Source organism: Cucumis melo, chromosome 9, assembly GCF_025177605.1.
Source record: "Cucumis melo cultivar AY chromosome 9, USDA_Cmelo_AY_1.0, whole genome shotgun sequence".
Lineage (NCBI taxonomy): Eukaryota > Viridiplantae > Streptophyta > Magnoliopsida > Cucurbitales > Cucurbitaceae > Cucumis > Cucumis melo.
Window position 1 is genome coordinate 1,873,338 of NC_066865.1, and position 138,540 is coordinate 2,011,877.

At 32.5% G+C, this 138,540-nt stretch overlaps 21 protein-coding genes, 1 long non-coding RNA gene and 1 pseudogene across 36 annotated transcripts in view; 15 read left to right on the forward strand and 8 right to left on the reverse strand.

The window, feature by feature from the left end:
- Positions 1–2,091, reverse strand: part of LOC103498531 (uncharacterized) — a 2,203-nt gene extending 112 nt beyond the window's left edge. Inside the window, exons 1-3 of the mRNA XM_008461161.3 lie at positions 1,814–2,091; positions 698–1,427; positions 1–599 (exon numbers count right to left, since the gene is read on the reverse strand). The exon at positions 1–599 is cut by the window's left edge and continues 112 nt beyond it. Coding sequence (XP_008459383.1) covers positions 380–599; positions 698–1,422 — 945 coding nt within the window. The 5' untranslated portion in view covers positions 1,423–1,427; positions 1,814–2,091 and the 3' untranslated portion in view covers positions 1–379. The remainder of the gene's footprint in view (positions 600–697; positions 1,428–1,813) is intronic.
- A 5,869-nt stretch (positions 2,092–7,960) lies between these two features.
- On the forward strand, positions 7,961–15,375 carry LOC103498528 (uncharacterized). 2 transcript variants are annotated; one of them, XM_008461156.3, is made up of 10 exons: positions 7,961–8,376; positions 8,965–9,182; positions 9,349–11,184; positions 11,263–11,579; positions 11,679–11,785; positions 11,970–13,730; positions 13,817–13,865; positions 13,957–14,201; positions 14,485–14,586; positions 14,747–15,375. In XM_008461156.3, the coding sequence occupies exons 2-10, from the start codon at positions 9,152–9,154 to the stop codon at positions 14,976–14,978; spliced, it is 4,680 nt and encodes a 1,559-aa protein (XP_008459378.1). In that variant the 5' UTR covers positions 7,961–8,376; positions 8,965–9,151; the 3' UTR covers positions 14,979–15,375. The 2 variants fall into 2 exon arrangements, with proteins under 2 accessions (XP_008459378.1, XP_008459379.1); XM_008461157.3 differs by having other exon boundaries at positions 7,961–8,352.
- A 5,573-nt stretch (positions 15,376–20,948) lies between these two features.
- LOC103498530 (UDP-glycosyltransferase 83A1) lies at positions 20,949–22,561 on the forward strand. The gene is made up of 2 exons (XM_008461160.3): positions 20,949–21,432; positions 21,675–22,561. The coding sequence occupies exons 1-2, from the start codon at positions 20,949–20,951 to the stop codon at positions 22,559–22,561; spliced, it is 1,371 nt and encodes a 456-aa protein (XP_008459382.1).
- Positions 22,562–24,287: 1,726 nt separating this feature from the next.
- Positions 24,288–24,968, forward strand: LOC127150980 (linamarin synthase 1-like). Its single transcript, XM_051090056.1, has 3 exons — positions 24,288–24,368; positions 24,444–24,569; positions 24,651–24,968. The coding sequence occupies exons 1-3, from the start codon at positions 24,288–24,290 to the stop codon at positions 24,966–24,968; spliced, it is 525 nt and encodes a 174-aa protein (XP_050946013.1).
- An 863-nt stretch (positions 24,969–25,831) lies between these two features.
- Positions 25,832–27,249, forward strand: LOC103498745 (UDP-glycosyltransferase 83A1-like; annotated as a pseudogene).
- A 3,039-nt stretch (positions 27,250–30,288) lies between these two features.
- LOC127150981 (uncharacterized) lies at positions 30,289–30,642 on the reverse strand. Its single transcript, XM_051090057.1, has one exon. The coding sequence runs from the start codon at positions 30,640–30,642 to the stop codon at positions 30,289–30,291; it is 354 nt and encodes a 117-aa protein (XP_050946014.1).
- A 7,248-nt stretch (positions 30,643–37,890) lies between these two features.
- On the forward strand, positions 37,891–39,798 carry LOC103498526 (40S ribosomal protein S19-3). The gene is made up of 4 exons (XM_008461155.3): positions 37,891–38,059; positions 38,343–38,433; positions 38,517–38,700; positions 39,444–39,798. Exons 1-4 carry the CDS (start codon positions 37,976–37,978, stop codon positions 39,514–39,516), a joined length of 432 nt encoding a protein of 143 aa, XP_008459377.1. The 5' UTR covers positions 37,891–37,975; the 3' UTR covers positions 39,517–39,798.
- Positions 39,799–40,685: 887 nt separating this feature from the next.
- Positions 40,686–43,356, reverse strand: LOC103498525 (microtubule-destabilizing protein 60). Its single transcript, XM_008461154.3, has 8 exons — positions 42,305–43,356; positions 42,164–42,203; positions 41,984–42,076; positions 41,659–41,778; positions 41,471–41,569; positions 41,306–41,365; positions 41,127–41,221; positions 40,686–41,024 (listed from the first exon to the last, which is right to left on the reverse strand). Exons 1-8 carry the CDS (start codon positions 43,216–43,218, stop codon positions 40,904–40,906), a joined length of 1,542 nt encoding a protein of 513 aa, XP_008459376.2. The 5' UTR covers positions 43,219–43,356; the 3' UTR covers positions 40,686–40,903.
- Positions 43,357–45,562: 2,206 nt separating this feature from the next.
- Positions 45,563–47,325, forward strand: LOC103498524 (BAG family molecular chaperone regulator 8, chloroplastic). Its single transcript, XM_008461153.3, has 2 exons — positions 45,563–46,299; positions 46,375–47,325. Exons 1-2 carry the CDS (start codon positions 45,700–45,702, stop codon positions 47,098–47,100), a joined length of 1,326 nt encoding a protein of 441 aa, XP_008459375.2. The 5' UTR covers positions 45,563–45,699; the 3' UTR covers positions 47,101–47,325.
- A 1,165-nt stretch (positions 47,326–48,490) lies between these two features.
- Positions 48,491–54,751, forward strand: LOC103498523 (probable galacturonosyltransferase 14). 2 transcript variants are annotated; one of them, XM_008461151.3, is made up of 6 exons: positions 48,491–49,212; positions 50,030–50,085; positions 50,222–50,380; positions 52,201–52,791; positions 53,355–53,657; positions 53,846–54,751. In XM_008461151.3, the coding sequence occupies exons 1-6, from the start codon at positions 49,002–49,004 to the stop codon at positions 54,128–54,130; spliced, it is 1,605 nt and encodes a 534-aa protein (XP_008459373.1). In that variant the 5' UTR covers positions 48,491–49,001; the 3' UTR covers positions 54,131–54,751. The 2 variants fall into 2 exon arrangements, with proteins under 2 accessions (XP_008459373.1, XP_008459374.1); XM_008461152.3 differs by having other exon boundaries at positions 48,492–49,212; positions 50,225–50,380.
- Positions 54,752–55,973: 1,222 nt separating this feature from the next.
- LOC103498522 (membrane-anchored ubiquitin-fold protein 2-like) lies at positions 55,974–60,134 on the forward strand. Of its 9 annotated transcripts, none has more exons than XM_051090201.1 (4): positions 55,974–56,182; positions 57,127–57,393; positions 58,466–58,630; positions 59,563–60,134. In XM_051090201.1, the coding sequence occupies exons 2-4, from the start codon at positions 57,261–57,263 to the stop codon at positions 59,616–59,618; spliced, it is 354 nt and encodes a 117-aa protein (XP_050946158.1). In that variant the 5' UTR covers positions 55,974–56,182; positions 57,127–57,260; the 3' UTR covers positions 59,619–60,134. The 9 variants fall into 9 exon arrangements, with proteins under 9 accessions (XP_050946158.1, XP_050946160.1, XP_008459366.2 ...); XM_051090203.1 differs by having other exon boundaries at positions 56,012–56,083; XM_008461144.3 differs by having other exon boundaries at positions 56,028–56,182; positions 59,434–60,034.
- A 693-nt stretch (positions 60,135–60,827) lies between these two features.
- On the reverse strand, positions 60,828–64,860 carry LOC103498520 (uncharacterized). Its single transcript, XM_008461141.3, has 2 exons — positions 64,420–64,860; positions 60,828–63,225 (listed from the first exon to the last, which is right to left on the reverse strand). The coding sequence occupies exon 2, from the start codon at positions 63,205–63,207 to the stop codon at positions 61,228–61,230; it is 1,980 nt and encodes a 659-aa protein (XP_008459363.2). The 5' UTR covers positions 63,208–63,225; positions 64,420–64,860; the 3' UTR covers positions 60,828–61,227.
- Positions 64,861–67,483: 2,623 nt separating this feature from the next.
- LOC103498519 (uncharacterized) lies at positions 67,484–70,109 on the reverse strand. The gene is made up of 6 exons (XM_008461140.3): positions 69,710–70,109; positions 69,385–69,534; positions 68,653–68,911; positions 68,356–68,574; positions 68,104–68,246; positions 67,484–67,989 (listed from the first exon to the last, which is right to left on the reverse strand). The coding sequence occupies exons 1-6, from the start codon at positions 69,980–69,982 to the stop codon at positions 67,690–67,692; spliced, it is 1,344 nt and encodes a 447-aa protein (XP_008459362.1). The 5' UTR covers positions 69,983–70,109; the 3' UTR covers positions 67,484–67,689.
- An 11,072-nt stretch (positions 70,110–81,181) lies between these two features.
- LOC103498518 (cyclic nucleotide-gated ion channel 2) lies at positions 81,182–85,717 on the forward strand. Its single transcript, XM_008461139.3, has 8 exons — positions 81,182–81,468; positions 81,558–82,158; positions 83,299–83,514; positions 83,596–83,909; positions 83,995–84,106; positions 84,209–84,445; positions 84,699–84,785; positions 84,915–85,717. The coding sequence occupies exons 1-8, from the start codon at positions 81,455–81,457 to the stop codon at positions 85,398–85,400; spliced, it is 2,067 nt and encodes a 688-aa protein (XP_008459361.1). The 5' UTR covers positions 81,182–81,454; the 3' UTR covers positions 85,401–85,717.
- Positions 85,718–86,431: 714 nt separating this feature from the next.
- On the reverse strand, positions 86,432–87,603 carry LOC103498517 (uncharacterized). The gene is made up of 2 exons (XM_008461138.3): positions 87,371–87,603; positions 86,432–87,279 (listed from the first exon to the last, which is right to left on the reverse strand). The coding sequence occupies exons 1-2, from the start codon at positions 87,456–87,458 to the stop codon at positions 86,531–86,533; spliced, it is 837 nt and encodes a 278-aa protein (XP_008459360.1). The 5' UTR covers positions 87,459–87,603; the 3' UTR covers positions 86,432–86,530.
- Positions 87,604–90,845: 3,242 nt separating this feature from the next.
- On the forward strand, positions 90,846–93,795 carry LOC103498516 (chorismate mutase 1, chloroplastic). The gene is made up of 6 exons (XM_008461137.3): positions 90,846–91,305; positions 92,133–92,355; positions 92,442–92,528; positions 92,847–92,990; positions 93,087–93,179; positions 93,288–93,795. The coding sequence occupies exons 1-6, from the start codon at positions 91,139–91,141 to the stop codon at positions 93,522–93,524; spliced, it is 951 nt and encodes a 316-aa protein (XP_008459359.1). The 5' UTR covers positions 90,846–91,138; the 3' UTR covers positions 93,525–93,795.
- A 1,982-nt stretch (positions 93,796–95,777) lies between these two features.
- Positions 95,778–97,920, forward strand: LOC103498515 (uncharacterized). The gene is made up of 2 exons (XM_008461136.3): positions 95,778–96,813; positions 97,244–97,920. The coding sequence occupies exon 1, from the start codon at positions 95,778–95,780 to the stop codon at positions 96,774–96,776; it is 999 nt and encodes a 332-aa protein (XP_008459358.2). The 3' UTR covers positions 96,777–96,813; positions 97,244–97,920.
- Positions 97,250–97,920, forward strand: LOC127143763 (prefoldin subunit 2). The gene has a single exon (XM_008461135.3). It carries the CDS (start codon positions 97,250–97,252, stop codon positions 97,694–97,696), a length of 447 nt encoding a protein of 148 aa, XP_008459357.1. The 3' UTR covers positions 97,697–97,920.
- Positions 97,921–99,283: 1,363 nt separating this feature from the next.
- On the forward strand, positions 99,284–102,286 carry LOC103498513 (uncharacterized). The gene is made up of 7 exons (XM_008461132.3): positions 99,284–99,637; positions 99,823–99,917; positions 100,072–100,186; positions 100,274–100,392; positions 101,056–101,248; positions 101,352–101,495; positions 101,786–102,286. Exons 1-7 carry the CDS (start codon positions 99,395–99,397, stop codon positions 102,074–102,076), a joined length of 1,200 nt encoding a protein of 399 aa, XP_008459354.1. The 5' UTR covers positions 99,284–99,394; the 3' UTR covers positions 102,077–102,286.
- An 8,423-nt stretch (positions 102,287–110,709) lies between these two features.
- On the forward strand, positions 110,710–115,757 carry LOC103498511 (probable WRKY transcription factor 3). The gene is made up of 4 exons (XM_008461130.3): positions 110,710–111,350; positions 112,680–113,353; positions 113,460–113,618; positions 114,785–115,757. Exons 1-4 carry the CDS (start codon positions 110,946–110,948, stop codon positions 115,065–115,067), a joined length of 1,521 nt encoding a protein of 506 aa, XP_008459352.1. The 5' UTR covers positions 110,710–110,945; the 3' UTR covers positions 115,068–115,757.
- A 3,697-nt stretch (positions 115,758–119,454) lies between these two features.
- Positions 119,455–124,416, forward strand: LOC103498510 (cyclin-dependent kinase C-2 C). Its single transcript, XM_008461129.3, has 9 exons — positions 119,455–120,523; positions 121,116–121,400; positions 121,502–121,819; positions 121,909–122,136; positions 122,501–122,598; positions 122,689–122,794; positions 122,884–123,381; positions 123,466–123,598; positions 123,705–124,416. The coding sequence occupies exons 1-9, from the start codon at positions 120,122–120,124 to the stop codon at positions 123,710–123,712; spliced, it is 2,076 nt and encodes a 691-aa protein (XP_008459351.1). The 5' UTR covers positions 119,455–120,121; the 3' UTR covers positions 123,713–124,416.
- Positions 119,678–121,116, reverse strand: LOC127151002 (uncharacterized). Its single transcript, XR_007823664.1, has 2 exons — positions 120,677–121,116; positions 119,678–120,557 (listed from the first exon to the last, which is right to left on the reverse strand). It is a non-coding gene; the product is annotated as an uncharacterized LOC127151002 (long non-coding RNA).
- A 1,472-nt stretch (positions 124,417–125,888) lies between the features above and the next one.
- On the reverse strand, positions 125,889–132,199 carry LOC103498509 (uncharacterized). Of its 5 annotated transcripts, none has more exons than XM_008461128.3 (10): positions 131,711–132,199; positions 130,297–130,660; positions 129,623–129,706; positions 128,961–129,422; positions 128,461–128,593; positions 128,192–128,354; positions 127,951–128,079; positions 127,477–127,671; positions 126,887–127,009; positions 125,889–126,476 (listed from the first exon to the last, which is right to left on the reverse strand). In XM_008461128.3, exons 2-10 carry the CDS (start codon positions 130,577–130,579, stop codon positions 126,363–126,365), a joined length of 1,686 nt encoding a protein of 561 aa, XP_008459350.2. In that variant the 5' UTR covers positions 130,580–130,660; positions 131,711–132,199; the 3' UTR covers positions 125,889–126,362. The 5 variants fall into 5 exon arrangements, with proteins under 5 accessions (XP_008459350.2, XP_050946164.1, XP_050946162.1 ...); XM_051090207.1 differs by lacking the exon at positions 131,711–132,199 and adding an exon at positions 131,228–131,336; XM_051090205.1 differs by lacking the exon at positions 131,711–132,199 and adding an exon at positions 131,184–131,305.
- Positions 132,200–138,540: the final 6,341 nt, after the last annotated feature.

The following is a 138,540-nucleotide window of genomic DNA, read 5'->3' on the forward strand; positions in this document are numbered from 1 at the left end:
AAAAGTTTATCAATATACATAAACAGCTGTTAACAAGTCAAGGTTTTGATGAAGATAAGTTTGCGGTATAATAAAGTAGTAGTTTTAATCAAAGCCAGAGAGAATAAATCAAACAATCGATTTCATTCAGCCTTATGTTATCTAGAGAATGGAGAATTCGAAAGAAAAAAAAAAGGATTGTTACAATAATAATAACTAATTCTTCTGCTATAAACTCTTAAGGAGGTCAATATATTGGAGCTCTTGTTCTTCTTCTCTGTTTTTCTTTTCATTTAGAGAGAACTAATTAGCTAGAGTGTAAAGTTACCATCTTCTGTAGCTTTTCTCTGTGGTGATGTGAGTAGAACAAGTAGTATAGTCAACACAAGCAGAGATTTCGTCATCGGCATCGACACCAAGAGAGACAGGAAAACCAGCCTGAGCCTGAATTCGTGGCTGGAGATGAGGCAGCCTGAGATGAAGACTGAAGTTCTGGCAATTGATGCTTTGCTGATTGCCGCTTCTTCGATTGCAGCTTTGATGGCTGTTGGTGTGATGTTGCACCGGAGTCTGTTGAAACAGAGCTAGTTGTTTTTGGTGTTGCACCTTCACTTGCCAATCTGATAAAAGAAGACACAATTTATAGCCATAATGTTTTAGATTCCAAGCTCAAAATGAAAACATCTCCAAAACAGACATATGATATAGGATTGCTTACAGTGGGAACTGAAATGAACGAGAGCTATTCATGCTGTCGTTTGATACGCTCTGTCGACCTCGAAGCTCATCCATAGTTGTCGTGACTTCTTTTTTGTGATCTGCTACATTGTGACTTGATGTGGGTGAAATCGGAGGTGCAGTTGACGCCGACGTCACTGGATCGGCAGATGTCTTCACCGTAATTTCAGATTTACTGTCAGCTCTTAATGGTTCAACAAAAGGGGGCAGGTTGGATAAAGTCTGGGATGAATTGGGGTTCATCAACAATTCTCCAGACTTAAAAAAATTGAAATGTTCCCTTGAAAAGCTATTGTTTCCCACATGAATACTGAACAATGATTCGTTTGAAGCAGTGCTCCATTCCATAGGGTTTGATGGTCTACCAGAGAAGATGGACACCGGTATTCGATTTGGATCGTGGTTTCCAAGCGCTCCAGATAACCGAATATGAGAAGAACCCCTAGAAGAACTCTGGATTCTACTAAGAGAACCCGCAGATTGATTCTCCACCGTTTGCACAGCTCCCAGAGGCTCGGCAACATCTGATTTTGATTGAAGAACAGGAGGATCACTCTGAAAAATGCTGCTAACCGCGGAGTCTTGTGACAAATCTGAGGTACATGAAGAACTCGAGTTGCTTCGATCAGAGATAGCATCTGTTTCTTTGTGGTTCACCTGATCTAATTGTCCCTTGGATTGCTTAAAACTCTGTGTACTATCCATAGCGTCTGTTTCCAAAATCAATGGAAGATTCAGTTGAAACACAGCTAAATCAATCAATCGATCACAACGTTGAAACTCTCTAGCTGACTTATCATCCACCCCACAGCTACAAATTCAGAAATGATCCTAATAACAACATTCTTGATATAATTTGGCATGCGATTAAACCCCAAAGCTTAAAATAATAGATTTCGATTAATTTAATTGTTCATCCATACTTTTCACAAAAAATAAAAATAAAAAAGAACAAATGAGTTTAGGAGCAAATACGCATTATCACAAAACAAGCGGATAAGAGAATTATGCAAACTGCTTAAAACAACGATTTCAAACACGAATAATTAACGCAGAGGAAAAACAGTAATGGTGATGATTAATGAAAGAAACTCACATAAAATTCTGGAGAAGGTTTAGGAAACAATGCAGACCCAGTTGCTTGAATCTGAAACGCCAAATTAAATGTTGTGAAGTACCAATAAGAAGAAAAGGCGAAAGCCCAGAAATGGCAAGGAGGGTAAGAAGAAGTTAGAAGAAAAACTAAGAAGAAGGTGGGGAAAACGGCGAGGAGTTGGAGAATTGGAAGAGAGAAAGGGGAAAAAGAAAACAGTAGGGTTTTGGGAATGGGTTTGGTGGAGGGAGATAAGAGAGAAGGAAAATGGAAGGAGGAGAGAAGGTTTCGGAATGGTTAAGTTATAGTTTTTTCTGTTCAACGGAGCAACAAATTCCTGTTAGTGTGGCGCGAGCTTTGAAACTACTTTGAACTCACCACTTTTGCTTTTTATTATTTTCAATTTTCACCCATTTTCTATCGTTTTTTTTATTATTATTTTGTTATAACAAAATGTATATCTTCCTTTCAATTTTATTATTATTTTTAAATCAAACATCATAATTAACTATATTCATTTCAATAATAATAATTTATACCCAAAATGTAAACCACTATAAAACACATACTACAATACTCTGCAATCCAAACAAATTAAGCAAACTATTATAATCCCAAGCCTCAATTGGGTCCCAATAGAAAAGTTCAACATTCCTTCCTTCCGGAAGGCCCAGATCCAGACTATTATAAGTCATCCTTGACCCTAAACGCTCCCCCTTAGAGATATGCTATATGAAATATCTATTTCCTAATCTTAGGAAAAATTCGACGAAAATAATATTTATATCAGTGACATTTTTAGTTTTTTTTTTTTTATTTATTTATTGAATTTGATTCATTTTATGTATCAAATCTATAAAAACTTGAAAATATCGATGGAAATTGAATACTTTAACCCTAACATGTTATGGTGGGTAAGTTATTTAATAATTACTATAGCCTCTAAATGTGAGAGTAGGGGGCAGTAGATAAATGAGAATGGAGAGTTGGTATTTTTCAAAATGGAAAAGAAAAACTATAGGGAAAATTGATGGCTGTACAGTCACCATTAAATGCAAAATTTCAACATATAATTCAAATTGCATTTACTATTTTTATTATGTTTATGGACCCAATTTTTAACCACAATTTTTTTCTTCATTTTCTTTCCTTTTTTAGATTTTAATTTTTATTACTTCTGTTTCCTTTTATATATTATATATTATTTATTTCTTATTGCTATTTAAAGAAGTGGTTTAAATTATTTGAGTCCTTCTTTGGTATATTGGAAATTAAATCTCTTTTACACCTCCCTAATTAAATTCCGTTTCATAATTATTTTGTTTTCAAAAATTAAGGTTTTAATCGAAAATTTTATGTTGACTAGAATTTGACTTGAAAATTATGTATTTTTTTTCACAAATAAAAAATTGCATTCCCTGATACTATTAGTGATAAAAATCAATACATGTCTATCGGTGTCATAAAGTATATGTTTCCGTTGTTTTTTGTAAACAATAATATTTTTTGAATTTGTAAAAAATTCTCTATAAAACGTAATTGAATATGTTAAAGAAAACAATTATGAATTTCAATTTCAATTGATATGATTAAATCAAGAAAATAATTTTTTTTTTAACTTTAAAAATTGTTTCATGGATCATATATAGTTTAATAGGTTATTTACTTATTCAACATTTTTTAAATTTCACATGTTATCTTTTTGGTGAGAAAAATGAATGGGTCTTGAATTAAAACTATGTATTTTTTTTTTTACTCTAACTCAATAAACATAAATTTGGAATTTGCATTGGAAAAGTAATTGTGAAAAGACTATTTTGCCACTTCCACTTTTTTTTCCTTTTACTTGTGGGGATAGTTTTGTTTCAATAGTTTTAGAAAATTTTAGATTGGCAAAAAGTATTTTTTTTTTTGTTTTTTTTGTTTCTCCCTATTTCTTTTGAATCAAAGTAAAAAGGCTTGTTGAAGTTATGTAGTAACTTTTTGCATAGTAATGTATGCTTGATGGAGTTATGTATGAGCTTTTTTACAAAGTATAATTTTCAATTACTTTTCTTCTTTTTGGTATTAGATTCCACTCATCTCTCGAATTTAGATTCTATCTCGTTTTATCTGTGTGCGTTGGAAGTTGTACGTAGATGTTGTCAAGAATTTTAGTTGGGTGTTTTACAACTACTTGAAACATGTTTATTTAGCTGGATTTAAAGAGGTAAAGATTCTTAGACAAAAATCCCTATTTCAAAAATATTATAAAAGTTGGAAAAAACATAAATTTTGGATTATATTTATTCGAACTATAATTCTCCTAATTAGTCTTGATGTTTTCACTAAATCTTAAATTTAGGTTCTAGTTATTATTGATTTTACCTTCTTTTTTCTATTTATTTATTAGCTTTTTTAATGCAAATTTTGGAAATCTTACTATTATTTAAACAACTTCAATAAAAAAAAATAATTTTGATGAATTAAATATAAGAGAAATTAAAACTTGAAAATTAAAAATATATGAACTAAAATTAAACAAATTTAAGAGGACAAGTACTAAAAAGGTATTTTTTTTCTCTCATCAATTTTGTTTTTTTTTTTTTTTTTTGTTAGAATTAAATGTGTTTTTAATTTTAACTTTCTAAGGAATATAAAACTTGTCCAAAAAGGTAATAAAATAAAATAAAATATATATATAAAAAAATAAAAAAAAATAAAAAAATAAACAAAAAACAGACATTATTATTGAATATTAACTAAATTTAACGAGAAAGAGAGTAACTGAATTTATTTTTCTTAAAAGAAAATAAATTAATAAAAATTGAACTAACAAAGATTAGGGTCACTTTTGTAAATTCATAGAAAGAGAATAAACCAAAAGGGCAAAAAGGACATCAACCATGCCGTCCCCTTCGAAAGCCGCGTGGAAACGCTTTCACCTCTGCGGTAAAAAAAAAACAATAATAATACATTGACTTTTCTACCCCTTTTTCATTTATTTTTTTTGAGAAATTTTATTTATTTCATGAGATGTAAATTTAATGATGTTTTATTACACTATGAATCTCTTACCATGAATGAAATATTTTTTTTTTTATGAGATCTATTGTTATATTTTACAATATATATTTATTTGACGTTGTATTTTTTTATAAATTTTTTAATATTCTCGTTAATACTTTACTTTTTTTTTTGTTAAAAAAAAAAACACTTTTAAGTAAATTTAAGAAAGAAAATGGAAAAAAAAATATTTTGTTTCAATTGTCAAACCTTTTTCTTTATGATGTATTGATAAAATTTGCTTTTTATTCTCTCTTTTCTCCCTACTTTTTAATTATTTCTATTCCTTTCTTTATTCTAACACAACCCTCTTACTTTTTCTTTTAAAAAAATAAAATTAATCGTGTTCGAAAATAATAACTTAAATTTTTTTTAAAAAAATTAAACGAATAAACACTACTTTTAATTATACCCCGTTAGTGTAATTATTATTCAATTTACCTAATTGTTTCTAGGATCAAATTGCTTTTTCAAAACTAAAAAAAATAGTTCTATATATAAAAAAAAAATCAAATTTTACTTTAGAAAATAAAAATATCTAATAATTAAATGAGGAAAAATGTTCAAAATTTGTGGAACATAAAATTAAAAATTAATAGTTAATCTAAACATTTTTTTTTGCTTTTTTTGTTTTTTTTTTTAGTTTTGCCTTTTAATACTTTTGTTTTAAAAAAATGTTGTGGCGGTTAATATCTACAATATTTGTAAACAACACGATTGAAAATTTTAACAAGAAATTCAAAGCCCGTTCGAATCATCCGAACTTCTCCCAAATGAGAGAAAACCAAACAATGAGAATGAATCATTTTTAGTGGAGACTATGAATTCAACTCAACCCATAGTTTTTTTTTCAACCCAAACAATCAATTGATTTATGACCATGAAACATAACGCAAAAGGTTTCGCTACCAATACATGAAAATGAGTCAACATGAACACTCAAACAACCACCACTGTCAATCCCTTAAAGTCACGTTACAGATCTTGATGACATATCAATAGACATGTTAATATCTAATGAGTGGGTGTCTATATTGTCCCGAGTGAAAGATTGCATGATGAAATATTAAAGATAAAGACTGAAATATACTCAATAAAGTATATATCAGTATTTGACTGAAAAACAATTGAAAGTGTTTTAGCTTTTTTGAAAAGTACATTTATATAGTAATAGATGCATATAAAATATAACGATGAATTGATAGCATCAACTAATTTTACATGATGGTATTTAAGATGACAAGTGACCTAATGTCACTTTAAGAGGATAAATACTTAATTAATAAATAAGATAAAGTATTGATATTAAACATTGTAAAATATTATATGCATCACAATAATCAAATCGTTTACCTGAATATTAATATTTTTATTTCACGAGGAGTTAAAGATAATTCTCGTGCAAGTTATTAAGTCATTGGCACTCATATCGTTGTGCATAAAAGTACTATTAATAGTATAAAATTTTGTGAATATTCTAGATATGTCTATGGCACTCTCTTAGAGGTTTTACTGTTGATTGATGAGATTCATTCTCTGGCTTTGGGTTTCTCTAATGTTTCATTTCAGTTCGTGCAAATATGATTGAGATTTAGCTGTCCATTCATTTGTTCGGCGGGTTTTCAGAAGTTCAATTTTTCTAGGCCTCTTTATTTTAAAGTGGTTAGCGAATCGTTGAAAGCATGATATTTTTCCTTTCTTTACCTTATTGGGGCGTGATAGAGATCGATCCATTTGGTTATTGCAGTTTCTTTATATATATATCTACGTAAAATTTTGATACCTTGTATTGTGACAATACATTTAACATCTTAAATTATCTAAATTTATTAATTTCAACATGTGGAGTTAGACAAAAAAAAACCTTATTTTGATTTACCTAAAATAAAAAAAAAAGTATTAATTTCAATTAATAAATATAAAGAGAGTTTAAAAATTGCATGCAAGACTTTTTGATCATATTACTTTGGGATATTTATAAATGGAAACTTAAAATTTAATTCCATTAGAAAAAGTAACTCCAAATTTATGAGAAGAAAAAGGCAAACATATTAGAAAATGTATCGATGTATTTTCAACATTTGATTTTCTAATATATTTTTCACTTTTTTTAATAAATATTTTTAAAAATAAAGTTAGATTAATCGATGTATTTAGTTATTTTTTTAAGGCATTTTAATTAAAGCGTGAGGAGGGGACAAAATCTCTGACTTTGATGTTGACAGTACAATCACTATACCAATTGAGTTATGCTCACGTCGACTTTATTTTATTAATTTGTTTCATTTAATAAAACATCGCAATAAATTTGAACCTTATACATTTTGATTAAGAGTGCACAATTCTCATCAATAAAAGCTATACTCACTTTGACAAACACAAAGACAATTTTCTTTGAGTCCTTCATAATTTCATAAATTTTAGTTTAATATTTATAGATTTGATTTGATATCAATTTAATCGTCATAATTATAAATTTGTTTATTTAGTCACTAAAGCTCACAAATTATTGTTAAACAATATGCATAAGACGAAGGTAGATGTAGCCAAATTGATCGAAGCAATAGATCCACTCATTGGTGCATCAAGTAAAAAGGTACTATGTACTCAATGTGACTGGGTGATAAGGACATGGACTAGTAAATATATTTCAACAAATCATACAACCAACTTGAAAAGAAAAACAATTACATCGTAATTGATAATTCAACCTTAAATTCTTCGCCCCATTCATTTAATTGTTGAAGTATAAAATAAATCAAAACAAAAATTCTAAAAATACAAGGTGATTTGAAATTAATTCTAACTTAAACTATATGGTAATTAAAACAAAAAAATTAATTGAAGGATGAAAGAAAAGAAAAATGAAAAAGGTTGCTTGTGTTGACTTGACTCTTTGACTGTGATGGAACAAATAGAAAAGATCCAACGGTGGAGATGTAAGGAGGAAAACTTGAGAACACCCTAACCTGATATTAGGAGTCCGAGGCTAAGGTTCGGAGTCCGAAGCTAAAGCGGCATTTTCCAAACGAGTTTGTTGAAAATAAATAAATAAATAATGTTAATTAAACATTATTTAATTTTCTTATTTACGGTTTTTCATCGCTTTATCTTCGGCTTTGATGTCCGAAGAGACCATTTTTTCTCACTCTTTTCTGCAGCACTTAACAAATCTTAAGAGAAAGAGAGAAGCAAATTTTCAGTGAGAGAAAGCTTGAAGGTACAGAGAAAGAGATAGATTAAGAGAGAGAGAGAGATTTAAGGACATTGGGAACTGCTATGGATTTTGAAGAAGCTTGAAGAAGAAGAACAGCAACAAAAACAATTTCAGCTCAAACGAGAGAGAGGGAGAGAGAAGAGAGACATACATACAAGAAAGTTCCAAGGCCTTCAATTGGGTCATTAAGATACTCTTCCAAGAACAGAATTCCTCAGCGCCAAAGCTTTTGTGTTGTTATAATTCTATTGCTCAGATCACACCTCCCCAGCTCGTCACTGTACTTCTTACCTCGCTTTGCCTTGTGGGTTTTTAGTTTTTTTTAACGAATCTTGCTTACTGGGTGGTTAACAATTAAGCTAATTGTGAAGAATATGTGGTTCCTCTTTGAAATTAGTGAATGAATAATTCTATGTTGTTGGTGGTTTTTGATTTTGTTGACTTATTTGGGGGTTTGTGATGTTCGTCAGTGGAGCAACGCAGCAATTTTAGGGTTCTGAGTTAAATTTTTGGGTGTTGGGTTTGAAGCAATTGGGATTTGTTTGTTTAATTTATAGTCCACGGGAATTCTTTTCAATTCATGATTTGTTTTCGTGCTCTTCATGTTAACTTAGATATTTTTGGTTGTACTTATGAAGTTTCGTTAATCATGTGGTTTTTGTATGTAATTGTCACACTATGGTTGTTTGCCCTCTCTTATTTAGGATTTTCTGTGACTTTAAAACGCTGAGCTTTTGTAATTTTAAGTTCTCTTTCACTCAAGCTTCAAATGGGTTCAGGGCGCTGCTCAAATGAAAATGGACTTTCTGTCCTGTCCGGGTCGAGTTTTTTACTTGTGTGTTCATTTGATTATAACCTTATAATGATTTTCCCTGTACTTTCTGGGTATTAGGACTGCTATGCATTTGGTGGCTGTAGCTTTAAGCATTAATGGTCATGGAAGTAGAAGACAGTAACAGGACTCCCGATTATATAAATTAGATAAGAGGTGGCTTCAACTGCATGTATTGAATGGCGATCTGTTTATGTTTATTTGAGATCATTATGCTAGAAAACCGCACGTGATCATCCAAGTTTCAATGCGAAAAAACTGTAACATTACTCTGAAAGGTATACCAATGTTCTCTACCTTGCTATCGATCGTTCTAATAGTATAAACCTTTGTTGTTATTCTTGTCTTTACTGCTTACCCACCCAATGTTGATGCTGGGCTAGTTTAGCATATTTGAAACAACCATATGTTGTTGTTTTGACTACCAAGAGTTTTGATTTGCAGATTCTGTGGAAGGATACCTGAGAAACAATTCGACTGTGTCATTAGGCAGAAACTTCGCACCACTGGCTTCAAGACCTGGTTTCTGCAGTGATACCTTGGATGGCCAACCACTGAATACGAATGGCTATATGTTTGGAGGGCAAAATTTCCAAACAGAGCACTCTCCACAAGCATTCTTGGGTGAAAATACTGGCTATGATCCACATTTCTTGATGCTGAGAGGCTTGTCTGTCCTAAAATCACATCAAGAATATGCACCAGTAGACAGTCCAACCCTGACGACTAATTCTGAGAGGTCTGAAATTACCGAAGTGTCAACTGACTTCAACTTTCTTGGAGGATCGCAGCAACTTGTGAGGGGTCAGCAACAATTAGATACTTCTCAACTTCATTCAATGCAGCAGTCTACATACAATGATATGCAGTTACTGCAGCAGCAGATGATGTTCAAGCAGGTGCAAGATATTCATAGGCAGCAGCAACTACAGCAATTTGATGATGCAAGGCAGCAGGGTTCTCAAAATCAGATCTCTGCTTTCACTAGACAGGCTCAATATCCGTCCTATATTAATGGAACTTCTATCCCCGATTCGTCAGAAATGTTCATGAACAGGGCACATCTAGGTGCATCTTCTGCAGCGCAAGGAGTTTATAACCAACTAATGTTTTCTCACGAGAAAGGGCAATCTTTTCATTCACCAGTGTTGGTTCCCCAGCAGCTTGATGAATCTAATTATAGAACCCCTATCTCCAGTGGGCGGGGTAGCATGGGTCAATATTCTCAGATACAGGGGATTGATCGTGATTCTTGCAGTTTGTTGACAAAGGCTGGTGGTCAATTCTTGAAGCCTACTATGCAGCCTGTCTTCAGTAGCTCCTCTGTTGGTAATTTAAATACTGTTTCTGCAGGCCATTTTGGCTTGCCCCAAATGGGCAGATCCAAACAAGGCTTTCAAGCAAAAAGTTTATTTGACCAAATTCCAAATCAAGGTTTAGATGCCGGAATGAGATCAGATATCATCCCGCAAAGGACTTCCTTGCAAGCAAATGGATCGTTTGCTGAATTTCAAGGTGGGCAAAGTGGAGCTGGTTGGCTTGGTTCAACGCAGCAAAAAGTCACTCAACTGGATGCATCTCAGTATTTTGTTCCCTTGGATCCGATTGAACAAAAAATTTTATATAATATGGATCACAATATGTGGGATACTTCTTTGGGAAAATGTACAAATGTCAGCAATGGAGGTTTTGAAAATAACCTAGTACATTCAGATTTCTCAGATGCATTTCCTTCTATTCAGAGTGGGAGCTGGAGTGCTCTCATGCAGTCAGCTGTAGCAGAGGCTTCTAGTAGTGATACTGGGATACAGGAGGAATGGAGTGGATTAACTTTTCAGAATACTGAACTGTCAACTGAAAATCAGCATTCAAACATAGTGGATAGTAAAAAGGAGCAATCGGCTTGGTATGAGAACAGCTTGCACAGTGCATCTTCTTTAAGTTCAAGGCCATATGCAAACTTCAACGATTCTGGTATGAGTTCTAGCTTTCCTGGGTTTCAGCAGTCAGGCATCCAACCATCTCTTGAGCAAACAGAGCATCTTTGTCCAGAAGATTCTCATGAACTAAATCAAAATTCTTCTGAAAAAGTTGTTGGCTGGCTAGACAATAAGAGTGCACAAAAGAGAATTGGTGGCCAATCTCAAAATGTTCAACCACACGAGCATTTAAACAAGAGCTTGGCAAGTCAGTTGTATGAGCAACCTGAATATGACAGACCACCTCAGCAGATAGCAACATCTCATGACAATGTTGATCAATCACATGGAAAACCACAAGGTAAGATTAATCATTTGCTAGTGTTTGATCGAAATATAGTTGCATCGATTAATTATTGCCCATGCCATTGTCTTGCAGGACGAGCCAATGAAGTCTCACACAATCAAAGGGATTATAGTGATTTTAGGCACCTTGAAAATATGAAGCATGTGAACACATCCATGAACAGCGAGGAGAACGACATCATGAGGAAGAATAATAGTCAGATAAGTGATGATCCTACTGTTCTACAAAATACTTTTGACAAAGCAGGTGACTCATTTATTGACAAGCTTCAGCAGAAAAGTAACTACCATGACCAGTATATGTCGAAACAATTAAGCTCTCAAGGGCAGGGACATTTTCAACAGTCATATCTTTATGATGCTTCTTCCAATGATGTGAACTCGGGGAAGGTGATTTGTTATTCCATTCAGTATTTCAGTTATGTTATTAAACCTTCCAAATGTTGTGTGTAAATATTTATTCTTACAAGGCAGTTTACTGGTTTCCAGAGAAATTTAAAACCTTCAGATGGTACTCCAAGGGGCAATCTGGATGCCTCTACCAACTTCTTCAAATCAACGGGCTCAAATGGCCGAACTCCTTACAACCAAACAAGGTAGTTATGCAATTAAAGACTGTTAAATTCACCAGGGAGGTTGAGTCATGGAGCCAAACCTTTTTATTTAATCTATATGTTGTTGGTCTCTTCACTATTGGTGTTGATCAAGTCTCATCATTCTTTCATACTTTCATTTATTTTAAATATGTTCTCATAACTTTCTATCCATAAACTTTTGCAGTGAAAATGTGAATGGCCATCTTCAAAATGTCGACCAGTCTAAGGAAAATAGTGCCATCTCCCATTATAGCCCTATTGGTTCTAGTCCCTTATCTATGATGGCTGAGGCAGAGTTTCCAAATCCCTCTATTTCTCAACATCCCAATCAGTCCCCATCTCAAGGGTTTCCTATGAGATTGCTTCATCCATCTCAACTGCCATTTTTAAATAAGATCTCTTCATCTCAAGGTCTACTTCAGTTATCAAGCACTCTGGATACAAGACCGGTAAATTCTGGCTTTGTAGAGAAAAATCAAACTCCGTTAGCATCCTCGTCTCCTATTCAGTCTATGCCTCCTTCACAAAATGTGCATTGGGATGAAAAATCGCATTGTTTGGGGGAGGCAGAAGCTGCTACATCATTATTCCTGCCCCCTCATTTTGTATCAGATGAAAATCAAGGGCAATTTGCTTCTGGTGCACCTGCAGTACATTTGTCTCCACACGCTTCATTGTCAAGTGCTGCTTCTAGATATCGACAATATGGCCTGTCTTCCTCTCAAGATACATCTCGACCCACCAACAGCAATATAAGTGGAAAACAATATCTGGGTTTTGAGGCCCTGCCTATCTCTCAGCCTTTGTCCACATCAAGATTAGGCCAACAGGGTGGATTGTTGGCAAGACAGCAAAATGTTTGGTTAAATAACATATTCCAGCAAAATAATGCATATACAGAAGGTAACAAGATTGGTTCATTAAACAATACTCTTGAGGCAACTTCACTGGTTCCACAGGGAATCAATGATCAAACTTCCCAAAAATGTGGACTCCAATCACTGGACTCTGACATGATTCCTACAAATTCACAGGATTATGACCATAAGGATGAGATACCACAGCAGAGGACTAAATCTGATGTATATAATAATGGGGTGGCAAGGAAGATAGCTCATACAAATGCTTTTTCCTCTGGCTTATTATCGGCCAATCCACATCAGCAAGATTTTAATAGTGTAGAAATGGAGGGCAAAAATTTAGCTGCCTGTGAAGGAGATTTGGCATATGATAACTTTTCTAAATTGCCTCTCGTTGTTGGTCAACAATACGCTCTACCAAAAGTTAACCTAATGAAGAATGTGGAGACTGAGCCAAAGGGAGTTCAAGATGCTCAGCAGGTAATAATTATGTCAAAAGAGACTTCAACAAGAGAAGATGCAAAACAAGGTTTTGCATCCGAGATGAACTCATTGCCATCTGAAAATAGAAAAATGCTGAACCTGTTGGCAGGAGGAGCAAGAGAAGATTATAATGTGAAATCTTTGTCTGAGAATCCACCAAATGCATGTTCAATAGGTTTTACTTCAGATGGCCAAAGTGAGGCTGTGAGTGAATTTAATAGAAAAAATATGGAAGGTAACAATGAAGAAACTTCTCAGATCAGTTCACTGTCTGCATCTTCATGGTTTAAGTTCAAAAATGGGCAGCTGCACGCAAAACATCCTGGTGGACACTTCTCTCTCTTGAACCCTTCAGATAATTTATGCAAACAGTCATCTCTGGGTGGAATAGATTCTGCAGATGTTAATCTGAGTGGTAAAGTTTGGTCAACTGCTGCTACAACCACGGTGGCAACTGACTTAACAGTCCCTTATGGATTGCCTTCTACTGTCACTGCTGAAACTGGGGTCATTTTGAGACCTAAAAAGCGTAAACTTGACTCATCTGAGCTTCAACCATGGCATCTAGAAGTCCAAGGTTCTCAAAGAATTGTGAATATCAGGTATTTGACGGTATCTCTTTTTATTGTTTATTTAAGACCATGTGTTTGTGTTGCTGTTGTTAATGTCAGGAATATGTTGTTTGCAGAGTGGCAGAACAAGACTGGGCCCAAAACACAAACCGGCTGACAGAAAAAGTATTCCCATTAAAACTAAAAGATCAAAAACCTTGTTTAAAAATTTAAAATCTGAAATTGCTGACCCCCATTTTTCTGCATTAAATTTCAGATGGTAAATGAAGTTGAGATGATTGAAGATGTGATGCTTCGATCGAAGAGAAGGCTTATTGTGACAACACAGCTGTTGCAGCAGTTAGTTTGTCCTGCACCATCATCTATCCTCTCAGCAGATGCCTCTTCCTTCTATGATAGCGTGATATACTTTATCTTAAGAGCGTCATTAGGGGATACGTGCAGCCTGATATGTGGACAAACAAATGATTTTCATGTTTCCACTCTTGATAACAGAAATGTGTATGTGTCCTTTCCATACCTTTTTTTACTTTTGAGGAAGTGTCTTTTCCATACTTGTAGCTAGCAACTGTTTAAATTTTGATTCTCCATAGTGACAGCAGAAGTAGAATATCGTGTCATTTCTTAGCGCCTGCAGAAGAAACATTTTTCTAATGTTATTTTTATTTAGAAACAGAGTGTAATCTTATTCTTTTTCAGTGTATTACTTTGGATAAATTAGCTCTCGTGTGTTTTAATTAGTTTTTGTGCAGCATTTGTAACATCTTTCTGTGGATCATTTCAGAATTTCCGAGGATACTGTTAAATGTACTGATGATAAGTACATAGAGAAGACTGTGGAAAGATTCTACGGGAGAGCTGGGAGACTGGAAAATGACCTGCAAAGGTATGAAAAATACGATTCTTTTTCACAAATGTTTTTAGTTGTGTTTTCTATAATTATTCCAATTTGATTTTAGATGTAAGAGTAGTAAATTAGAAATATGCAGTTTGCAACCTACAAAACATCATTTATAGTCTTCTGAGTTGTTCCATTTGGTGTGCAGATTGGACAGGACAGCTTCCATTGTGGACTTGATGGTTGAATGTCAAGATTTGGAACGATTTTCTGTGATTAATCGTTTTGCAAAGTTTCACATACGTCAAGCAGAACTCTCTGGAAATGCTTCTTCAAATGGATTAGTTACATTGGCACCAAAATCATGTCCCCAAAGATATGTCACTGTACACCCCATTCCTAATCATCTTCCAGAGGGTGTACAATGCCTTTCACTGTAGTAATTAGTTAATTGGTCTCTTCACAGCTAATTCCCTAGTCATCTACATACAAACCATATCCTGCCCCTGCTTTTTGTCTATGATCTCTGGCATTGACATGATGTAGCGTTGTAGAAGAAAGAGGATACAACAATAGATTCATATCTTGGAAGCTTTGATAATTGGAGGCCTTTCGTTCTTTTCTCGAATCGAGGCCAAACCACTGTTGTTTATTTTGATGAAGTACATAGTGGTATCATGTATCATGTAAATTTTCATGAATTTCCCAGGTGAAACAAGTTATTCTGAAGCAAACTATTCAGAGAGGAATGATGTTGGGTATGGATATCGCATCTCGTTTTGATACATAAATTAGAGAAACTAGCCTGCCAATTTATATTGGTAAGCCTATTAGTCATGTTGTTGTAGTTTTTCTTTTCCTTCCACTTTGCCACCTTCTTTAGGTTTATTATTTCCATAAAGTTGGGGAAATCAGCATGGAAGTTGGCATCTAGAAGACCAAGCGAATAAAATATTCAAAAAGGTAAAAGTTATGGTTTTAATTTTAAAAGCTTCCTGAAATTTCCCCCACAAACTCGCTATAGTCTAAGAACTCACTGTCTTTGTATTTTTCTTTTTCATTGGTCACGTGTAAGCTTGTGTCCACTTCGCCAGCACTTGTTCATTTATTGGGAAACACAGATATTAACTGTTTCCCAAGTGCCAAAAGGGAACACATTTAATGAGGGAATAAAGGACAAGAAGATATTCTTCTTGCATACCTTAATATATTATTGTCATTATTATTATTTTTATTATTTGTAAAGTTTCCTTTATGTTATAAAGATTCTTTGATTTATTAGTTGGTTGATTGAAAGCAGCTAATTATGTCAATGTCAGTATCTGATTCAACTCATGATTGGGAAGATGATGTGATATCATTTTCAAAGACAGTCAGAGGGAATAATAGGATTGATGAAACAAAACCAAATCCAAATCCAAAACCAAAGTCCAATCCTAATCTTTTCTGCATAAATATTATAATAAATGTTCTTTCCTTCCAGTTGTGTGGGGGCTGTTTGTTTGTTTGTACGAGGAACCTTACTCACCATTGCCGACAAAGTTAGTGGATGGATTTTCTTCAATTTATTTTCTTTCATTGTTCAAGATTCCTTTTAGACTAATTTTTTTTTTCATTCTTTGGAGTTGGAACTGTTCTTCTTCAGGCCAACTTAGACAACTTGAAAACTGTTCTCTGCCAGCAATTGATCTGACTTTGCTGCCTTATGATCCTGCCTCTTCAGTGACTGTTGGTTTGGTACTAATGACTTTCTCATGCCTTTTTTCTGTCTCTTTAAGATCTGATTTTCTTTCAAAAGTTTCTTCAACCAAAACTGGTTTAGAGAAATTAAAAGCTTGTGCTTCTAAAAGTAGTCTGGTTTTGCCTAAAGACTAGTGAAAAGTGGATTTCTTGTTACCTTATAAGTAGCTTTGTATTTATTTTCTTTCATTTCCTACATTTCAAGAGTCTTAAACATTAATAATTATGGGTTTATGAGTAATTGAGCCACATGGATGTGGCTAATCTCACTAGTAATGTTATTTGCCCATAACATCGGTTAAAATTTTGTATGATAAGCCATTTGGTTTTTAAAATCGTGTTTGTTTTCTTGCTATTGTGAAATCGACAAATAATGAAAACGAAAAAACAAAAACGTTTCAGAATTTTGTCAAAATAAACATAGTTCAACTAGTATAATGCTTTAATACTCAAAAAAAAAAAATCTCACGGTAACGTTTCTAAAAATATCAAGAGAGATAAGTTTGTTATTAGCTACATCTTGTGTTCTGTTCCTTGAAGCGTTAGATAACATATTTAGTGTATTTCAACCGTTGTATCTTATTTTAATTAAACATTTAAATTTTTTTGTTCAAATTTCAAATTACACAAGCAAGTTCTAAAAACACTTTTTCTCTTTTTATTAAAAGAAAGAGCTTCTTTCATTTTATTTTAATTTTTGATTCTTAGTTTGACATTTGAAGTGCATAAAAAAACAAAGAAACTGTAGATAGTGTTTATAAAGCTAACTTTTTCTAAAACAAAATGGTTATTTTATTCTACTTGTTCTAACTTTGGATTATAGGCAAAGTGCTAAGGTACTATCAACAAATGTTGAAAGCTTAAACATGAGATAGGACTCCATACCCCATTCATCGTCTTTGTGAGTTCATCGTTGCGTTGCTCTTTCTAATTATTTGTTTATTTACAATGCATAAAAAGGTAAACGATTTAAACTTTTAATTTGACGTGTGAGTGAGATTTGGATCTTTATTATGAGTACCACTTCTATTTATTTATTGCTTTTTATGTTATGTTGTATACAATTTTAATATAGTTTTCAAAATAAAAATCTAAAAACTTTCAAAAACTAAATTTTGATTTTGGGAATTGGGTAAGAACTCTGAATCATATATAAGAAATATGAAAAGTAAGACTAAGCATTTTGAGAAAACAAATACAATTTTTTATAAAATGATTATTAGATGAGACCAATGTGTGAAATATCGGATGGAAATTTTGAGAAATTTTATGAAAATTGTTATAATTAGTTAATGAAGTTTTGGTTGTGACTCGATTATATTATAATCAACAATTAGTCATCATTTCTATAAAGTAAGACAACAGTTAGATGTATATTGTAAATATAAAAAAGGGGAAAAAAGCTTTGGATGGTAGAAGAAGTGTTTTTTTATAAAAAAAAATAATAAAAAAGTACACAAACTATTTACACTTCACCGAAACAAACCACTAGAAACAAAAAATCATTATACTTTTTTCTATAATGTATAGATATTTTGTCAATTTTGTCAATTTTTGATCATTTTTATTAAAAAAAAAAAACTCACATCAATTCAATTTTGAAATTATCTATCTCGATAAGGTGAGCACTAACGTGAAATAACTATTAGCAATAAAGAAAATTCAGGTTCCAGTCTCCATTTAAAGAAAACACAGTTCAATGATATTGACTCATTATTGCATTTCTAGTATAGCCCGACCAATCCAAATTACCTAATCCAAACCGTAAGGGTTGGGTTGAGTTAGGAAATTGGAAAACAACATGGGTTGGGTTATCGGGTTGTGCAAATTTTGGTCGGTTTAATCCAACCGACCCGGTAATAAATGCGATATACAATCGTTTATTTCCTTCGTATCATTTACTACACGATCGTGTATCGTTTCCAAAATATATATAAAAATTTAAGTTGAAAGACATTATGAAAATAATGAAAATTAAGTTCTTACACCTATATACAAATATAAAAATTTGAAAAACAATACAATTAAAAAAAAAAATGCTACTAGTCCAACCCGAAATTTTTTGAATCAATAGAATTCAACTTTTGCTGATTCGATTACTTTAGGTTATTTTTCTTCCAACCGACTTATGTAGAGCCCTGATATGTGCATTGTAGTAAATTAAGTATACATGTCTAAGTTAAAATAAGAGTCTTAAACTTGATAATATTTTTTTTTTCAATTTTTAAATTTTTTTTTCATATTACTTGCTTTTTTAAAACTATTACTTTTATGTTTTCGAATTCAACGTTTGATCCCTTATTTTAATTTTTCTATAGGCTTAGTTTAAATATTTGATAGTAATAAAAATATGTTTTTCATAGTAATAAAAATATTTGATGGTGAAAGTATATGTTATAGATTTCTCAAAAAAAAAAAAAAAAAAAAAAAGCAAGTATGTAAGAATGTGATTTTTTTTATTTACCAAAATCACTTTATTTACCCTATTTTCATTATTTTTCTTTTCCGTTTTATACTCGAAAATTTTGTAAAATATAATGTGGTTTTTTGAATTTATATTTAATAATTTATAATTTGATAACCCATCACTAAAAAGATCCGTTTGGAATGACTTAAGAAAAAATAAATAATTTTTCAAGAAACTCATTTTGTTTAAACTTATTTTTGTAAAAATTGTTTAAAATACACTTAAAAGTACATTAAAAAAAAGAATAATTTTGAGTAGTTTCCAAACACTCTAATTTTTCAACTAATTTATTTTTTAAATGATATGTTTGAAAATATAATCCAAACATCTCCCTCTCTCGTAAATCTCTTTCACAAGCTTTTCTTCTCTTTACCCAAGATGCATTCTTTCTCTACCACTGAAATGAGTTCTTTAGTTACCTCATTTGGGGTTGACACTGATTCTTATGGAGCAATCATTTTTATCACTTCCTGCCTGCAATGGCTTTGTGTTTGTTTCTTCAAACTTCCACTACCTCCATTCCCTGAATCATGTGCTGTCGAATGAACGTACAAGCTCTTCTCACCTAAATACAACAAAACAACTTCACTTCAACTTTCACTAAACTAAGCTTCCTTCCTAAACTTAAAAGTTCTTGAAGTAAGGTTAGGTTTTGGGTTTACAGAAATCGACAACAGAATGAGTTCATGTTCTCCACTTTCTTCTTGATTTCCCAACGACTAACAACAAGCCCATTTCTTTTAAATCCAATTCCAACTCTCCAAATCTCAGTAATATGTACTTCATGTTCCAAAAATGGTCTCCCACATAAGGCCAACAAATAAATGGCAACCCACTACTGACTCCTTCTATTACAGAATTCCACCCACAAGAATGGCCTCTCTGTAAGCTCCATCCCCATGGCAATCTCCTCGAAGTGTTCCTTGTTAAAGTGGGTGGTACTCCCAAATGCCATGGTCCAGCCAACGTAGGCAAGAGTCGTCTTCTTTCCATAACTGCCCTGCCTTCGTTGCTAGGAGTGGACCGAGTGTAAAAGCTCAAGTACATGAGGACTATTAAAATACACCATTTTGCAATTTGACACCTTTGGATTCTTATGAAGTGATTGAATAAAACCTTTTGTGATTCCAAGGAAGATCACGAGTGTGGAAGAATGAAGGAATTCCCAATGAACCCAATTCAATTCTCTTTTCTTCTAAAGGAATCCCATCCCGTCTGTGTCTATAATCCCATTTTGAATAAGGTTGAAGTTTAGAACAGACTGAGCAGCTGTAAAAGGAGTGAAAATGGCTTCTTCGATACCCAAATTCTCAGCGATTTCGGGGATCCAAGCCATTTAGATATCAATTAGAATCTATCATATGGATGGTAATTATTGTGAAAGAAACAAATTTGTTCTTAAACTTTAACCAATAACAATTTGATTTTAATTAGTAATTGAACTTTAGTAAGAACAAATTTAGTCCGTAGTGATTTAATTGTTATTCTAGTTCAACCTAAAGGTTAAGAACCTTTCGTTAAAGAAGAATAATTATTAAATAAAAAGAAAATAGAATAAGAGAAACCATTCCAAACAAAAAAAAAAAAAAAAAAAAACTTTTAGAGAAAACAAATAAAGAAAGAAAAAGATCAAGCATAAGAAACAAGTAGCATAGAAGTGAACAAATCAACATCAACATCAGAAATGCTTCCACTTGCAACATATTGCTAATTCCACCTTAGCTTAAAATTTAATAACCTAAAAGTTCCAAATTGGAATTTTCTCTTGGGAGGATTGGTATAATCTATAGAGAATAAATCACTCATTTAGAGTTAGAAATCACTAGCGAATTTAAGTAATATAACATATAAATCCAAAATAAAATAAAGTAAAACAAAAGAGTAAGAACAAGAAAAATTTCCAAACAGAAAATGTCGATAACAAATTGAAAACAACCAATACCAAAAGGAAGATAGTAAATATAAAGAACAATGAGGAGATATAACCGAAGTCATTTTACCATCATATACAAAAATGACAAAATGGCTACAATTATAGACATGATAGAGAAACAAATTCACAATTGTTTATATCAATACCAAGAAATGCAATACACACAAAGCCAATTATATTGGTGGTTGTGTGTATATATATGACTATACATTGAAGTTCAGAAGCTACAACCAATTGAAAAGGAAGTAAATCCAAGATTAGAGTAGCAAAATGGGGAGTGGGCACATTTTGGCCATACCTTATCCAGCACAAGGCCATGTGATTCCCTTGTTGGAATTTTCGTTGTGCTTAGCCAAACATGGTTTCAAAATCACGTTTGTAAACACAGAGTACATTCACAAACGTGTAGTGAGTGCTCTAGCAGAAACAAATCATATAGGGGATGGTCGTGTTCATCTAGTATCGCTTCCTGATGGCCTGAAACCTTGGGAGGATAGAAATAATCTTGGCAAATTAACTGAAACAATGTTGCAAGTCATGCCTGTGAAGCTAGAAGAGCTGATAAACACAATCAATGGATTGGGTGGCAATAAAATTACTGGTGTTATTGCTGATGAGAACCTTGGGTGGGCTTTAGAAGTTGCTGCAAAGATGAAAATCCCGCGAGTCGCCTTCTGGCCAGCTGCTGCTGCATTGTTGGCTATGCAATTTAGCATCCCAAACTTGATTGAACAAAAACTAATTGATTCTGATGGTAAGAAGGGTTTCGACTGTTTCGAGTTGATGAGTCCATCCAACAAGTTTTCTGGTTCAGACAAAATAAATCACAAGTCAAACTCAGTCTTTCATTCACTTAAACTTTAGATAATGAGATTAAAGTAGGCAGAACAAACAAACAACTTCACCATCTTCGTCACACAAAGAATTTGAAATAATCAAATTAATAGGCACAGTATCAACATAAAATTTGTTCATGATTAATTTCAATATCAACAGGAACCTTACTGAAAAGCGAGGACATCAAGTTAGCAGAATCAGTACCCATAACCAGAACGGAAAGATTGGTTTGGGCATGTGTTGGTGACAAAGAGACCGAGAAAATTCTATTTCAAGTTTGCTTAGGAAACAACAAAGCAATAGAAGTGGCAGATTGGGTTATCTGCAATACTGTATATGACCTTGAGGCAGAAATCTTCAGCTTAGCTCCTCGTATTCTCCCAATTGGCCCACTTTTAGCAAGAAATCGACTCGAAAACTGTATTGGACACTTCTGGCCAGAAGATTCAACTTGCCTGAAATGGCTCGACCAGCAAGCTCCATGCTCAGTCATTTACGTTGCATTTGGAAGCTTCACTGTTCTAGACAAAACTCAATTCCAGGAGTTAGCCTTAGGGCTTGAGCTTACAGGCAAGCCATTTCTCTGGGTGGTGAGGCCAGACATTACTGAAGAGAACCCTAACAATGTCTTCCCGTTAGGGTTTCAAGAGAGGATAGAATCTCGCGGGAAGATTGTGGGTTGGGCTCCTCAACAAAGGGTTCTTAATCATCCCTCAATTGCTTGCTTTGTGAGCCACTGTGGCTGGAATTCTACCCTTGAAAGCCTCAGCAATGGCATCCGATTCCTTTGTTGGCCATACTTTGCCGACCAGTTTCTTAATGAGAGCTACATTTGTGATATATGGAAGGTGGGGTTGAAATTGAAGAAAGACAAACATGGAATCGTTACAAGAACAGAGATTAAAGAAAAAGTGGAGAAGCTCATCGCAGATGAGGATTTGAAACAGAGAATTCAAAAATTAAAGAAAACGGTCGTGGAAAGCATCAAAGAAGGCGGTCAATCTTATAATAACCTGAACAACTTCATAAACTGGTTGAAAACTTAACATATTTTAATCTAATCTCAATAAAGGAACCATTATAGGTTTGTTGCTCCATATTAATATCATCTTTGCCATAGTTCAACATGCAACTAGTGTACTATCAACCACCAAGCTTGAGGTTCGATCTGCTTACCCCACATTGCTATATGTATACACACACCCACATATTTTGAAACTTTTATGGCCAAAATGCTTGTGTGGTCCTTGAGGATTGACGGTGATACATTTTTAGTTCAGAATGAAAGCATTTGTCATCAACTTTGATAGGATTTTCACTTTTGCTCTCGCTTTTTGCACCTCGCTCCTTCATCCTCCTTCCCTTCTCATTTTTCTATAGTAAAAAAATCTTCTTGCTTTCCTTGTTTCAAAAAAAAAAAAAAAAAGGATGCAGATTTACCCAAAGATGAATCAAATGAAGAAGAATCGATTGAATAAGAAGCTGCAAATTGAGGAAGAAGAATCAATTAGATTAAAAAATAAAAATAAAAGGCTGAATATTATATTTTTTAAAAAATGACAAAAGAAAATCAGAAGATCAAAGAAGAAAGAAACGTTAACTTGAAGTCAAAGTGGTAATTTCACATGACAGACCCATAAGACCAAAATTCTATCTTTTCCAAACTTAGAGTTCAATTTAACTCCTAGAAAGGTCCTTCTATACAAATTTCTCAAACAATTTCTATTAACTTAAAAAAAAAAAAAAATACACGTATTGTAGTCCTGAAAATTAATAACATGATTAACGAGTAAATAGTGCTGACTACCTTGATCAAATTGTACTTAAATTTTTTTCTATTAAATTTTCCAATCCAATTGATTAATAAAACCAATAACAAAAATAATTAAAGACCACATAAGAAAATATTACGAAAAAGGAAAAAGAACAATTCAAAAGGACAGCATATAAAAGTATAAAAGATGTCTACTTACAAATATCATCTATGACTATAAGTTTAGGTTAATTAGTATTTTTTGAAAAAAAAAAGAAGAAGAAGAAGACTAGAAGAGCATCATGACCACGAGTATAAAAAACATAAGACCCTTTTCAACGTCGTGTGAGAGGAATAAAACATTAAATTGTCTAGTAAAGTATATACATTTTATGTTTGTTGAACTATGCACAATTTAGTAAAAATAAGGCTTTTGAAATTTTGCAAATCGACAACACAATTGTTTGTAACCGTGACACACTTCTAACTAGGTTATAATTTTAGCAACCTAAAATTTGTATCTTTCAATCTTGAAAGTTTCTCTTAGGTTTCTTTCAAATATCATAGCATATAAAGGCAAGAAAATGGAGAGAAAAAGAAAAAATAAAAAAAGGGATGGAATATTAAGAAAAGTTTCCAACAACAAGTTAAGAAAAATTAACATAATTAATACCAGAAGAAAGTGAAGGCAAAGACAAATAACAATTAACAATTAGGAGCTAGATATAATCAAAGTTAGGTTAGTGTCACATATGAAATGACAATGGCATGGCTTAGAGAGTATAGGTGATTGTGGTGTGTGTTGTATATATAGTGACAAACTAAAGTAGAAAATCAACAATCAATCAATTAACAATTAAGTCCTAAATTACAGAAGAGAAACGGATAGAGGGCACATTTTAGCCATACCTTATCCATCACAAGGCCATGTGATCCCCCTGCTAGAATTCTCGCTGAGCTTAGCCAAACAAGGATTTGAAATCATGTTCGTGAACACAGAGCACAATCATAAACATGTAATGGGTGCTCTAGCAGAAACAAATCATATAGGAGATGAATCACAGATGGCATGGAACCTGGTGCAAATAGAAATGATCTTGGTAAATTAAATGACACAATGTTGGATGCCATGTCCATGAAGCTTGAAGAGCTGATAAACACAATCCATAGGTCAGGTGGGTGATGAAATTACCATTTTTATTGCTGATGAGAGTCTTGGGTGGGCTCCGGAACTTGCTGTCAAGATGAGAATCCAACGAGTTGCCTTCTCTCCAGCATCAGCTGCAATGTTATGTTATTCAGTATCCCAAAACTGATTCAAGAGAAATTAATTGATTTTGATGGTCAGCTGCAAATGGAGGGGTCCCATTTGGTTTCAACAGAAAGAGGGTGTCTTCCCGTTAAGATTTCAAGAGAGGATAGAATCTTGCGGGAAGATTGTGGGTTGGGCTCCTCAACAAAGGTGTCATCCCTCAATCGCTTGCTTTGTGAACCACTGTGGTTGGAATTCTACCCTTGAAAGCCTCAGCAATGGCATCCGATTCCTTTGTTGGCCATATTTTGCTGACCAGTTTCCTAATGAGAGCTACATTTGTGATATATGGAAGGTGGGGTTGAAATTGAAGAAAGACAAATATGGAATTGTTACAAGAACAGAGATTAAAGAAAAAGTGGAGAAGCTCATCGCAGATGAGGATTAAAAACAGAGAATTCAAAAATTAAAGAAAATGGTCGTGGAAAGCGTCAAAGAAGGCGGTCAATCTTATAATAACCAGAACAATTTCATAAGCTAGTTGAAAACTTAACATATTTTAATCTAATCTCAATAAAGGAACCATTAGAGGTTTGTGGCTCCATATTAATATCATCTTTGCTATAGTTCAACAAGCAACTAGTGTACTATCAACCACAAGCAACTAGTGTACTATCAAACATTGAGGTTCGATATGCTTACCCCACATTATCATATGTATACACACACTCACACATATTTTGAAACTTTTATGGCCAAAATGCTTGTGTAGTCCTTGAGGATTGACGTTGATACATTTTTAGTTCAGAATGAAGGCATTTGTCATCAACTTTGTTAGGATTTTCACTTTTGCTCTCGCTTTTTGCGCCTTGCTCCTTCCATCCTCCTTCCCTTCTCATTTCTCTATAGTAAAGAATCTTCTTGCTCTCCTTGTTTCTCAAACAATAAAAGAAAAAAAAGATGCAGATTGACCCAAAGATGAATCGAATGAATCAAAGTATAAGAAGCTTGATAATGTGGTGTGTATTGTATATATAGAGACAAACTAAAGTTGAAAATCAACAATCAATTGATTAACAATTAAATCCTAAATTACAGAAGAGAAATGGGTAGTGGGCATATTTTAGCCGTACCTAATCCAGCACAAGGCCATGTGATACCCCTGCTAGACTTCCCACTGAGCTTAGCCAAACAAGGATTTGAAATCACGTTCGTGAACACAGCACAATCATAAACATATTAAAGGGTACTCTAGCAGAAACAAATCATATAGGAGATGCTAATATTCACCTAGTTTCAATCACAGATGGCATGGAACCTGGTGCAAATAGAAATGATCTTGGTAAATTACATGACACAATGTTGGATACCATGCCCATGAAGCTTGAAGAGCTGATAAACACAATCCATAGGTTAGGTGGTGAAGAAATTACCAGTCTTGTTGCTGATGAGAGTCTTGGGTGGGCTCTGGAAGTTGCTGTGAAGATGAGAATCCGACGAGTTGCCTTCTCTCCAGCATCAGCTGCAATGTTGGCTATGTTATTCAGTATCCCAAAACTGATTCAAGAGAAATTAATTGATTTTGATGGTCAGATTAACAACAATAGTTTCTTAATCAAGTTGATGAACCTCACAAGTTTTCTGTTTATACAAAATCATATGCCCAACTCGATGCTTTATTGATTTTATCAGTGGCTAAACTAGGCAACACAACTAAACAAATTCACTTTCTTACCCAAACAAATAATTGAAAACAATATCAAAGACAGAATTTTTCCCTGGGCCTACAACCACAACAGAAACTTGCCCTGGGCATGTTTTGGCAATGAAGAGACAAAGAAAAGAACATTTCAAGCTTGCTTAAGAAACACAAAGCAGGGGAAGTAGCACATTGGCTTATATGCAATACAGTTTATGAACTTGAGGTAGGAGCTTTCAACTTGGCTCCTCACATTCTCCCAATCGGCCCACTTTTAGCAATCAGCTCAAAAATTCCGTCGGACACTTCTGGCCAGAAGACTCAACTTGCCTGAAATGGCTCGACCAGCAAGCTCCATGCTCGGTCCTTTACATTGTATTTGGAAGCTTCACTGTTCTAGACAAAACCTAATTCCAGAAAGTCATTGTTACAGGCAAGCCATTTCTCTGGGTTGTGAGGCAAGACATTACTGAAGAAAACCCTAACAAAGACTTCCCATTAGGGTTTCAAGATTGTGGATTCGCTCCTCAACAAAGGGTTCTTAATCATCGAACAATTGCTTAATTTGTGAGCCACTGTGGCTGGAATTCGACGCTTGAAAGTCTCAGCATGGTGTTCGGTTCCTGTGTTGGCCAAACTTTGCCCACCAGTTTCTTACAATGTTGGAAATCGAGTGTGGAAGAAGGAGGTCAATCTTACAATGATTTCAACAATTTCATGAATTGGTTGAAAACTTGAAGGCATAAACACATAACATGAATGACCTCTTAGTCATAGTCGTAGTATTATTTCTTGCTTTTCAAGTCTACATTTTGATGATGACCCCCAAATTTTGGGAGAAAATGAAATTTGTCTTCCTCTTTTCACTCTCTCAACCTTCTTTCTCTCTCCATTCCCTTCCTCTTGCTCTCGCTTTTCTCTCTCCATCTTGCTCTTATTGTTCTTCTCTCAACTCATTCACTCTCGGTCTATTCTCACCCTCTCTCTCTCTCCTCTTTGTTATCTAGCTTTATTACATCTGACATTTCGATGGACACAACGACACCTCTGCAATGTTGCTATGGTGGACAACGAGGGGAGAAAGGAAAAATGGAGAATAACCAACACAAACGGAGGAAGGAAACTTGAGAAGAAGAAGAGGAAAAGAAAAAAACGAAATTGAGGGTCGTTTTGTAACATTTGATGGATGATAACGTAGGTAAGAGAAAAAAATCTATCAAATAACTTTTAAAAAATTAAGAGTCTTTTAATCCATTATCCATCGATATCTAAAAAAAAATTATACTTTCAAAAGTAGACGTTTCAAAAATATTATTGAAGTAGAATATCATGATTTAAAATTGTTTAAACAATATGATATCATTATATGTCACTAGCACATCATTTCATATCTCCGTTTCCATCCAAAATTTGATCTAAACAATTTCTACTCCAAATATATGTTTCAAACGTAATTAAACCTAATTTCTAATTCAACATTACATTTTATATTTTTTCTAAGAAAAATGGACCTAAGATAGACATTGTGAATGTGTTGAAAAGCAAGGTCTGTAAAGAGTGTGTTTTGTTGGGGGAGAAAATAGTGGTTAGATAGGGAGCACATGAGAGCATAATTAGAAAAAGAAAGAGGGGCATAGCAAAAGTGGAAAGAAGATGAAAATGGATGGGATTTTTAAGAGGAGGCAAAGACCCCATAGAAATTGGCTTTAGCACATGCCATTTTGTCATAGTCTCCACTGTCCATGCAATGAATTTGTACAATTCTCTCTTTGCAAAAATTCCCACTTCCCATCCACCATTAATGTTATGCCACACTCCACTTTCTATTCCCTCCTCCTCTCTTGTCCTGTCTATTTCGCTCAAAACCAAACAAAATCGATACAAAGATTTACGCAGTTGATTAATTATGTCGATGTGTTAGATATATCTACGGATAGAAGGGCACGAGAGATAGCAAATCTGATTTGTGATTTGAAGAAAATATTACAAAATATATGTATTTTCACACAGCATTTTCAAATGAAATTAGAGGATAGCCAAAACATGAGCATATATAGTTTAATAGCATTAGACATCTAATATTGATTTTAAAGTTAGAAGTTCGATTCTTCCCACTTCAAATAGTCACGTTAGCCATGAAATATTTGTTTGATAACATAGAAAACCAAATTAGGTGAGAATGTCACCACTTGTTCAAGTTTTAAGACTCATTTTGACTCACTAAAGGATAGTTGTTTGGCCCACTGGCTTTACAAAATCATTGTTAAATAACTCAATTCTACCGATATCAATAATATTTTGAAGTTTGCACATATATCAAGGAACTCTTTCTTTACAAGTCATAACGACTCGGTACTTCCATCATAAACTTCATCACTCCTATAACTAACTTGTAACTTAGAAACTCAACTCAATGCTCAAAATATCCATATGCGAAGTAAAAGAGTCTTGTCGGGAACAAATGTTTCCTTTTGTAGGGTAAATGTGAGATTTTTAACCATAAATTCTTGTTTTCATTTCATTACACTTTTGGATTTTGATATAATTATTTTGTGTTCAACAAGGGTTGCACTTTTATCCCTGTTAAAACATCCTCGTATATTTTATGAGAGAAAAAATTACGTCAAACATGAAATTATAAAGCATCAAAGACAAAATAGATACTATAACTTATTTTTCTATTCAAATATTTATTCACTAATAACCCTAATTTTGTGTCTCGTGTATTTTTAATTAAGATCTCTCCATTTCAAAGTTTTAAAAAAGTATGAACTTGTTTTAATCAAAGACTTGACAAATTGTTATCATGAGGAAATGTTTAAGAATCAAAAGTTCTGAATAATAATTTGGTTTCTCTACTTTTGATTTTAAAATTTTTAAAACGTTCATTTTGGTGTTTAATAGTTTAACTTAAGCATATTCATTTTCATCGTCATGTTTTCAGTAGCGGTTCATTTTGGTCTTTATACTTTTAAAACGTGCTCATTAATTTTTGTTGCTTCATTTTTATTTCATTATCAAGGGAAATAACGGTCACTTTTTGAAAATTCATGAGACTAAATAAACCAAAGATAAAAGTACAACGACCAAAATAAAATTTTCATTTCTAAAGTAGCCTAATTTTGGTTTGAGTGAGAATTTATGTAATTTTCTTCTAAACTAAAAAAAATGTTAAAAAAAAAAAAAAAAAACTAAATTTATATACAATATGTTTTATTTGTTGGTATATGCATGATATGTAAGATTGTACATGAAATTCCAGACATTCTGTGGGATACCAAACAAAGACTATACTTTCAATTTAAATAGCATACCAAATAAAGACCATGCTTACATACATGTGGAACATCGTCAATTTTTCATTTGAAAAAATCAAAATATTTATAAATATAATAAAAATTCATTGTTATCGATATCTATTTTATGTTTATCTTCATGTATTAAAAAACCAATCATCATTTCATAGCTATGTCACTTTAAAAAGAATGATAAAAAAGTGATCGAGAGCTTTAACTTCCTACCAACAAGGCTCGTTCATATCTCATTTCTCAAAAGATCGTGACACGATGTGAATTCTAAAAATATAAAAAAAAAAAAATAGCATTTGATATACATTAGCAGCCACCTCAAGAAGGCACAAAAATACTTCCATAAAGCATGAACGATATCATATTATAAAATGATAGAATCACTGGAACCAAATAAACCTCAGTACTAAAAGGATTTACAAGCGTAAGTCGGATATATTTATGAATAAATTTGTTACTTTTCCTTTTTATGCTCTCATCTAAGAATTCTTCACTTTCTATATCTAAAGGAAAAGAACTAATTGGAAGGAACTTGGCCAAAATGAAAATAGTTGGATCAATATAACATTTGACCGAGAGGGAAGAAATTAACAAACGCAAAATGATCTATTTTCTTTGATTTTTTTTTCAAGTTTTATTTTTCTCTCATAATTACATAAAGTAAAAAAAAAAAAAGAAAAAAAAAAAAAAAAAAAAAAGAAAAAAGAGAGAGAGAGAGAGAGAGAGAGAGAGAGAGAGAACTATGAAACGGCGACGTTTAACTATGAAACGACGGCGTCTGGGGAGTCACTGCAGGCGGATCCAAAAAAATCAACCAGCTTCTGCAAGATAACGACTTGGGTTTTCAAAACAACAATGTAGTCGGCGGTGTCCTTGAACAACTCATCCGCTTGCCGTGGTTGGCCGTGTCCAGCGGCGGATTGCGGCGGGATGAGGCTCTGCAGAGCTTCCAATTTGGTGGAGACTTCGGAGCAGCCGAGAGTCGAATCCCCCGGCCGGCAGCCTGCATTGTGACGGCGGTGGAAGCGACGACGGGAATGGGTTAGAGATCGTTTGGTTCTTCTTCTTCGGTAATTTCTGAGAGGATTTGGGAGTGTGTTGGTTTTAGAGCTCATTGTGAGAGCCAATTTGGTCGCTCAATAACAATGAGAAACCTTCCTTTAAGTAAACAGTAGGTGAACTCTTTGCCCCTCTATTTTCGCTTTTATTTCCGTTTTGCCATTTCCATGTTTTCAAATTATCTCTTTACTTTTCTCTATTTAAAATAAATAAATAAAATAATTTTAAAAAAATGTTATTAATGAGAGTAGTATTAATCAAACCTGTTATCGATGAGTTTTGTAGTATTTGTAATTCTTCTCGAAGATCCTCACCAAGGTAATTATTCAAAACAAAAACTATTTGAATGTTGATGTGAAAAATGTATCTCTAATTTTGCTTTAAAACATTTTTAGAAATATTTGTTTTAGTTTAAATTTAAAATAAGATTGTCATTATTTGAAATATAGAGAGAAAAGAAAGGGGTTGACGCGGTAATTTTGGAAAGAAAGGACCGCAATTTGTCGTCAAAGAAAGCATGCTCCTCTCAAACGGCGCATGTGATGTCATGAATCCCATATTTCATCTTCCCAATTTACCCTCACAACCCAATACAAATTACAACAACATTTTTAATAAAAGCCAACCATAATTGAGGGAAAATGATTATAGGATAAGATAATGTCACAATGTGACCCATAATTTCATCTCAATTAATCAATAAAGATCTCTTTTTTTTTTTATTAGTTCTTCCTAAATGTCAAAATAAACATTCAATTCATATTTGGTACCTTCAATTTCGGGTGAACGGGGATGACTATTACGTAGTTTAAATAAAATTTGAATTTCATATCGTTGTTGCTTTGAAAGATAAACCTTTCTATAAATATGTATGTATATAAAAGTCTATTAGCCGATTGATAATTATGACGAGATTAGTAGATTTCATCCTATGGTTATTAGTGGCAGCTACATAGTAGCTGTGTTGCTTCTTGGAGGGGTAGGATGTAATAATGAGAAGAGAAGAGGGGCAGAAAAGAGAAGAAAATGAAAAAGTGTATTAAGTGGGTGATCTAATTGGGAGAGATGTGGGTTATGGCTTCCCAAAAGGTTGCATGTGAATGTGATATGGGCCATCACAGCCAGCAAAGATTGAGAGAGAAAGAGGGGGGGTTTTTTTTTTTCTTTTTCTTTTGCCCTTTTTAGAGAGAGAAATGAGGCACATGGGAAGGCACATGCAAAGAAGGGATTTTGGAGGGTAGCCTTTGAGCATGTGACAAAAGAGGGACAGTGCAGCAGCATGAAAATTGTACAACCATGTCCTACACATTCCCCCCCTCTTTCCATGGACCTCATCTTAATTGGGACCCTACCTGTCCTCTCATCTTCGTTTGGTAACGATTTTGATTTTACTTACTGGAACGTGTTGTTGTGTTTGTCTTAATAAAGGAGATAAGAGATGGTATTAAGTACGTTAGCATGTCTAATTAGTTGAGGAATAAAATTGACTTTGAGTTTAGAAGATTGAACGAAAGAATTAGTCACTTCTCGAAATTAATTTAGATGCAACAAAGAAACTTTCGCTTGCCGGACAATATATAGTCGAAAACTAAGCTTATATATAAACATTGCTTCTACTTGTGATTTTCGTACTTTATTTAGGCGTAGCTTTTTGGAATGTCTTGGTAAGTCGTGTAAAATTTTTAAAATTAGAAAGGGAAAAAAAAACATGATTTTGTTTCTTAATTTTGACTTAGAATTATAAGAATAAGTGTTTTTTTAAAAATAGTTTTTTGAAAGAAAAAATTAGATATCACTCCGGAAGATCTAGAATTCTAATCTTATGTCAGGACCTACAGGTCGAGGGACAATCTCAGGTAGACAATTTCTACGGGACATAGATCTCCCAAAAAACGTACCAAATGCCAAGGAAAGCTACTATTACTCGAACAACCCAATACATAATCATACACGCTCAAACTTTTACAATTGTACAAAACCCAATCAAAAGAAGTTTATACATCTTGGAAAAGAGCACACTACAAGTAAAACTAAGCCTCAACGAAAATATGACTCATGAAGTTCAGCAGTGTGCTCGAACGACGACATAATAAGGAAGTGAGATCAAGAAATAAGTTCAACAACTAGTCATATTGTGTATTCGATGAATAACATGTTACAAGAAAAAAAGTATAATTTTAAAAACAAAATATTATCGACAAACTCATAGTTTAATTTGTTATTTTCTTTTAATTTTTTTAGAATTTAGAGCCGTGTTTGAAAAAGTTGAAAACCATATAAAAGAAAGGGAATAAATCATGAATTTCAAAAGTAGCAAAATATTAAAAATCCTAATTGCCTTAAAAAACTTCGTAAACAAGAGGAGAAATTTAAACGATAAATAAAAAGTAAATAAACAAATTTTTATTTTAAAGTCAACCGTACAAGGCTTATATCTGATGAATTAGGCTCATTTTAACAAATGATAACATATAAACTATACATTCTTTTTTCTTCGCTCCCATGAGTATAAGAAAACGAGTAATTCTCTCATTTAAATAGTGAAACCAATACTATAATCAATCACAACGTAACTTCTAGTTAAACAGTATAAATGGTGTCTTTTTCTTTTCATATTTTAAATTTTTTTCAAACTTCAAAAATATAAAACCTAATTGTTGAGAATCTATTTCAAAATCATGTTTACTTAGACGAGTGAATTGTTCTTTCGTTATTTGGTTTTGGTTTTTAAAAAATTAGAGCATATTTTCTCTCATTTAATTTTCTCACAATAGTTTGCATACTTTTTTTAAATAATAAAATTTACCTTTTCAAAAATCACTTCTTGCTTGGTCTTTAGAACATTAATGAAAAAAATAGATAACAAAATAAAACGTTCAGATAGGCCAACAACACTGAGTCTTTTTCTATGCTTATATTTTCAAAAATTATAAAAAGAAAATGAAAGAAAGACTTCAACAACTTTCTCTTTTTGAAATATATATTTTCGAAGATGTAATTGTTTAAGTTTTGAAAAGAGAGACGAGTCATAAAAAATCAAAATCAATATCATTTTTCTTATTGAAAAAAATCAAAATTAAACATACTAGGTGGATAAAAAATTCTAGAAATAAAAATTTAATTAAGAACATAAAACTAAGAAAACAAGACCATATTATTAGTTAAGGTTTTAGAAAACATGATTATAAGATAAGATATTTATAATCTTTAAAAAAAAAAAAACAGAAAGAGTAATTAAAGACCAAAATTGCAAATCTCTTTATAACTATGTTTAAAATGAATAATTTAATCCACTTATAATATATAATAATAACAACAATAATAATATTGTTTAATTAATCTTTGTTGTCATATGTAAAGGCAATCTACTTTTCCATTCCAAAAATGATTTTCACAGTATCAGTCAAAGGTTTAGAAACAAAATGATTTGATTATTGAATTCAACTCATTTTTCTAATATTTACCACACATTAACTATTTGGATGTGTTTTGTTTAAACTTTTATTTTGTTTGTTATATTTGAAAAAGTCTCTCGTTTTCGTACTAATTGATATTAACTTTCAAATTTTAATTTGTAATCTTTTTTTCAATATAAATAAGTTGGAAGATTTGAATCATAGACCTCTTGGTTTTCAATATACATTAATGCCAATCGAATTAAACATTGTTTTTAGTATTAATCATGTCAACTCAATTTTTTTTTTGATTTAGGGTCATGTCTAAACATTTACTTTATATAACATTACTTAACTCGATCGTTAAGTGTTTAAACCTTAAGTAAAGAACTAGTTCTCCTTCATTTGAGTATTTGATCAACACAAGATAACCTTATCTAACTCTCTTCTTGGAGTTCTCCTGATTAGGTTTTAGACTATAGAATTTGTTGATCAATGTTTCAAATAATTAGAGTCTCTAACATTTTATTGAGGCTATTTTTAACTGCTAAATACAACAAAATGAATCCAAGTATATGTTTACAAATACATATAGTAAAATAAAACAATTTATCTACGATGTATGGCGATAGACTACTATCCAGGTCTATATATCATAGATAAATTGTGATATTTTGCTATATTTGGAACGGTTATGAGAAAATTTATTATATATAATGTATATATATGTATATGTATATAATGGGAGGCAAGAAGGATGGGGTGGATGATGGGTTTAAAGAAAGGGTATAATGTGTTTTGAGTGAAACAAAAAAGAGAAGAAAAGGAGGGGGTAAAAAGGTAAAGTGGGACAGAAGATGTAATGAGAGGCATTGTTATGAAATGAAACATATTCTCTGTTCTTTTAAACATTCTTTTCATAAATATGACCCCACTTGTTTTGTCTATTGTGTAACAATTTTCTCCCTCATCCTTTCCTCTCTCTCTCCTCTCTTTTTCCCCCTTTCTTCATATCTATCTGTTTTCTAGGGTTGGATCCAAATATATAGCATAACGAACGAACAATGGTTAGGTTTACCGAGTCTTAATGAAACTTTGCTGTCGATCAACTGTTATGAACTTGAATCGCAAACGTAATTGGACAATTACGAATTTTGTTAAATTTACTGTTATTGTTGTTTCTACTTTTGAGTGTCAAGCAGAAATGGTAACAAATAAAGAGGTTAAAATTGATAGTTCTTTTAGTTTTGACAATAACAATAATGGTAGTCATTACAGCAACTATGATGATAACGGTACAACGTAATTCTCAAGCGCAATCGATTTGAACACTTTTAATTTATAAATTACACGGAGTTATTTAATTATAGATTTAGATGTGGGCCTCATGTGTTAGTACTACTCCAAAACACAAGTAAATAACACCAAGAGTAATCAAATGAAGTTTACTTCTTCTTTTCCGTTTATCTATTACTTTTTTCTTTAGGTAAAACGTGGCCTAAAATATTTACAAATACTATACGATGTCATTGTCTATAAGTAATAGATATTGATAGACTATTATCATCCATCACTGACAATTGATTCACAAAATGAACTAAAATGTTTATAAATATAACAAAATGTTTTTATTTCATTTAAATCTCCCTACATTCAAATGTCTGAATTCAACCATATGCTTAAAAGAAATTAAAATTAGTCCTTATAATTAGTTTGAACTTAATGTTTAACCAAAATTGATAAAACCAATAAGAATTAAGAAAATTGTTTTAAGTGACGAAATTGCTAAATATACTTATAAATATAAAAAAAAATGTCACAGTCTGTTAATGATAAATCGAGATAGAACACGATACACTACTTATCTATACCTATCGATACATAGTTAGTAGTTTATTGCACTTTATTACGGTCTATCACTAATAGACTGTTATACTTTGTTATATTTATAAAATTTTGATTTATTTTCTTATGTTTTAAAACTATTTTAATGATTATTATTGTTGATGAAAAAGCAATGCAAATATATATTTCTAAAGTTTAGAAAATGAAAACTATATTAGGAACTGTCAACGAAGAGAAAAACTATTAGTGACTAATTTTTTTAAAAAAATGTTAAGAACAAACTAATTACTTAATAAAATTGGATAAGAAATATGAGTTTTAGAAGTAATGTGAACTAAATAATATTTTAACCCACCAATAAACTTGATGAAAAGAATTAGAAGAGGATTGGTATGTTTTAATTAATATTTAATTTAGTTGTTAATTTAAATTAGTATTTTAAAATCAAATAGTTAATTAATTTTATTTGCTTGTAAAAAAATATAAATAGCCAATTTAGGTTGGTAATAGAAACATTTTTATATCTTTTATAATATAGTTGGAGAAGTCTATAATTTCAACGATCCTAAACCTTTCACGAGTCAGTGTAAGTTTGTTCTTGGTGAGCCCTTGGACCTAATCAATTGAAATATGAGTTTGATTGCTCTAGGTCAAAAGAGTTTATTTTTGTTTTGGATGCCCCTACCTAATTGACAAATGTAATTTCTAAATACAATTGTAACAAATATCACAAATACCCTATAATTAATACAAACTATGTACCCACACTTGAATATTCTAATTTTCTCCCAAATAAAATAATCATCTTCTGCAACATATCACATCTTCTGCATTTACTTCTCCACTTCTGGAAACCTTAGAATTTTTTTTTTGTCATCTCATTTCCTTCATATCTTTGTTCCTTTAGCATCTTCCTTGCTTTAAACTTTCATTCGCGCGACCATCTTTGTTCTTTCCTCCGTTTCCTTTTAAGATCGCTTTCCACCGGCCTTTATTAAGGTATTCAATTGTTTGTTTCGTCTTCAACTTCTGTTCGTTTTCAGTTGATTTTTGAGATTGCTTTCCACTGTTGCTTCCAATTGAATCTTTTAATTTAGTTTTCCTTAATTAGTTAATTTTTATTCTAATAATTAATTATTGCATTATATTTGGCATGATTTTAGGAAGTGATTGAATTTTGAATTTAAACTTAACTAATTTATGATAATCATTTGCATTATATTTGTATTTCATGGAGGAATTGGTACGATGTTCGTAAAAAAATGAATATTTGAAATTCTTTTTCGTTTATTTCTTAATGTTTATCTTAATAATTAATTATTGAATTATCTTTGACATTATTTTAGGAAGGGATTCAATTTTGAATCTATAATTCGAAAAATAAAAAATTGATTATTTGAAATTATTTTTCGTTAATTTCTTAACTTTTATCATAATAATTAATTATTACATTATCTTTTGCTAGATTCTAGACAGTGATTCAATTTTAAATTTATAATTCGAAAAATAAAGAATTGAATATTTGAAGTTATTTGTTGTTAATTTTTGGTTAGGTTTAATTGAATTTGACCCAAATGCTAGGGTTCATTTTGACCCCAATAGCCTATTTAATCCAAAGAGAAGATGAAAACATGTGACATTATAATCCACCACTTATTTACCATCTTCAATTTTTTTATTTAGGAACACAAATTAACTCGTAATTAGTTCCATATTTATTAATTTATGATTTGATTATTAATTTGAGAAAGGACGCATATATGTCATTGGTAAAAGTTTAGCATCCAACAACTATATGTAACATTCGCAAAACCAACCTCTACTATACTTGATGAAAAGTTTTAAAATTAGTAAAATATATCAAAATATTTAAGTGATAGATATAAGAGAACTAAACTATAATAGACCTAGATAGATAAATGTCTAATCTATTGTAATCTATCGCAGATAAGAACAAAATTTTTTAACTATATTTATAAATATTTTTAAAGAAATTGAAAAAAAAAACATTTTTACGATTAAAAGAAAAAAGAAAAAAGCAGAAATCCAAAAAATGTAAACAAAGGCCCAAATGAACAACTAATATAAAACGGGAGTAACCCTAGCCCAGCGTTACTCTTTTCTCTCGATCATCTCCACTTGCTCAACAATGGCGACGGCCAAGACTGTGAAAGACGTTTCTCCTCACGAATTTGTGAAGGCCTACGCCGCCCATCTCAAAAGATCCGGAAAGGTATGTTTTTTTTCATCTCCACTTTCAATTTGTTGATTTGATGGCTTACAGAACCTTAAGTGAGTATTCTATCATGTCAATTCGTGATGTGCTCCTGTTTTATATGAATCACTTAATTCATTCTAGACTAGTTGGTTGGTTTCGTAATGCCCCTAGTTTTGTTACATGTTTTGATTCGTATACTATGATTAGTCAGCATCCTATGCCTGGTAGGTATGTTTGTCGATAAATTGATTTGGATCAGTTTTAACTTGCTATTCTGTATTCAATAATTGCCAAGCAGGTTGAACTACCTCCCTGGACTGATATTGTTAAAACTGCAAGATTCAAAGAATTAGCACCTTATGATGCTGATTGGTATTATCTGAGAGCTGGTCAGTTGCCTTTTTTCATCTATTAAAATGAATTGCTTGCTGCTCATTCATTGTCTTATGATCACTTGTTTTTACTTATTCAGCGAGCATGGCTAGGAAAATATACTTGAGGGGTGGACTTGGTGTGGGGGCTTTTAAGCGGATTTATGGTGGAAGCAAGAGGAATGGGAGTCGCCCTCCACATTTCTGTGAAAGCAGTGGTGCTATCGCTCGTCATATTTTACAACAGTTGCAGGAAATGAACATTGTTGATGTTGATCCTAAGGGGTGAGTACAAAGTTCTTATACATACAGCCCCTACATTTGATGGTTCAAGTTTAATGCCAATTGATTGTACATTTGTACTTGATCATATATCCAAGCTCTGTTTTTCACACTGTTTTCAAATCATTTGATCTGGCGTTATAAATTTAATTTGATCTTGGTCAATGTTGATGTTGATCCCATAGGGTGAGTACGGAGTTCTTGTAGGTTTAGCCCTTGCATTTGTTGTTTGATGTCAACTGATTGTACTTTATGATATAACCAAGCTTTGTTTTTTTGCACCGATTCCAAACCATTTGAAGTTTTGAACCAAAGTTATAATTTTAATCTGATCTGGGCTAATGCTGATGTCGATCCCAAGGGATCAGTACTGAGTGCTTGTAGGTTTTGTCCTTACATTGGAAGGTTTAAGTTTAATGCCTATTGATTGTTCTTGATGAGTCAACCAAGCTTTGTTTTTTTTTTTTTTTTTTGCATTTATTTCAAGTCATTTGGACAGAAGTTATAATTTTAACCTAATCTTGGTTAATGTTGATGTCCATTCCAAGGGATGGGCACTGAGTTCTCTTGTAGGGTTGGCCCTTACATTTGATGGTTCAAGTTTAATGCCAATTGATTGTACTTGTTGATTCAACCAAGCTTTGTTTTTAGCACTAATTTCAAGTCGTTTGAACTAAAGTTATACATTCAATCTGATCTTAGTTAATGTTGATGGATATCTATTTTCTCTCTTGACGTGTTTGCAGTGGTAGGAGAATCACTTCAAGTGGTCGACGGGATCTTGACCAAGTTGCTGGCCGGATCGTTGTTGCTCCTTGATTGATGAAGAGAGATTTGTGTGTTTGTTGATGAGATACCACCGTGAAAATTTTGGATATTCAGAATGAAGATAAGCTTACTCTCATGTTTTCATGGGTTTTGGATAGTTTAAAAGTTCATTTTCATTTCCTTGGTCATTATTTATGAGTTCTTAGGATGAAATATGTTTGTTTTTTCAATGCTACCAGCAGTTGCGTGGTTGATGGTTAGAAATGGACCTTTTGTAGTAATTTTTTGACATATCATATCAATTATCAATAGAGTTTGCTGTTTGTCTATCAATATTTTTTCATTTTTTGTAATACTTCAACTGCTTGGATGCCTCTACCTAATATCAGAAGTTAACATCAAATCGATGATTAAAAGAAATTCTAAAATTAATAATGAGAATGTTGTGAAGTAATAGGGTTAGATGTATGAATTATGGAATTGATGGCTGTTATTCGAACTTCATTACTTGGACTCCTAAACCATTTTTTACTAAGCCTTTTCACGTAATTTCATATGTATTTCTTCCAAAGTTATGGAGCAAGAAACATGTTTGGCTTTTGTCCACAAACGAGTTATAAGTTGTTTTAAGTAACTTTTAACTTCAACAACATTCATGTTCAAATTTACACATTTTGCACGTTTATCATTAAAATTTATCCATTTATAGAAGAATTTTGTATATTTATTGAAGAACTCTGTCTTACAATTCTTATTTAGACTTATTTTCCTAAAAATTATGGAGTACAATATACTCATCAACAATTTTTTTTCTTATATAGAGACGTGAATTCCTTACGTATAATGTCGAATTGCTACGTAAATTTTCTTAAAATCTTAAGGTATAAGAGATACACTCATATATTATACGAAGAAATTTCTAGTGCTATGGTAGTACATATCATCTTCATTGATTATTTGACACATTATCAAATGATTTATTAATTATTAGATATTTATTTGGTAAAAGATTAACCATGTATCCACTTAAAAATCCCTTTTTGGCAATCCAATAAATAGACTGTAATATACTGAAAATTCGCTCCCATTTTGTATTGGATTTAGGAGTTAGAAATCCGTCGTTCTTCTTTTGTTACTTGGAGAGAGGGAGAGCAGACAAGGCATAGCATTCAGTTAAGTATTCTGGAGAGAGGGAGAGCAGATAAGACATAGTATTTTGTGTGGGCGAGCAACTATAATCGGTTGCCTCATTTGTCACATTCATTTTATATATGAGCAGCTTTCACAAAGAATACAATCATCAGAAAAATATTAACCCAACAAAACTAAACCCCATTATTTGCTTATTCAGAGAGAGAGACAGAGACAATGGGAAACACTATGTCACAGAATTTTAACACACAACTGTTTTTTCAACCACTCTTCTTCTTTTTCTTCTTCATTGTTGAAACTGAAAGGTATAATGGCTCATATCATTCCATGACAAGCAGGACTTTATCTTCTTCTGTTGTGGGATATGGAACTTTGGTTCCTTAGGTATTGTTGGAAGCTTTGCTGACCTTTTAAACAACACAAGAAATTAAAACCCCTTTAATGACATTTTGTTTCTCAAATGAAATTGAAACTTAAACCCACTTTTTTATGTATGTATGTGTGTGTACCTTCTAGGAATGAAGGGCCTATCAAAATAAGGCATTGGTTGTGCCTTTGGAACCAATTCCTTTCTCAACCTCCTTAGTTCTTCCTCCTCAGCCATCTATTAATTTATCACCAGAACCAAAAAAATCAACATATAATATCAATTGAATTGATAGTCATTTCAATTTTTTCTTTTCTTTACCTTTTGTTGCTTCTCTCTTTCCATCTTGTATTGTTCTATCACAGACAATTTCTCTGCTACCTTCATTTACAAAGACAAACATGGATTGATTAAATTGGGTTGCAGGCCATAATTATCATATTAATTTTCATAAGGAATTAATAGAAAGTTCTTTCTGAGATCCACCTGATGGTCGAACTCGGCACGTTCTACTGCCCTTACATCACTGTGGAGAACCAGATCTACTGGTTTTGTAATTTCCTTCACCGGAGGTTTCACAAGGCACTGCGCAAATGGAAATGTACATTTTTTTAAGCACTAGTGGGATTCAAGAGCTGACGTTCCGAAAACACGAAAAAGGGTTATATTTTTACCTCTGGTTCATCAGTTGTCCAAGGAAGACCTTGAGCAATTGGTATTCTCTGTCTTTCTTCCTCTATCATTGTTTCTTGTACCCTTTTCAGAAATTCTTCTTCCTTCTCCTTTCCTCTTTGCTGCATGAAAAGACAAAAGGAAAGCGAACATTGTGAATTTGTTCATTAAGCTGGAACTTTCCTGGTTATGTAGTTAGTTAGGAAGTTCATAATTATACAGTGCAGTTGTCTACACCCTAGGATAAAAAACATAGCAAAGAACACAAATACGTTTGAAGGGCAGATAACAGATTTAATGCATTCCAATAATTCCCATTTTCTTTACCTCTGTTCTAAGCTTAAATGGCTTCTGCCTAGTGACTTTCAGCTGCTTTTTCTTCCATCTACTTCCACCAATTGTGCCTGCAGATTCAGCGCTCTGAAATTCACAACAATCATTACAATTATCAATCAGTTAATTCAACATTTCATTAGCAATGATCTTCACACAAAAGTCTTCACTTACATTTCTCCTGCTTCTTCTACCCCCATTCCTGCTTGAAATGCTGAAGTTTGAAAGAAAACAACAAGAGTTAGACTATAATGACACAATGGATTCATTTTCTTCAAATATACACTAACGCGGAAAAGTAACTAAGGTACCAACCTTCCACGGGATCCATCCCAAGAAGAAGAAACCGAAGCTCGAGAATCCAAACCGAGATTTTCCGATGTCAGAAAAAGCTCCGACGGGCAAAACGAAGAAGAGGATTCGATAACCTTTGGAGGAGGTAATCCTGGCAGTGCCCATTTCATCACCTTGCTCTTCTCTTCAATGGGCTTATCTTGGTTTTCTAATTGCTTCTCCTCATTCTCATCAGTCTCCTCTTTTGCAACCTGTATAGTTCTTAGTTTCTCAAACGCCTTTACCAAATGCTTTACTTTCCCAGATCCTGTTTCTGGAACACTATTCCTTGCTGTCTCCAACAGCCTTTCTCTTCGCCTCTTGATTATCGAACTACTTACTTGTTCAGGAGATTCGCTCTCTCCATTAACATCATGATTCTCTGTTTCAACCCTGTCTTCATTTTGAAGGTCTTGAATCATCAATTTCCTCTCCATTTCTTCTTCAAGTTCAATCTCCGCCCTAATTTCCCCAGTCCCACCATTCTGATTCTTGAAAAACTCCTCCTGAGAAGCTCTCAAAGTCTCATAAGCCAAACACAAACACTTCTTCGAATCACTCCCATTTCTAACTTCGCACTTACAATCAGTCTTAGACTTCCCAGATTTCTCCTTCTTTTGATTCTTCTTCGCCACCACAAACTTCCTCTCCCGGATCTTGTACTTCGGTGAGTTCAAAACCACACTAGGGTTTCTCGCAGCCGATTTCTGAGCCGTCTTTGCAGATTTCATCAAAGGAGAAGATTTCGAGAGCTTCGGAACAGGGCTAATCGTATCATTAACATTTGGATTCATATTCTCGGAATGCCTCGAAACTTCTTGAATCATCTTCGATCTAGATCCCGTTGATTCTTTCACAGGGGTCACTGTTCCGCCGTTCTTGCCGATTGAACCCATTTGCCGGAAACTAAAATACAGATCAGAAAATGGGTAGAAATTTTCGCCGCCGGTGAAGGGGGGGAGGGGGAGGGGGAGGGTCGATTCTTCAGAAACGAAAGAGATTTGAATAGAAAGGATATATTCGAAACGAAGGTGGGGAAAAATGGAACGTTGAGAAGAAAACGCTCTGTGTAACGGCTAGTATTTGTGGGCCGTTAGATTAAAATTTGAAAATGTGTTCAGTTTGATGACCGTTGGATTAACTCCAGTGGAGCTTGGTTTTGATGGATTTAACTTACTCTCTTAACAACCGTTGTGGCAATGGCCCTATCATGAGTATTGCAATTCCAATATTCTCCTTTTTTTATTCATCCATATATATAATATTCGATAAAAATATAGATTTTATCTCAAAACTTTTGAAAAGTTGAGACTCGTATCAATCATTGGGGGCTTAAAATCACTAACTTCACCATACATATAGATTTTTAGTAGAATATGGTCTTCGATCTAACATTTTTTAGAGCAACAATTATAAGATACTCGATTAAAGTTTACATAGATTACCTTGATTAAAGTTAATATATACATAAATTGTTCGAGGGAATGTCATATAAAAGTTATGGTACTTAGAGGTTTAGAAGCTAGCCAAACTCATGATTTATAGTTACATTGTGTTATTTCTGAGTACCTATTTTGGTGTAAATATCTAGTAAGTGTGTTTTTAGAAAACATGAGAGAAAATAAAGTATTTAGAAGTACTAAAGATCAAATCGGGCTCATGATTAAGTATCTTGAAGTTATGATCTAGAGAGACTTGCAATCATCCTAATGTCTCGATTTGAGAAAGTCATTGTAAAATCTGACTGTTTGGAAGTGGTTAGTGTTTTGAATGACATGACTATCGTGAACCTCATTCAGATGTCTTATCTTAAAGATATGAATGCTTAGGACTGTGATTTTGGAGACATTTCTTTTACTCACATATTTTGGTGGCACAACATTTTTAGTACATTCGTGAAAAAACCTTTGAATGAGCAAATATCTTATCTCTTTACGTACTTCAAACCTTTATTGTTGGTGTTCTTTATTGTATTCTTTTGCATTTTTTGTTTGTAAAATAAGTGCTCCGATTCCTATTTGTTAAAAAGACTTTAGTTTAGATTGGTTATGGAGTTCTTCAAGAATTTCAAGGATGGTCACACATGTGGTTATGATTTGTTCCTTATATATTGGTAAAATTATGTGTGAGATGATGTGTGGTTTGAAGCAAGGAAGAAAAAGCATATAAACTTTAGACAGTTTTTATGGAAAAATAATAAGAAAGCCAGCTAGAAGAAACACCAAGTTGTTTAGTCTTGAGTTGAATACATCATCCATAGTGGAGGAGATATTTTGTCCTTCTTATAAGTTAGCATTATTATGTTATCACATATTAAGTTCTGATGAGTCAGTTCTAAGACAGTACAAAGATAAATGCTTAAAGTGTTATACCTCGAGTCATAACTATGTATTCAACGATTACTGCATGCACAATATAAAATCTTACATATTGGGCAAACAGCCTCCAGATGTAAACGTGTAACCATCCAACTGGATTAACAAATGTTGATGTGTTATTCCTTTTTGTTACTTTAGTTTTATTGGTTGCACACAACTCTCTTTACAACTATTGTAAATAACTAAGAACCATTCATTTCTCATTGTCTCTACTCCATCAAGTTCACTTCAAGGAAGTATATGTTCAATTATTTTGAGTTACTTGTTTAGAAAATAAAAGGTATTTTAAATCTTTTAGTTCGTTTAAAATGTTTATGCCATGCTATTAAATAAACAATAGGGGTTTAATTTAAGGAAGTAAAATGTATTGGTAAAATGTTTTTTTTTTTGTAAAATAAACGATAGGGGTTTAATTCTCTTAAGGAAGTAAAATAAACAATAGGGGTTTAATTCTCTTAAAGTTGGAAAATGGAATAGAAGACTAAACACATTCAAAATATATATAGTTGACCAATGAGCTATTTAAATTATAGAATATTGAAAGCGACAAAATTGTTGTACTAAAAAACTACAAATAATAGACAAATGGACTATCCAAACCATATAATTGTAACTAGCATGAGATGTTTTTTTTTGGTGTACAAATAAAATTTGAGTTATAGATTTCATATTATTTAGTAGAGTAGATGTAAATATGTCAATTGAATTTAGCTTTTAGGACTTTTACTTCCACAAATGAGTGATAGTATAATATAAAGATCAGATATTCGAATCTACTAAATTAAGAAAAGAACAGTTTTTAGAAAAAACAAAAGATAAAATAAAAATAAAATGTTTGCCAAAATCGAAGCCCCTCTTTGACACATCATTCGTGGTAGCTTACTTTTCTTGTTCTTCACCTCCAAAACCACCATTTTCCCCATTGTCCCCCAAACCCTTGTTAGAATCTCCATCCCTTTTTCAGCGATCAAGCTTCAAGATTCAATCTTCAAGCCTCCAATGGCCTCTCATCACCATCCCCATCAACCCCATTTCCACCAAAACCATCTTCCCTTCGCCTGTTGCTGCGGCGGTGGCGGCGGCGGGGATTTCACTACTACCTGTTTCCAAACTCACCGCCCCTCTCCTCACCTCCCGGCGTCTTCGTCCGACCCTCTTATTCAAGCTCTTGCTTCTCAAATCCTTCAATCCGCCCAATTTCACCAATACCCAACTCTCCGTTCCCAAAAGTTTCAATCACACTATCAATTTCTCGGTCCCCAAAGTCAGAAGAAACAAGAGATTCCTCAAGTCCTTCACCATTCTACTGTTTCTTCTCTTCTCTCCCGCATCGAAGCTCTTGAATCCTCCCTCCCTCGTGTTTTTGCTTCTCATCTTCCTTCCCAATCTCTCCGCCATGTTGCTGCCAGTACAATCCAAACCCATTTTCGAGCGTTCCTTGTTCGTAGATCCCGAGCTTTCAGTGAGCTTAAAGATCTCGCCATCATCAAGTCTAGATATGAATCTCTGCAATCGTCGTTTTCCAATGGATTGTACTTCGATCGTAACGCCATTTCTCTCGAAATAATGGATTTTCTTCTCCATCTCGATTCCATTCAGGTAATATAAGTTTGGTGGGTGCTTTTTATTGTTTTACTTTTATTGTATTTGATTTTTTTTCGATGATCTTCTCAGAGTAGTGATCCAATGGTCAAAGACAGCAAGAAGAACCTTATCAGAGACTTGGTTCAGTTCTTGGAACGAATCGATAATTTTGCTGTGAAGAAGAGAAACGGACTTCCAAATCTGAGGTCAGGCCAAAATGTTAGTAAATTTAGGGTTCCTTCTAATCCCAAGCATAAATGCTGTGAGAATCAGAAGGAAACTATTGAGAAATTAAAGAACAGAGTTGAAAAGATTTGTGAGCGTTCAAGAATTCTTGAGAATAATGTGAAAGAAGAGGAGGAAGAGTTGGAGGAGTCTCCTAGGATCACTATCAAAGAGAATAATCAAACTCGAAATCGAAACCTTGTGAAAAACCATCAAATTCTTCAACCTAGAGTGAAGAAAAGTGTTAGATTTGCTGAGAATGGAGACTTATCTAGAGTTTTAGGTAGCAAAAATCCACATGAAGATTATGGTGTTATGGATGAAAGGGATTCAAGTGATGAACTTGTGGAGGATACTTGCAATGAAGCAATGGAGATTAAGGAATCTTCTGAGGAAGCTGAGGATGATGAAGAAGGACATGGAGATGGAGATGGCGAATCTCCAGAGGTCAGTGATGGAGAAAGAAACCGTAGAAGGAAGATGATGACTGGTAACAATGGAGTTTCTGCATTCACTGCTCCATTACCTTTGAAGATGGAGAATAAAGCTGATTTGATGAATAACAGAAAGTCTCTGAAAATATTGGGATGAGTATGTAAAACTTTAACCAATTTGTTAACCTTTTTTGTATTTTAGATTTGAAAATCTTTATTGGTTACGGTATGATCATCTGGTTTCATGAATGTGATTCTCTGTCTTGTTTTGATATCAAATGCAAGAGGCTTATTTGGTTTCTTGTAAGGAGAAAACCCTCTTAGACAGAACTAACTTGCCTGTGTTTTTGTGTAAATGAAACTTCACTTTCTACTTGTTTCATCCTTTTGGTTTGTCATTTCTTTTCAAACGTACGTGTAGCAGATCATCAAAAGGTTCATGGTTCAAATTTATACCCTAACCTCCATCCCTGACTCCAATCTAGGCTAAAAAAGCCACCACTAAGGTATGGAAATATAAATATATACACATACATATATACAAACAGATATGTATGTGTGCGTGGACAATGAAACTATGGTGATGTTTGTGTAGTATTAGATTTTCTTTTTGTCAAAGGTTGAAAGGTTAAAATGTGAAACTTAGGTCTCTTAGTCAAGGAAAGGGCCAATCTATCTTGTTTATTGAGTAGCCTTACTGAATTTTCAAAACAAAGAAAGAGATCCTTAAAAAGTTGAGACTTAAAGTTCTTTGTCTCCCTTGGAATTGAAGTATTATATATTTTTATATGTATAAAGGAAATACGATTGATTTCTTTATTTCTTTTCATAGTATGACTAAACCTTGAGTGTGAGACACAACCTCATAACCTTGAGTAAGAGGCCATGTCACACAGGTAGGAAGGAATATTGTCAAGTTAGAGTTAGAAATTAGTCTGTCATATGTTTTAAAAGTTGAAATTCAATTCACTTTCTATGCTATGATAAATTCTCATAAATGGATTTTATGGTTTGATAAAATTCTCCTAAATAAATAAATAAATCCTACCAAACCAATTAAAGATTAATTATAATTATGGAGTCCAATTTTTAACCTCCGAACTAAATTTGTGATTTATCACAGAAACATTATTTCTCTATTCACAAGCATGGATTTTACACCTAAGACTAACCCAATTACTTGTCATCAATTTCTAACTTCTACTCATAGGGTCATCATATATTCAATTTGTTTTAAAAAATAAATTGACATAATAAGATAGAAGAAAAATTATATAATTAAAAATAATCCTCAAATATTATTTAACTGAAAAAATTGCGAATATATATATTGGTTCGTTGTGGTTGAAAGTTCACATTTATTGTAACTAATTAAAAAATATATATATATGTTAAACTAAAATCCACTTCATCTAATTATAAATTATAAATATAAAAAAAGAAAACGTAAAGAATAGTGATAACAATATTACAACTAAAATAAATCGAAGAAATAAATCAATCAAACTTATAATATTACAAAAATAATACATAAATGAAAATCTTCGCTTACCAGAAAAATAGTTCCTTTAATTGCATTACACCAAACCTAGCTCTCTTATTACAGATCTCCTTACTTTATCTCATTCATTCATTCATTCATTCCCCACAAGATGAATTGTTTCAGATCGAACTGATGATGATTCCCCCACAAAATGCTCTCCCAGAGTGATGCAATTTGAAAACCTCACAATTTCCTTCGACATTTTCGATATTCACCAATTTCTAGCCTAAATCCAATTGGAATCTCTTCGTTCTTGCTCATTCCGGTATTTAAGAACAACCCACAAACAATAAAAAAAAAAAAAAAAAAGAGATCAATTTGAAGCAATCCCAGAAGAACAAATTTGGGTCTGAATGTGGGTTTTTGCGTAATGGGTTGTCGGTCGATCGATTGATGGGCAGTAGTTCAAGACTGCTGGAGGTGGTTTCAGGAGGGAGGAGATTTGATGGCGCTATTTGGGTGGTGATTATTTCAGGTAAAAGTGGCGACCTGAAGAAGAAGGTGCGGAGAAGACGATGCGGCTTCATTTTTCGCCTAGCATGAGAAGCATCACGGTCTCGAGTAGTAATGGGTTTATCGACTTTATGAAGATCAAAGTCGCAGCTCGTCACATTTCTTATCGAACCCTTTTTCACACCATTCTCGTACTCGCTTTCTTGTTGCCATTCGTCTTCATTCTCACTGCTGTCGTTACGCTTGAAGGTGTCAATGACTGCTCCTCTCTGGGTACTGTCAATGAACTTATTACTTTTCTGTTTACAAATTTGTTTTTCTGGTTAACCTTTATGTGTTAGTGATGTCTTTTTAATTTGACTGTGATGGATCTTATCTGCTTTTGGGTATGCAATTATGAAAATTTTATGTCATGATGTTGGTCATTTCAGAGTCCACTGGAGAAGCTGATTGAATATTTTTTTGTTTTATTTTATTAGAGATGACCGTGGATGACGAATCCAATTTATATTTTATAAAGTTTTGTCTTGTATTTTGTATATTTTGGGGTCAAATTCTTATCTAGGCTATAATTGAGGCCAAGTTTTCTTGTGTATATCAATCTGCATTACTTGGTTCCATGAGGTCTCTCAGTGATGCAAATGGCCCTTAAATACTGATGATTAGCTACCAAAATAAGAAAATTTGGTCTGTCTTGTCTGAGCTATGGCAGTGCAAACTGCAACACAATGAGCAAGGAGAAGGCAGTAGAAGGCAGTTGAGAGCAAAGTGCAAAAAAATAGCTTAAACATTATACAAACCTAAGCAACTTTTTTAATTAATCCTTAATCTCATTTGAGAACAAGGGGCTGTATTGATATAAGCTACATAATCTTTTTATTCTAAAAATATGAGGCTTATATATATATAAAGAAGCCTAACTGGTTAGATGAAACTATGAGGCTTTTAATTAAAACAGGAAATTACATTTTGGGAATAGAAACTGTGACCATTTTGAACAAAATTTACAAGTTTGTAATTGGCATTTCATCGTTCATTTCTATTAATTATAGTAATTTGTGTCCTTAGTTCCCTTCTTTTTTGTTGCTAGATTGTTTTGGCAGGACATGGGGACCTCGCCTTCTTGGTAGGGTTGATGCTTCAAAGGTGATGACCTGATTCATTTTTTTTTTTATTTTGCTTTCCATGGCCTTTTGTTTTATAGCATTTACTTTTGGACTATTTCAAATTCTGTTTTTGTTGGAAACAAAGCTTTATTGTTGTTATTGGCAATCGTATGCAGCAGAGGTTGGTGAGTGAATTTTACAAGGTATTCAACCAAGTTAGCACTGAGGAAATACCAGATGGTCTAAAGCTGCCAGATTCCTTTAGTCAGTTAGTTTCAGAGATGAAAGACAACCGTCATGATGCGAAAACATTTGCTTTCATCCTGAAGGCCATGGTATGTTAAGTTTATAATTTATTTCAATTTTCACTGTATGGTAAAGATAAAAAAGTCAACAGGGGCCCAAGTTCATTCATATTTTTATGCCCTGCCAAAGTCTGGAGTTTTTGTTTGTGATAATCTCATTTCATAAAAGTTGATTATGGCTTACAGTCTATTGATAGGTATGCATTTGAGTAACCCAGGAAATATCGGTATCCTCACTTCTTTATCTAATACATGTATAGGAAACAAAAATTCTTTACTGTAAGCTATACATTAATAAGTAGTTCTATTTGTGATATGCAACAGTATGTTAACTTTTCAACGAACATGCCCTTCTTGAAAGATGAAACCTCATTGTTCATTGTTGTGTCTATGTGAGCATGAACGTATGCAACCATCATGGGTTGGCATAGTGGTAAAAAGGAGGCATAGTTTCAATAAATGGCTAAGGTGTCAAGAGTTCAATCCATGGTAGCCTCTTACCTAGGAATTAATTTTCTACGAGTTTCCTTGATACTTAAATTTTGTTGGGTCAGGCAGATTGTCACTTTTAAAAAATAAATGATCAGGAAGACATGATCAATATTTTCTCTGTGATCTTTAGCTAGAGGATGCCAAATCTTGGGCGTTCTTAGGTTTTTATATCCTTTGTAAGAAAATGTGAATGTTTATGGAATTTCTCAACTAAGATTGGGCCTTAGGAAAAAGAAGGAAAACGATAAAAGGGAGTTGAAACCTTCCTTCGAATATTGAGTTAGAAAGTAACAATGGTTGTTTAACAGATTTCTCAAAACTGGTTGGAGTTGGTAGGGTGCTCCAAATTAAACTGTTATCTGTGGACAGGGGGACTGTTAATGACGACAAGAAATTTTGTAGACCACAAAGTGATCAGGGACCAAATGAAGGAAAGGAAACCTTCGCGTTATGAAATAAATGAACGTCGTGAAAAGAATGATCAGATTATTTACCAACCTTGTCTGCTGTTAGAGAACAGAGTGTAATGTCCTGAGCTGACTATAGGAACAAAGAATTTCTTCTGTAGGAAAAGTCCAAGAATCTTGTAGAGAATAAATATTGTTAAATAACTAATTAAGTAGAAACTGAGTGTGTTTAGACCTCATCCAAAAGGACCTTCAAAATAAATCGATGGTTACTCACCCTGAAAGTACCCAATACATATGCTATCGAGTTTATCTTTTTGTACGGACCTTTATTCTTTTTTTTTTCTTTTTTCTTTTTTGAAAAGGTCTTATTAAGTACAACTTGGGGTGGAGCATTTTGAAAGATTTATCTTCAACTCATCCATAATTCAAAGAGATTATTTCCAATTCATATTACCCAACAACTTTCTTGGAATGGCATCCACTTGTGTTCCCAAGATGGAGCCTTCTGCGAGATTGATAATCTATTTATATATTTTCATCCAAAAAGAAAAGATAAACTTCTATTTATACACGATCTCAAAGAGAATACTTTGATAGGATTTGGAACTTTGTATTAGAAAAGCAAATTATACAGAAATGGGGAGTAAGATTTGGCGTGTCTTTAGCCAATAGTTATATTAAGGCTCCTCAGTGTCTGTCAGTGATTGAGAGAGAGAACGATAATGGAATTTCATGGATATTTTTCTTTGTTTTTTTATAAAAAAATGAAGAAGAAAGAACGAAAGAAAGAAAGAGGGATAATGAAATTTCATGGAGGTTACAGAGTTAATAAACCAGAAAAGTCGATTTTGTATGTATTTATTTCATTTTTGAAAATTTTGTGCTTCATAAAAAGTTTTGTACTTCGTCAGCGGGATCTTTTTTTTTTTTAATAATTTATTTTCACAGATGGAGAGATTTGAGAAGGAGATAAGGGAGTCCAAATATGCAGAGCTCATGAACAAACACTTCGCAGCTAGTTCCATTCCTAAAGGGATTCATTGTTTATCTCTGCGATTAACTGACGAATACTCATCAAATGTTCATGCACGCAATCAACTGCCTCCTCCCGAGTTACTGCCATTGCTCTCTGATAATACATACCAACACTTCGTTTTGTCAACTGACAACATTTTGGCAGCTTCAGTTGTTGTCAATTCTGCTGTCCAATCATCTCTCAATCCTGAAAAGATAGTTTTCCATGTCATTACCGACAAGAAGACTTATGCAGGGATGCACTCATGGTTTGCTTTAAACCCAGTCTACCCAGCTACTGTCGAAGTTAAGGGTACTCACCATTTCGACTACTTAACAAGGGACAATGTTCCAGTGCTTGAGGCTGTTGAAAACCAGGAAGGGATCAGAAATTACTACCATGGGAATCATATTGTAGGGACCAACCACACCAATACAACTCTTCGAGTGTTTGCCTCAAAATTGCTGGTTCGAAGTCCCAAATACATATCCCTACTGAACCATCTCCGCATGTACATACCTCAGGTAATCTCGATGCTGTAGGGCAGTCCCTTTTTTCCCCCTCTCTATGGTGGTCTATTTTTGAAATATATTACTCGTGGAAACAAGTTATAAATAGCATCATTACCACCACCCACCAGTTTTGGTTTCGAGCAGACAGTTTTATATGTGAAATGAAATTATAAGTTATCACTATCCATGACTCTGATTAATGATTATCAAAAACCTCGAAAGATGTATCTGTAACACATATCAAGAAAGGCTTTCTTTGAACTTTCAATAAGGGGCACATTAGCCGGACAATTTTCTTGCAGGGACAATTCTATTGGTTTCATTTTCTTAGATCAAGTCTACTTGGAAATAATGTCTAAATAGCATGGCTAACCCAAGCCCTTTGAAGAATATTATGGATAATAAACATTATTTTACATGAATATGTAGCAAGTCATTACTCCGTTCTTTTGACATTTTGGATTTAAACATGAACTTGTACAATTTGGTAGTCCTTTTCTGCTCCTGAATTGTTCCTATTTCATTGTCACTGCACTTGAGATTTTGAAAATTATCATTCTTCATATGATGTACAGCTTTTCCCCAAACTGGACAAGGTGGTCTTTTTAGATGATGATGTTGTAATTCAACGTGATCTGTCTCCACTTTGGGACGTTGACCTCAATGGAAAGGTTAATGGAGCTGTTGAAACTTGTAAAGGTGATGATGAGTGGGTTATGTCAAAGCGATTCAAGATCTACTTCAATTTTTCCCACCCCCTCGTAGCAATGCATTTAGATCCTAATGAATGTGCTTGGGCATACGGCATGAACATATTTGATCTTCGTGCCTGGAGAGAGTCGAATATAACAGAAACTTACCACTGGTGGCTGAGAGAGGTATGCTACAAATCCATTAGTTTATGATTAATTTAATTTCTTGAGTTTGCTTATTGTAGGCAATCCCATTTACCATATGGCATTCTATTCATTCTGTTTGGTGATTGCATGACTGTCTCTAGTCACTAAAGAGTAAAGATGCAATTCTCTGATGATCTTGGATCAATGGCTTCTTTTGTATGTGGCAGAATCTTAAGTCAACGCTGACATTGTGGAGGCTGGGTACACTACCACCTGCTTTAATTGCATTTAGAGGTCACATTCATCCAATTGATCCCTCATGGCACATGCTTGGCTTGGGATATCAAAACAAAACAAACATAGAGAATGTGAAGAAAGCTGCAGTTATTCACTACAATGGCCAATCTAAACCATGGCTACAGATTGGCTTTGAGCATCTCCGGCCATTTTGGACCAAGTATGTCAACTATTCTAATGATTTCATCAGGAACTGCCACATTCTAGAGTCATAATTCACGAACTATAGGAGGTAAAAGGTAGAGAGACAATGCCATAACGAAGCAAACTATGTTACTCTGGAACTATTACTACTCGGCTAAAGAAATTTGGAGTTTTACATACATGACACGGTGAGCCACATTACGCAATGTTTTAGATCGAGTTATATTGCCATATGCCCTGTGTCCGACTGAGACCATTATGTTTGCACAAGCATGGGATTCTCTCATCAAATCGTAATGTAGCAATTCATTTGGTCTTAGTTGCTGAGGGTACCGCCTTGGTTCTCATGAGTATATTTTGGAATATAGCAGAATGCATACAATACCGAACATCCCATCACATAGCTGTTATCTACAGAGGCACGAGCAAGGCTAGGAAAGGTCCATCGGTGAGTGCCTCTCCATATGGTTGGTCACCAAACAATAATTGTCTGCCCGTCATCTTTTTATATTTCATAGTATCAAGTTTTCTGTTTTGTATTTGATAATATATGATGACTTTGAGGACAAGGCCTGACGGCTATTGGTTCATTGGATTGGAGAATTCTTCATAGGTGGGTTCTGTTTTATTTAGATTCGTTCTGTACTAGATATATTTTTAACAATGTGAAGAAAATTCTTTCTATTCTGTCACATCTACCATTATCATCATTTGAAAAAGGGAAACTACAAGATAGCATTTTTTTTGGGTACCTAACGTAATGAGGGTCTAAATGTCAAAATTAAGGTGGATTCTCTTAATTGGGTTGGTTAATATTTTTATTCTGTAAAGCTGTAAACAGAGTTATTCGAATCTCCATTAGTTTTTAGATGCTTCAAACACAACACTACAAGATAAGATTAAACGATGCATATCATAAAGATGCTTATCATAGAACTTGCTAAGTTGGTGATGACAAGAAACCCACCAAGCTTTTATGCCACTTAAAATGTTCACTTTTTCCCTTTTAAATTCCTCATACTTCAAATTCAAGACTTAATAATGTAGTTTAGAGCCCTTGTTATCTATTGAAAGATGAGTAAATTTTCACTAATTAATTTCTCAGAATTAGTTGATTGAGACACTAAGCATAGGGCAAGAAATTGAATCTTAAGGAAAAATTAACATTAGATCATAATTAAAGCAAACTTGGTTGGACTAGACACGTAAGAGATCTATGGTTCGAACCTCATTACAAAGTAGAAAATATTAGTTTATGTTCTTGAATTTTAAGAGCTATGTTAATTTGGACTTTGTATAATAATCGTATTTGGACTTTGTATAATAATCGTGTCATTTCAAACCATAAAGTGTATCAATTTTTCATTTTATTGCATTCTATTTGATAAAACCTTGCATAAAATCTATAATATAGACACTTAGGCTAATTTTTTTTCCAGAATTATTCATGCATCTATTTACCATCGTCTATTTTACGAAACCGACATTTGGAGAAGTCTACACACATTTGAGAATCAATGCATACATGATTTCAAAGGTAATAATCATAACAACAGATCTAAAATGACTTTTGAAAAATTTCAAAAGTTCAATGAACTTAAATCATAAGTTTCACATGATATTGATCAAACAAAAACTAGAAAAGGGTGCACACTAATCCATTATAGAAATTGGGAGATTCAAATCAATACAGTACTCAAAGTTTGTGAGGAATGAATAGATACTTGCCTCCCAAAAAAAAATGACATTAGATGAAAAAGGAAAAGAAAATTCAAATAAAATTCTCTTCCACAAAACTGATTGAAGAGCAATTGGCCACATTGAGATTGATTTGGACCCTCTTGGCATTTTTCTTTTCTTTAACATTATCTTCTTGTAATTAAAATGATGGAATTGATGGATTAATTGCACTTAATCCACATTAAATAACCAATTGATTGATTCTTCCAAGGCCTAACGGAGGAATCTAAAAGGGCTCCTAAATTATTAATGCCCAAAGCAAACTAAGCTAAGCATCCAACAACGTTAGAAAAATATTACATAGTTTTATTCATCATTTTATTGGAATCGTTCTTGTTAATCAATCCATTACCTTTATGCCACGTCTATTCTTGAATGATTTGGTACCCTCCACTTCAGTTCATCTCTAAATTTTTCTTCTTTTCTATTACCCACATGGATGATTTGATTTGGGTTTGTGTTTTTGAGCTTTGATGTGAATTTATGGGGGGAAATTAGTTAAATTTAGAAGTAAAGTCAAAATCTTGCAATGTTTTTAGGTAATGGGTAATGTGTATTTTTGTAAGAAAGTTTGAATTGTGGCGTTTTCTACTTCCTCGGAGCTGTTTAAAATACGCGTAAATATTACGATTGGGTAATCGATTTTAATTTTTGGGAATATCAAGAAATCAACTTTTAAGAAATGGAGTCATTGACCCCAGATTTAGAAGACTTTGAAAACTCCGGAGGAGCCTCGTCTCTGAGTTCTTCTTTGATCTCTTCAACTGGTTTTTGTACTATTATTATTCATAGAGCTTTTGTTTTTTCTTCACTTTCAACCTCTGAATCAAGGTTTGTGGAAAAAAAGACAAGTACCCAGATCAATTTTTCAGCCGAGTTCATAGCGGTTAAGGTTAATCAATTTCTATGGGGTGTTTTTATTGATTTTTTTTTTTAGGTTTGAGGATCGATTTCTTTTTTCGATTCTGAAACTACCCATATCTTGAAATCAGGAAGTGTTTTAGCCGAGCCTGAGTCGTTGCTCTTTAGCTTTAATAGTGTTCGTAATTCTTTTTCTTTTCTTGCTTGTTGTGTTTTAGAGATAGAAAGGAATTCTTTGAGTGAATTTGTTTGTTGGAATATATCTAGTCTTTTGGAAGACGCAACTGATTGATTGCTTTTGTCGCTATTTTTCTTTTCCTTCTAGATATAAGATTGAAATCTGAAGTTTGTTTTGTTTTTCCATATGCAGCTGCCTTCATACTTCTGATTGTTGCATCTTCTTTTATGATTTACAACTTACAATGAAATTGACTTTTGTTTTCCGGGTTTCTCTCTTTTTTTGCAGAATCTCCGTTGTGAGAATCTGAGGAAAAAAAAATTCTGCTAATTAACCGCATTCGAATACTCGGGTGGGATTTTTTTGATTTCTTTTCTTGGGAAATCCAATTTGTTTGCGATTGATTGAAGACACAAGTCAATATGGCTGGAGTGGGAGATCAATTGGAGATCAAGTTTCGACTGAACGATGGATCTGATATTGGCCCCAAAACTTTCCCTGCTGCCACAAGCATAGCAACCTTGAAAGAAAGCATTCTTGCACAATGGCCAAGAGGTGTGTGAAATTTGAACTTCTTTCTCTTAATTTTGGCTTTTGGGGTGGTTCATTTTACTTGAAATCCTATCCTATGCTGATCTTGTAGCTTTGTTTGTAATTAAATTATTTAAGTTTAAACATTTTCAGCATATTGGCGTCTGTTTCGTCATTTACTCAAAATCAGACAAAATCTTTAGACGAAACACAACACGAGTAAAGCTCTGATCTGATGTAGAACTCTGCATTTTCTTCGTTCTTATTGTTGCCATTTCAGAAGAGACATTACACCCTGATCGGGGGGAAAACGTTTAACAATCCATACTGGTGCATAAAAATCCATGATATCCGTTTTATGTTGGATCTTCTATAAGCATCTTGAACTTATTGATTAGATTTTATGCCTCTTTGAAAGAGATTCTATTAGAGAATGTTGGATTCTTTGTCACCTGATGACATTCTTAACAGAAGAATGCTCTTTGTTTTCCATTTACTTTGGATCTTCTCCTTTCTTTCCTTTTTTATTTTGTCTCAACTTGCAATATATTTCTGAAATCATTCATTTCCCAAATTATACGCAGTGGTAAACTCTTGGGTTTGAACTTGATGAGGAGGCCTCTCCTAGGCCTTTTACCCTTATCGATGTGTTCATTCATTTGATTGCTTTTCAACCTCTTGTATTCATCTTATTCCTTTTTCTATGCTCTCGGGACCTGATCGACTTGGTGTCTCGTTCACTATAGCTTGAATCTGTGATTCTGATTAACATATATATAAACTCATTTTGTTTTTTCCTGAGACGGTAAATCTTCTAATATCGTTATACAGAAGCATTTATCAATTCGATTTAGTGTCATATCCATTGTCCTCCCAACAGTGTCACCAGATTCTAGATTAATGAGAATTTCGATATTAGCTAATGCAATAAGGATGATATGTTTGCTGCACTAACACTGGCTAGATTTTAAAATGTTTCTTCTTTTTATTTATTTATTTTTTCTGTTACCATCTTATTGTGTAATGTAAGACGAGTGATCACAATTATTATTGTTTTCTCTGAGGTACGAGTAATCGCAGTTATTTGTTTGAGCAGAAAAGGAGAATGGTCCAAGAACAGTTAAGGATGTGAAGTTAATAAGTGCAGGAAAAATCTTAGAGAATAATAGAACACTTAATGATTGCAGAAGCCCATTATATGACATTCCTGGCAGTGTGACAACCATGCATGTCGTTATCCAACCACCAACTTTGGAGAAAGGTATAATCTGTTCTATAAAAGTTTAAATTATCAATGACTTAAGATAGAATGAATGTTGCTTTTTTGACATCTCACTTGGATTTGTCTGGAATTATCTTTTGCTGTATTTTGAAGTTTCCTCTCGTTCCACTTCAATTGTTTGACAATGATTTAAGGTTAAATTGCAAATTTGGTCCCTTTGATTTGTAATAATTTAAAATTTAGCCCCTACAAATTCATAAACCCTTCATAAATCCAACCGTATAGCTATTTACGAGGTTTTGTCAAATCACAAGAACTAAATTCTAACTTTTCAAATCAATGGGGCTAAATTTTAACTTTCTTTGAATCACGGGGATAAAAAATTATTTGGATGAATCTGCTATTTGGACTGTTCATTAGAGTTGTCTTCTAGAACATAAAACCATTCAGAACTTTTGGAGTTCAGCTGATTGGCTTTTATCTTTCAAAGGGTTTGTAATAGATGTGTTTAGATGTCTTTGCGTTGTTATGTGTATATGCATATGCAATTATTCTTATTTTGCTCGAAGGATGTGGAAAATATGATAGGAAGAAAATATCATCAGGTCAATTGTTTGTTTAAAAATAGCTTAGAATATATATGTTGAAGGATATGTTTGGGAGTGGTTCTAAAATGGTTAAAATCACCTTTGAAATATACTTTTTATCATTCAAAATCGATTTTGATGATATCAAAATTGCATTTAAAAGTGTGAAATTAAATATCAAATGAATTTTGAGTGATTAAAGATATATTTTGGAAGTGATTAGAAATATGACATAAGTGATTTTAACAATTTTAGTAGAATCAGTCCTAAACATGTCCGTGAAAAACTGTTGTGGCTGTTACTACATGTTGAAGGCAAGGCTATTGAAACATTGAGGTTCAAATGGGATTACTGATGGAAAGTTTATCTTCTTTGGCTGAGCAGAAAAGAAAGCTGGAGAACAAGCAACACAAAACAAGTGTGTTTGTGTTATACTATAAACGGAACTTGTGGAAGTTCTCGACGCCATTTTTGAGTGCATAAAGATAGCAAATTTTTCCTTTTAAAAGTTCTGATGCCAATAACAGCTTGGAATCAGTTGAAGAAGCTTTTTCTGGAGCTTGTGTTATTGTTTTCACAGTAGTAAAAGTAAAAGAAAAAAAAAAAAGAAAAAAGAAACAGACAGAGGTAGCAAAGATCGCAAGGATGATGGGATATTTATCGACACAAGCCAGTTGTTAGATCAGATCCATGGCAGTTGAATGAATGTCTGGTGATCTATTATGGAAGGTTGTTGCCTTTTCAACATCCATTGTTAGCTTCATTTGTTGTTTAGATTGATTTTGTGTAACTCTTCTGCTATCTCAAATGTTTGTGGTGAAAGCTTTATATACTTGAAGTTGCAGTTAGTTGTTTACCTTTTTTCTTCTTCTTCAAACTGTATCACCATTTGGGCCCAGACCCCAACTTCATGATACTTTTCCCAAACAAGGAATGATAATATTTCTTTGATTTTCCTTTCTTGTATGCTTGAATGAAAACTAATAGGAAAAACCTTTTAACTTTTATAGCAAAAAATATTGAAGTTCTTTGCATTTTAAAACAAAAATATAAAATAAAGTAAAATTTATGATATGATGAGGTTACAAAAAAACTCATTTACACCACACTCAAGTTGGCGAGCTCTGTCTCAAATAAATAGATTAAGTTTGAATGTTTTCAAATTTGTACAAATCTTTATTGTTGAATTGGTATTTAATTATGAAATACGTTGCTTCACACCTCTTCCAATGTTTAGATATTTTCCAATCTAGTAAGCTTCCAAATTTCAAATTGAGTTGACCATAACTTTTCCCTTTCAACAATTTGCTTAATTTTAATTCTAATTGTCATAGGAAGGTTTTTTTTTAAATCAACTCTTGGGGTCACAAATAACTACTCTACATCATCAACACAAAAAATTGAAGCAACCAATATCACTGTTTTTTCTTGAGAAAAAAGGTGTAATATTATTCAGGTTTTCTACCTTGTACTAGTCATTTATTAAACCAAATATATATCTAGATGTTGATTCCATGGCCATGGATTTGAGGAAGTACAAAGGGATTTTTTTTCTTTTTAATCTTATTCAACAAGGATTGCTTGAGATGTTGAAACCTTCCACTATAGGGGAATAAGCAACTAGACAATGAATGAAAAAAAGGTGCGAATTTAATGAAGTATAAATCCTTCACAACCAAAGAAAGTCACGACTTACAATTAAAAGATCCAAAGTTGGCAGATAACTGTCAATCAAAAACACATGAAGTCATGAGCCTACCCTTATTTTATGTGCAACTCACAAATCAATAATGCAATTCAGTATAAACCAGTGGTTATTAAGGAGCAGACGATTACCCAGAAAAAAGATAAAAAAAAACCCAAACACTATCTAACTGTGTACAGAAACCTTCCTATCAATAAAAACAGCAATCTATTTCTATGGCTACTGCAGTCTCAGCTTGCCAAGTTCATTTAGTCTTTTTCAACCTGAGCTTTATTTCCTACCACTCTATGCAGATCAGTTAGATACTTAAGTCAAGCTCAAACTCTCAGTCATAACTGACAGTGTCAAGACTCGAGAGAAGGTTTTCCATCTTGCAGGGAGATCACAGTTTCAAATGCACCAACCAAGGCCTTAACCTTGCTCTTTCGAGTTTCCACGAGTTTACTTGCGGTTTCTTCAATAACATTGTTAAACAAGCCCTGCGCATCTTTTTTCCCTTGCACATCTTGGTGCCTCAAGACAACAGTTTCTTGAGCTGTGGTATTGGTTTCACAGTCAACTTCTTTTCCTCTCTTGAAGTTCTTCCTAAGGCCATCTCCAGCCTTTTGATTCTCTGCCAACAACCTTCCACGCCTAAATTTAAGCCTTCTCGGACTATTAGTCTCAGAACGGATGTCAATAATTCTTCCCCTCCTGAAACTTACTTTTGTAGATCGAGGATCCTTTTCTTTGGATGGCAACATCCCATGATTTTGAGATCTGCCATTTTCACCACCTTCACTTGAAGCATTATCTTCTGCTTCACTGCTGCCAATTTCATCTCCTTCATAGTAAAAGTCATTCTCTGCTTCACTTTCTGTGTACTCAGATACATCTTGATCTTCTACATTTGCCAAAAGAGCTGGGGATGTTGGTGGTGAAATCGATTCAGATGACAATGATGGCGCTGCTTCCATGTTATCATTAGTTTCATCTTGATCAGGTTGCTGGAGTATTTCCTCATTTTCTATCTTAATGACATACAAGGTTTTCTCTTGGACCTCTTCACTCTGGAAAGTTTTCTCTTGGACCTCTTCACTCTGGAAGGTCTTCTCTTGGACCTCTACGCTTCGGACTTGTCCATGTTCAGATATTTTGATCATGTTACGATTTTTAAGTGGTACACCTTTCAAGTTACCGACATGCTTTCTTGCAGTTAAGTTTGCAGCTCCAGTGATAGAGTTCGAGGAATATGAACCCGTTGACACTGCCACCACTTTCTTTGCAGCTTCTTTTGATGTCTCCAACCATTTGCGCATGTTCGAATGATTTTTCTTTCTCGAGTTGTCCAGAGACCCTGCAGATCTCAATGGCTTTACCTTGATAGACCTTGGTTTCAAAATTTTATCAGACTTTTCAGGTAACTCTCTACCTTTGGCTTTTGCAAAAACTTGAACCACAGAATCTTCTTGCCTTCTAGTAGCTGCCAATGCTTCAGGCTTCAAGTTCTTTAGCGAATTTTTCGTACTTGACGTTGATGTAGGCAAAGTTCTCAGCTCATCCAACAATTTCTTCTTCCTCTCATTGACAACTTCTCTCTGCTTCGGACTAGACAGCAATTTCTTCTTCCTTTCATTTGGAACTTCTCTCTGCACTGGAGTCGGGAAGATAGGAGATTCTACTGGCAATTTAGGTTTCGAGAAAGTAGTCGAATCAGCTTCATATAATCTGGAAGTGGATGAAAGCTCAGATTTGGCCCGTGTTGTTGAAGTTATGTTCTTTCTCTCAGAAAATACCACACAATCTACTGAACTTCCACCCTCGAGTGATTTTCTTGCCCCATTTTTGGTCATTGATTGCCTTGACTTGGTTTCAGATAACCTGGAAGCCGATGACCAAGTCGAAGTTGTTTTCTTTCTCTCAGGAAGTATCACACTATCTACCGATCTTCCACCATCAAGTGATTTTCTTGCCACATTTTTGGGCAGCGGTAGTCTTGACTTGGTTTCAGATAATCTGGAGGTTGATGAAAAATCAGCACTGGCCCAAGTCGAAGTTGGGTTCTTTCTCTCAGGAAGTACAATACTATCGACAGAAATTCCACCATCAAGTGATTTTCTCCCCAAATTTTTGCGCACTGGTAGTCTCGACTTAGTTTCAAAACCGTGATTTCTTCCATATTTGCAAAAATCATGACAGGAACCGGTAGATGCTCTTAGATAATTAGGCACAAGCTTTTCTACACTATTTGAATAACTTGTGCATCCCATAGAGCTTCTTCTTGGATGAGTACCTGGAGTACCAATCATTTCGAGAGTCATCGGCACATCACCCTTCTCAGCCATCAGAATTTGAGACAGCACCTGAATAGAAACAATAACACACTAATAACTTAATAGGCTAAATAGAAAGTTCTTGACGTGGATCAATCCAAAGGCAAGAAGAATAGTAGAAACCAAAAAGGATCTAATCACAACGATAGTTTCAGAGGTCCAAAAAAATTTCCTCAAGAATCTCAGTTTGAAAAAACCAATATCGAAACTGGTAAGCATCAACAATTAGAGGTATCATATGAAACAAACAAATATATATATCAAGCAGGAAAAAAGAAAAAAAAAAGGGCTACACAAGTCTCCAACGACTGCCAACTATCATCATCCAAAAGGATACACTTTTGCTCAAAAATAGAAATTGAGTGCTCAAAATAACTCCAAGAGACATATATATAAGTACAAAAACTCATACAATAAGTACTCTCTCATCAAGGTCTTTATTTCTCCTCATGCGTTTCTTACAAGATAAAAGCTAGAAAGCAAAACAGAGACGTTATATTAATCAGCATTTATATCACCCTTTAAGACATCAATAGCACAAACGGAAAGACAGCAAAACACGACAAATCTTAAATTAAATGCAACAATTTACATCCAAGGCAAAAAATGAATCCATTATCAGCATAGATGAAAACGTCCTTCTGAAAAGGATTCAGTTTATTCCCCACAAGCTTCATGAACAATGAACAAGAAACGCCATTTCACTTTTGTAAAACATCCAACAACGGAAGCAAAATAATTTGAAGACGTAAATAAAAATGTCAGTATGAAATCACAAGAAAGAAGACAAAGGTTGTCTTCTCCCTGGAACTCTGCCATAGAGTGAACAGGAAATGCTAGAAACAGACAAGCTCGCACACAGGACAAACATCACTAATGCTTCGACAAACTCAAAAGTTTGAGAAGAAACAAGAAAGAAGCTGACAAAATCAACCCATAATAATTCGAGACGGTGCCAATCCCTTCCAATTCCAATACATTAATCTTAAACTGAAAAACAGAGCACAACCCAGATCAAGTCCAATGACATTCCATTAAAATAGTCAATAATCATAGCAATCAACGTCACAAAACAGGAAGAAAACAGGATATGGCTATTAATTAAACACCTAAAGGGCATATTTCCAGACAAACCAGCATATCGATGATTCGCAAACCGAACAGGAAAAAAAAAATCACAACCCCATTTCAGAAATAAATCAAAATGATCCATTATTTCCTTACCGAATAAAAAAACCGCGTCAGAGAGGCACAACTTAGAATCGAATGATATGGGTTCTCGTTATTGGGCAAGAAAAACGAAAACCCTTGTCTTGAAATCACCAGGAAGCAAAGAAAAAGGAAACCCAAGAGGAAGAAACGAATGAATGAATTGAATACGGCGCTGAAAATGGAAGCAATGGGAAGAAAGAATTAAAAAAGGGGTCCAGTCTTTTAGAGTCGAGCGTGTCTTGGGAATTCCATTAATTGTTTAATGAAGAACAAAAAAGTCGGTTTGGATTCGCTTTGGAGATCGTGCAAGCAACTGTGTACTACTATTTCTTCCCCGTTCGGTAGGCTTTTCTTATTCATCTCCGCGTTGGTTACACACAGAATGTAACTTCAAAAAGAAAAAAAAAAAAAAAAAAAAAAAAAAAAAAAAGGAGAAATAGAGAGAGAGAGAGAGAGAGAGAGAGAGAGAGAGAGAGAGAGAGAGAGAGAGAGAGAGAGAAAAGGGTCCCTCCAAAAGGAATCGGTTGCAGTGGGGAGAAAAAAAGGAACTTGCTCTGATTTTGGGGGAACCCAAGAAACCGAATCCAATCAATATTGAATAAATTCAATATTCAATGTTGGTTTGGTCTGGTTGATGAAAAAAAAACCAAAACTTTGGTGGAAATTAAAAATATTTCATAGAAAACATAAATGGGTTTTGTTCAAAATTTAATTTTCAATCTTCCATAGATGGTATTTGCTCAATTTCCCAAAGAAATCCATCTTGACATTAATTTTGCTTTCTTATAAGGGAAATTACCTCTTCCCCCAAGTTTTTGCATCTAATTTATCCTAAATTTAAACAATTAAAATATATTACCTAATATAATTATATAACATAAATATAATTCAACCGACATAAAACATAAGTTTGACAATTAACTTTGAATTATCTTCTTCTATTTGAAAATAGTTTTGATCCTTTCTAAGGCCTACTAAATTTTATATATCAATATCATTTAAGTTTTCTTAACTTCGAATTTAATGTCCTAAACAATATGGTTAGACCTAATTTGTAAAGTTAATACTTTTAGTTATTAATTTTGTAACTCATCATCTAAATGGGGAAAACCAAGTTGTTACTTTCAAATTTCTAAGTACACAACAATAAATAAGGTCCAATTTTTCTCTTTTCTAAAATATTACTATTCCCTCAAATTTTGTTTTTCAACCACAAGAAAATAATGATAATGAGGGAACAACTTTGGTGTCCCATAACTTTTTATTGTTTTTTCTTTTAATTATTTTGAAAAGATGCATATGGGGTAGATTGTTGCCATCCCACCTTTCACAAAGAAAAAGGAAATTAAAGAGCTCACACATTTGGATATGATGAAATTAATTGGTCAAGTGGAATTTTCCTAATTCCAATGTTGGATAGATATCCTTCCAAATTTCCACATCAAAAGTATTTTGTAGGTTTTCAATTTTAATTTTGTATCCAAAAACTTGTGCATTTAAGAATATTTAATACATTTCTAAACCATGAAAGATTAGGACTTGTATGGTATATTAGATAATAAAATTAAACTTTAATGTCTTATTAAACTCTAAATTTTCAATTCAGTGAATATTTTTTAAAGAAAATATCGATAAAAATCTATTTAAGACAAAGTTGAAATTTTAAGGACCTCTTAAATATAAAAAACTATTAAACAATTTTTAAAGATCAAATACCAAATAAATACAAAACTTTAAAAGTTCGTAAATTTGTTAAATATGTTTCAAAGTTTAATAACTAAATAGATGGAAATAAAATCCGTAAACTAAACTTTTGACTCCAAAAGATAAAATGCAACGAGTAGGCAGTAAGTAAGGTAAAAAATGTCCTATTGACTTTATCGAAGAAGATTTTAATATTATAGAAAAATATATACATAGAAATGAATATACTCTTCATTACAATATATTATATGGTCAAATATTTTATAAAAGTCACTTAATCTCCCAATTTTTGTAAAGGATATGGATGGTGATTGGTCAATTAACATCAAGAAAGATGAAACAATTATGACTAATTCAAAATCCTTTCTAGGTTGAAAGTTTATTTTTACATAGAGGGTCAAAAATGAAAGTGATCAATTACAATAACCTAACTTGATTGTGACAAAATCTTCCACATTTTTTTTATTATTATTTGTATGGTTGGTAGGTTGACCATCTGTTTTCTCTACTTGCTTGCTTGGGTGTTTTCCCTATTTAGACTTTGGCACTAAGGAAAGCTTCTAACTTACTATAAATAAAACATCTCTTTGTTTGGTTCTCATTTCATAAAACAATTATTCTATTGTAGATCAATCATTTTCTTAACAAAATAGGTTATAAGACGGTCGAGGAGAAAGATCCAATTTAATCCTTAAACTCTAAAAGACCCTAAATATTAAGGTTAGATCAAACTCTCGAGATTTTTTAGTCTATCAATGATAAATTTTGCTATACCTACAATTCTTTAAGAATGTTGTTATAGATGCAAATATTAACCCTAAGGAACCGTTTGAAACCCGTAATGAAAAGAGTATGCGATGTAATACAAAACTCACGTTTAGATTGAGCATTTTGGACCCGATTTGTAATATACAAAACTCATTTCATTTTCGAAACTTTCAATCCAACCCTTCGATCTCATTTTCATTATGCTCTTGAAAGAATACACCTCAGATTTTCAATACTCCCTACTACATATTTTGGCTCCCCAAAGAGACTACCCACCTCATATATCCTTGTGTTTATTAGGTCTCTAAATTTTCAAAACAATAGATTCACCGACTTTTAATTTTGTGACTAATATGTAAACTTTCACAATGTCTAATATGTCCCTCAATCATCAATCTTGATTCCATAGATTCCTAACATACTCAACGTTATTAAAAAATGTTTAATAGATGAAAAAAATGTATTAACCTATTACCTATTCAACTTTTGAATTTGAAAGTTGATATCAACCTGAAAAAACCATTCAATCTTTCTACTTTCTTCCATAAGCAAACTAGTTTTGTAGAATAGCCTCTGAAGTTTGGAAACATAAAAGAATGCAAAGTAGTATGCAACCATGAATTGTGCACTATATACTTTCTTCTAATTGGATATCAAATCACTTTCTATATTCTTCTTTTTCTCATTGGAAATAACAGATTACCTTCTAAATGTCAAAGATAGACCATTGGTTGGTGAATCTACATTACTGAATTATATATGAGTGTGCTAAACTTTACCTGGTATCTTTGAGACATTGTCTTCCCTAGGCTACCTTTTTCTGCCTGATACCGTCTTTTTCACGGCTCCGACCGATACTAAGAACTGGTCAAGTGATGATAAGGTCTTCATATCATCTGGTGGAAAGTAACTGGCAGCCTTCCCCATGAGTGATGCAAAGAGAATAGAGAGTGAAGGTCGGTTGACGTATCGCTCGCCCAAAAGGTCGTCGAGAAATCCGAATGCAGTTAAGAAATCAGAACTACTTGCATTTACTGGAGCTGCAAAGTGAGCAGGGATGATTCTCTTGAACTTCCAATCTCGGACGATTCTATCAATCCAGTCCCTTACCTGAAAGCAGAATTAGTATGAGATATTAAAAGGTAATATAGATTTACAGAACTTTTATAATCCTTTTGCATATATGGTTTTCAAGGAGAAAATTTGTGACATGTGGTTAATTACCTTTTCAGGAACTTTGCTGAAGACAAGAGTCTTTACTATGGGTGAAACAATAAGCTTTTGTGACATTTGAGCAAAGCTAGCATTAGGTTCCAAGAGATTTGAAGGCCCAAGGAACAATATCTGAAGAACCATTCTTTCCCACCCTGCATTACCAGTCCCCAGTTCATCAAACATAACTTAAATTATTCTTGATTTTATCGTAATAGAGCAAAACTAAGCAATAATTCTTGAGATGAAGGCAGAGGACTGGACCTTTTTGACGGTTGATCTTGTTGTCAACAACTGGTTCTTCAGGGACTTCCTTTCCCTTACTTAGTAGTTTTACTGCCAAACCGTTCTTTGCTGACGCCAACAACGATTCTTTGCTAATGCATTCGGGTGGCTGTCTAGGGACAAAGATCACAGCATCTGTCACCAGCAGTGTTTTTGATCGCTTATGATAAAAAGCAACCTCCACATATGGTCCAATCCCTGCAACAAACGAGCAAGTTAAGTTTTCAATAGTAACTAAGAGATTCAACTTAATAATTTGTGGGTAATTTTTATTACCAACTTCTGGCGAGCTTAAGACTTTCTGTTCAATCTCATCGGCCCATGGAGCAGATAAATCCTCGTCTTTCAATGTTTTAGCTCCAAAAATCCCCAAAAATTCCAATGGCAAGTTCAACGGCCAACTCCATTGCCTTGGTGCCACCCATATCTGAGCACGTGGGAACTTTCTCGAAAACGGCCCGACAAAAATTTTGTGCTCATATGCAAATGTTGGTAAAATAATGTATTCTACAGGAGCATCCAACTCTTTCAGAAGCTGTCAAGAGGAGAAAACTCCGCAACTTACATACAAGTCTCGTAGTTCTAATCTACAAACTTAAGCTGAAAGATAAGAATAAATTCAATGTCCACCCCTACACGTGTGTACCATTCAATAAAACAGGGAGGCAACAACATCCTTCTAATACCTTGCCACGAATCTCAACTACACATGGTGACATATGAGAATAGGTAAATGCAAATCCTACCGTCTTGTTTGACCTAAAAATTTAAATTAATCGGTGAGTAGATTTAATACTATTTCATCTATTAATCCACTCAAATATGTAAAGGACCAACGAGTGAATCCAATTACCAACAATTCATTTCAATAATAATTGAAGAGAAAAAAAATATTACAAGAGTTTGAAAACCGGACCTTTTAAACCTAAATTTGATAACATCTTAAATAAAATGAACTTATGCTAATCAGTGAATATAAAATTAACAGAATTGAAGTAGAAAAAGGACCTGAATACACTCCTTGGTGGGAGCAATGGGTGCATGGACCCATAAGCCACCAGATTTGAGTTTGATGACTGTCATCCTAATGTTTGTTGAGACACTACTGAAACCCAACGCTTGTTCTTGCTCAAAAAGCCATATAGAACCTTTCACAGCCTAAAAAAACAAACGAAAGATTTAAAAAATTCAATCCCACACAAGCTGAAAATACTAATAACATGTACCCACATACACATATCTTCAATTATACCATATTATCAATAGATTCCATCAAATCAAACAGACCCAGATGAAGAAATGAGAGAAAAGGGGAAATGGTTAAACGTTTAACCTCAGTTCTTATAGTACGGCGATTAAGAAAGGGGCCAAGAGGAAAAGGGAATCCAGTGAAATTGAAGTAGAATCTTTCACTGACATTTCCTTCGCTACTACTAGATGAAGTGGCGGAAGCAACAATTAAACCTAGAGGATGAAGTTTCGTCCTCGATTTAGTGAAACCCTTAAACGAGCGGCCAAGAAAACTGGGAACAGGGTCTTTGCGAGAGAATGGGTTTTGCCATAAAATGGCAGATTTGGGGGAAGAAACAGCAATGGCTGCTGTCATTTCTCTTTAACAAATTTGTTCGTTTTTTCGTTTACTTTCACTCTTTCGCTGAAGGTTTCTTGGTTCTTCGAAGAAGATACAGATTGAGTGGCAAACTCCAGGTTGAACTTTCGACACGTGGAGGATCGTTGTTCGTTTTTGCCAGGTGGAATTTTTAATTAATTTTATATTTATTGTGGATGGTATAAATTATTATTATATAAACGAATATATTATGGAACTTACGAGAAGAATCTCCACCTGCTTGAATGAAGATTATTGGGCCGGCCCTATCCAAATTATTAGCCCATTTGACTTTTTGAACCGATTAAAATCGTTGACTCAATAATTTACCTTAAATATTCAAATATTTATAAAACGATAATTTACATAAACTCGTGTAAAAAAAAAAAAAAAAATTAAAGCTCATGAAATTATTTTTTTCATAAATTTCATATGTGTCCTTTATTGTTTTCTAATATTGTGGGATAATTATTCACTTCATTTATTTTTCTCTTCTTTACGATTTATTCTTCTTCAATTCATATTATTAATTTTTCCAAATTATTACTTCTTCTTTTTCATATTCTCAATTCTTGTTGGGTGTGATTTATTTATTTCCTCTTCCAGAATTTCTTTCTTCTTCTTCATCTCTCATCTTCTTTTTTTCCTTTTTAGTACAAGATCTAAATGATATTGGTACACGATTGTTGTACCAATATCTAAACAATCAATTGTCTATTCTAGATAAACAAAAATAAACCACTATCACTAATAGATCGTTTAGATTTTATAAAAGATTGTTTAGACTAGGTACAATGGTACAAAATTGTGTATTAGGATCGTTTAAATTTGGTACAAGATCATTTAGACTAGGTACAAGAGTACATGATCGTTTAGATTGAGGTATAAAATCATTTTTTTGGAATTTATGTCCTAAAACTCGTATTTTGTAGTTAAAACTATATTCTATTAAATAAAGTGGTTATTATGACTTATTACTGAAAATAGAATACTATAATCTTAAATCCAATTAACTAAGGTCCCAAGGCTATCTAGTATACACTTGAACTTTATGTAGAGACATAAACATGAATCAAGTTCGAGTTTATAGCTCAAATGATCTATAGTGTATGAATAAGGTTGGTCGCTTTATTTTGAAAAAGCTATGAATGTGACCGTTTTGTAGTTAGTACAAACGAAGTGATCCTAAATCGTTCATGTGGACACATGAAAGTGGGGGCATCCTATGTAAAGAGTTTACATAAGACCGGAACCAAGAAATAATCACTTTTAAGTTATAACATTGTTGACTATATAAACTGATTATTTCGATTATGATGACATAGGTAACTTAATCTTAATCTTGAGCTAACTATAAACTTTGGTTCAAACGGTATTATCCTTAGATCTGCATGGGTGAGGGCAGCTCAATGACGTTGGCCCAATAAGCCTCCAATTTCAGGGATAAGACCGGGTGGATGACTAAGGACATAGGGTGCAATATGTAATTTACTTCTACCCACTTTAGGGTTAGTAGATAGGTTGTTCCCTTAACGACTAAATCCAATTCTTGAACAAGGGATCCACCCTCTCATTGGTCCGAGAAGGATTCGGTTTATAGGTTGGACCTTAAATCAATTGTTCAATAGTGGATCAGTGGATCTTGAGGAACAAGATGTAGTCTCGGGGGTAAAACGGTATTTTAACCCAATTGAGGTTACGAACAACCTGTGAAGGATTAACTTACTCATCATGATTATATCAAATGGGCACAAATATATCTATAGTGAGGGGTGTGCAACTACGGGATTTTAGTGGAATGACCTGTTAGTTAACGAATGTTGATTAGCTCGGTCTAAAAGGGTTTAGCCAGTTAATCTCGGATTGTTGGAGCTCACGATCTATAGGTCCATTAGGTTCCCCTGCTAGCTCATACGGAATTAACTTAGAACAATATGTTGGAATAATTCGAATTGTTCGAATTAAGTAGGGAGAGAGAAATCGATGAATATATGTGATATAGTCATTGGTTATAAGGCTTTATGTTTAAATGTGATTTAAATGTTAAAAATATGAATATGGATTCATATTTGAAAGCTCAAAATTGATGGAAATGGTCAAAGTTGTGAAAAGTCAAAATATTGACTTTTGACTTTGAAAAGGCAAACTTTGACCGATTTTATATTCAAACGTGATTTGAATTTCAAAAAAATGAATGCGGATTCATGCTCGAGAGGTCGAAATTAGTCAAGAAGGACAAAATGGTAAAAAGTCAAAATGTTGACTTTTGACTTAAAAAAGTCAAAGTTTGACTTTGACTAGAATGGTCAAATGACCATTTTGCCCCTTGACCAAAGTTAGTGGAAAATCCAACATTTTGTTGGATAATCCCACTAACTCTTAGTGAGCTATGTGGAAGCTCATGGTAATGACACCAAGTCCACTAGGAGAAAATGGAATGGTGAATTAATCCACTAATGGTTAGTGGATTGTAAGGTGTTGGGCTTTGGTGATTCAATTACATGCAAAAATGGCATGTAATTAGTCTATTTAAGGGGCAATTTTCAAATTGAAGAAGATTTTTGTCATTTTGTAATTTTGAATTATAAATTAACCTAAACTTTTTCTCTCTCCCAAAATCTCAAACCCTAAAATTCCTTCTCCAATTTGCATCCATCTTTCTTTATTTCCCTCGTTGAACGGGTCCCACAACCCGGTTCTAAGTCTGGAGTATAGCTGGTCAACTCTAGTGGTGGTTCGATTCGAGTTCGGGAGAAGATTTGGAGCTTCGAGAAGCTACAAAGGTAAGTGTTTTATCTTAACCCTAACTAGTGTAATTAAGGTTTTTTGTCTTAAACATGTCAACATCTAAATTAGTTTAGATGCATCTAGGGTAAAATTTTGATCCTGTTTTCCTCTGCGTTCCTGTGCTTTCTATAGTTTTCCACGTGTATGTGATCGATTAATTACAAGATGTTTTTGTTCGCAAGCTGGTAGGTTTTTCCTTTTTCAAAATTGTTATATACATTGTTCTATTTTAAAAAAACTTCTTTATAAAATGCACTTTTTTTTGTCTCATCAAACCAAACATAGATCAATAAAAATGAATAAATTTTATTGTCAATTTTACTCCACTAAAAGCTAATTTTTTTTATTACCGATATCCACCGATGACTATTCTATTTAATACAAGTTTATTGTGAAATTAAATTTATTAATGATGGATGACGTTATAAAAAAATTAACATAAGTTTTAATGATTATATTAAGTTAACGTTGTTTAAACATTACCTAACATTTCGAATCTTAGGTAAATTACAAAAATGTCTTTAAGTAATTTTATTATCTGTTTAAAAAATTATTTGTCGTCTTTTAAAACATAAATCTTTGATAAAAACTATTTGAGGAACTGAGTTTATTAGAATGTTGGATAGAAAACGTGACTTAAAATAATGCAACAAGTGATATGAAACAATGTAGCAGGGTTCAAGTTTTAAAGTGCATGACTATGGTAATATTACGTCAACATTGTTTAAACATTACCTAACATATTTAATCTTAGTAAATTATAAAAATGTCTGTAAGTGAGTTTGTTACTTGTTTAAAAAATACTAATCGCCTTCCAAAACATAGATCTTTGACAAACTTTTGAAAACTATCATTGAAATTGAAGTTTATTAGAATGTTGGATAGAAAACGAGAGTTAAAACAAACGTAATAGCTAGGTAATATGAAAAGCCATAGCAGGATTCGAGTTTTGAGGTTGCATGATTATGGTTTGCGATCGATTTAACTTTACCGTTAAGATTAGTAGGTTGATGTGTAAATGTTGATTTAGAATTTGTATTATTCAAATTTTAGGGAAGAGAGAGGGCGATTGTGACCGATTGAGAATCTTTTCCATTTGCATTAATGCTTGAAAATTAGCTTTTTCCCCATTCCATATAGTTTTCATTCTATTTTTATATTATTTTTGTTGTTTTCTTTATATATGTCTTTGTCCATATAAATATTTACTCCACAATTTATATGCAACGACAAATAACATTTTATTATTTATGCATAAAATGAATAAAATGAGAAAAGAAAGGAAAACATTTCTAATTTTTGCCAATTTGAAATGCTTCTTCAATAACTACTTTTATGTATTTTCAATTAGAAAAAAAAAAACACACATTTTATAATTCTTAAAATTTAATATTTCGAAATTTATGGATGAAATAGAAATTAGACTCAAACCTCAACATTGAAATTATTTATATATACAACATCGTATAACATAAATGTCAAATAAAAATAGATTCAAATGGTAAGGTTTACTTGAAAAGATTTTCTTTTTAATTTTCTCTTTTGAAAATTACCTATATTATGGTAGTAAACATTAATAAAGTTACCTCTCACCCACAATCAAAATCAGACTTTGAAAGTTTAAGCTTTATTTGATAAACATCTAAGGGTGCACATGGAGGAGGGAAAAAGTTAGGAAAATGATTATAATAATCCTAGTATTATGATAATATGTGTTTGGGGGCAAGATTATTATTGGTAGTGTTATGGTAATATGCGTTTGGGGGAAAGAATATAAAAATTAGTGTTATGATAGTATGTGCTTGAAAGAGGGATTATTATAGTAGTGTTATAATAATATGTATTTGAGAGAAGTGTTATGATTGCTGTAATTTAAAAAAACAATAATATAATTTAGATTATGTTATTCGAGTAGGGTAACGTATGGTTGTAAGAAAAGAAAAGAGAGGAGAAAATAGAGTTATTGGGGGATTGGGATTAGGATAACCTTAATCCTTGTTTATCATAACTCATGTTTGGCCCAATTGCCTAACCCTTTTTTTCCTAATTTTTATAAATATGTACGCTCCTTCTCCAAATTTATTACTCGTGGTTTTCACATTTTCTACATAGAATTCTCAACCATTTTTTCGAAAAGAAACATGACTTGAAAGAAAAAAAAAACTATTGTTTTTAGTTCTTATTTCAATTACACCCTTAAAATATAAACAACAAAACATAGAAACCAATAGATATGAAACAAAGGTTAGTTCAGCCTTTTTTAAAAAAAAAAAAACCAAACATATCCTAAAGTAGTAGTTTATGTTTTTAGAATTTAAGTCAGAGATTTCAATTGTTTCTTAAAAAGTTACAAAAAACCGTAACTAATATATATTTTAGAAAAAAAAACATAAAGAACTTGTTCCAAAACCTAGAAACTTAAAATCGTTAAATATGGCAAATTAAAAACTTAAAAAGATGAAACACAAACTAATAAAAAATCGTAATTTTAATAGGAAAAGAAGATAGTAGGAATCAAAATTGTAAATGATAAGAGAAATAATTGGTAAGGAGATGTACTAAATATATTTGGTAGGGTACGGAAGAAGGGATATGATGATGATTATACTTTATGACCATATAACGTAACATTACAATTATAATTAACCAAAGTGAGATAGAAAATAATATATCATAATAATAATAATAAAGTTTGTCTTTTTCATAAAATCCACAATTAGAAGCAAATTCGATTCAAAACTTATTGATATCGATCTGTTTTTGTTAAAAAGAAATCACAAAAACTTACAAAATTATGTGGAAGGACCCATTCGTAGTTGTAGGGTTGTGATGTGAAACTTCACGTGTAGAAACAAACAACCAAAGACATCCGTGGCGGCACACAAGTTATGTAATTCATTTATGTGTGGTTGCAAAATTTTAACATACACAACATAAATATATGTAAAAGAATGTGCCACAATTACCTTTCGCTGTCATTTGTGACGTAAAGAGGTTTAATTTCGTCGACGTATATATTCGTAAAATAAAGAGCTTAACATTAAAGTCTTTTTTCTAACTTTTCTATAAATAGTCGTAAAACGTCAAAAAGAACATCTTTTATTTAATTACTTATATTATATGGTCAAAAGAACAATATATATAAAACATTGAAAGAAAGAAAAAGTATTGACATAAATTGAAATTTTTCAAATTATATATATATATATATATATATATATAGAACGAGCCAGCTACGAAGCACATATATTTTGTGTGAGGCAAAGAATTTGCATCAAATACGTATGATATGTTTTTTTTATAAGTGATTTGGTGTATTTGTGTTTATACTGACGTATCTAGCACACGTCTTATACGCACAATTCGACGTATCTATTTTTATGTTGACATTTTTTTAAAATAAAAAAGATGAGCAACTCATTTAATATTTCACAACTCGAAACAAAACAATCTATTTAAAATGTTTATTATCTTGTCGAAAGTTAAAAGAAAAAAAGAAAAAAAAAAGTAAAAAGGTCAAACTTTAGAATCATTTTATCTTCATATAACTCTCTTGAATATTCTTCAACAATTTAACGAACATTTGTTAGGTTATCTCCGTACTTTTCCTCTAATATATTCTTCCTTTTCTTTGATTCATTTGTTATTTTCTCTTCTTGCATTCTGTTAACTATTGTACTCCCATAATTTTGATGTTATCTTTTTTCTATTATCGTGTTTGTATTGTGTACTTCATACCATTGTCATTAATTTGACATTCTATGATTTTTATGGATTTAGTGAATTGCATTTAGTATCTTTATGTTAAATTTTTCTATATCCATCAATATTTTTCTAAAAGAAAAAAAAAATTCAAACGTATTATTTTCTTAGTTTTTTTTAGAAATTGACGAATCGTCGTATCCTATTATATCCATATATCTTGTACATGTATCTATGTTTCATCGAAGCTAAAAGATCGAATCTTCCACCAGAAAAGTAAAAGGTTCAATTATTGTCTAGTGATGCTGACTTTCATCATCTTTCAAATTATTAGCTGCACAACTATTTATTCTTTTGAAAAAGTATTTTAAAAATAATTTGCATAACTAATCACGTTACGGTCGCTTTTGTGAACAATAGATATTCGTCTAGGCGTGACATTATCGTTATCCTCAAAGAAAGATTTTGTTCATCAAAAACACATTCTCGTTTACCCTTTTTTTCCGTTACTATCTCCGTCTCAATTTTGTTTATTAAACAAAATAAATAAATAAGATTTTTTTTTTATTTCCCAATATTTTAAGATTCATTATACATCTATATTGTAAATTCAGTTTGTGGTATTATTTTATTGTTGCATTTTTTTTCAGAAAAAAAAAAAGAAAAATAATTATCTATAAACCTAAATTATATATATATATATATATATATATATATATAATAGCGTTTTAAATAAATATTTCAAATTAGAAGTTTAGTTTATACACTTTATTTATTATTATCTAAATGAATTATTGTAATTTATTAATACTTTAATATTTTTAAATTAACGTAATATAAATGTTAATCTTTCTGTCTAACGTCAAATTATAATAGAATTTTTTTTTCTTTCTTTATTTTTTCGTCAAAACAAATATAACTTAACTCAAATGGCAAATGAGTATTTTGTAACTACGAGATAGGTGGTTTGAACTTCTCCGAAAAATTTAATCAAACTTCTTTTTTTTTTTTAATTCACTGCCTTTATTTTTTTTCTAGATATCAAAATTAAAAAATTAATTAAACACAATAATTAAATTGAATTAAAAAGAAAAAAGAAAATGGACCGATCCCCTAAAAGAAAACTCAAAAGTATATGCTAAAGTAATGTTTTTTATTTGGTGTGTGTGCACATGACACGTGTCAGTATATACTACACAATGTAAAATCTCTATACTAAATTACGAAAAGAGAAAATATTTGGATTCTCAAATATTCATTCACATGATCATCATTTACATATACAATTAATTAATTATATGGCAGTCCTTTTAAAAAAAAACTATGGAAAAAAAGTAGGTTGTTCTTTTGTATTCAATCAAGATCTTCTTTCTTACGAGGCAATTTTAAATTAATATGATCTAAATCTCTAGTGTTATGTTGTCAGTGTCTTCAGTAGTGACAGAAGTGAGTTTTTTTGTCATTGTTCTAGTTAGGACGTATAGTTCATAGAACTTATGAGTGTTACGTTCTTTTTACAATAAATTAAGACGTTGTTTCTTATATGAATCCCTCACCCTTTCTTCTCCTTGTGCGCTTGATCTATACCGATAGTAAATACAAGTGGCTAGGGCTAAAGAACTCGTAAAAGAGAATAATTGCTCGTAGAAGTCGAGTGGCTTAGTAGTCAGTACCCCATCATTAATTGAATTTTATAATATTAATTGAATGAACAATCATTCTCTAGGACTAAAGAAAAGACATTATTTTAATAATTTCAAATAGTAATCAATCAAACATTTATACACTGTGCTGAAATGGGTAGGTTCTCTCACTTTCCTACTATGATTAATTTATTGAAGTTTGGTGGGGCATAAAAATATCTTATTATTCTCTATTTTAATTCTCAAAATGACAATTCTAACCTCTTAGTAATATTAATTCATAAATGATTGATTGCTTTATAAAGTTGAAAGTTTATTTTCCCTATAACATTAAAAATAGTTATATGTACCATTGGGGTCTTTGTCATGCATATACCTTTCAAGTCTATACCTATATTTTCATTGTCTAACTTTTTCTATAAAGTAATAGTTTTGTAATATATATGTTTAGAAAATTAAAGGATGCGTCATTTTCCAAAGTGTTAGGGAAAATATTAGAGGGCATAAGATTTAATCTCGTCAATATTATTGAGTAAAGTTTTAACAAAAAAAGTGCTAATTTATCTTTGGAAAAATTGTTAGATTTATTGTATCAATTTTCACCGAAAGCTTTTTAAGTTTTTGAAATTTTGAAAATTATATCGATTAAAACTTAGAATTTGAATAAATTCATTTACCACTTCAATTCGACTAAAATAACTATTCTTTCAACTATACAACATAATAGTTTCTATGATTATCAACATCAATAGATTAAAATAGATATACATATAATTACCAAAGTTTAAATTTAAATCGTTTAAGCGTTGATACAAGATGTGAAATTTGAGTTCTAAAAAGGACTAAATTGAAAGTTTACGGTTAAAATTGACACAAGTTATCAAGCTTGAGATAAAAAAAGATTTTTTTTTTCTTTCATTTTCTTAAAAGATAGATTAAGTAACTTTTAAAAAACACCTTCAATTCAAACATGGAATTTAGTTAACTTATATAATAATTCTTTTAAATAACAAAACTGTTAAAAATATTTATAAATATAACAAAATATAACTGTTTACTGGTGATAGACAATAATAGATGTTGCTAATAGACAATAAAATTTTGATATTTATAAATAAGTTTACTCATTTCGTTACATTTGAAAACAATGTTAATTTATATATAAAATAAAATAAAAAGTTAGTCCTCAACAAAATGTTGTATTAATAATAAATAAAAAACATTGTGAGTCTTTCTCTATAGAAATTAAGAACTCTTCCCTCTCTCTCAATCCACACACCAAAAAAATAAACTTTTATATCTCTTCAAGAACAATTAATCAAAAGAAAGGTGTTTTCAATTGTGAAGCTTTGAAACTGATCAACCTTTCAATGTAGAGTGTGGTTTGAGCTATACAACATTTCAGTTGGATTATTGTAACATGAAAGAGACACGATAGTAAATATCTTTTACATATTACTGATAGTTGATATAAAGAGATACAACACAAACTATAAAGAATTTGAATCTCTTTAAAGAGAGGGAGATATATTCGGTTTTAAACCTAATTGTTAACGTAGATGTTGTTATTTATAGTTTATCGAACCCGAACCAGGAAGGGGTTGATGGGTTGAGGTTGGCAAATTCAATTTGAATATAAAGAGAATAATAGGGTTAAAGGAGATTTGGTATAAAGTTTTTGAATTTATGGGGAAATTCCTTTGGTTTGGTGGTGCATGTTCTTTTGGGACCCATAAAGAACTGCAGCTTTTTTCCATTTTCTTTTCTTATCAAAAACACCCAAAATTCTCCATTTTGTTTTTTTCCCCACTGCTTGGGATTACATATATATCTCTTACAATAATTTAATTTCCACATTTTCTTTAAAATACATTCCACAAAATTGGACATATATATATGTATTATTTTAAGCCCCTCCCTCCCAAATGCCAAAGGGCCAAATAAATATAAGCTATGAAAGGCCAACTTAAATTTAATTATTATTGTTTTCATTCACATATAATATATATATATATAAGTTTTCTACAAAATATTATTTGAGAAATAATGAGATGATTTCTAAAAATATGATGATTTTTATTTTGAAATAGCCTTTTGGAAGATAACAATGCGCACATCTTAATTACAAATTGGCATATTGGTGTAAATTAATTAATTTGTGTCTTGAAAATGAACTGTGAATATTTATTTGGATAAACGAATTTTTTTTTTTGATATTGGAAGGACGTTAAAAAATATCTTGAATCTTTTATTATTTAGCTCTTTCTAAATAATTACTAACTTGATCAAAGAAAGGTCGATGACATTCTTTTGATTCGCTTCTCAAACATTATGAATTTATCTTGAGTACCAAAATTTAAAATCAATAAAGAGGTAAATGTTTCGAGCTAATTTGTAGTAGGTATTTAATATTTTAATGATTAGAGGTTAAAAGTTAAAAGGAATTGTAGTACACAAAGTTGAAGAAACCGTAGAATTTGAAAACAAAAGAAATAAATGGGCTTAGCTTGTGAAGCGACAACAATTTCGACCGCACTCTAGCGAACTACTCCTTCCCTTGCAATATAATGAAATAAACTAAAATATTTATAAACGTAAAAAAATATCAATATTGATACAATATTAATTATCATCTATTAAGGCTAAAATGTGATATTTTATTATAATTAAAAATATTCTTAGTAGTTTATCATTTAAAATAAATTTCTTAGTTATTATCTCGATACTTCGTAAAGCAACTATAATTAACGATAATCATAATCGGTAATTATCGATTTCGTTACTATTAAAAATCTATTTTATTCTCATGCCAACTCTTTATTGCTGTTTACGTTTTACTACTTAAGCTAAAATAATTAATCTGAACTTAGAGTATTATAAGATTAGTACCAAACTAAGATATCATAACTCAAACAGCATTAAGCGAGATGGTTCGGTTTGATTGACAGATAAAAATGTTGAAAATTTTGTTGTGGATCGATCGATTTGGTTTTTTATCTTTACCATCTAAATCCAAATATATATAAATGTGATTAGTAAACTTAATTTGATGGATCTTTATCGATACAATATCACAATCAACCAACTCATAGACCCAAACATCCAAAAACATCTTTAATACAACAGAATTGGATTTGGAGTGACAAAAGTAGGGAGCCCCCACCACCACAGTACCGCCCCCCCCCTGCTTCCCTCTTCCCTAAACCTTCCCTCATCATTCATTCCTAATTCTAAACCTCTCTTCTTCACAAATCAATTTCATTCCCAATCTCTTCTTCACCACTCTCATGTCCCTTCTTCTTCTAAATCCACGCTCTCCCATGGTGGTTTCCCCAATATGCCTTCTTCCATGTCCGTACTACACTCCCTCCAATATTCCTTTCCTAATTTCCATTTCTCTTTTCTCCCTCACTAACCAATTTCTCCTTCCCCTTTTTCAGGTGGAGCGAGCTTTGCCTAAGACCCTCACCGCCTCCTCTCAATGTCGCCGCCGACGCAACCCCTGTCGTGGAATGCTACGCATGTACCCAAGTCGGCGTCCCAGCCTTCCACTCCACCAGCTGCGACCACGCCCACCAACAACCCGAATGGGAAGCCTCCGCGGGCTCTTCCCTGGTTCCAATCCAACCCACAAAATCCTCACCACCGCCCCGACATTCTTCCGCGGGTTGCTTCGGGACGGTTCTGGACCCAAGAAAGAAACCGGTTCAGAGATGGAACCGGGTTCTGTTACTGGCCCGGGGAATGGCTCTTGCGGTTGATCCACTTTACTTCTATGCTCTGTCGATTGGAAGAGGAGGGTGGCCTTGCCTGTACATGGATGGAGGGTTGGCCGGCGGGGTGACGGTGGTTCGAACGTGTCTTGATATAGTGCACCTGTGGCACGTGTGGCTTCAGTTCAGGCTTGCTTACGTGTCGAAAGAGAGTATGGTGATTGGGTGTGGGAAACTGGTGTGGAATGCACGTGATATTGCTTCTCACTATGTTCGTTCTTTTAAAGGCTTTTGGTTTGATGCCTTTGTTATCCTCCCTATTCCTCAGGTTTGCTTCCTTCTTCTTCTTTTTGTCTAATTATTTTATTTTTTTATCATTTGACCAACAAATTCCATTGTTATCAACTGGGAAGGAATTAACTACTAATTGTTTGATAACAATGGAATTTGTTGGTCAAATGATTGAAAATAATCACTAACTATAATCTTTAAGATGTGACTTATATATCAGGTAGGATGGTGCAATAATAGAGTGGTCATGGGTTCTTATCTTTTGTTCTAACTTTTTCATAACAATATGGTTCTATCATCATTACCTTTCTTTCTGTACTTGTCTTTTTGTTTATTTTTCTTCTTCTTTTGTATTCTATTATTGAAGTGCTTATTTTGTGGTGTTTGTGAAACCGAATGCCCAAGACATCGTTCTAATGTTGAGTGGTTCCTAGATTCTTGTAATGTCATTAAGACCCCATTTGATAACTATCTAGTTTTTCTTTTTTTGATTTTTGGAAAATTAAGTTTATAACATCAATTCAATCCATAAATTTCTATATTTTGTTATCCACCTTTTAATAATATTTTAAGAAAACAACTCAGTTGTTGCCCAAATTGATAATTATATGGATTTTTATTTGTGAATTTTGAAGAATAGTCTTATAAAGACTACTTTCACATGCATATTTCTTTAATTTCTTTTATCTATTTTTTAAGAGTTTTTAAAGATCAAGTCAAAGTTTTTAAAAAAATTGTTTTTAGAATTTGGAATTCAGGTAGTGTTCAGTTAGGGAAATTGAAAACTATGATAAAGAAATCATAAGAAAACAAGCATAGTTTTCAAAGAAAGAAATGATTATAAAAAAAATCTTAGTTTTCAAAAACTTATTTTTTGTTGTTAGAATATGGCTAGGAAAGATGAAAAGTATGGTTAAAGATCGGAAGGAAACAAACGTAGATTTCAAAACAAACTAAAAATGAAGTTGGTATCAAATGGGACGTAAGAAATCAAAATCAAGTTCAAACTTCAATTCCTATTGCTTCACAGAATAACATATTTGTCTTTTCTTATTAATGAAAAGGCTTTAATTCTTCCTAAATTCAACAAAAATATCTTTACCTTTAGCGAACTTAAAGAGTAAAATGTTCAAAGTTCTTATTGTGCTTCCTCTGTGCTCATCTTTTCTTATGGCAGATTGTTTATTGGTTGGTTTTACCAAAACTGATCAGAGAAGAGAGAATCAAACTTATAATGACAGTAATCTTATTAATGTTTTTGTTCCAATTCCTCCCAAAAGTTTACCACTCCATTATTTTAATGAGAAGAATGCAGAAGGTTACTGGATACATCTTTGGCACCATTTGGTGGGGTTTTGGCCTCAATCTCATTGCCTATTTCATTGCCTCTCATGTAAGCCCACCTTGTATTTTTCATCATAGTCAGTTCTTTAAACTTTGTTTTTGATTCTGAATCTGTTTTTCCTGTTAACAGGTTGCTGGAGGTTGTTGGTATGTTCTTGCAATACAGCGAGTTGCTTCTTGTATCCAACAACATTGTGAGAGAAACAACTGCAACTTATCTTTGTCTTGCTCTGAGGAGGTGTGTTATCGGTTTCTCTCATCACCTACAACAATTGGAAGTTTGTGTGGTCGGAATTCAACTGCTACGTTTAGGAAGCCACTATGTTTGGATGTTAAAGGTCCGTTCGCCTATGGCATCTACAAGTGGGCTCTCCCTGTCATTTCTAGTAATTCAGTTGCTGTCAAAATCCTTTATCCTATCTTTTGGGGATTAATGACTCTCAGGTAATTAAGGAAAGAGGCGAAGTGCTTTTCTAAATCTGTTTCTTTATCTTCTGTTTCTTGATAAATGATGGTTTAAATGTTGAAGCACCTTTGGAAATGATCTTGAGCCTACGAGTAATTGGCTGGAAGTGTGCTTCAGTATTTGCACGGTGCTTAGTGGATTGTTGCTTTTCACCCTTTTGATTGGTAATATTCAGGTGAGTTTTTTTCTTTTTTTGGTTCAGTATGCAAATGTAGATTGAAAATTTCTTCTTCTGTTGACAACAACTTCTCATTGTTAAAATAAAAACCCAAAAAAGGTACTTTTGCATGCTGTCATGGCAAGGAGGCGAAAAATGCAGCTGAGATGTCGAGATTTGGAGTGGTGGATGAGGAGACGGCAATTGCCGTCTCGTTTGAAACATCGAGTTCGACACTATGAGCACCAGAGATGGGCAGCTATGGGAGGAGAAGATGAGATGGAACTAATCAATGATTTGCCTGAAGGTCTTAGAAGAGATATCAAACGTCATCTTTGTGTTGACCTAATCAGAAAGGTAACTAAAATATCTTAGGCTTCATTCGGTAACAATTTCGATTTTAGTTTTTTGTTTCCAAAAACTAGGTTTGATTTGAAATTATTAATAGAAAGTAGTGGATGAGACTGGTGTTTATAAGCTTAATTTTTAAGAAATAAAACAAATACCAAAATGTTATCAAACAGAGTCAAGGCCTTAGTTCTTTTTAGGATTACGAAAAACTTGGGGTGGTGGTTCTTTGTTTCCTTATTTAACCATCATTAATGTGTAGGTGCCTCTCTTTCAAAACCTGGAGGAGCTGATTCTAGACAACATATGTGATCGAGTCAAGCCACTTGTATTCTCCAAAGATGAAAAGGTACATATTTGAACGAAGACGTATGGAACGCCATCCTTCGCTAAATAGAACAGTATTTTTAAGCACTTAAAAAGTCATTTCAAACAAGTGGGAAGATATATAGAATGTTAATGTTTTCTTAAAACACAGATTATCAGAGAAGGAGATCCTGTTCCAAGAATGTTATTCATAGTGTGTGGACGAGTAAAACGTAGCCAAAGCCTGAGCAAGGGCATGACAGCGACAAGTTTTATTGAACCGGGAGGCTTTCTTGGTGATGAACTGCTATCGTGGTGTCTTCGTCGCCCATTTCTGGAGAGACTTCCAGCTTCATCCGCTACATTTGTTTGCATTGAACCAACAGAAGCATTTGCCCTGAAAGCAGACCATCTGAAGTACATAACCGATCACTTCCGCTACAAATTCGCGAATGAGAGACTGAAGAGAACAGCAAGATTTTACTCTTCCAACTGGAGAACATGGGCTGCTGTTAACATACAACTTGCTTGGCGTAGATACAGAAAACGGATGAGGCGTCCAGCGATAGCTGTGGTGGAAAACGGAAGCACTGAACGTCGGCTTTTGCAGTATGCTGCAATGTTCATGTCATTCAGACCACATGATCATCTTGAATAGTGAATTGCTAGCTGCTACTGCCTCCAATTCTTGAACTCTTTCTTCAAAACCCATTCATTCATATCATTTTCCGTATGATTCTATATCCATCTCCCAAGAAAGACATGGAATTGGAAATGAAAGTGGAGACTGTTTCTCATTTGGTTGGAAAATATTTCAGTGTCAAGTGTGAGATGAAGTGTTTATTTTCCTATTTGATGTTAGATCGTGTTTCTCAAGAAAGATATGGAATTGAAAATGAATGTAATTCCAAGAATGAAATGTATTTGTTTGAGTGTTTTTCAGTTGGAAATGAAAAGTATGTATGTGTGATGAAATGAAGTATTTTTCACTCTTTTGATTTCTTTTTCTCTTTTCTTCCGTTTCGATATTCACACTTCTCGTAAAAATGGAGAGTTAATGTTTGGAATAACTTGCTAAACAATTAATATTTTTTAAATATAAAACACGTATCTTTAAATATTTGGAAAAGCATTACAAACAAGTTGGTAAATAAATGTAAAAGATATACAAAATTAAAAACAAATTTAGTTTGTTTGGAACAATTTATCTTCGTGATAAGGATCTTACGTTAGAAAAACTAAGGGATTCTTATAAATGAATTATAAAAATCAACGAATTTTGGGGTACTTATGAATTATTTTTTATATTGGGCTAATTGATTAGGTAAGTTTTGTTCCTAATAAACTTAATAGAATAAATGATAATTGCAATATGGAGACAGCATACCTTAATGGTTTAAACATGTCCTATGCTCAAATTATGATCACATATGAGATGTTCTATAATTGAGAAGATAAAAAACAAACGAAACCCAACGAATTAGGTAAAGTAACAATCAACTTTTAGAAAAGATTTCATTTATAGCAGGTGATCTTTCTAAGTCAAAACAATGTCAGTTGACGTCAGTAGACATGTGTAATAGAATTTCAATTGTGATTAACAAAGAAGGTAGATCATGCAAGGAATTCTCGGAATATTGAATCTTCATTACTACATGTGATGTATTAATGCAACTAAATTGCATAAAATTAGGTGGATGTTAACTGATATTTCATAAATTGCACCTTTTCAAACTGACAACCACAGTGTGGAAAATGTTTGGAAATCATGAAATTGGTATCATAACTTCACCAAACCTTTTTAGGGCCCAAAAGGCTGAGTAAGTTGTCCCAAAGTCCCACATTTCCCACTTCCATTTGAATTAAATTAGGACTACAAGCTGCCACAGTCCAATAACCAGCTTTAATTTCATCTTTCAATTGGTCCTTTTCCCAACCACAACACCCATCAAAGAACCTAAAATCTTCAGCCCCAACAAGATTTCTCTTCACCATTTCTGCTGCACATCCAACACTTTCTTTAGTCCCATAATACATTCCTTTCATTACTTCCTCAAAAACCCCACTCTTTCCAACCGCATCTTCTTCCCCATTTGATCTCTTTGGGCTCACTAGAAACACCCCCTCTTCCAATGGCCCACCAAAGTACAATGCCTGCTCCGAGAAAGTCCCGGCGACATCCAGCGCGGTGGACCTCGTTTCCTTAATGGACATCAAGGAGGGTCTATTTAGTATGATCCCTGATGGACCTAACTGCCCATTGTTTAACAAAAGGATCACCGTTCGTTCGAATATGTGTACTCCATCAAGCTTCTCTGTAGCTATTAGAAGACATCCCTTTTCTGGTCCATGAATGACATGAGCCCATTTCTCACCTAGGGAGATGGACGGTGGATGATCCACTGCTGTGTCAAGATCCACAAAAGAAGATGAAATCTGAGGCGTTGATAGTTTTTGAGTGGCAATCAGTTTCGCTCTAAACGATCTCCAATCATCATCCTCTCCTCCTGATGATGATGGTGATCTAAATTGACAACCTGAAAAGTAAACAACCCAAAAGAATTAGCACTACATTGAGGATTCAAATCAATTGATTTTCTAGTAACTGAGAGAGGAATCAGGACTTACATGATATTTTGAGAGATGATGGGGTTGGTGATTTTCTTGTATGAATTGGGAAAGAAGTGGGTTTGGAGGTGACAAAACAAGCTTCCATGACTTTGTAAGGATGTGATCAATTTTCTTTCTTGCAAAGATGAAGGGAAGTGGAAAGAAGGTTTATAACTTTATAAGGAAAGAGATGAATTTAGAACCACATAAAAGAAAGAAAGAAAGAAAGAAAAGAAAAAAAGTTGCACTTTTTTTTGATATCACCATCTAATCCAAAACTTGGATTGTCTTTTGTGAGGGTCCCAAAAAGGTATGGGGAAATGGATAGAACATGAAACGTGGCTAGATGTGAGAAAGCCAAGTCACTCATTGTACGGATTATGGATTAGTCGAAAATCTTTTGGTGACGTGGCGTTTCGATAGCCAATGGCTGTTGTTGGTGTCTGTAACTTTAATGTTAAGCATTGCCTGCCAAATGCTGACTCACTTCTGCAGCCCAACAATTCAACTTTGTGGGTTGTGAATGGTCGTAATTTTTTCTGTTTTTTTTTTTTAAATTTGTAAATACTATTCTATTTTAGATATATTCTGGATGTGGATGAAAATATCGAGTTTTATATTTTATGAAAATATTGATTCGGATGAAAAGTTTTGGAATTCTGTCATAATGAATGAAGGAAACTTTGAGTAAATCCAAAGAATCAAAGGTTGAAGCTTAGCCTAAATCCAAATCCTATGAGCTTCAGGCACTAGTTGGAATCGAGCTTGAGCCTATCCAACCTCACAAACATAGATCCATACATCAAATCAATTAAAATTTGATTGTTGAAAGTTTTATAGAATTAATCTTTACAAACCATATTTCACGAATGACCTAAACTTGAATTATATTTTATAACTATATTTTTGCATAAATTTAGGATGATAAATAAATGTGGTATCTTAAAGCCTTTTAGCATTCATGCATTTCATTTTAACCCTAAGTCACCAATTACATTCCCACTCTTCGCTTTCAACCTTCATCTTCACCTTCAACCATCAGCACACACAACATGATGATGCTCCTACCAACTCCACCCTCGACTCTTGGCATGAATACTATGTAGAGGGTGGCATTCAGTAATCTTCACGATTCCAGTTTACACCTCGAGTTCGATTCAATAATTACATTCATATATTACAATTTACAATATATTTATTCTTTAAAAAAATACAACGTTATATTTCTTAAATGCACAAAATGACAATAAAATATATTATCTTATACACAACACTACATATTATATACAAAGTAATGTATTCCATATATTTGTGTTTTCAAGAAATAAGCTACGGTATATATTTCTCAGTGTTCTAATATATGAAAAATTTAATCTTATATACTAAATAACACATGAGATGTATAGTTTTATTTTTTTTAGCATATTAAAAAAATAAACGTGTATTATCCGATGTTAAATGTAAATCAAATCTCCTATAATTAAAAAATAAATATGCATTATCTCACATTAAATTTATTTCAACTTAAACGAATAATAACACGACAAAAGCCAAATTTGAAATTAACTTAACAAGGAAATAATTTTCGTATTCTCTTTCCACATAGCTATTTTTCTAAAACAAAACAAATATAAATGAAGGGGTCAAATAGTCATTTCGGTCGTATTTATTAAATGAGCCTATCAAATTAGGCCATTTGGGTAGAAAGCCTTTGATTATTTTACTATATGCAATATTAAAGTTGAGAGTAGGTGTATTCATATCAATTGTACTATGTCTTTGATATGATTATCATATCAAAGATCATACTCTCTCCTTTTTCACCTAATCAACATTTAAAAATGTTATAAAGTTCATAAAATAAATAGTCATGTAGGTGTGATAGTAGTAAAGGATATTTTTCTTTTTCTTTGTATGATTTTTATTAATTAGGTTTACATTAGGTAAATGATATTTTGTGAGAAACATTCATAGATTTGCTACTTACCAAAGTAATTATGAATTTATGATAAAGGAACCAAAGAGAGAATAAATTTGAAAAAGTCCCAATTAATCACGAACACTTCAAAAGTTGTACCCAATGTAAAGCTTCAATCTTTATATTAAAAGTAACATAAAACCAAAATACCAAAAAGAAGATTCCGGAGTTTTTAAAGAATAATTTATTAAAATATGGTTGTTTTTAAAACTTATTACGAAAATAATGCTATTCTAAAACAATTTACTAAAATACTGCTACTTCCAATAGGACGAGTTCTCAAAACTTGACCAAGTTAATTTATAAAAAACAAAAAACAAAGAGATCGAAGACTCAATTACTTCACAACTTTTTTCCTTTTCTATCATATAAAAAAAGAAACTTTATTTAAATATTTTTCTTTTCTATCCTATCATTCTCTTAATTATTTACTCTTGGAAAAAAAAAAGTAAAATTGTGTTTTATAAAAGATTCAAACACAAAGCCAAAAGACTGTGTTTGACCAACTTTTTGAAACTTAAAGAATTTTGTTATTTTAATCCTAATCGATTGAATTAGTAGTAAATATGAAGCATGAACTTGATAAATAACTAAGAAGCAAGAAATTGTAAGGCTTCATCCATAGAGATCACCTAACTTAGGATTTAATATCCTACTTGTTTTTTTAATACTGGATTAGTTCGTTCCGTAAGATTAATTGAGAGATTAGTAAATTAGCCCTAACACTCAGGAAGCTTACATCATCAACAACCAAAATTTTCAAATCAATGTCATTTTCTTTTTTCCTTCATCTTTCAAATTCTTCGATTTCTTTTCTTCTTCCTTCCTTTTCGATCTTCTCGCATCTTATTTTATCTTTTTTCCTTACTTCCTCCTCTCCCTTGTTTACTCGATGGGTTTATGTCTCCTTCTTCATAGGTACTATTTTTTTAGATATTCGAGTTTTCAAGTGACAAAGCGGGAAGAGATTGATCTGCATGAGAGAGGAAAAATCGAGTGTGACCAAGAAACCTAGGTTATATTTTTAATGATATAAAATAATGAGAAATTTTTTAAAAAATAGAAAATTTGAAAACTATGTACAAAATATAACAAAATTTCGGATTCTATCAATAATAGACATAGATAGACATGTTTCTATCACTGACATTGATAGACAGTGATAAAAGTTTATTAATTTCTATCATTGTTATAATCCAAAGTTTTACTATATGTTGTAAATATTTTAGTTTATTTTGTTATATTTAAATGTTCTTAAAATAATCTTCTTTTGAAACTCTATTTAATAAATTAGACCAAATTTCAATTTTTTGACTCAATTTTTAGATCATAATCCACTAGGACAATCAAACGAATCTCAATTGATCTCTTGAGTTGAGAATATGAAGTTCTGGATTCAAATCTGTGTCTTTTGAAGCTGTTGTATAGAATATTTTCGAAAAAAGAAAAAGGAATAGAGAGACAAAGTTAGAGAAAGGAAAGGGGCAAAAAAAAGAAACAAACAAATAAAAGAAAACAAAAGAAAACATCAAAATATAAAATTGAAACAAAAAAACAATTTTTTAAGGTTGGAAAGCTGAATACGTCGGATACAAAGTCGAAGAAGGCTAGCAGCATCAGCAGGTAAACTTATTGGTGGTGGTGGTAGGTAGCTTCCATGACCAAAAGCGGGTTAGGTGAGACCAAAAGTCGACGACGACGACTCACTTCCTTCCTTCACCTGCCGGCTCTTAACTTAAATTTCCCCTTCCCCCATCTTCTTCTTTCAGTTTCATCTCTCCAATTTCTCCCTTCCTTTTTCGTCTAAAATGGAGGCCACTTTGCTTTTTACTTCCCCTTCTGTAACTCCTTCCCCTCTTCTCTCCAAACCCAATTCCCTTTTTCCCTCTAATCATCGATTCTTGCCTCTCTCTTCCCCTTCGCTTCGTGGGGTTCTCAATCTTCGCTCTGTTCAAGCCTCTGTTGCCTCTGTTGGGTATCTTTCTTTTATTTGGTTTCTTTTTTTGAGTTATGGTCTCTGATAGGTTCTGTATACTTATGACATTGCTTCCATGTGTAATTTGTTCTATGCTGCTCTCACATTGCTGTTGGAAACAATTAACTTGTTCTCAACTTTCAGCTTTTGAGTTGGGTGATGGTTTTGGTGTTGGATTTTGTTTGATTTGGGAACTATCGGTTACTCCCTGATTAAAAAATCTCTTTGAAAACTTCTTTTAATTGGTTTTATGGATCAAATCCATGTTTCTCCATGTTTGAGAGTGGATTTCAACCAGACAAATTGGTTTTTACAATTTCAAAATCACTCACAAACATATTTTAAAAATATTTGCTTTTTGAGTTTTGTAACAGTTTATTTAGGAGTAGAACTGTTTTTCAGTTTAGATTTGTGTTATTCTTTTCTCAATTGCTGTTTTTTTATGACATATAAAAATATTGTTGGAATGACTCGAATATGTTACTGACACTTGGAATGACTAAACACAGGGTCTTGCTGTTCGTGAATTATTCTGATATTATTAAAACCAATTTTAGCCCTAGAGTCATGGAGTTCAACTCTCTAACTCTATTAGCACCTTTAAATCCATAATATGATATTTTCTCTCTCTATGTATTTGCATGTATCTAATAATTGTTAGTGAATTACATCAATGATTTCTCTATTCTTTTTATTTTTTCTGTTTATTTGTTTGCCTATTTCGTATCTGATATGGTGTTTGTTGTTACAATTCAAAGCATTTTTCTGTCTGACTCTGTTTCTGATGGAACAACCTATAATTTTAAAGATTTGTTTCTGCATTGTAGACCTTCCCCTAAAGCTAGGGTGGATGTCAGTGAGAACTTGACCTTAGAGGCAATAAGACACTCATTAATCTCTCAAGAGGACAGCATTATCTTTAGTCTTTTAGGGAGAGCTCAATACTGTTATAATGGAGATACATATGACCCCAGTGCTTTCTCCATGGATGGCTTCAGTGGCTCTTTGGTGGAGTACATGGTCATGGAAACTGAAAAGCTGCATGCTCAGGTACTTGGAGAACTCTAAAAGGAGGAACAAGAAAAAGTGTGTGTTGATGTTATATGTGTTTGATGGAACCTATTTTTGTATTATAGGTTGGAAGATACAAGAGTCCTGATGAGCATCCTTTCTTCCCCAACGACTTACCAGCTCCATTGTTGCCTCCACTTCAGTATCCACAGGTGTGAATTAACCTCCATCGACACTAAGAGCTAGTTTTGAATGATTTCTAAAATGCTTAGAGTACAAAACAAGTATCGATTCATTACAAACGAATGCTTTTAAGTACCTAAAAAGCCATGCCAAACATGTCTTATTTGTTGATCTTAAGAACGTATAGAAAGTTCTGAACTTGATGTTTATAATGCGACTTAACTTGAAACAACTTCCCCAAAATAGAATTTCATCATTGGAATTAGAATACTATATAAAGAACTGATCTTTCTGTTAAATGATGTGACAAATAACGTTTTTTGATTCATGATTCTAATTGAGAATAGGTACTACATCGTGCGGCGGATTCCATTAATATAAATAGCAAAGTATGGAGCATGTACTTCAGGGATCTGATACCAAGATTAGTGAAGGAAGGAGATGACAGCAATTATGGTTCAACTGCTGTTTGTGACACCATTTGCTTGCAGGTTTGCATCTAAAACTATCTCAACTATGTAGACACTTACTGCTGCAAAAACTTTATATGACTGAGTTTCTGTATTCGTTTATTTTGATCATTGCAGGCTCTATCGAGGAGAATCCATTATGGAAAATATGTAGCCGAAGCTAAGTTTCGAGACTCACCCAAGGCGTATGAGGCTGCAATTAGGAAGCAAGTAAATTTTCTTCTTTACTATATTACATTGCCCGACTCTGATGTTATTAATTAGTTGCCTTCTTTTGCAACTAAATATCTCATGTGATTCTGGTGCTTGGTTTTGAAGGACAAAGAGCAATTGATGGATATGCTGACGTTCCCAAGCGTCGAGGAGGCGATAAAACGGAGAGTCGAAACTAAAGCCAAAACATTTGGGCAAGAAGTTCCTGTGAACATCGAGGAAAAACATGCTGCCCCAGTTTACAAAATACTGCCCAGTTTGGTTGCTGAACTTTATGGTGAATGGATCATGCCATTGACAAAGGAAGTTCAAGTTCAATATTTGTTGAGAAGATTGGATTGATTTGCTTAAGCTTTTCATAACAAATGCTTAAAATGGTAAATAGAATTAGAGCAACAAAAAGTAGTGCGATTGTTATTGAACAATGATAGAAGTTAACATAATAGTTAAGAGTTCTTTTTGCGGTTAAAGTAATTAAGGTTATAGTCTCCCACGAGGTTTATGATTCAAATCTTCCATATTTTCTGTTATACTAAAAAAAAGGTTTGTAATATGAAATATTCATATCATTATTAGTTTAATAAGAGGTTATTAAAGGTTGAATGTTTGTTTCTTTTTGTTCTACCCCAGAATGCCAAAAGTTTTTGTTGTCATTTGGAATTGACTTTGTGTGGGCAAATTAAAGCATTTTCTAAGTGTATGGGACTATGGCCATTGATCTACAAGAAATTAGACATATACTCAATTCATTTTTTTGGGGAAAATTAAATAAATTTAGAAGTGTTTTAAGAATTTAAAGATATTTATTATGAGTTGGTTAAATTATGCTTTTGATTGAGAAATTTTTACCAATTGCAAATATAGTTTCATTAACCTAAACCAAATTATCTTCTCCATATTTTTAATAAAATAATTTGAAAACTAAAATATTTTAACTTAAAGAAAAAATAGTTTAAATGATAAAATTTTGGATCATAATTCGTCATTTATATGTGATGAACTACAATAAACCACTGTTTATATTTAGTAAGATATAGATGATAGGAAGAAAAACCAGTAACAAAGGAGGAAAATGAGGACCAGTTTGAATATGATATTAACCATTAATTTAGTGTAGGCTCGACTCCCTTCAACTTTAACCTATTTTGTTTATGTAATATATGAAAAATCCTAAAACTCGTAGTTAGTTCGATGGTAAAAATCTTATCTCACTCCTTATAGACCTAATTTCAAACCTCACAATTGATCCTTTCGGTTATTTTAAGATATAAATATAAATAATTTTTTTAAAAAAGAAATATGTATATATATATATAATAAGTGAGAGACATCTATTTTATTAAAGAAGAAAAAAACTTGTAGTTTAACTAAAAAGAAGAAAGGAAAAACAATCAAACCCTAAAATCAGATTTCCACAGCCTACGATCTTCTCTTTTTCATCGCTTAGTCTTCAACGCTAATTCGACTGAGCAACTCCATTTTCCAGACCTACGCCGTTCGCCGCCGAGCCTCACTCTTCTTGCCAATCTCCCCCTCGCCACCGCCGGGAAATTTCAAACCTCTCTTTTCCCTCGCTCTTTGTCCACTCTCATTATTAGGTAGGTACTTAAGTTATATGCATCTTCATCCTCTCAGTCCAAGGGCAATTTATATATATATATATATATATATAACAAAATGACGTATCTGTGTCTGTGCATCCATATCTGTGTCTGTGCTCCATAGATTTTCGTTATGTTCTTTCTCTGAAATCAGAATCTCAGGTGTTTCTTGTAGCGATCGTTTAAGACTTTATGCCAATATATTGATCTAGAACTCAGTTACTTAATCCATGGTTCGTAGCTTGAAACTGTGTTTCTTTTCTAAACTGCTTCACTTACCTTTCCGTGCTTAATGTTGCTTTTGTCTTGATTCAATGAAATTATGTTATTGTTTTGAGGAGTTGTTGGTTAACTTCTAGTAGTTGGGGGATGAGGAAGCGGTGATTTAAGACTATGTTTTAGCTGTTTGGTTCTGCCTCTTTTTAAATTAAACTCTGAAGGGTACCTATATGTGAGTTATCAAGGAGGCTGTCTTACTCAAAATTTAACTTCATGATCTTCATCCCATCTATTCTCGAGGTCGACTGCCTGATATATCCTCCATTGTAAACAGGGAGGAAGGAAGTATGTGTGGATTGCAATGTTTATTTGAGGGATATCCTTACTGGGCATTGGATGTGGCTATTTCTTATGCTTGGTTGACTTTTGGCTCTGGGTTTTGAGTTCCGAGTCTCTGACCACTATCGATGAAATGGGAGGAGAAAGTTGAGGTCAAACTTTGATTAAAACAATCCACCCAGATTGCAATTTTAGATGCTACTAGAGGAACCTAGACATTTATGAGTTTCCCTCATACATCAAATTCAAAAACACGAAGTTAATTGTGCTAGTTTACAGTATCAATAATGCAGGCCATTTGTTTGATGCTTTGGTTCAATGAGTTAATTCATTCACTATAGGTTGTTTTGTTTTTGTTTCTTTAGGCATATAATGTTCATGTGAGTAGGTGGTTGGGATCTGTGGTTGTTCTTGTTCAAAGTTGTAAAGTGGCATCATGTTCTTGAGGAGAGGGTTTGCTTTTACTAGCCCTCAAAATGTTTTGAGGGCCTGCAGCTTTTGCTCAAAAGCATTTCCTGGGGGAAGCATTGGAAGCGAGAATGAAAGAGTAGCTCATTCAAATAGTATTGCAAATGGTTCATCCAGGCCTCAGTTAACTCCATTGTTCCCTGATGATAAACCTCGTTCAGTTGCTTATGATATTGAACTTGTAGATGACGATACTTGGGCAGTTTCATGTGGTTTAGCAAGAGCATGGGAAGGGAGAGAAAAGGGCTGGTCTGGCCTTGAAAATAGATACTCCTTAGAGGATGAGGCTCATGACCCAGTTGATTACTGTGATTCGGATTTTGATGATATCGACAACATGAGAATACGTGGAAATCTCTTCTACAAACTTGACCGAGGATCCAAAGAGTTTGATGAATATAGCCTTGATTTTCATAGGAAGAAAAAGTCTATAAAGGAAAAGGAAAATAGGGAGAAAAGTAGAAGCAAAGTAAATGATAAACTCGATAAGTGTTTGCCAAGTGGCCAAGTAAAGCTTCCTGAACATCTGAAGAACAAATATGTAATAGTTGAAAGGGAGAATGATGATGTTGAGAAGAAGCTTAGGACACCCACATTTAATCAACTTACCGGTCTTTACCATGAGCCATTTTGTCTTGATATATACATATCAAAGGCCTCAGTTCGAGCCTGCATCATTCACCGAGTGACTAGTAAGGTTGTTGCTGTGGCACATTCAATTTCTAAAGACATGAAATTTGACCTGACTTCGAGGAAGGATTCCTCTGCCTGTGCTGCTGTAGGGGCTGTTTTGGCCCAGAGAGCATTGGCTGATGATATCCACAATCTGATATACACACCAAGAAAAGGTGAGAGGATAGAAGGGAAGCTTCAAGTTGTGCTTCAGTCTGTTATTGATAATGGGATTAATGTTAAGGTAAAAATTAAGCAGCAAAAGAGACCCAGAAAGTTGGAAGTCCACCTTTAGCATAGACGGACGAAGATCATGAGGTCGCCCTTTTGATGTAAGACAGCTTCCTTGATATACTTATGGATGAGTAATATTATTGTGGATCCCTCGTCTATACCATGAGCTTATTTATACTTGTAATATTAATGATTTTGTGTTTCTTTTGTCAAGATGTTTCAGTATGTATAATATATAAAGTGCACAGTTTCGATCTGAAATAAAAGTACTCTTGTAGAGTTTTCATTCCAGTCTAAAATTAAGTGTGAAATTGTACTCATGTAGAACCAAAAAACTCTCTCATCTACCCACCTCACCGTCTGTGATCCCATACTCCATTAGAAAGCCATTGCTTATTCTCCATGAGCAACTCTCGGTAGAATTTGTAGGGTTGAGAGAATTATTGGATATTTCATGGGGATGAAAGTAAAAAGTAATTCTTATTCTAGTTTTATAAATTGTTTAACTTAGTTTCTACCACTTGACAGATCAAAATGGCAAGCTCAAGTGAGAGTGAACGCAAGGAACCAGTGAATGAGCAAATGGTTGCAAACATGTACGGTGCTTTAAGGTCAGAATTGAATCAGATATACTCAAAAATCACAGAACTCGAAATGGAAGTCAGTGAACATTCTCTTGTTATTTCCGCAATTGAGCCACTTGACCCATCAAGAAGATGCTACAGAATGATCGGTGGAGTGCTGGTTGAAAGAACTATCAAAGAGGTCCTGCCGGCTGTCCAACGCAACAAAGAGGGACTCGAGGAGGTTATTTCAAGACTCCATGAGGCATTGGAGAAGAAGAAGAAGGAGATATCTGACTTGGAGGCCAAATACAAGATCAGGATTAGAAAGCATGATGGTGAGGCTAAGGAGGAAGACAGTGGGCGGAAAGAAGGTGCAGCCCAAGGAGTCTTAGTAGGCCCTGCAGGTGAAAGCTAAAACTCTCAACCCCATCATGAACTTTTATCATCATATTCTTGTAGTTTCATCCTGATGGTTCACTGTTATAAGCATGTTTGTGTGAATTTTTGTTTTGACAAACTTCCAGTTCTCAATAGGAAGATTCCTGGACTTGTATGGTATATATAGATGATTTTGAGGGGAAAGAATTGACTTCTCATTGTTTTGATTTGATATGGAAGTTTTTCCCTCTAGTTTTAGAATACTCTCTTCAATTTTCACTAGTTTTGATTATGCTGCAATGGATTACTCTTCCTTCTTAACACTAATTACAAAGTTGTCTCTTCCAATAGAAATGTCGACAAAAATGGAAATTAGACTAATTGAGTTCATCAATTGGTATGATTATTGCACATTTATGTATCATAAATAAATTATATTATCTTCAACTACTATTTAACTGTATTATATATATAATATATACATCTATTTACCAAATTGGCAAAGCTCCATCTACCTTGAGATGAATGAAGTTGAGAGAGTGCGTTGTAAGTTATCTTTTCTTGTGAAGGTTTTGATAGCTAAATTAAAATAATTAACTTTTCTTTTTCAAAGTTTTGTGGTGTTGTATGTGTTCTCTGTCTCGAAAAGCAAAAGCAAAAGCAATAGCAAAAGCGATTTGTGGTTGTTTTAGTTCTCAATTTACGTTTGGTTTCGGTGGATTACTTTGTGGTGGGAATTATTCATGCTTGAAGATACCTTCTACTGTGTTCTAGTAAAGATTACGATACAGAGAGTCTAGAAAGAAGATTTAGTCACACTTAAAAAAACAAATGAAATTTGAATATACAAACAATGTACCAAGATTTTAATTTCATGCTTGTGTTTTGCTTTTTTAAATCAACATTAAGCAAAGAGAATAAGATAATAAGATGATAATCAAGTACTAGAGATCAAATTAAATCTGCCTAAATTCAACTTCAATATATGTATCTTCGAAATATCTTAGAAACACATGGAAATTTAACTTCAAATATACACACTAGTATCTCAAATAAGTATGCAGGAAGACTTTTAGCTTTGTGGGTAGAGGCGAACTTCAATTAGAAATCAAATCGACTATGGTTGGTTTAGTAAATGTTGTAACCGATCTGACCATGAAAAAGTACAAATTGATTGTTGGTTGGTTGATATAGGTTAGTTCAAGTCTTTGATTTTACTCAAATCAACACCGACTCAATCTCTCTTATCTCCAACTGACCGCCTCTAGTTCAATCGATAGGTCGACTCAATTTTTCGATCTATCATGTTCACCCCTACATACAAGACTTAAATTTATCATATAAATGTCAATACAAACATAATTGAATTGAGATAAGATATAAGGAACAAATATGTCAAATTTTTTCCATTCTTTAAACCAAACAAAATTTCAAAAGTAATTAATAATTAATAGTTAGGAAGAGCACTTCAAGTAATATACAAAAATTAGACAAAATTATCTTCCATTACCAAATTCTTAGAATTAAGAAAAGAAATTGCACTTCCACTAGAAATTAAAATGCATTAAAAATGAATTTCTTTTATAAAATAAATAGAACTTTTGATTGAAAATTAAATTAAATTGGAGCAATTTCGAAATTAGGGGATAAGGTATTAAGTCCAATAGTATCGTTTCTTCAAGCTTTTGTCTGAAACAGAGAAGAAATCTCTGCTTCTGCTTCTGCTTCAGCTTTAATGGCGTCCATTTGCCATTCAATTTCGCTTCCTTCTACAATCACTACGCTCCGACCTATCCACCCCTTTCTTCCCCATTCAACTTCTACCCTTTCACTTCGGAGCTGCAAAATTCAAGCCACCACCTCAAAGTCATCGACCGCCGTTGGAGATGCTCGGGAACCTAACGACGACTCAATGAGCATCGATAATCTTCATCGCTTCTTCGAGCTCAACTCCGGAAAGTGGAACGGTTCTTTCTTTGTCAGTCTTAATTTTCTCTTTCTCTCCTTTGTGCTTAATTTATTCTGCAGTTGCCGTTGTGGATGCGATTAATCAATTTTTACTTGAAATTTAGTGGTTGTTTTGTTGATTTATAGGCTTTTAGTGAAATGGGGATCTGGGGTTTTGATTCTTTACTTAAGATTGAGTTTGATTTACTTGTCTAGCAATTTGACGTTCGAGGGAATTTGCTGCATGAAATAAGTACGAAGCTAGCTGCGAGCTCTTATGGAGAAGACGAACTTATCAGTCTCATTCAAACGTAAATGCATATCATTCTAATTTATGGGTTTTCATCTTTTTTCAATTTCACCATATGATCCCTTAATGCAACTCTTATTTACAATGTCACCGACTTACCATAACAAATCCACCGGCTAATTTTGTTGTTTTCTTGATTCTATCATACTTTATAGACTATATATAAAACAGAAATCAAGTGTTTCGCTTCCTTGTAACGACGACGAGCCGGAGTGGGCAGAGTATAAAATTAAAGAAACCAACATGTTCACTGTGGACAAATATCAGCAGGTGAGTTTTCCTCCCAATTCCAATATATGTATGCTTATACACAAAAAATACATTTTGTCTTGAATATCCCCAACAATTAGCTTGCAGATTGGCTTTTTCCCCAACGAGAAAGCATTTTCTCTAAGGTACCAGACTGCTGGAATGTTGGATACTGTGCTGAGGGAAGGGGTGCTGGGTGAGGATGATACTGGTGAAGAATTTCCCAAGTAAGAGTTCATTCATGTTCCAATCTGCATTCATGTTTAAATGGATTAGATGTGATACTTTCTGTGTATTCGTGATCCTATCTGCTCTCGAACATATCATGCTCATTGGAGTTCCAGAAATGAACTAAATAAAGGTGTATAAAAAAAATTGTACTGCTCTAAGTTTATATAACTCAATATTGGCTAATGGAGTTGGATTCCCATTGCCATCAATATGTCGTCATCGTCAGGTGCTAATTACCCATGCTTGTCTCTCCTTCCTGTCCTGGCTCAACCAACAGAAATTATTTATGAACGTTCTTAATAATCCTGAGTGATTACATTTTATATGAAGTCCTTTTCCTTGAGCGTTCATAATCATCCCGAATGATTGCATTTTACTTAAATCTTTTATTGGTTTCAATTGTGTCGCCAATGAACTGATGTTGATATTTCTCTAGAGCACACTTCTTTACTTTGTACTTCTGTTCGGTCATTTTTTTCTTGCTCAATATATAGTAGTTCTTTTTTTTTTCAACTTTTGAAACTTATACAAAATCCTTCTTTGTAGTTTCTTTTTCTTGTTCAATGCATAGTAGTTGTTTTTTTTTTTTTTTTTTCAACTGTTCAAACTTATACAAAATCCTTATTTGTAGTTTCTTTACCACCCTCTTAAACATGCAGAAACCTCAAGCTTCCTTCTCGCCGACCTTCAATTGTATGCGAGAATTGCCTATATATTCCAGACAGAGATCTGAGGGCAAGAGCTTTTCATATAATGGACCCACAAGGAATTATAGAAATGCTGCTTATTTTTCTCGAGGAAAGGGCTGATGGGAAACTTTTTCGTCGTCCTCTCAATTCAAATTGCGTGTCTGTAAGTTGTAGCATTGGTTTGAGTAAAGTGATGGACTTAATTTCACTCTTTGTTTCAACATTCCGTCTTTTTTTGTGTTGAACTAACAATTATATGGTCGCAGGATGAGGAAAACCGGCTTCTCCCTTTTCTTGGTGACTGGAAAGGTCATTCTAGAACAAAAAGAAGTGGTGTTTATGGGGCTACGATTGCTGAGGCTGATTCTTTTTCATCCCTTCAAATGGACGACAATGGTCAGATTATCCAGGTATGATTCACTGAAATTGAACTCTCCCATCTTTTGAGCATTAACCAAAGTGCTCCATTGGTTGGATGATATGATTAAATTTACGGTTACTTAAGTTTTTGGGTCAATCAATGATTTAAGATAGTATTAGAAGTTTAGAACATGTCAGTTCAGGAGCTTAGATGATATAATTAAGTTTACACTCACCCATCAGCTTAAGTTTTTTAGTCGGTTGATGATTTAAGACCTTCCACCGGGTCTTGAAATCTATGATTCCATTTTAAAATTGCAACCTGTTCTTCCACTGTCAGGATATCACAACAACATCAATGAATGGAGATGTCACCACAAACGTGCATTGGACTGGTACTAAATTGGACAACTTGGTAACGTTTGACGGCGGGTATCAGATTACATTGTTGCCTGGTGGAATGTATATGGGATGTCCGTGTGATGTAGCCAAAAGTGTAGCAGATAGTAAGTCATTCCACCTCGAGTTCTGCTGGCTTGAAGCCCCAGGCAAAAGACAGAGGCTGGTCCGAACTTACGACATGGAAGGTTTGGCTGTCTCATCAACCTATTTTTCTGAAATCAAACTGTGAGTGATCCTTCCATCTATCTATTGCACCTCCATTAGAAAGAAACAATCCTAAAATTATCCCAGATGTATAGCAGTTCATGTTTGCTTATATATAAACTTAGATTATATGAGGTAGAAGCCAGATTTTTGTTATCAAAATTGTGATGCATGAACAATTTGTTATGTATTGAAGAATACCCATAGAAAGATTAATAATACCATCATCTCTTAACTCTTGGCTCTAGTTGTACCCTTACATGATATCAAAGACGATAGCTTTACTTACAATCCCATTTCCTCCATTTTCTTATTATAGTTGTATGCTTGTTGGATATTACCGGGGATTAGAATCACATACCTCGTATTGTATTTGAGTTAATCTCACCTTGACAATTTTAGTTTAATCTATATGGTTGTATCAAGCAATCAATTCAAAATGAGAAGTTTATCTTTCCAATGATGGTATCCCTTTTGTTTGGTATTGTAGTTGCTTGGCAACAAGATTATAGCTCAATGAGTTAAAACTGCTGTAACTTTGATCAAAATTGAATTCGTAATGGCTTGATCATTTTTATTTTATACAATTTTGATACGGTGAACAAAATTGCAAAGAAGTCCTGCAACGAGTGCAACCCTCGTGTTTGATATTTTGCTTAAAGTCGTGACTACATTCAACTCTCACTAATGAATTTTGTTATCTTCAGTTCAACTAGGACAATCGTTCTTGAATTTCTACGTGAATCGGTCATGCATGACTACATTATTCAGGAAAAAAAAAAAGATTCTGCAATCATTCTGTCACAATCTTTTATCAACTTTTAGACCTTCTTAACTTTTTGGTCAATGATAAATCAAGTCTTTAATCTTTATTATTCATTTTTAATCCCAAGGAGGTAGTCTTAAATTGTAAACAAAAAAGAGTTTGTGTTAAATTCATGGAATGCCAATAATGGAAGTAATAATTTTAAAAGTAATTGTACATTTAGTAAAAACTAAAAGTAGATTAATTAGATGTATTTTGGTTTTGTTGGACATTTATTAGGGAAATCATAACAGGTGGCATTGCCATATTTGTAAATTTGTTGTATAGAATAATTGGTAAATATGCAAAATTTTCTTTTATGTTATGGATATATTATTGATATACTATTTTTCTATCAAATGTAATATCATTAAAAATGGGTATAATTGTTTATGTAATTTCATTAAAATAAACACATTAATGATAAGTTTAATTTAACGTCTATCGTTAATTACCAAAGTTAGCATAACTCAAGATTTAGATGTTCAATTTTTTCACACGATAATAGAATAAAGAAACTCGACTTTTTAGTTTTGAGAGTGGAAATGAAATTTTAAGAAAGGGGAAAAGAAACAAGTTTAGGTCATTTTGGTCTCTCTAAGTTTAGGTCATATGCTTTCAATTGTTCAATTTTAGTCCCTACATGGTCGTAAATCTTAAATTTGGTCCTTCAAAATTAATTTTTATCGAAAATAAATAAATAATTATGATAATTTTTATGTAAAAAAAGAAAAAAAGAACAGTTGCAACTACAGATATTAAATTAAAAGTGTTAAATATACATAACATTTACAAAAAAAAAATCAAATATAACAAAAGTCTATCGAAGTCTATCTATAATATACCACATTGCAAATATTAACCTATCACTAATAGATTATAAGAGTCTATCATCAATAGAAGTTTATCGTTGATAGACTAAGCTATTTTTTCTGTAATTTTTTAAGAATGTTGTTATACACTTAATTATTATCCTTAAAATTGTTACTCATTATAATTGTCAAAAATAAAAATTTATAGTAAAAATGTTATAGATAACAAAAAAGAATCAACAATAAACTAGTATTGAGGATTAAGTTTAAGAATACTTAAACTCCAATCGAACAATTGTAATTGTAAGTACAATGGCTAACATTGAACAAGTACGAGCATTAAAATCGAATTTTTTAGAACTCCTTCTAAATCTTATTCTCTTGAATATCTAAAGGGTCGTTGGATAATCATTTCATTTACTGTTTTCCATTTTGAAAACTAAGCTTATCTTCTCATACGACACGATTTACATTTAGTCAAATTTAGAAAAAGGAAAAACACTTTTTTTAGTTTTCAAAAACACTTTTTGTCAAAGAGAATGAATGATAGATGATGTCATAAATATGAGATAATTATTAGGCAACCATTGCTTATTAGAACCTAAAAATTTAGGATTAAATAAACACAACAACACAGTTGGAGTTTATTTATTTAGTTTTTAAATGTTAAAAAAATTGGATGAGATCTGTTTCCTCAATCTCATTTGATTGACTATCAAAAACTTCCAACTTCTTGGTTCATAGTTGAGCCCACGAACTATAACTCACAACCAAAAACCAAACCAACTATTGATTGGATTTTTCTTTTTAAAAGAAAATCTCTTGTTTTTCCTTTAGATTGAAAAGAGATATAAAAATAATATAATAGAGAGTTGAGTTCTTAAGAAAGAAAAAAAAAATGGAGAGATCTAAAAATGTTATTTATATTGCAATGAGGGAAAATGGGTTAAGTCTTTGTTCAATTATTCATTTTTATTGATTTTTGAGACTATAGAGACTTATTAGTAATAATTCAATATATAAAAAAGGTATGATTTGAATCTTTTATTTTTATTTTGTTGATATCAAGTTTTGTCGTGGAAAATTTTTACATGCCAACAATAGTATTTTGTAATTTAGAAAAGAAAGAACGTGAATTTTTTTTTTTAATGCTAAGTAAGTAAGAGAACTATAGAGTAAAAAGAGAATTAAAACTTTTAGAGTATGTTTGGTAGAGAATCTGGAAAGAAAAACTTGAAAACAAAGGATTCAATAAAAACAGAGTTGTATTTTATGTATTTAGATATGTGTCGTTTTGTGGTAGATTAAAAAACAGAATTTTGTTGTTACTTATTGAGTTAGAATTTTGTTGGATTTCTTTGGGCTTGAGCTCAACTTGGACTGAGGCCGACCAGAGTAACTGAACTACTTTGAGATTTCTTTCGACTCGACCTCAACTTATACTATGGGGTCAAACATGGTTATGAAATCTTTCTTCCCTAAACCTACCTTGATTCTAGACATCCTTTTGATCCTTAACTTATTATCTCGTACAAAAATGCCCATTTTACTCGTTTATCCAAATTAACCTTCTAAAAAAACCCTCCTCGTTTTAATTTATGTTAGACGTAAATTGTCGTACTTTAAGATTTAAAAAGCATGAACTTCGTCTTTAAAGCATCCAATTTGGCTTTTAATTTGTTTGTTATTTTTGTTTTTGGATAATTAAAGGAGGAGGAATATATGTTTAATTTTAGTTAGATTTAAACCAATAATATGATGAAGTAAAAACTCTAACTCATTTAAAATAAAATAGATAGATTATAGACTCAAATCAAGTAGACAAGTTGTGGGTTTGACTTAGATTTTGGATCTATATATATATATATATATAATTGACTAAATTTTTATTGTTTTTTTTTTAAAAAAAAAATTCTTCAATTGAAAATATAAATCATCTAATGCAGTTGGATTGCTTAATTAAATTAATTAATTGTAAAACTATTCTAAAACAACATCTATATCAATGACTCTTTACTTGATGATGTTACATATTATGTCCTTTTAGGGATTCAATGGGTGGGGCAATCATATCCTCTCTACATATATATATATATATATATATATATATAAGAAAGTCCTATAAATTCTTCAAAATAAAAATTGTCCTAGAAATAACTATGAGATACATGTTGCCCAATTTGTTCTATATATATATATATATATATATATATATATATATATATATATATATATATGCATGCTAATCATTAATTAATATTGTAATGGAAACAATAATGGTGAAAAACTTATAACAAAGTATTAAAAATCAAAAGCTTGTTTGTGTTGTTGGCCATATGAATTCTCTTTTATGTTTTAATTAACATTCATGTGTTGAGTAAACATATGTTTGACAAAATATTCCATTTTGAATTTTTTTTTTTTGTCATTTTAGGTTTAATTTTCAACTGATTGCAAAAATATTCCACTTTTAATTCTTAAAAATTTTAGTTTGATTTCGATTTAGTCTATGGTTTTCAGAATCAATTTTTATCAATAATGTTCGACTTTTATATCAATTTGATATTTTAGGTTTTAAAATTTATACTTTGGACTATTAAAATTAGAATAAAATGTAGTTTTTCACTTTATAATTCTTTAAAATGAATTAATTGACATTGATATTAAAGATGAAAATTTATTGGTATTAGTGATAATCATGGATACAAGTACAAATCTTAAAACCTAGAGACCAAATTGAAACACAACTCAAATTTCAATGGTAAAATTATATTATTTTGAAATTTATGGACTTAAGTTAAAACCAAACTAAAAGTGTAATAAATATTGAAAGTCAAGGATCAAATTGAAATAGAACTCAAATTTTAACGGTAAAACTGTAACATTTTGAAACTTATGGACTCGTTGAAACCAAACTACAAACTTAAGGACTAAAAGTGTAAATCTTAAAACTCAAGAACGCGATTAAAATAGAACTCAAATCTAAATAGTAAAACTGTAACATTTTGAAACTTAATGTGTAGCATTTTGTAATTCAGGGACCAAATTGATATTATACTCAAATTTGAAGACCAAAACAATATTTTTCTTTTATAGTTCATGAGATAGAGAATCAAACCTTAAACTTGGAAATTGCTAATAAAACTCTTCATAAATTTATTTTATGAATGACTCATTCTCAAACTCGGTTATGATTAGTAATCCGCTTTTCATAAACGTACGAAAATCTAACATTCTGCTTACGTCATGACGTACTATTACATTTTATAACTTTAGAGATGACCATATTTATCGTATTCCTATAACGTTGTATGATTTTCTTCTTTTTTTTGTATTTTTTTTTTATGAAATAGGATGAAATTGATTCCTAGGGGAAAAGAAAAGAAAGAAAGAGTAAAAAAATGAGGTTTGATTTTCAAAGTAACAAAAACAAACCATCCATTTGGGAATGGGAATGGGAAAGTGCTTTTCTATTACTTTGTTAAATGGGGCCCACACATTCTCTCCCTTTCAAAATTTTTCTTTTTCTTTTTTTCTTTTCATTTCTATTTTAAAAGAATTTTAATTTTGAATTTTGCTTTGCCAACGTACACGACACGTAGTTCCACTCCCCAATTCAAATTATCCTACGTGTCCTAATTCCAAATTTATGGAATGCAAAAACTATTTACAACTATTATTATAATTAACCGTAATTATAGACTTCTATCGTTCTTATAGATTTTGTAATTGTTCTTATAATAAAATTTCGCTATAGAACTTAGGAGTCTGTTGCTTATCGATTTTGCTATATTGTAAGTCTTTAAAAAGTTGTTTTTAAATATAGCAAAATTAATTGAAATATTTACAAAATATAACCAAATTTTAGATTTTATAAATAATAGTGTACATCTATCAATGTACTAAGTACATAGTGACATTGTGATATTCTTGAGGATAATCTTTAACTTTTAGCATTCTAAAAACAGTCACCGGATAATTAAACTCTAACTTTTGTCAAGAAACAATTTAGCGACATCCCCAAGAAACATCGCATATTGCAACTTCTTATATTTGGTCGTAACCAACATGTGACGTTTTAAGATTCTTATCAAACGTCTCAACTTTTCACTGACTAGGCTATAGTGACTGCTGCATATGATAGATTTTTCGTCACAGAACATTTTTTGCAACAAAAAACGTATTCAATGAAAAAAAATATTTCATTGCTAAAAGTCAGATTTCTTGTAGTGTGTCTTCCACTACCACATATTCCACTAAAGCTACCACATTTTCCTCTCCGATCAACAAGGGAAGTACTATCACATTATTAGGTTCTCCATCATTGATGAAAAATCGCAAAATCGAGGCCACAACCTCTAAACTATCTAAAGTCGCCCAAACCTCAACAAATAGCAGACAAAAAACGAAATTCAAACAAAGCCCTCGTCCATTGTATTGAGTGCACCCTCATGAACCCGAAGCACACATCCAATACCATCCTACGCTCCTTTACATTTCAAGCACCAAAAGATAAGTCAGACTCGCCTAAGTTAATGAATGAAGAAATGCACCAATATATCTAACATACGAGACAAAAGGTAAATAACAACGTATGCTTATAAAAACTAAATTGACAGTTTACAAGTCCACCAACAAAAATAAAATATCTAAAGAAATGTAGGGAGAGAGAGAAAGAGAGCATTAAAGATGAAAAGGAAAAAGTGATGATGGAAGAATAAGATGAAGAAAAGAGGTTAGGAGAGTGTGGTTGAGGTCAAGTTGTACATCTTCTTCCATACCCTTTAAGTCTTCAAGAACAGCTTATTTGCCCACAAAAGTCAACTTAACTTTTAAACCACCAAATATTTTAATTAATTAATTAATTAATTATATCTTTTGGTTGAGAAATTATTTACATATTATTATATATCTATGTTCTCTTCATTGTTATTATTAATTATATGTAATTTTAGTAACATTATATTCTACTAATAATAGATTTTTGGTAATATAGTATGAATGTTGATTATTGTGTCTACATTATCTCTTATTTTAACATTCGAAATAAAGATTATCAAACATACAGCAAATTTGTTACACCTAATGTTACTGTTATTACAAGAAAAATCATTAAAGAATAGACAAGAAGAAAACTCTTAAGAGAACAAAATACAATGTATGGTAATTTCGTTTGGTGCAATGCAATTTACGTTTGAGGTAGTGTGCCCGAAAAAAATAATTTCACCAATATAATGTCAAGTGATATTATAGCATTATATTTATATATGTAAATAAACGAGTAATGACAAATACAATATTACACAAATGCCTAGATTTCTTGTTTTATCACTTAGGTTCCTATTAGGTCCGAGACTCTCTCTCAATGAAACTTAAGCTCTCTCTAATTATGAGAGTATTAGTGAGCAATCACTTATGTGCGTTCGGTGAATGCGAGACTTTTTTACGTGACTTAGGCTTTTTTAACTCTCTTCTCGACATCTTGTTGTAAAAATGGAAAACTTAGAAACTTAATAAAAAAATTAAGAAAAAAATACCAATAAAACTCGAAACAAATGAATTGGCAGATGAAAACTAAATTCACTATTAATGAATAGAAATTTAATTAACAAAAAAGGAGAAATAGAAAATAAAATGGCTGTGAAAAGAAAGAAATAAAATATGATTATGTGCTCTTCGTTTTAGGGATCAAACAAATTGGTTTTGATATTTGCAATATAAAGATAAATTTGTGATTGATATATTTTTCATATTTATTTATTTCACTAGTTTAATTTATTATTATTATTATTTTTTATATAAAAAAAAAATAGATTAGTTTAACTTAATTGGTTATAGTTAAATATTAAATACTCAAACATTATTCATGTTGTCATGTTATAATATGTTAAGAGGCAAATAGTTGACATTTAATTAAAATAATGTGTTGATAACAAAAAAAAAAAAAAAGAAAAAAAGAAAAAAGAAGGTTGACTATGCAAAATTTAAATTAGATAAGACATTAGATGGTAATGAATAATAAAGTTTCCAAGTAAAAAGAGGAGCAATGAATTTAAGGCCCAACAAACCCATCTTTTTTTTTTTCTTTTTTTACTAATTTAAGTAAAAAACCTTTTTTTTTTTAATAAAACAAAGTAAATTGTTTTAAATGATAAAATTGTTGAAAATGTTTTTAAAAAATTATAGCAAAATTTGACTGCATAGATAGATTCAGATGGACATCTATAAGTAATAAATATCCATTTGAGTCTATCTTAGTCTATAATCGATAGAAAATAAATTTTTAGTATATTTATGAATATTTTTTTAAAATATAATAATGAAAATGAGAAATCTAAATTTTTATAAAGATTTCACTTTAGTTTGAGTTTAATTACATTCAAGTTCACAACCTATCTATTTTAAGAGAACGGAAAGTACAACAAAACTTTTAAAGTTGTTTAGTTATAGATTTTTTTTTCTTTTTCAATTTTGAAATTTTAGATAAAGTGACTTTGCAAATCTTACTTAAAACTTAAAAATGGAACTTAATGTAAGATAGTTATATGGACTACGATGTTGAAATCAAAGTACAATTTTCCTTAGACTGCAATATCTCGAGTTGATCAGCGTAGCAAAATAATGGTTGGATGGTTAAAAAAACGTGATTATGGATAATATCATAGCAATCTCTACTCACTATATTTATAAAATAGTAGTGGTAAGGGTTGAATGAGAAGGTGAATATGAAAACAAAGACCACTCAAATAAAATAGCTTGCATAGAAAAATTTGGAATCTAATTTTAGTATGATCCGACTTACCTAAAGTTAAAATTAATAATTTGTGAGTTTTAGCTTAGATTTTATGTTTTGAGATACCGTATAAATAAAGAGTTAGAACATGTCTGGTTTTAACCAAATCAAAATGAACATAACTAATATGAATGAGGAGCTAAAAGGTTTGTGGTTCAAATCTTTAGTATATTTACGTAAAATTTAGATTGTGCTGTTTAGGTAGATCATAATGAAAAGAATTGTTTTCAATTTTAAGGATTTTAGAGGAGAAAAGTGTTTTTATTTTCAAAAAGGGTAAAAATTTGAGAAGGTCAAAGTAAAGTAAAAAAAAAAAAGAAAAAAATGGTGAATTGGAGGTTACGTGGAGTTTATAGTGAAGATGAAGAAGAAGAAGAAGAAGATAGCACGAAATATTGAGAAAGCCAAAAACGAAAGCCCCAAATACGGAACTTTGTAAGAGAGAGATAGAGAGAGAAATCCATTTTTTGGAAGAAGTTCTTCAATGGCTAAGAAGGATGATTCTGCAGCAAGGCCTCCACTTCAACGCCCCACTATTACTCTCCCTCCTCGTCCTTCTATGGAGGCTTTTTTCACCGGCGGTCCCACTGGGGTTAGCCCTGGTCCTATGACTCTTCTTTCAAGTTACTTCGCCGACGGTGCCGTTGACTCTCCTTCCTTCTCCCAGCTTCTCGCTGGAGCTATGGCTTCTCCGATGGCTATGGGGTTTTTCGGAACTGGGTCTACTCCCAATTATTATGCCAAGGATGGACCCGGCTCGGAATTGGAATTTGGGATGAAACAATCGAAGCCGGTGAATTTAGTGGTAGCTCGTTCTCCTTTGTTCTCGGTTCCTCCGGGGCTTAGTCCTTCGGGGTTGCTTAACTCGCCGGGGTTTTATCCTCCTCAGGTAAAATTGCAACTCCCAATTTTGACTTAGAGGGGTTTTTGTTTTTGTTCTGCTGCTCTGAGATTTCCTTTTCTTTTGCTTTGAAAATTTTGGGTTAGCTACTTTCTTTTATGTATTCATGATATTGATGGAGAAATGAGAGTTTTTGTGTTCTGTTTTCGAAATTAAGTTCTTTTTTTGAAAGGGGTTTATTCAATTCTTCTTGTTGAGAATGGTTTTTGAGTTTTAGATTGTTTGTTGAAACTGTTCTTTTTTTTTAATTATCATCGGTGAGATTTTTTGGTTCTCTTTTCGTAGAAATGAAATTGCCGAAATTTGCGGCAAAACTTTTTGATGTTGAACATGTTTGGATAGCATTTTAATTTTTGAAATGAACGTATCATAACTCTGGGGAATTTGGGAATTTGAACAAACAAACGGTATCTTATACAAACTAAGATAAAATTTCAACTTTTCATATATCTATATTACTTCACAATGTTGATTTTAGCTTGGTTAAATTAACAATCTCGTGATCCAACTTTCGAGGTTTGTGTCTATTTACTATTTGTTTTTCTTAAAAATCTCTAATCGGTCTCTAAACCTTCAAAGTTATGTTTATCTAGTCGCTCTACTTTAATGAGTTTCTAATAGCGATCAATACTTCCAATTTTGTGTCTTATAGAATGATGCATTAACTTTGGTGGTTTATGACTATCTATATGACACTTTGATTGTATATTATTTAAGCCCCATTTGATAGCTATTTTGATTTTGGTTTTCTGTTCTTAAAAATCAAGTTTATAAACCACTCATGTCTTTCTTTGTTTTGTTTTCTACCTTAGAAACATATTCAAAATCTAAGACAATTTTTTTAAATTTCAAAATATAGTTTTTAAAATTTTGTTTTACTTTTGATACTAAGATTTTTTCTAATATGAAATTCAATGTGTTTTTAAGAAAAATGAAAACAAGCATAAATTTAAAGGGAAAATGAAATTGAAACCATCATCATCATCATATATATATATATATATACAAGCTGATTTTGGGTAGGTTTGGTTAATTGCAAGGAGAGGACCTATTAGATACATAATTGAAAATTTAGAATTCCTTTAGACTGTTTATTTTATTTTTTTTGTCAACTTTTTAATATATATGGATCAGTAGCCACAACTTTGAAAGCTTTGCAATCAAATCCGTGATTTAACCTTCTAGTTATAGTAGTATCTTGTATAATGTGCCATACAAATGATAATCAGATTTGCATCCTGAAACTTCGTTGAAATTTCCACATGGGTATAGTGACTTGTATGCCTCCTGTTGATTTGTTGATTAAATTCCTTGTAGAGTCCATTTGGAATGTCGCATCAGCAGGCATTGGCTCAAGTTACTGCCCAAGCAGCATTGGCAAATTCTCATATGCATATGCAGCAAGCGGAATATCAACATTCTTCGGTACCAGCTCCTACAGAACCGTTAGCTCGTGATCCATCATTTTCTCTTGATGAAGCATCTCAACTGGCCATAATACCCTCCACATCAGACACTAAAAGTCTGATTGCAGAATCGACAGAAGTTTCTCATTCTGATAGAAAATATCAACCTCCTCCTCCCCCCCATGGCTCCGATAAACCTGCAGATGATGGCTATAACTGGCGTAAATATGGACAGAAGTTGGTTAAGGGCAGTGAATTTCCACGAAGCTATTACAAATGCACTCATTTGAATTGTCCTGTAAAAAAGAAGATTGAGCGCTCACCTGATGGTCAGATTACTGAAATTATTTACAAAGGCCAGCACAACCACGACCCTCCTCCAGCCAACAAACGTGCAAGAGATAATGTTGAGCCAGCTGGATGTACAAATTCATTGATTAAGCCTGAATGTGGCTTGCAAAACCAAGCTGGAATTTTGAACAAGTCAAGTGAAAATGTGCAATTAGGGTCTAGTGACAGTGAAGGACGAGCTGATACAGAGATAACGGATGACAGAGATGAAGATGAGCCAAATCCAAAGCGGCAGTATGTGTGAAATTTTTTAATTTTAATATGTTATCTTGCTCTGGTTGTAGGTTAAAAAATAAAAAGGAAAAAACTGAACCTTTGTGACTTTGCCTTATGAGTGCAGGAACATTGACGCAGGGACGTCAAGTGTTGCCTTGTCACATAAAACACTCACAGAACCAAAAATCATTGTCCAAACAAGAAGTGAGGTTGACCTGTTAGATGACGGTTATAGGTGGCGCAAGTATGGACAGAAAGTGGTTAAAGGAAATCCTAACCCTAGGTAGTTACTTTAACTTCTTTTTATTTTAGGCATAAGCTTACGCTTTGCCATATCATTACCCTGGAAATCATTATCATTTCCTACGATAAGCATGCTATACTTTTTCTCTCTGAGCTTTTAAGATTTTTACATCTCTGATCTTGATACTTTTAAAGATAAAAAATGATCCTTGGGTCATCATTTTTCTATGACTTCTTTTTTTCCATTTGATGAATTATGATTACTATAACGAAGATAGAAGTAAGACCTGGTGTCAAATTTTAAGGTACTGGAATGGCCTGCAGTTGACCTGACTAACTGGTTGGGTTACCATTGGTTGCATTCATGAACATGCATTCAGTTTGTATTTTATAAGCCCATGGCTCAGATTCCTTTAGGTCATAGATAATGTTTATTGACAAATGGAAGATGGTTTTGCTGTAACTTGTAATTGCTTGATTCTTTCCCTCAAAGTTTGACTTCCTTCTTTTTTTATTTTTTTTTTTATCTTTTATTATTATTTTTCTTTCCCTGACTAAAAAAGAAAAAGGTTGTCTTTTTCAAAAATATTAGAAAAGAAAAGGTTTAAGAATTCTGGACTCTCCATTTGGGGACAGCAACTTGTTTATTGTTATTTTGAGCTAGCTTTGTCAGCTGACTCTCCTATACTCCAGCTTGTTTACTTTTTGTTCAGTCAATTAGGCAAATATTTTATTTCATTCAATAGGAGAATGACCACTTAGATATATTCTTGAAAAATTTGGAGACAACAAAACTTTATCATTCTTTGAATAGTGCATTTTAGTTTTGAATTTGGGTTTTACAATGTTGGGTTTTGAGGTTATGGCCTCTTTTTGCTTGTAAAAAGATTGGGAAATGGTGGTGGGGTTTCAGTATGGCTACAGATAACATCCAAGTTGATTTCATCTCACTGTGTGATTTTGTTGCTATGATAGTTAGAATTGAGGATCGACATTTGGTTTGGAGTTTTGACCATCTCATGTTCTCTAAGACAATTCTTCTTTTACATTCTCTTCTTTTTTCTATAATTTCTGTGATAAGTGTTAAATCAGCCTAAAGATTTATGAGGTGAAGTCATCTGTGTTAAATCATTGTACACATAATCCAAAGCTTGTTGATTATGGAAACTAGGATGATCACTTCTTCTGACACATTCCTGTCAACAGGAGCTACTACAAATGCACTAGTGCTGGGTGCAACGTCCGAAAGCATGTTGAGAGGTCTTCAACAGACTCGAAAGCTGTTGTAACTACATACGAAGGGAAACATAACCATGATGTTCCTGCAGCCAGAAACAGCAGCCACCACACTGTCAACAACACTGTCCACCATATCAAACCACTCAAAGTTGTAGCTCAGAAACATCCATTACTTAAAGAGATGGAATTTGGAACTAATGACCAGAGACCTGCCGTTTTGCAGCTTAAAGAAGAACAAATCACTGTGTAAAGTACTACAACAATATCTTTCGTGCAACCAGAAGGTCAGTAGTTCGATTTCAAATGACTAACCGGTTACAGAAAAAGGAAAAAAGAAACTTGCCAGTCACATAGAATTCAAATCTTATAGTCTATGTTTGTGTTTTAAGTCAAAAGAGCTCCATTTGCCCTATGCCTTCTACAATTTACATCCCAAAACTATTTTCAATCATGCTGATGCTAAGGGAGATACAAGGAGGTCAGTCATACTGATATTATGTGATCACAAATAATGTTATTACTTGTTTATATCTCTGCTTCCTGAGCCCATTTCACCATTGCAGCTGAGGTGAAGAGTATAATATAAACTGCATTCTACAAAGTAGAGGAAGTGGAGTAACCTTCCCTATAATCTTAGAAACCTGTTGTGTAGTGTGACTTTCAAAAAAAATTCAAACTAGACATTGTTATGTACTGTATAATCTCATTGTTTTGTAGTTGTTCATTCAGTTTATACCAAAATATGAACTGTACAAATTGTAGTTGTGTGTATAAAGTTGAGAATCTTTATATTGTTTTTTTTTTTATCATTGATCAAGATGGGTAGTTGATACAGTTCCCTCGGGAAGATGCTATGCTATATACATCTCTACATTTGGTTGTGAAAAGACAATGAAAAAAGTTGGATTTAAAGTGGGCCATTGTTACATTTTGCTTCTTACTTTATGTTTCATCATCACATTTTTCTGTTATTATTTCTTTTTCCAATCTTTATATCAGAAAGAGTACCTGATTTGCTTGAGAATGGTTGCCTTGTCTGTTCTACCTTTGGATATTTTTCATCAATCCACCTTCCGCTCCGCAAATGCTAACGTTTCCTAGTTTTTAGTTGGGTCGAAAGTCTTTAAAGGAGGCAAGTCTATAATGCCCCATGTTATAGATCGGCTTTCTAATTTGATTATAACTAACCATATGTTAGGAAGAAATTAGCTACTGATTTGTAAAGCTCATTAATTTGTAAGTAATGAATTAAGGACCCACTGTTTTGGTGTCTTAATCAAAATTTGGAAGTTTGCTTACAAAAAAAAAAAAAAACAACCTTCCATCAAACAAAGTGGTCTAACAATTTTCCACTTGGAACCAACAAAGTATAGTTAGATACGTTGGTGGATTAATTACAATAATCACATTATTTTAAATAATAATATTCATAAAACAACAAAAGAGAGTTTGTCATCTTGTCTGCTTTTATTTTTGAATAATTGTCTGCTTCTTTCTTTGGTCTTTGAATTTTTTTTTCTATATTAAGTGCTCTAAGGTCCCTGATAGTTAGCAAAATACATATTTTAGTCACTATTATTTAGGCTTTGTTTAATAAATCAATGAGATCTTGTTTTGCTAATCATTTTATTTTTTGTTTTTTGTTTTTTATGTTTGTTAAAGAAGTCTATTTTTTTCCTATAGTTGAATTCTTAACCAATTTTTAAAAACAAAAATAGGTTTAATTTTTAATTTTTAAAATTGGACTTAATTTTTAAACTATTTATAAATGCTATAGATAACAAAAGAAAAATTTTAGAAGTAAAAATAGTGTTTGAACTCAAAGAAGCGGACCAGAGATAGAGGTGCAATGAAATATGTGAGGAGTTGAGAAGCGAATACTCGTGCAAGTGCAAAGAAGATGATTCCTATCTTTTCTACTTTCAGTGGATAGTCGGACTGATTTATATACAAAAATCAAAAACCAAATAACTATTAAATAAAATCTTAATTTTTAGTTTTTTAGTTAAATCTATATACACTATTTCTACCGTTAGATTTCTTGCATTCCCATCTACCTTGAGGATGTAAAATTTGAAAACTTATAAAAACTAACAATAATTTTTTTTTAATTTCACTAAGAATAAAATTCGTATTCTTAAATAAGATGATTGAAAAAAAAATAGATGAAATAGGTATAATTTTTAAAAAAGAAAAAAGAAACAAACAAAATGGTTACCAAATTCGAGCTCAATTTTTCCTCCAAATTTGATCTCAATCTTTCAAATGTTTCAACTTCATTTTTTACCCATATTGATTGTTTCTGTCAAATGAAATCTTTATAGTCTAGTCGCCAAAGGATCCTTTTAGAATTAGTTTTCTATAAAAGAAAAAAAAAACACAAAAAAGAGAATAATAATAAATTAATTAATTAATTAACAATGGATCTTATCCTAAAAGATAATTATCATTTGTTTGTAAATCATGTATGTCCATTGCCAAATATTTATGTTACAAAATGTCTTCTTTAGAAGTAGGATGGTTGTATTACTATAGATAGATAGATAGATCTCTTTCACCAAAGATTAAGACCCCTTCAACTCAAAAGTTCAATGTGGCACCTTATTTCGTAAAAGAAAAAACTATATATTGCTCAACTGTAATCGACAGTACAAAAATGTTGAATGTTCGATCTATCATTATGCAGTTAGTTGTACTAAAAAATGTAATATTAGATTGAAGTGACTTTGATAATGAAGTATTTGACATAATTATGTATATCTTCTTCTAAAAGGTGAACGTTCCATGTAAGAAAGCATTGCATATTCATTACATAGTTCAAACTAGCTTAAATTACGAGTTTAGATCATGTTTGGTACCCATTTATTTTTTGTTACTTGTTTTTTAAGTTTGTAATTGCTTTCTTCCTTATTTCCTTACCATCATTCACTTTACTTGTAAACATTCAAGTTAAAAAAAATTATAAAAAAGAACTAGTTTCCAAAAACTATTTCTTTTTTCAAGTTTTCAAACCCGGTTTGCTTTTTGAAAATATGGTTAGAAAGTAAACTGCAAAATATATAAATTTGTAATTGAAAGTAGAGTTAGAAACTTAATTTTCAAAAACAAAAATGAAACCGTTTAGACGAGCTCTTAGTCTTTTAAAAATAAGATTCTAATCCCAAACTTTAGAAAGTCTCTAAAGGATAATAAAATTTAAACTTTATTGACGTCCCATTTGTTTTATAACTTTAAAAATATCTAATAATTTTATAAACTTTATTATAGTTTTTAACATATTGACTTATATATATATAATTGAAAGTTAATGTTTTATTACACAAATTTTAATTTCTATATAATGAATGAATCAACACATATAATCAAAAACGGAAGTTTCATCAGACAGTTCTAAAATCCAACACGAAAATAAAAGTTTCAAACATTAAACAATTATTAATATTTATTCATCCAAGTAGACTCGTTGAATACAAACCTAAAGATTCAATGATTAAAATTGTAATTAATTTAACTTTAACAAATGACGAAAGGGGACAAGAATACATTTAAGAGATTTTATGCATGGTTGTGTAGTGTTAGCAATCCTTAGTATGTTTAGTTTGGTCCATTGAATGATTGAGATTGATCTCCAACATGACTTGATATCATAACCACTCACTAAAACACAAACTCAACTAATAACAATTTCAGTTTTCTTTTCTTTAAAAACAAAAATAGAATTTTGATCAAATGTATACTTTCAAACCCGACACAAACTATCTTAAAATTATAATAATCGTATAGTAAGTAATGAAATTTCTCCAATTAGCTACAATCAACACTATATCAAAATCTTACATTTATCATTTTTCTTGCTTTGGTGTTCATTGTTTCCTTCTCAAATTAAAAATAATCTACCCCTCAATCATATGATATTACAACCCAAACTAAAATGATCGATCCTTGGAATCCAAGCCTAGCACTATAGTAACAAGTTCCTTACCCCAAATGTCCCTTAGTCTTGACCTAAAGTATATATGTAACCATTCCAATGGTGGTGAAAGCAATGAGAAAGATAGTTGAAAGAAAAGTAAAATGTAGGAATAAGGGATGATTGTAATGATTAAGTGAAGAATGAAAAGAGAGAAATGAGTGAAACTAATGAGGAAGAAAGCAAAGAAAGAAAGGAAAAGGAAAAGAGAGAAATGATGAGCCGAAAGAAGAGTTTTGTCTATGGATATCATACTCTTTTCTTTTCTGTTCCAAATACAAAACCCCACATGGGAAATATTAATGAAAGATTAAAATTTTGATTGATTGAAATTAAGAAAATTGTATTAGTAACTTAAAAATAGTACCTTTTCTAAAACTAAAAAATCATTGAAATACTTATTCTTGATTATTTCTAGACCAACCCTGAAGAATTCAATAAAATAAGAATCAAGATTTTCATCTGATATCGATTGGTTTTCTTGGTGGAGTCCCCATCCCAATAAGATTTCACCGAGAAAGCCTAAAACTCTTGATGGTTTGAATGCGAGATGAAATAAATAATTTATTTTATTTAAATCTCAACCAGAAAAGATCGAAAAAACTACCCAATAAATTTACCAAAACAAACGACATAAATTTCCCTGAGAAAACCCAAAACAATGAATAATAACACTGAGAAAAACTAATCCTTTATTAAAACTTAAACCAGAAAAGATGAGAACAATTTCAAAGGCTTTCCAAAGTGCTAATTGTGAAAGATATAAACTTTTGAGGGCTATTGCTACGAAATTTCCCAAAGGAACTGAAACTCAAAGCTTGTAGTACAGTGCTCTAATGGCGGAATCAGTGAAATGAAGGGAAAGCAAAGAGAAAATAGAAAGAAAGAAAGAGAGAAAAAGAAAAGATGAAATTAAAAACGGTATAGATAACAAAAAAAGCAGAGAAAAGGAAGAAGAAGGCAGTTAGGACCCACAATGTTTCTCTTTCTTTTCGTTCCTCTGCTTTCGGACCGTTTCTTACAAAAAAAAAAGAAACTATTTGGCCAATTCTTCATACTGCAGATCTCGCAGTATGAAGAACACGAGGTCATTGTGTTGCCAGCCAACAAGTTAAACCCAAAAATGGCTCTCATTTCAGATGGGTTCAATCCATTTTCTCTTCTTTTTTTACATCCTCAGATAATCCAGCAGACCCTTTTGAGTTGCCGTTGGATGTAGGGGTTCGATCCCCCCCTCTTCCGCTTTGTGCCGAGCAGCCCATTTCCTGATCAGGGTTGATCTTGATCGCCCTTGTGTCGTTTCTCCGATCGATGCTGTCGGGATTTGGTGGTTCATGGGTTGCATTAGCTCCAAGCACGTAGCTAAGGCGGCGGCATCACCTGTTTATAACCATCATCATCATCGGACCAAACCCAATAAACCGACCACCACTACAACCGCCACCGTTGCCGCCGAGAATGGTTCTGTCGTGACCCTGCCGCCTTTATCCAAAGCTCATTCCGTGGCGACGCTTGATTATGAGAAGAAAGGGGAGGACAAATCGGAGGATCGAAGTCGAGATATTAAGAAATCTAAAGGAGGCAAGGGGGGTTCTTTCAGATTAGGGTTTTCTCAACGCTACGTTGAAGCTGAGCAGATTGCCGCCGGCTGGCCCTCTTGGCTTAGTAGTGCTGCCGGTGAGGCCGTACATGGATGGGTTCCTCTCCGAGCTGATTCGTTCGAGAAGTTGGAGAAGGTACGAATATGACACCACGATTTCTTCGTTTGTCCTGATGAAAAAAGTAAAATACAATCAGAACTTTGATTCCATTAAAGTTCAATCTGATCTATCATTAAGATATATCATAAATGAACCATCTCATTCCTTCTATAATAAATAGAACATTACCTTAAAAAACTACAAAGGGCCTACTCCCAAGAGATTGATTCTAATAATCTAACGCAGGTTCATATGAAAAACAGAGTGATTAACCAACCACATTGCGTTAAGAGTCTTTCTGTGCAGTTGTTAAAATGGTCTTTATGCCATTCGTATATGGCTTTGAGTGGCGAGAACTTAGAACAACACCATTCGGTGAGACAGCATTTAGCAAATGCTATCTTAGGCGAACATATACAAGTTTTCTGCTCCAAGATTTGAATTAATCGAACCTCAAACATGTCTCTTCGAGCATAAGATCAAGTTCTGTTCTTTGTATGTTCTGAAGGTCTATAAATCTTGTTATCTGCAATGGCCTGTGTAATGCATCATCCTCTTGAATGTTTGATGTGCATCTTTTTCTTTACACATTACCAGAAAGATGAAACAAGTTTGTTTTTTGAATTAGATTGGACAAGGTACATACAGCAGTGTGTTTCGTGCTCGAGAAGTTGAGTCAGGAAAAATGGTTGCCTTGAAGAAGGTTCGTTTTGACAATTTTCAACCGGAGAGCATTAGGTTTATGGCAAGGGAAATTATGATTTTGCGCAGGCTTGAACATCCAAACATCATGCAATTAGAAGGAATAATTACTTCCAAAATGTCTAGCAGCATTTACCTTGTATTTGAATACATGGAACATGACCTTGCAGGGTTAGTGTCTTCTCCTAATGTCAAGTTCAGTGAGGCACAGGTTGGTATTTCATCCACTGATTTACGTGCTCAATCAATAGTGTTGGCAGTGTTAATAAAAAAACAATCTCATTTCTTCTTCCATTGTGTTCTTTTTTTCAGATCAAGTGTTATATGAGACAGCTTCTATCTGCAATTGAGCATTGCCACCTTCGGGGTATAATGCATAGAGACATTAAAGCATCCAATATTTTGGTAAACAATGAAGGAGTTCTGAAGTTAGCAGATTTCGGACTAGCAAATGTCATAAACTCGAGAAACAAGCAAGCTCTAACAAGTCGAGTGGTGACATTATGGTATCGCCCACCCGAGCTTCTGATGGGTTCAACAGATTACGGATTAACTGTGGACCTCTGGAGTATAGGATGCGTATTTGCTGAATTGCACCTGGGAAAACCACTTCTTAAAGGAAGAACCGAGGTAATGGATGGCGGTTTCCAATAGGAGCCTTTTTCTTATTGATTGTTGCTTAGTGTTTGATCTGACACGAATGGAAAAAAACAAAACAGGTTGAACAATTGCACAAAATATTCAAACTTTGCGGCTCCCCACCTGAAGAGTTCTGGAAAAAAACAAAGCTTCCTCATGCAGCTATGTTCAAACCCCAACATTCATATGAAAGTTCTCTGAATGAAAAGTGCAAAGAATTTGCACCATCCGCAGTGAGCCTATTAGAATCTTTTCTTGCCATAGAACCTTACAAGCGTGGAACCGCCTCATCTGCTCTCATGTCTGAGGTAACTCTTGCCCCTTCTTCATATTCAACTTCACAAATACCAGTGTGTCCTGTCAACGTCTATAACAATCATGCTAATTTAGCATTTTAAAAAAGTAACATTGTAATCCATCAGGCATGTCGGCGTAGCTTATGGGTCGGATACAGTTGAATAAACTCATGTCTACTTTAAAAAGTGAAACCATCTAGCTTAGTTTGAGTCTCCCCAAATTTTCAACAAAACTTTTTTTAGAAGAATGGAAATTACAAGTAAATCACTTTTGCTTGAGAACACTTAGACTTACTCTCAAACACGATTGCTATCCTCACAACTATTACTCAAAGTCCCAAATGCTTTTGGGTTAATGGTTTGCCTTCCTTTCCAGTATTTCAAAACGAAGCCATATGCTTGTGATCCATCTACCTTGCCCAAGTATCCACCAAATAAAGAAATGGATGCCAAAAATCGTGAAGATGCGCGAAGGTGAAACTTTCACTCTCTCTCTCCAACTTTGCTGCAAAATCCAGTTTCTTCAATATATTCTGAAGAACTATACCTATCGAATACCTGCAGGAAGAGGGCTAATGCAAAAGCAAAAGAGACAGGGGTAACACAAAGGCCTAGAAGAGTTAGAAGGAATTTCCAAGAATTGAACAGTCATAAAGTGCCAATCAAAGAGGTTTCTCCTTCTTTAACCCATTCTTCCTTACCACATTACTCTCCATTCAAAAACTATTACCAACTTTTAAGGAGATTTTTCCTCCACAGGGAGCAGAAGAAAACATTCAACCTTCTCGACGGAATGGCAGCAATACTGCCAACCTTTCCAAAGAACAAGGTGACGTTTTCCAAAGAGATCCTCAGAAGCAACTATTTGATACAACATCAGAGTCCCAGGCTGCAACAGCACCAAATCAGCGAGGAGATAGTGCATTCACAGCCCCAATACCGGTCTCAGCATCTAGTGGTTTTTCTTGGGTAAAGAAGCGAAAAGAGGAAGCTACATCTGCAATATCAGATGGTCTTAAGAGCCAAATAAGTGCTCTGGATCCATCCTTTGCAAATTACACCTTTGAAATAACAAAAAAACAGAATGGACACACATACATTCCAGTCAGTTCAGGCACGCAGGACTACGAATTACGAAAACACCATAGAAGAAAACACAATTTCCCCGAGTCTTTTGATGCATCCGAAGCATACCCGTTCTTGGATATGTCCAATGAACTATATCCAAAACCACCATCCAACACCACAGCAAACCTCGTAAGCATCCCTCCATTCACTTACACAACAATAACTTCTTTTCTGGACTAGTCCAATTGATTATGTTCTCTCATAAATGAACAGGACAACGATGATACAGAATCACACATTGAATTCTCAGGACCGTTGTTAACACAACCCCATAAAATAGACGAAATCCTTCAAAGAAATGAAAGTCATATCCGACGAGTGGCTCGAAAATCCAGGTTTGAAAAAGGTAAAAAATGGGGGACGTTTTTAAGTCCAACCCCACTTAAAAAAACTCTTAATTTTCATTTATCTAATCAATCAACAATTGAAAAAACTTCTGTTCTTAATTTCAGATAAGTGATTCGGGCATTATCCTGTGCAATAGAGATGATAGACGTACATAACAACCACACTTAGCAGCAGCAGTTCCAAGACCTGTGTCCACAACGGAGCTTAGATTGACCATTTGCAAACCCGACAACAAAAGAACAAGCGTAAAGGAAGCAGAAAAGAAGAAGCTTCTAGAGATATACATACATTTATTTGAGATATTCAGACAAGTTGAATGCAAAAAAAAAAAAAAAAATACCCGTCGGATGCAATTGATCATCTTTTTTTTTTTTCGAAAAACGTGGTTTTAGCTTTTCCTGCATCGTTCTTATCATCTGAATGAACACCCAAAAACATATAAATATATAAATGCCAATTTCAATTTATCATACTCTCCACCATCAAAAAAAACAAAATATACATTCTACCCAAAAAAACATAATTAAAAAATGAATTCATGAGCAAGTGGTCAAAATTACAATAAGAAAGCGAACGATGAAAGATAAGAATAAAGAAATTCGGAAAAAGAAAAAGGGAAAAAATAGAATTTGAATGTAGGGCGAAATCCCTCGCTTTGACTGCAAAAGCTTGGGCAGTAAAGCGGCCATGGAAGCCCTCACCGGAAAGTGATAATGTTAAGCCCAACGCAACTGAGAGTGCGCCACAATTTGAAAAAACCTCTCCCTGTGGAATACCACGCCACCCCTAACTCAAGAGGGAAGCGCTCGGCCTCGGGCTTTTTTCGGCTCTGCATCACTTCCTCTTTTCATTTATTCCCAAACCTTCGTAAACCCTAATTCACACATTTACATTTCTGTCCTTCTTCTTTTCTCTAATTGACACTTTAAGTCCCTCCTTCCTACACATTTACATTTCTGTCCTTCTCCTTTTCTCTAATTGACACTTTAAGTCCCTCCTTCCTACACATTTACATTTCTGTCCTTCTCTTTTTCTCTAATTGACACTTTAAGTCCCTCCTTCCTATTTGGGTTAATTGGATAAATTATTGTAATTTTAATATAATTGATATTGGTCATAAAAGTATATGTTATTGTTATGGATAACATTAAGGCTGCTAATGTTCTACCTTCAAATTTATCAATATTATACTTTATGCTAATATTAGCATTACTACTTCACCCTTTGATGTAGATGTGAAGGTAATTTTAATTATAAATTTAACCTTAATATTGTTTTGGTTTGAGATTTTTTTTTTCTGTATGAGTTCATGTTTTAAAAAAATATTTTTACTAATTTTAATCTAGTTTTAAGTTTTGAAAGGTTACATTTTTACTCTTAATTTTTAAGGTTAATTTTTATTTAATCTTTAGATTTTTTAGATTTTATACCTTTAGTTTTCATTTGGTTCTTAATCTTTTTTTATTTTATACTTTTATCCTTGGCTGTCTTGACTTTAATTAATTATTAGTTTAAAATATTATTTTGATTAGTGTACTTTAACTTCCATTTCATTTTAGTTTTCAAATTTTTTATTAATTCTTGAATAATAATTTTTATGCAAAAGATGTTAATTTATTTTATATTAAAAAAACAATAATAAACTAGCTTAGAAAGAATTCATGGTTCGTTTAAACTGGTCCAGACATTCATATATATTAAAGAAAATAAAAAAATATCAAAGACAGAAAGTTAAGTTTTAGATACACATACCAAAATTGAATGAACCCTAAAACAAAGGAGTTAACTTGAAGAGTACCCATAGAATAAGTATAATGTGAGTTTTTCATAAATTTTAATGAAAATTAATGAAATAATAAGAGCTCTAATGAAATAAATTTATTTTAAATACAAAAATAATTAAAAAAAAAATTAAATATAAAAAAAATGACAATATGAAAATTTCATTTTATGATATATATGGAAAGAACCCTTAATCAAAATTAATTTAGTTTTGTTTAAATTAATTAATAGCAAATTAGCACAAATGAATAAAAGCAGCCATCGACCTGATATTCCTATTATTAGGATTACAAATTTGAATACTTATTTTGATGTTTGTATACAATCAAACTTTCAAAATTGTATATTTTAAATATTAATTGGGTGGCCAAACTAATATATTTATTCCATTATAATCTTTATACTTCATTGCTTATAAACGTTATACTTTAAACAACTATTTCTCTTCTAAGTTTTCTATTGAAGCCCACGAGAAGAGAAAAAAGGTGCACAAATTTGTAAGAATCTTGAAGAATATTTCAGTTAATTGATCACATAATAATTGTACACAAGTCATTGCATACATTCTTTTTACACATAACAATTCAAACAATAGGTCGGAGGATTTGAATTTATGATCAGCAAGAAAGGTTGCTACGACTCGGCCGGTTGAGCTCTATGCCCAGATCGGGATGGCATACAAATTCTCAGGGTCTCGATATTACGACGACAAAATAAACATATACAGAGAGAAAAGGAATGGTGGTAAGTTTGCGACAGCACATCTGAGGCATTGCCAGTGAAGGCTTGCTTCTTTATTGGTAGAAGCTATGGGCTAGAAAGGAGAAAAAAATGATTCATTGGACAAAACTGAAGGATCTTTTGGATTATATGGTAGGACCAAAAGGTTGGATGGATGTCATTTGCCCGCCTTCATTGAGCCGCTTGAGTGACATGTTGTACCAAATTGAGGAATGTACCGTATGGTCAGCGACCCAGTATTAGTCTTCATCGAGGGTCACTAATGTAGGTATCTGTCCATGATCTATAAAATCAATTTTATTCAGCCTCACACAACAGAGAACTTGCTCTGGCAGTTCTTCGGGTTTTTGTGCCTGTTTACAAAAGAGAAGCAATTAAGAATGTGAAAAAGAGACTTGATTTGGCTGAACAACTCTATTTTTCCCTCCTCTATCAATGAGTATGTTCGCTACTGCTAGTTTTATGTCGTTTTCGGTTTGAAACATGTGTTTAACTACAAAAGTTTCGTCAATTTTCAAATGAAATTTTGATGATCACATTGAACACCTTGATCGACCAAATGAAATAATCAAGGCTTCTAAACTTGCCCAAGTAGTCATGTTTTTCTCAGTGTTCGTTTTGACATGGTGACAAATTTATATTTTAGGTCAAGGATAAGTTATTTCACGTTAAAAACTGGATTATTTCCTTCTTCTGATTGACATGAAAAATATGTATATCATCTATAACAAGAACAGAGAGTGCAATGGTACCAACTACTTACCTGGATGGTTAGACCCAGATCAAGTATTCCATGTTTTAAACGTTCTCGAAACGATTCAAGTCCCTTTCTTGATATGTAACTGAAACGGTGAATGTCTAGATCAATCTCAAAGTAATTTTGGCCCTGCAATTGTTAAAGGGTGGTTGAGAAAGTCAGAAATGCTTCTATATACCCTATAAGAAATATGGCAGTTGAAAGTTACATTCTTCCCTTCCCTTCCCTTCCCTTTCTCCCAATCCAACATTTAAGGGAAACCCAATCCCTTTAGAAGCACATCAAGGATTTAGCAAAAGGACAAGGATGAAATATGGTTTTGGTCTGATATTTAAGCAAAAGACATGAAGGTTCAAAGAAGAGCCTATCGGTTTGGCCAACCACTTGCATCCACGCTTATCCACCAAGTTGCCAAAAACAGTTAACCAGTGAATTAAAATTCAGAGGTTAAACATAGTCGGTCAAATTTAAGTAAGGCAGAGTTTGGTTTTTCACACAACGGAACAATCAAAAATTGAAAAGTTCAGGTTTCTCTAATTCTAAAATGGAATCAGGACATCCAAAGGTAAATTGTCGTAATGTCTAGAATTATATACCTTGTAAAAATTGTGCTGAGGCCGTGAGAGGACAGGTTTTTCATTATAAGCACTAACAAGCTTCCTTTCGGTGGAGCTCAAATGAAGATCCTCTGGATTAACCACCCCTGCCATAATCTTTAGCCTTTCCCTGAATGGAACAGTAGAATCTTTTGTAAATCCTTTGGTTTTTTCCATCTCATCATCAACCAATTTCTGTAGAATAAGCAAAGAATATCCGTGCTGTAAGATATATTGAAAACCCATGTAGAATGAGGAACCCACTTATCAACTTAAGAACATAAAAGACGAGAAAAGGATAAAGTGAGAATGAGGGCAGAAAATCGTAGGTTTAATCGAATAGAAAAGCTCATTGCTTTAGGTGATTATGAAGATTTAAGCAAGTGTACTAAACGCCAACAAACTCAGCAAACTAAATTGAATTTGATGAATGCCGGTTTACTTGGTGAAAAAAAAGTAAGAAAAGGAGCTTACCTTGATACTTTCCTGATAATGAAGGGAGATGTCCTTATCAAACTTCTCAGATACTTTGAAATATAAAACAAGACTCATTCCCTCCCCATCACTATCACCCAAGAACATTGCAGCAGGATAAATAGGCAACTGCATCAAAATAGAAGACTTTTAAATGCAATAACATTTTAATCTAAAGAAAACTATAGAAAAATGGAATCTCAGTCATAAAAGTAGAAGGTATTAAACTGAACTGACTTACCTGAATGTTTACAATGAGTAGTGGAGGCACTTTTGAATCAGATTTTACCGAAGGAAGCTCCAGGTATTGTGCAATGTGATTGATTTTCTTGGGACACATAAATAAATCAACGCCAATTGGAACATAAGGACTGGTATTTGGAGCAGGATATTTCTTCTTATCTCTACATGTAAAGATCAGAAGAAAATTAAAAAAATTTCACAAAATAACAGAAAAGAAAAAATCAGGGCACGGCCAAGGATGATATTGAGTAAAACAAAATTGCATACTTGAAGTAGCTTTCGCCACGAAGTTTGAAAGTTGATGGTGGAATCTCGGACCAGCTTCCTGGGGGTGTTTTCTCTCCTGAAAAACATGGTATATGTCCAGCTCTGGGACGGAATAGGTACTTCTTTGATTGGCCTGTTGCATACCATAAAATAGATAGGCTATTATTGCTCTCTTCAAACATAAACCTCATCTGAACAAAGTACAAGGCCAGGAAAGGACGTTTCGTAATATTTCCCAGAATCCAGGTCCCCAGTTCAAAACAAGAATTCCCAGCTGATCAAATAATTTTTGATATGTAATTTCTTAAATTGACCACTGCAAGCTCTTTCTAGTTCTATGAGATCTTAGTTAAATTGAACTGCCTTTAAGACTAAGGATGCGGAAACAAGTTATTTCTGATAAATGTTTGGCTTTCAGAAACCAAAAAGACAAGTATTGAGGTCAAAAGGTTCATTCTTCCCTCTTCAGCTGATGAGGTTTAAATAATTAGACCACTTACATTTTTCTATGGTTTCTTCTCCATCACATGACCGTCTCTTAAACGAAAGCCTGAAAACTGCTGACTGCTTTTTATGTCCCTGAGGAATCTGAGGATTCAGAATCTTCTCATTGAAACTTATAGAAGGAACCATACGTGGTAAGGCCGACTTAATAATAGTCTCTTGATTCTTCTCTACAGAATTACGCCAATCCTCTTTTAGACCTTTGAAGCTGCCATAAGAATGATCTAACATCGATCTCTTCTTGCTGGAAATTTCATTACCTTGGCTGCCCATCAGACCAAAACCATACTCATCCTTGTTCATGATACTTTCTGGTTTTCCTCCATCTATTTTCAGATAGCTTTCATGGTATTCTTCATATTTGCACTTATTATCTAGAAAGCATGACGATCTTTCATACTGAACCACTTGGCCATTTGAGATGTTCCCAGTTGTATTTCCCATGGATGGAAAACCATCTGCAAAGAACAGATGATCAAACAATCAATACTCAAAAATGAGTATTAAAATGCTTCAAAGAAAAAAGATCGAGAAAGAAATTCCAAGCAGCCCAGTTATAACACAAGACTTTTGAGTGGTGGTAAAATATTTTCAGTAGCCAAAGGATTCTGACACACTCGTATGAATGTTTAAAAGAAAAGTCCACCGTTCATATTACCTCCATGCAAACTGCTGAATTCATCATCTGAATCGGAGTCCAGAACACTGACAGAGTCAAACCAAGCTTCATCTTGGCCAATTGCTGAAACACAACATTTGAAAGTAAAGTTCAATGAGTCTGTAACTTCTATTTCCAGAACAAACAACAGTTAAAAAGGAACTATATAGATCAAATAATATTCATAAGATAGTATCTCAGGCATATGTCTTCAACAATAATGGCTGGCTGTCTAACCATAGTTAAATAATGGTGCATTTGGTTTTCAAAAGATTTGGCTACCATCTGGAAAAAAAAAAGTGAAGGAAGGGCAACAGAACCAACCAACTTTTACAAGGAAAGGAACCATTTAAACAAGTTTTTACCAAGCTTATGTTCTCAACAATGACAAGAGCTTTCAAAAACCACTCTCAACAACCTTAATCCTAATTTCAGTTTTAACACTCGAAAGGCTAGACAAAAATCATGTATAGTTGTAGTTCTCTCTTCTATGCATGGTGTAATAAGGGGAAAAGAAAAACAACCAATAAAACCAAAATATAAATCGTTTGCCAGATGCATTTTGAAAGATCTATCAGAGAACTCAATGAAATAATACCATATTCTGATAGGAGGGAAGCATAAGTCACACGGCAAACAGATAATAGAAAATGGTTAAATTGGAGGGGACATACTGTTTGCATCATACTGACTATGTAGCCATTGCAACTGAGTGAGATGGAATGTTGAATTAGAAACTTCTGATCTTCTACAAGTAGTGGTTGCACCGCTCTCCAAATCCATATGAACAAACTCACTGACAGCATAATCAGTGACCCTATTTCCTGCATTGCTCTTTCTTTTTATGATAGCTCTTGGGATCGAACTGGAAATCTTTCTACCATATTTTCCAAACTGATGATGCAGTTTCTTCCGAGTTTTAATATTTTTTGCTGGTGTTGATACACAGCCTCCCATGATAGCCTTCAAAAAAGCGAAAGGAGCAATGGTTCCAAAAAAGAAAAAGGATCTCCACGTTCAATTCACCTCATAAAATACCTGAAAATTGCATACCAATGATCAATTTTGGTTACATATTACATATTGATAACGTGCATCTCTACCATATATCTAATGCTATAAGTGTCCAAGTGCGAGCACGTTATAGAAGCAGAGAAAGAGATTTTTTGGATACGAAACAGAGACAGAGATTAAAACAAAACTTTGGTAAAAAGAATGCTGAAGGACCATGAGTCAAGTGACTCAAGTCTCTGACTGCAATGTTCATTACGAAAGGACCACCAAAACACTCGCGCGCACACACACACACACCTCATGTGGCTGTATAATTTTACTGAATATGCTGGAATCTATATGAATACATGAATAGTTGCTCACAAATTACTTCTCCTAAAGAAAAACAAGAGGAAGCAACACACATCAAAATCATTAAATGTGCATAATCTGGTTGAGAAGAAGAATTTCCCGAGTGAACATGTACATGAAAAAGAAAAAAACGCACAACGCAAATTCTAGTTAACTTATATAAAAAGAAAGAGGAAAAGAAAAGGAGTCAGAATACCAAAACTAAAAAGTTGAAAAATCAGAGAAGTTTGAAGTTTCAACCTTGCTTCTGGGGATAAATTGGAAGATAGAGAAAGAGAGAAAGAAGACTCCTCTTTTCTTGTCTATGCTTTCTCGAAACAGAAAACCCAAATACAAAAGAACAAATAAATAGAAAAAGGAAGTTTAATAGAGAAAGTCAGAGGGTCCACATAAAAAGAATTGGAGGTCATTATGTTTCATGAGTAAGAACTCCAGAAAAGAACAAAAGGATGAAAACAACGTTGACGTTAATGTAAAATAAAAAAGATAGAAGAAAAAAACAGTGATTCAGAAAAACAGAGCCATTTCACAGAACAAAACAAAACCCAATTGCGTTTTACTGCTCCTGAAGATGATGATAGCGATTAACAACAACAACAATAATAAGTATCACAATGATAACAAAACCCACAAAACAAAGAAAAAAAAAATCTCGTGATTCAGCATACTTAACCAAACAGAAGAAAAGAATCAAAACTTCATAAAGAAAATGTAGGAACAAACCAGAACAGATAAAGGAGTTACAGATCTCTCGTTGAAGTTAGCTCCCTTTCTCTGCGACCCAGAAACAAAAAGAAAGACACAGAGAGAGGGAGAGTGTGGAATCGTGAAAAGCGTTGGTGGGTAGGTCCAAAAAGAAATCGGATCGAGGTACAATAAAATACCCAGATGGCGATTCTTCCTCGAAATGATAAAACAGAATGACCCAAGTCAAAAAAACGAAGAAATGGTGAGAAATGGGGGTTAAATACAATGGAAGAGAAGGGATTAAAGAAACAAGAAGCAAAATGAGAAATGTTAAAAGAAAAGGGAACGTGAGAAGCAGAATAATAAGGAGATTGAGAAGGTTCTATTTGTTGGTGTTTTTACTATCTTCTTCCCATTTTTTTTCTCCTTCAATTTAGGTTTGTTTTTTGTCTCTGAATTCGTTGGCACAGAAACAGAGAAATGGGGAAAAGAAGGGTTTTATTTTTGTAGTCTTCTTCCACCTTCAGGAGTTGTCTTCCATAGATTTCCGTAAACCACAATTTTCAGTCCTTGCCTCCATCTATCTCTTTTCAACTTTTTTTCTATTTATATTTTCAAATTAAACCATTAATAAATAAAAATCCAAAATACTTTTTTTGAATTTAGTCTTCCAATTTTCAATTATCTGATTTTCACTTTATCTAATTTCAATACATTTCAAATTTAGTGTTAGAATTAGTTTTATTTGTTCAACCTTTTTATCCATTTCATTTTTATTATATCTTCTTAAATTAATAAAATTAAAGTTATTGTCTTATCCAATCATTTTAGGTAAAAATTGTGTCGATAAACTAAATTTAAAATTTATTTAAAATAGAGATATCAAAATTAAATAAATGAAAATATAGAAACTAAAATTAAATAAATATAAAGATTACAGTGATATTTTATCATAAATATAATAAACGTTAAAATTTTCATTTATTCTTCGTACATCATAGGTTATTCCATTTTAGTCTACTTTCAATTTTCAATGTTAATTTTGTAATTTCAATAAATTTTAAATTTAATCCTTCAAATTAATTTTCATCAAAATTAATTTAAAACTAAATTTAAGATTTATTAAAGATACCTATCTAAAAATAGAAATGCATGAACTAAAATTAAACAAATTTAAAAGTATGAGAATCAAAACGGTATTTTAATCTTAAATACACAAATCCAAAAATAAACTTCACCGCGTTTTATTTTTTTCTTTTCTCTTTTCTATTTTTTTTTTTTTTTTTTGTAAAATGTTTAACTTGAAATAATGTTGTTGATAATGATATAAAAGTTTAAAATAATGTTAATGATAAGCTTAATGAAGAATTTAGGGGTAGGGAAGATTTGTATGATAATATAATAATGCATATGAAAGTTATATATATATATTTCTATGTACATTTGTACAAAGATAGAATTTTTCTAATTAGGGTATGGGGTCATGTCAATGACAATTTTAGAAGATATTTCATAACATCGATCGATTACAATAATATATTTTAACGATTGAGACATTAATATTATTTTCTATTACATTGAAAGGTTGAATTCTCAATCATTTAATTATCTAATTTAATCCCTTGAAAATATTAGTTGGTCGTTAGAATTTTTAAAACCAATATAAGATTGGAGACACGTTTTAATTAGCAAATGGATTTGAACGTATGGTTGGATGTTGATGAAAACTATTCAAGTTTGAAATAGATAAAAGATGTAGAATGAATTAAAAAACAAAACTTATCTAAATAGTCATGAATTGTTATCTTTTATTTCCGCGTAAAAATTATAATAATCCAACAACAAATTTGTTAAATATGTAGAAAACAACTTCTCGTTGTCTAAATTACATAGGGAACATTTGGGAACCAATCAAAGATGTCAAATTCTTATACGTATAATCGTATATATATATATGTATATTAAAAGATTATGAGCATCAGGACACAATTAAGTTGAAGACACTTGAAAATTAGTTTAAAAGATAGAAGGAAGCAAGTAGTTGATTGTCATTTTGAGTTAGGAATTAGGGCATATCCATTAATAATAACAATATCTACTTTTGTCCATACTGTATGAAATTAATTATAATGTTTTGGTTTTAAATTTTAATTTTGAATTAATCTAGTTGATTAGGTGTTGATGATATCTATAATTATCCCATTAAATAATTCTCCCACCAACATCATAAAAGTAAGGTTGCTACCAACGAACTTTGGTGTTTTCTCTTTTTAAATTGAATTCTTAATTAAGTATATATATATATACCAATAAAATATACCCAAATATTGATTAATTAAGATAATAATAAATAATTATTAATGCAAATCATAATTTTTTTTCTAGTTCTGTCATTCAACCATTAATATGATAATCTAGAGTATTAATTATAATTAGGTGGTTTCATTTTTGCCCAAACTATGAATTAAAACCAAACCAAACCATATTATAGGGAAGGAGTTTAGATGATATCTAATTAATTATAAATAAGTAGATTTATTTTTATTTGATTCCAATTATTATTTGCTTTTTTTTTTCAAAATTTTAAAATGTTTTTTTTTCTATTTTTGTTTTGGCTTTGTTGTTTTTACTATTTTTAAATTAGAATTGAGTTTTTTTTTTTTTTTTTCACTTTCATGCTTCATAATAATCTTATCTAAATGACTAATATATATCCATCATATTAATTTTTCTTTTTTAACAAATTAAACATGCATAATAATAATTATAATCAAAATACTAGAAGATACATAATATTATAGTTTATTTTTAAGGATAGCTATATACTCTCTCTTTTTTTTTTTCAGTATAACTTTGATCGAACGAAAAGATCAATATTTATTTCTTAAAAAATGATAACCGAAAGAGAAAAAGAAAAAAAAAGGAAATAAAGAAGAAAAAAAGAGTTAGGGCTCCTATTATGAATACCCGTATTTGGTATGGGTCCAAGAGGCTTGAGCCCCCTTCATATATATAACTGAAATAATATCAATACCAAGAGGTAGAGCGCAATGGTAAAACCGTCATACAACCTGGTCTCGTAGCTTCATGAGAATAGGATGCATCGAAAGCATCCCACGAGGTGGCCCATAGAGCGAGAAGGATCTTTCACCCTAGGCTTTCTTGTTCGTGATGTGATAATGGGGAAGTTCCCACTGGATCCCTCCTTTTCTCTTGTTCTTTAATAAAATTAGATCGTTGCATAAGAGGAAGCTAGAAAAAATTCCAATTCTTTGAACCTTGCTTCCGACTCCTAACTACAAGACTTCTTGACTATTCATATTATAACTTTGTCATAGGTCGTCTTATTTCTCTTTGTCTTTTAGATATAGGTTTAAGTTTTAGTTCTTACGTTTTTTCAAATCATTTTTACTGAATATAAAACTCTATCAACCAAATTCTAGATTCGTTGTGAATAGATATTTTGTAGTGCTTTATTATAATAAAGTGCAATTATAGATAAATTTTATGTCCTTTAACTAAAAGATAGAAGGTAGGTTAATTAGTATTTAAATCTATATAAAGATAATCTTAATTTTGTTTTTCTTAATATTTAAAAGTTTATAAAAATAATAAAAAAGTTTTACTGTGGGCCAATTAATGAGGATCATTTTAATGTCTTGAAGTGATTAATTGATCATAATAATGACCATTGACTTAATAAAGTCAACAGTTGTATTGAGATTTGCTCACCAAATCCCATCTTTTTCCATATCCATTTTTCTCTCTCTCTCTTTTTCAAATGTAATTGCTTTCACATCGGTTATTCATTCAAACTCTTTTAGGACTTTTTTGTATGGGCAATTTTAAAATAGGGTTGGTTTACAAGAATTGATCTGATCATATTCAAATTTTATTGTTAGACTCATAGTCATAACGGATTACGATCAAATTTATTCTTTTCGCTTCATTTACCTCTAAGAATTGAGCTATAAACCATAACGATAACTAAAATAGTAAATACTACAAGATTCGTAGTTGTTTTTCCTATAAATAGTAAGTTAGTAACAATAATGGTAATTGTATGATTATTCACCCTCTGCATGTCAATCGATTTGTGGTTTCCTTTTACAAATTTGGACATGGACTCAACGTGTCACTACAGATATGTAGAACACAAGTACTAAACAACATTAAATGTAAATTACCATTGGACGGGAGTAAACGTGGCCTAAAATTGTATTTTAAATATATGTTTGGTAACTAGTTCATAAATTAAATTAAAATTTAAACAAATTTACAAAATGTAATTGATACTGTATATTTAAAACATAAAATTAAGGAAAAATTACCTTTTTAGTCCATATGTTTTGATGAATATGTGCGTTTGGTCCCAGAATTTTAAAAATAAACATTTTTAGTCTCTAAGTTTATAAGAATACACTCCTTTGTTTTCTGAGTTTTTTAAAAGTACATTTTTAGTCCGTTTTATAATTATCATATAACTATTTTAAAAAATCAAACATAAAATACTTTTAGAATCTTATAAACCTGTTTTGTAAAACTCATAGACTAAAAAGCTACGACTGAGGATCAAATGAGTCTATTGTTATAAATCTCAGTACTAAAAATGTCTATTTTTTAAAATTCAAGAACCAAAAACATATATTCATCAAAACTTAGGAACTCAAAATGTGTAAAGTCATACAAAATATATAGTTGGCATTAATATAACCTAAATTAGTTAAAACACTTAACTCTCTAAAGTTGGCATTTACCACTCAAAGAAAAAAAAAATAGCAAACAAACAAAATCTACGACAACTTTTTAATTCTAAGATATCATTTGCATCGAACACCTTTTTTAAAGTTTGATATATAAGTTTTCCAAAGTCGAATGAAAAGAAAAACGCGGATCTTCAAGTTGTATCGATATATTTTCGTACATTTCATTAAATTGTTTAATTATTATTTCTCACGTTTTAAAAATTTTAGTTTACTTTTTAAAAATCTTTTCGAGAAAAGATACATTTTTAGTCTCTAGCTTTGAGTTTAGTTTCTAGTCCTTATGTTTCAAATATTACCCATAATTAGTTCGTAAGTTTTGATTTTGTTTTAATTATAGTCCTTTAATTATCAAAATGTTACAAAATTTATGTTTAAGATTTTGAGTTTTATTACGATTTGTTTTCTAATATTAATTAATTTAAATAAATTATGAAGTAAACTTTTAAATTTATTTTTAAAAAAAGATAAAAAAAATAGTAAAATTTAATTAAAATTATAATTTATTTAATTAATTTAAATTTATTAACCTACGTAAACATTCAAGGTATAGAGTTAAAATTTGAGGTTAAAAATATAAGTATTAAAATCGTAGGGTCGAAATTGAAACAAAATTCTAATGTTTAAAATAAAAATATAACATTTTTAAATTTTCTCCTCTTAAAATCATTGGGGTCATTGTGGTCAAATTATAGGATGATTTTTTTTTTTTTTGTTAGAACAAAGAAATTAGACAAGAAAGGCAATGATTTTGTCTAGAAAATTACAATAATTTCCCCACTATTGAGTGATTTAATGAAAAATCAAATAAGTCTTCCTCTTAGTCATTGTTCTACACCATCAATAAAATATTTAAAGTTTTGAGTTTGAGTGGAAAAAGAGATCCAATAGTACTTTTTGATATTTCACAAATATAAGTAAATAAGATTATGATTATATTGTTATATTGTTTTCTTTTTTCTTTCTCACCTCCAATTTTCTTATCATAATTAAATGTTTGAAACAACATATAATTGAATTATGAATTATTAGTACATTATATGAACAAGTAAAAAGTTTAAATATAATACTTTGGTTCGTGTATATTTTTTCGGTTTGGTTTGTTTGGTTTCTTATACTTATAATTTTAGTTTGATTTAGATCACTATTCTATCAAAATATTCATTTTGATCTCCATACTTTCAACTATAATTCATTTAATTTGATCGATCCCTTGAAAATGAAAATCAAAGGATAAAGATGATCACTATTTTAAAGTAGAATAATCAAAATAAACATTTATTAATTGTACATATGAATCAAAATGAACTAAAGTTGAAAAATACATGGACCAAAGTAGCACTTTAAACCTAAATAAAAAAGAAAATATTAATTTACAACCCTAAACTTTAGGGGTTTTATCCATTTAAAACATGAATGGATGATTATATCATTTTCTTAACTTTTGTAAGTGGATTGATTGATTTACACTACTCGCTATTACATTTTGTTTTTGGAAAACTTAGTGTGAAATTTATAATATATCAAATAAGTCTTTGAAGAATGAGACTCTTAATCAGAATTCCTTTAAAAACCATCGTACATTTACTCTAATCACATTGTTTTTGCAAATCCAATATTTGAAGTAGTCTACATCTGTTTGACAACATTTTGAAATTTGATTGACTCAAAATTTAAGTTTCACAAGAAATTGGTTCAACAAAATCCGGAAGATGGGGAACTTGATATGCTCAAGAAAGTTCATGATTTAAATTAATAAAATTATAATCATCATGAGTACTTGACTCGATGATAAAAAAAAAACCAAGAGATCATGGGTTCAATCGATATAGCCACCTACTTAGTAATATATTATGAGTTTTTTTTTTATATGTAGAGTTAGCCACCTCTAATATTAGTCTTGGTAGATCGAAGAGGTTGACCTAAAAGACTTACAATTATTTTTTAGAGAACGACGCAATTATTATTAACTCATCTCTTCCCCAAAATAAAATGTGAATAATTAACCATAGCCTTTAAAAAGTAGATTTTAATATAACTTTGCAAAAAGTTGTTTTTTAAAAATTTAAAAATTGGTTAAACAGAGAATTAAAAAGATACTTT

Coding starts and splice junctions, on each gene's coding strand:
- LOC103498519 (XM_008461140.3), bottom strand. CDS start 69,982: ATGACAGCAGCCATTGCTGTTTCTTCCCCCAAATCTGCCATTTTATGG. Junction 68,912..69,384: donor CCACCAAGGAGTGTATTCAG/GTCCTTTTTCTA, acceptor TCCTCTTGACAG/CTTCTGAAAGAGTTGGATGC. Junction 68,247..68,355: donor CAAGATCAACCGTCAAAAAG/GTCCAGTCCTCT, acceptor CTGGTAATGCAG/GGTGGGAAAGAATGGTTCTT.
- LOC103498524 (XM_008461153.3), top strand. CDS start 45,700: ATGGCCTCTCATCACCATCCCCATCAACCCCATTTCCACCAAAACCAT. Junction 46,300..46,374: donor TCCATCTCGATTCCATTCAG/GTAATATAAGTT, acceptor TGATCTTCTCAG/AGTAGTGATCCAATGGTCAA.
- LOC103498510 (XM_008461129.3), top strand. CDS start 120,122: ATGGGTTGCATTAGCTCCAAGCACGTAGCTAAGGCGGCGGCATCACCT. Junction 120,524..121,115: donor CGTTCGAGAAGTTGGAGAAG/GTACGAATATGA, acceptor TTTTTGAATTAG/ATTGGACAAGGTACATACAG. Junction 121,401..121,501: donor TCAAGTTCAGTGAGGCACAG/GTTGGTATTTCA, acceptor TCTTTTTTTCAG/ATCAAGTGTTATATGAGACA.
- LOC103498520 (XM_008461141.3), bottom strand. CDS start 63,207: ATGGCTGAGAAGGGTGATGTGCCGATGACTCTCGAAATGATTGGTACT.
- LOC103498523 (XM_008461151.3), top strand. CDS start 49,002: ATGCGGCTTCATTTTTCGCCTAGCATGAGAAGCATCACGGTCTCGAGT. Junction 50,381..52,200: donor CTTTCATCCTGAAGGCCATG/GTATGTTAAGTT, acceptor TTATTTTCACAG/ATGGAGAGATTTGAGAAGGA. Junction 52,792..53,354: donor TCCGCATGTACATACCTCAG/GTAATCTCGATG, acceptor TATGATGTACAG/CTTTTCCCCAAACTGGACAA.
- LOC103498518 (XM_008461139.3), top strand. Junction 84,107..84,208: donor TTTTGATTGGTAATATTCAG/GTGAGTTTTTTT, acceptor AACCCAAAAAAG/GTACTTTTGCATGCTGTCAT. Junction 84,446..84,698: donor GTGTTGACCTAATCAGAAAG/GTAACTAAAATA, acceptor ATTAATGTGTAG/GTGCCTCTCTTTCAAAACCT.
- LOC103498513 (XM_008461132.3), top strand. CDS start 99,395: ATGGCGTCCATTTGCCATTCAATTTCGCTTCCTTCTACAATCACTACG. Junction 100,187..100,273: donor CTGTGGACAAATATCAGCAG/GTGAGTTTTCCT, acceptor ATTAGCTTGCAG/ATTGGCTTTTTCCCCAACGA. Junction 101,496..101,785: donor ACAATGGTCAGATTATCCAG/GTATGATTCACT, acceptor TTCCACTGTCAG/GATATCACAACAACATCAAT.
- LOC103498509 (XM_008461128.3), bottom strand. CDS start 130,579: ATGGGAGGCTGTGTATCAACACCAGCAAAAAATATTAAAACTCGGAAG. Junction 128,080..128,191: donor TACTCATTGTAAACATTCAG/GTAAGTCAGTTC, acceptor ATTTTGATGCAG/TTGCCTATTTATCCTGCTGC. Junction 127,010..127,476: donor CTCAGCACAATTTTTACAAG/GTATATAATTCT, acceptor TAACAATTGCAG/GGCCAAAATTACTTTGAGAT.
- LOC103498530 (XM_008461160.3), top strand. CDS start 20,949: ATGGGGAGTGGGCACATTTTGGCCATACCTTATCCAGCACAAGGCCAT. Junction 21,433..21,674: donor AAAACTAATTGATTCTGATG/GTAAGAAGGGTT, acceptor CAATATCAACAG/GAACCTTACTGAAAAGCGAG.
- LOC103498525 (XM_008461154.3), bottom strand. CDS start 43,218: ATGGGTTCAATCGGCAAGAACGGCGGAACAGTGACCCCTGTGAAAGAA. Junction 42,077..42,163: donor GTAGAAGAAGCAGGAGAAAT/GTAAGTGAAGAC, acceptor TGTGAATTTCAG/AGCGCTGAATCTGCAGGCAC. Junction 41,366..41,470: donor GTGCCGAGTTCGACCATCAG/GTGGATCTCAGA, acceptor TTGTAAATGAAG/GTAGCAGAGAAATTGTCTGT.
- LOC103498515 (XM_008461136.3), top strand. CDS start 95,778: ATGTTCTTGAGGAGAGGGTTTGCTTTTACTAGCCCTCAAAATGTTTTG.
- LOC127150981 (XM_051090057.1), bottom strand. CDS start 30,642: ATGAGCTCTAAAACCAACACACTCCCAAATCCTCTCAGAAATTACCGA.
- LOC127150980 (XM_051090056.1), top strand. CDS start 24,288: ATGGGTGCTCTAGCAGAAACAAATCATATAGGAGATGAATCACAGATG. Junction 24,369..24,443: donor TGCAAATAGAAATGATCTTG/GTAAATTAAATG, acceptor TCCATAGGTCAG/GTGGGTGATGAAATTACCAT. Junction 24,570..24,650: donor CTGCAATGTTATGTTATTCA/GTATCCCAAAAC, acceptor TGGTTTCAACAG/AAAGAGGGTGTCTTCCCGTT.
- LOC103498528 (XM_008461156.3), top strand. CDS start 9,152: ATGCGAAAAAACTGTAACATTACTCTGAAAG. Junction 11,580..11,678: donor ATGATGTGAACTCGGGGAAG/GTGATTTGTTAT, acceptor ACTGGTTTCCAG/AGAAATTTAAAACCTTCAGA. Junction 11,786..11,969: donor ACTCCTTACAACCAAACAAG/GTAGTTATGCAA, acceptor AAACTTTTGCAG/TGAAAATGTGAATGGCCATC.
- LOC103498516 (XM_008461137.3), top strand. CDS start 91,139: ATGGAGGCCACTTTGCTTTTTACTTCCCCTTCTGTAACTCCTTCCCCT. Junction 91,306..92,132: donor GCCTCTGTTGCCTCTGTTGG/GTATCTTTCTTT, acceptor TCTGCATTGTAG/ACCTTCCCCTAAAGCTAGGG. Junction 92,356..92,441: donor CTGAAAAGCTGCATGCTCAG/GTACTTGGAGAA, acceptor TTTGTATTATAG/GTTGGAAGATACAAGAGTCC.
- LOC103498526 (XM_008461155.3), top strand. CDS start 37,976: ATGGCGACGGCCAAGACTGTGAAAGACGTTTCTCCTCACGAATTTGTG. Junction 38,060..38,342: donor ATCTCAAAAGATCCGGAAAG/GTATGTTTTTTT, acceptor ATTGCCAAGCAG/GTTGAACTACCTCCCTGGAC. Junction 38,701..39,443: donor GTTGATGTTGATCCTAAGGG/GTGAGTACAAAG, acceptor ACGTGTTTGCAG/TGGTAGGAGAATCACTTCAA.
- LOC103498511 (XM_008461130.3), top strand. CDS start 110,946: ATGGCTAAGAAGGATGATTCTGCAGCAAGGCCTCCACTTCAACGCCCC. Junction 111,351..112,679: donor CGGGGTTTTATCCTCCTCAG/GTAAAATTGCAA, acceptor AATTCCTTGTAG/AGTCCATTTGGAATGTCGCA. Junction 113,354..113,459: donor GAGCCAAATCCAAAGCGGCA/GTATGTGTGAAA, acceptor TTATGAGTGCAG/GAACATTGACGCAGGGACGT.
- LOC103498522 (XM_008461144.3), top strand. CDS start 57,261: ATGGCTGGAGTGGGAGATCAATTGGAGATCAAGTTTCGACTGAACGAT. Junction 57,394..58,465: donor TCTTGCACAATGGCCAAGAG/GTGTGTGAAATT, acceptor TTGTTTGAGCAG/AAAAGGAGAATGGTCCAAGA. Junction 58,631..59,433: donor ACCACCAACTTTGGAGAAAG/GTATAATCTGTT, acceptor TAACAATTTTAG/TAGAATCAGTCCTAAACATG.
- LOC127143763 (XM_008461135.3), top strand. CDS start 97,250: ATGGCAAGCTCAAGTGAGAGTGAACGCAAGGAACCAGTGAATGAGCAA.
- LOC103498517 (XM_008461138.3), bottom strand. CDS start 87,458: ATGGAAGCTTGTTTTGTCACCTCCAAACCCACTTCTTTCCCAATTCAT. Junction 87,280..87,370: donor ATCATCTCTCAAAATATCAT/GTAAGTCCTGAT, acceptor TTTACTTTTCAG/GTTGTCAATTTAGATCACCA.